At 34.1% G+C, this 144,179-nt stretch overlaps 2 protein-coding genes and 1 non-coding gene across 4 annotated transcripts; 1 reads left to right on the forward strand and 2 right to left on the reverse strand.

Moving 5' to 3' along the window:
• Positions 1-4,298: 4,298 nt before the first annotated feature.
• LOC129234695 (U6atac minor spliceosomal RNA) lies at positions 4,299-4,335 on the reverse strand. The gene has a single exon (XR_008581566.1). It is a non-coding gene; the product is annotated as a U6atac minor spliceosomal RNA (small nuclear RNA).
• A 24,505-nt stretch (positions 4,336-28,840) lies between these two features.
• LOC129231355 (superoxide dismutase [Cu-Zn]-like) lies at positions 28,841-52,184 on the reverse strand. Its single transcript, XM_054865650.1, has 6 exons — positions 52,089-52,184; positions 51,889-51,984; positions 39,447-39,543; positions 34,132-34,201; positions 31,446-31,563; positions 28,841-29,085 (listed from the first exon to the last, which is right to left on the reverse strand). The coding sequence occupies exons 2-6, from the start codon at positions 51,952-51,954 to the stop codon at positions 28,978-28,980; spliced, it is 459 nt and encodes a 152-aa protein (XP_054721625.1). The 5' UTR covers positions 51,955-51,984; positions 52,089-52,184; the 3' UTR covers positions 28,841-28,977.
• A 197-nt stretch (positions 52,185-52,381) lies between these two features.
• On the forward strand, positions 52,382-114,574 carry LOC129226135 (eukaryotic translation initiation factor 1A, X-chromosomal-like). 2 transcript variants are annotated; one of them, XM_054860842.1, is made up of 6 exons: positions 52,382-52,538; positions 57,190-57,273; positions 90,345-90,448; positions 93,665-93,797; positions 107,289-107,380; positions 114,375-114,574. In XM_054860842.1, exons 1-6 carry the CDS (start codon positions 52,523-52,525, stop codon positions 114,378-114,380), a joined length of 435 nt encoding a protein of 144 aa, XP_054716817.1. In that variant the 5' UTR covers positions 52,382-52,522; the 3' UTR covers positions 114,381-114,574. The 2 variants fall into 2 exon arrangements, with proteins under 2 accessions (XP_054716817.1, XP_054716744.1); XM_054860769.1 differs by lacking the exon at positions 114,375-114,574 and having other exon boundaries at positions 107,289-107,395.
• The last annotated feature ends 29,605 nt before the right edge of the window (positions 114,575-144,179 follow it).

Below are 144,179 nucleotides of genomic sequence, written 5' to 3' on the forward strand. Positions count from 1 at the left end.
GAACTAAATTATTCAAACAATTTTTCATAATGTACATTTTTAATCTGAATAGGGAAAATATAATAAATTAACTTATGAAGTAAAACAAAAAAAAAAAAGGATGGAAGTAATGAATTTCTGCCACAGCTGGGGAGTCGGATTACGACTAATGGTATGGTACAGGAGTCAGAATTGGTAGCTAGGCATTTCCCTCCAATTCCGCAGCATTAGTAAAACCATTTGCATTTCATATTCCTTTCATTTTGGTTCAGTCATGTTTATCTCTTGTGTCAATATTCAGGTCTACGAGATATGGCATTTCAATTTTAGTGATAGCTTTTTTGTCTATTCCTTGATACCAAAAATTGAGAATGTATTCAAAATCTGCACAAATCCCCCCCCCCCCTTAATTTTTTTTAGGTGATAAAAAATAATGTTTTCTGTCATTCTGAATGTTAAAAAATTTTCAGTTGTTCAAAAAATACTTTTAAAATAGTTAAATTGACAAATACCTTTTCTATATACATGTTCATCACCAAGAACATTTTCCTACTGTTTGTTTGAAGCAAATTCACCTTTAAGTTAGGGATTTATCTTTGCCTTAAATTTTCCCTTAGAGGCTAATGTTACATTCCTTTAATGCGTAAAAAAAGGAACAAAATATATTTCAAATCAAAAAGTAAAATCTGGAAATGAGGTGTGCTCGCTGAAATTTTTCAAACAGAAAGTTTGTTCAAATCTGACTATTCACTTAAAAGTTATGTGTGTGTGGGGGGGAGGGGGGCAGCAGATTTCTAAATGTATTCTGTGGGAAAAAAAGCCTTTTTGTTATTATAAAATTGATATAAAATTAATTTACTTCAGCTGTTAGTCTTTAGTTAATTAAACCTACATTAATAGCACTTTTTTAGGAAAATTTTAAATTCAATAAATTTCTTCTGCATTTCTGCGCACAAACGAGGTGAAAAAAAATCATGGAACTAAATTATAAAAGCCATTTTTCATAAGGCATTATTTTGAATCTGCATAGGGAAAAATTAATAACCAAACAAATGAAGACAAAAAAGACAATTTTTATGCAGTTAAAATTTAGCACCTTTTTTTACTTGAAAGTGAACAATGACAAGATTTTTATTGAAAAAAGGAAGTAAAAAATAGCATACGGAACAAAAAAAAAATGTATCAAAATAAAGTCCTTTTTTTCAAACATTATTTACTAAAACTATCGGCGATGAAACAAGTAAAAAAAAAGCCCGCATGAAGAGATAAAAACTTATTTTAGCAAACCAAGTATTTGTTTTGAGAGCAGACGATCCGAACTTTTACGGCAACCCACAATAGTAACGATGACGTCATGGTTTAGAAACAAGTCTGAGCTCTGCCAGTGTTGGCTGGTATAGAGGATAGCTCGAACTTCAGCGTTGCTTGGACTTGTCTCATGTTGGATCGTGTGATAAGCGCTTAATTGAGAGGGTTTCAAAATTCGCTTGCCGGCGCCCAAAGTTCCCGGCGCCTGAAATGCTCGGCGCCCAAACTTCCCGGCGCTATAGTGCTCGGCGCCCAATGTTCCCGGCGCCCAATCTTCCCATTCCGTCTGCTTCATTTAAATCAATGTCTGAGTGGCTAGGAGTCCACACTAAAGTAATATCATTTTTATTGGTTAATTTCTCTAGATAAATTCTTGTAATTCTAACAATGGGGTCTTGATTCTTTTTTTCATTACAAATAGCATTAATCACACTAAGGCTGTCTGTAAGAATAATAGTGGGAGACTCAGCATTAATTAAGTATTTGGTGGCATAGTAAATGGCAGCAAGCTCAGCTGTGAAAATAGAGCAAAAGTTAGGAATCTGAATTTTTCTCTTAACATCTTTGTTTTGATTCACGATTCCAAAACCGACATAATTCCGGTTTTTGGAACCATCTGTAGCCCAGACTTCTTTACCTTTATTTTCATTTAAAAATTCTAGAAAGTCCTGTTTTATTTCTTCTTTAACTTGTGTTCGTTGAAATCTTCTTTCATCCGTGATTATTTCAAGTTTTTTGTTGTACCATGGTGGGTTGTTTTCCAGCTTTTTATCTTTCCAGTGATTGGTGTTATATAAGTTCATAAAGCTTTTACAGAAGTTCATAACATCTTCTTCCACCTCTGTTGAACTTATCTGATTGTGTGTTTCAGTGTTGATATGTTTATCTTCCTTATACATTATTTTCAGCTTCCACTTTATGGTTTTCCATTTCAACCTATTCTCGTACATATCAATATTAGTGAAATATCTAATAACAGCATTCGGTGCGAAGTTGTTAAGTTTTAGTGCGTTCCTGATAACTTTATTTGCGATAGTATCTAGTTTATTTCTGTTATATTTAGTGTCCTTAATTCTACATATATTTCCATAATCAATTTGCGGCAGTACTACTTGTTTGATAATTTTAAGAAGGTTATCATTATTGAAACCTGTTCTGCTTCCCAAATACTTAATGACATTACTGCTCTTATTGATTTTCCTTTCAACTTCATTAGTATGTTTCCTCCATGACAGGTTGTGATCAATATGGACACCCAGTAATTTATGTTGAACTTTCCAAGGAATGGTTTTTCCATTTATCTTTATGATATCTGTATATTTATTTCTCGTGGCTGTCATGTTTTGGATGCTGCTCTTTTCCGCTGAGAATGTTAACTTGTTGATTTCTGACCATTTCTCAATATCAGTTATAAAATTTTTGAGGGCCGTTGTCGCAGTGTCTTTGTCTTTGTTGAAGATTACATAGGAGATATCATCCGCATATATATATACTTTGCAAGTATTATTACAACAGTAAAAACCAGTCATAAAACAATTGAACAAAAAAGGCGATAAAATAGACCCCTGTGGCAGTCCAAAATCGACATTTCTTTCTGTTGATATCTTACTTCTCCATTTAACTACCAGTTTCCTATTCAGCAGCCACTCTTTAATCCAGTTTATAATTTCCTGTTCTATTTTCAATGTCCTAAGTTTTTCTACTAGGATTTCATTTATTGTTTATGTTATCGTATGCTCCTTTTATATCCATAGATACAAGAAAAACTGTGTTCTTTTCTTTTCTTAAAAACTTTAATGAATTAATTATTTGCCCTACACAATCTTCGGCACTTTTCCTTTCCTGAATCCGTGTATGTAATTTGGGAATATTTTACTTTCTTGTTTCTTCTTCCCACCATGTTAGCCTTTTCAAGATGAGCTTTTCCATCAATTTGCAAAAACATTGGGTTAAGGCAATAGGTCGGTAACTATCTATGTCTTGTGGGTTTCTCCCAGGTTTGCATATAGGTATTATCATTGATGTTTTCCAATTATCTGGTATCTTTCCTTCTTGAAAATATTTAGACAAATCTCAATTGTTTTTTCTGGTAAATTTCTAATAATTTTATTCGAAATTTTATCTGATCCAGCTGATGTGTTTTCAAGTTCCTTAATCTCTTTTTGTAATTCTTCTATTGTAAAAATGTGGGTATTGCCTTTGATTTTCCTTTCCATTGTATAAGTTTTTTTAGTTGTGTCTATTTTCTTTTCAAAATGTTTAGCAAAAAGCTCCACTTGCTTGTCTTCTTCAAAATATTCAATATTGTCTTTCATTAAAACAAGGTTATTGATGGCTGTTCTATTCATAATGTTTTTGAGCTTGTTAACAGATTTATAGATATCTTTAGGTTGTTTCATTTTGTAATTTATGTGTTCCCAGTATTTTCTTTTGGCTTCAATTATACATTTTCTGAAGATCGTTAATTTTTTTTATATTCAATCCAATCAGCAACAAGTTGTGATCTATAGGCTCTGTTTTTTGCTTGATTCTTCTGTTTTTTCTTTTTTGCACGCTCCCTGTTCCACCAATTGTCATTTGAGTTATTATTGTTATATTTAATCACTTTAGTAAAATTTTCAACATTAGAATCAATAAGGTGAGTGAACTGAATATAAGTATTGCAGTTAAACCCATTGAAATCAATATTATTCATAATTTTACTCATATTATCTTTAAAATTGTTCCAATTAACGTATCTTTTGATTTTGGTGCAATTTTTCTTTTCTGTATTTCTAACTATGATAGGATAATGATCACTTTCCCCGTGTTCTTCGATTCTAAACCAAAATAACTCTCTGACCAGTTCTGCACTTACTACGGTTAAATCAAGAATTCCATCGTCTTTTTTTTTTTTTTTTTTTTTTGCTTATACGAGTGGGAATGTTTTTATCTTGAATCCACTCATAGAATTTAGTAGAGCTGGGAAAAGATTTCCTGTCACCCAGTCACCCGTTATAGTATTTCTAGCATTAGGGAGTGCTAACCTTCTCTCCTTTCATATAACACAATGCTCCTTTCAAAGTCGTAACAATTTCGTCAACAGTCAACGTTATAGAAGAAAGTTGTTTAATGACTTCTCTCTAATGACCTAAGCACCACGGGGGTTTGCATCACTTTGTCTTCACTTTCGACTGACCATTCAATTACACCCCAAGGCAGGCACGTAGCTAGAACTTTGTTAAGGGGGGGGGGGCAAGGTTGCACGAACTTCAAAAGAGGATGCATGCTTAAAGCAGAATTAATAGCTCATATTTACGTTAAAAAATAAATCCAATTAAAAATAATTAATGAAAATATAATTAACTAAAATTAATTAGATAATTGAAATTGATGGAGCATTTAGTTAGAATTAGTTAACAAAAATTTTATATTAAGTGGCAAAGAAATTATTGTCAGTTTATAAAGTTAACATTAAACTAAAAGTTATCCCATACTAAGTTTCCAAACATGGGTAGAAAAATTCTATCACATAAGCTTCCTCTGTTCTGATGCTTTGAAAATGAGTGATATAATTCCTATTAATAAAAAGTTCACAATAAAAGAAAATCGGAAAACGAAAACTGTTCTAGGGATTACTTGGAAAATGCAGGTGATAATTTAATAAAATGTTGAAGCTTTGTAATATATTTCAACAAAAAATGTACAAGCCATTTTATTTGAAAAAAATAAAGAAATCTATATCTATCGAGTCGAATGTATAACTGTATGAATTCTATATAACGGAATTCCGCCACCCTGTTCGATTTGAACAAGATTTCTGGCAAAATTCAACCACCCTCTCGATGAAAATATTAGCGAGGTTTCATTTAAAAAAACTTGAACTAGTTCTTTATTTATTTACGTTTATGACATTCTCTTGATAATACGAAATTGAGTGACATTTCTAATTTTATTCGTTTTCTAATTATCATTTCTAACCATCATTTAAAAGCTTGAACGAACTATTAATTCCTTGAGGGACGGTGACTTCCTTTGCTGAAATCATTTTTTTAAAAGCTTATTGCCGTTTTTTTATCGTTACTATTTTTTTGCAACGACTTGGTAAATCAAGCTATCTTAGAATCCGTTGTGGTATTTTTTTTCTTTCTAATTGGGCTTCTTTAGAGGCTTTAGCCTTTTTGGATCTAGTGCGAACCACCGATATGGCATCTAGTCTTTCATATGCTACCATTAAGGCGCGGATGTGACTGGCACAGGAAAATTTGGCACCGAGTTTCCACCAGATGGAGACACTTGAGCTCTCTGCGATGCGAAACTGCACTAGGGGTTTAATTTTGTCAAGCCAAACGAATACCTGAGAGATCTTTTACCTGAAGAGTAATGGAATGTGTATAATGAATGTATAATGAATGAAATTAAGCATCTATGTATTTTTATTTTAACAACATTTTGGAGAAAATGCAAATGATTGCTTTTTATGAATGTTTTTTTATAAGGTCATGAATGATTTGAACATTATTGGCAATTTTCCTCTGATGTTTTCAATTTGATGCTTCATTTAAAAAATCAAGAGGAGGCATTGCACCCACCTATCTCACCACCAAACACGAGTTCTGTTTATTCTGCCGATGCAAAACAATTTCTGTACAAATCAGTCTTTTTCAAATTAAAAAAATAATTGTAAACAACTACAGGGAAAATGACAAAATGCTCTGCTACGAATTATAGTGGCAATATTTGATTACAACCTGGTTACTTTACTGTCTTTATTAGCAGTAAGCGTCATATTCGAAAATTTCATAATTTGGAGTCAAACGTCAAATTTTGATCATTAAGGTAGTCTTCGTCCCGTTTTTGATAATACAGCAGCATCAAATTAGATACATTTTCAACAATATGTATTCACAAAGCTATAGCCAATTTCTGGAAACAAAACTTATTGGTTTCTTATAGCCTCAGTTTGCAATTTTTTTGCTCCTCAGTCATCTGATGTTCCAAAGTCTGAAGACAATCTTTTGTAAAAACTCTTAGAATAATTGTGGTTAAAAATCCAGTAATGATTCAAAAAAAATCTTCCAAAATAAATATAACAATAATAACACTTTTTATTCTTTCATTTTCAAATTGGTATAACTTCCATTCTAGGAGCAATTTTGTAATCATCCTGTGTTCTCGAAAGCATATCATATTTTATAACGTAGGTATTGATTTTTTTTTTTCATTCTTTTATGGGATGTTTGAAAAATATATTCTAGTGCAAGAAATAGCAAGTAATTTTAACTTGAAGAAATTAAGAGTTAAAAAAAAAAAATTAAAATGTGACCCATTTCCCCCAATTAACTCTAATTTGAATTCCGAAACTTTGAATTCAAATTATGTTTTTCGCAATCACGAGTTGCGACAAGACCCTACTGATTAGAGTTATTGTTTTCAGAAATGGCTCCCCCCCAAGCATTCCCTCCTCCTGGGTGGTTACGTGTGTATAGTTGTGTGTGTAGGCTTACGTGTGTGTATAGTTGTGTGTGTAGGCTTACGTGTGTGCACGTAGGCGTGTGTATGTGTGTAAAGGCAAGGCGTGCACGCGTAGGGGAGTGTGTATGAGCATGCGTGTGTAGGACATGGACGCCACCGCCCAGTAAAAGTGGATTCCGGTGGACAGTGCTCAGGACCAGCCGTGCCGCCACCAGTGGACGGTGGTGCTGCAGCCCTGGTCCAAGCTGAAAAAGGAACCGTAACGTCAAGGACTGTCAAATGAAAACAATAAGCAATCGTGATTGCTCAAAAAAACTAATATGGAAGTGAAAAACACAAGAAAATTTACCTCGCATTCACCTTTTTAAAATTATTTGCTTGTAATGCAGTAAATATCAGAAATTTTCACCTGGTAATTTATAGTTAAATGCACATGTCCGTTTTTGTTACGTTTAATGCTACCTTCGAAATTTACTAATGATGGATGCATAGATGCTTACTAAATAATTCCTCAGTGCAAAGTCGGTAAATAACAATCAGAAAATTCCAATGAAGCAAATACAAATATGCTTTACTTGAAAAACGGAAACAACATCGAAGAAAGATTTTTTTTTTTTTTTTTTCAGTTAAAAATGACTAACGGCTCTTCTCTTGGAAACATAAACTCACAATAGGGAAGTTGTAACCTATTAAATGTTCATATTTTGGCTATTGGATATTGTTAATTGACCCTCAAAACTAAAAAATTCACCATCGCCGAATTTTAAAACACCGTGGTTGATTTTTAATGAATTTTTAAAAATCCACGCGCAAAAGTGCGCGCTTCTGAAACGTCACGAGCCTACGTCACAGGGCGCGAATGGGCAGCCTTCCGCCGAAGATCCCTTGTTTTCGCTAGGAACATTTTGAGCACGCTGATATTTTTATTTTTTAGAAATTCAACAGTATTCTTACATGTTACTCTATCATATAAAAATAAAATTGAAAAATCGAAAACTTCCCTATTCAGTAAGATTTATAAGTACGAATTTCAAATAAGTACTTTTAAATCACATGTGTTAATACGGCCGAACTTGCAATTTCATAAACTGATCACAGTAAAATATTCGAGTAATTTTCAATTTCATTCTTCGCTTTATAAAATTTTGATACAGCGAAAAGTAATTTCGTTGCATCAACTTCAAATTTTATTTATTCACTTATTTTACCTTTAAACACAAATTCTTTTGGGGCATTTAATATGTTTCATCTTCATGTTTAAGTATTGGGTGGAAAAACATCCGTAAAAAATCTAGTTTGTTTCTCAGAAAGGAGAGAGAAGTTTCTTAATGTTATCTTCAGCTAAAAAAAAGACACAAATGGTCAAAAAAAAAACGAACTTTTTTCAGGATTACAGTTCAAAAGTTGTAAGCTTCTGGGGACATAAGTAATCTGTTATTGTTAAAAATAAACTAAAAGTTTAAATAAGATTATTAATCAAAATGTAAAAGGAATCTGAAATGAATCATCCCAAAAATATAAAGAGCAAAAATAAATAAATTAATAATTAATGTTCACTTTTTTTCATCCTCAAACGCACGAAATGTGCAGAATTTCTTTTTCGTTGCTGTCTGAACTTAATTTTTAAATGGGAAAACACATTAACACATAAAATTGCTCGTATTGTTAAGAAAACTTTAAAAGGAAACTACAACTTACCTAGTTTGTGTGAACTTAATTTTCTTCTGATTACAAATTTGTTTTAGATATGTTTCCCATAAGTGTGTGGTAGAAAAATACTGTGTTAAAACAGAAAATAATAGGAATTTCAATTACTGATTGTCCAGGGATGCACCCCACTCTGGCTGTCCTTCGTGCAGCATGTGTCTAGGAAATCAAGTCCAAACGAAAAAAGAGTCAAAAGAAAAAAAAAATTAATTTGAATTTTGACGTCTGGAATTCAAATTATGTTTTTCGCAATCACGAGTGTGTATGTGTATGTTGGCGTGTGTGTTTGTGTCTGTGTGCAGGCATGAGTGTGGGTAGTTGTGTGTGTATATGTAGGTATCAGTATGTATGCGTGTGTGTGCATATGTTTGTGTGTGTGTGTAGGATATTGACGCAACCTGGAGATGGCTTTCGCTAGAGGAGCAGCATCGTGAGGAACCGGTCGACGGTGATGCTGCAGAGGGTGCTGGCGGGAAAATAAAATGATAGCACATCAAAACAGTCAAGTGAGAACAATAAGCAATAGTGATTGCTCAAAAAGAAAGAAAACCACGCCAGTGAGACTGGGTACGGAGAAGTGGCAATAAATGTTTGTTTCTAATTACTTTGCCGATGGCAATCTAGTAGATCAAGGGAAAGAGGCCGAATTTCAAGGTCAAAACCCAGCTTAGTTGAAAGAAGAAACGGGCATTCGTCATTTTCGGACGGTGTACGCGACACAGCATATACAAAGATAGGCGGCAAGAGGGAACTGCAGTTTCACGAGGTTTTCGTGTTCTGAATTGACTCGGATGCGGAAAAATTGCCGATTAATGGGAATATTTAAGGGGAGAATAACGGGTTTCATAAAATTTTTCTCTTTTGAAAATTTTTTGTTTACGTGAGATGCAACAATTGACAAAAAGCAGACAATGGTCTTTCGAGAAGAGGGGGGGGGGTTCCCCCCACCCCTTGACTACGTCCTTGCCCAAGGGTTTGCAGAACGGATATCGTTCGCTTTCGAGATGTGAAGGCACCTGGACTCGATGATTGGGAGATCAGATAAAGTGATAGATGTCATTTCTCAAAATGTATCCCAACAAAGCAACCTAGTCATAAAAAGGAACTTTTCTCACGCTCTTTAAGTAACAACTGTTCTCCAATAGATAAGACCATTTAAGTTGTATTTGTATAGAGATTGAAGAAAGACTTTGCTATTAGCCCGAGCCCGAAAGCTTTTTGAAGTTATAGAGCCCGAGCCCCAGGGCCGATCCTGGGTGTCGGCCGCCCGTGTGGAAAGACCTAATGTGCCGCCTCTGAAGAGCAATTTGCATGTTTTGACTAATACTTAACGCCCATATAAATCATTCTTCAAATTTCTGTATCAAGTTCTAATTAAAAAAAAAAAAACAGAATGATGAATTCATGTAAAACGTTAGAGACTCCTTAGGTACAATTTATATCTTTGAAGAAAGTAATAGGCACCGAAATTTACTAGTTGTAAAAATGCATTTTATAGTTTGTCTTTGGTGACATTAGAGGAAGGGGGGAGGGGTCGCCCCCAGAAAATATACAAAATTGGCGTACGAAAAATAGCTGTAATTAATCTTTGGTTGTGTTTGGTTGCAAGGACAAAAGATTCGGGAACATTCAAGGTCCATGGAGAACATAGGCAGATTTACGGGGGTGCGCCGTACCCCCAACATTTTTAGTTGGATTTTCAAAGAAAATTTAAATGAAATATATTTTATCTGGAGAAACTATATTTTTTTTCCTCGAGAATTTTGTAAAATAACTTATATTTTTCTACAACTACAATGCAAGTTAATTTACTTGAAGGTAAACCCAAAAATACAATAATAGGCAGCTTATTGTGTGATCCGGCCGCCACACATCGCCAGTGCGAGAGAAACAGTTCTCAACAGTTGACACTAGCAAGACACAATCTATTATGCAGCTTGAGTATTTTGTTTTTTCCAGGGAGGAAGTTCTATTTTATTTGAAACAAAGTAGAGCAACTAAAGCTCCGGGACCAGATAATATTTATCCAAATACTTTAGTTGAATGTTCAAAGGAATTAGTGGGTGTTATTTTAAATATTGTTAATGCTTCTTATAACTCAGGGATAGTACCAGAAGACTGGTAACTGGCTAACATAACGCCGCTCTTCAAAAAGGGTATAAAGGTAATGCTGGGAATTATAGACCTGTAAGTCTGACTTCAGTAATTTTGTAAGATTTTCAAAACCTTGATCAAAATTAAAATTATGAATTTCTTAGAGAATAATAGTCTGTTGACTAGTTTGTAGTATGGGTTCAGGAAAGGTAAATCGTGTGCTACTAATTTATTGCATTTCTACGACAAGGTTACCTTGGCTTTAGATAACAAAAAGTGTGTGGATGTTGTTTATATTGATTTTCAAAAAGATTTTGATAAGGTGAAGCTTCTTTCAGCTTTACACGACGAAGGGCGGCACACTTAGAGTAGCCGCACCAAATTTTCAACATTTTGAAACAGTGGACAATTGAATTAAACGTTCTTAATGAATGAAATCATAAAAAACGAAATCTAGCTTTATTGAATCAGCCGCTTTATGGAATCAAAGCTGTTTAGAACAAAATGTGACTCATATATATATATAAGCCGCGACAACTGTTTAATTAAATTTTTATATTACATAGTGATAAACCCTGCAGCTTTAAGTTCTTGGCACACGTTGGATTCGAAGGAATTTAATTTGATGCATAGGCGGATTTACGGGGGTGCCAGGGGGTGCACCGCACCCCCAAAATTTTTGGTTGGGTTTTGAAAAAAAATAGTTTAGTATATTTCACTCAGAAACGCAGTTGGGGGAAAAATTTCATAGCTGCTATACTAGTAAATTTACTTGAATCCAGTGTATCACCACACGTCGCTAGTGCAAGAAAAACATAACTGTGCTGATATTAAGAATTAAAATAATTTTATCCATTTGGAAAAAAAAAAACTAATAAATAATTTCATGCAAATAAAGAAACTTCACAAACAATTTATTGTTCAGTGCTGTGTTATTGTATAGAATAATTGTATGTTCTGTAAGTGGGTATTTATTCGTATATCAATATCAATTCTTCTATTTTTAAACAACAATGTCTAATAAAATCCCAAAAAAAAAAAAAACCATGGGTATTGCAAGAAAATTTATCAAGAAAATCTACATAAAATCAACCGAAAACCAACATTTTTAAGGTAAATTTTCAAAAATTTTTGAAGGAAGACTCCCAGACATTTTGCTGCAGTGGTGCATCCAGGGGGGAGGGGGCACAAAACTGGTGACCCTCCCCACAAAATTTTGAGTAGATTTTTTTTTTTTTTAATATTCTTTATTATTGAAGAGAAGAAAAGATTTCATTTTGGGAAAACGCAGTTATTTTACGAAAAAAAATAATGTTGGGAAAAATTCTTAATTTCTTTCAAAAAGAAATATTGACATTTAAATTTTTCAACAGTTTCAAATTATTGGTGGCGAATTGTGTGCCTCCTCCCCCCTCCTCGTACAATGCTCTTTCTTTCATATCTCCCCCCTCTCTTTTTTTTTTTTTCATTTTTTCTATTATGTTTTCATTTTTTCTATTATTCCTCGAAATGTTTCTTCTCCAAAGCCCTTTCCCAGCCAAAGTTATTACAGAGTACCTCAAATTTCGTTTCTTTATTTTTCACTTTCGCAAAATTTCCAAGGAAGATCTTCTAATCACCTAAATACATCGAAAATCATTTAAAATTGCGTTTTTGGAGCTTCAGTTTTGAAAAACTGCAGTGTGCCTAACGTTACCAAATATGGTCTTACACTCATGTGTTTAAGACTTTAATTTTGGAAAATATTCGAACAAGGGCCTCCAACCCCTTCCTCTAATTTTACCAAAGAGTGTTAATATTTTGGTTTTGAAAACTACTGTTTCGAAATATTTAAGTGGGAGAATCCTTTTTTAATACCATGGAGTATTGCAGAACTTCATTTTTAGGACTTCAATTTCGAAAATTTTCCAGGGGAGAGCTCCAGAACACCCTGTCCCGTAACAGCATCAAAAATTGTCCTCCGTAGTTTTTTTGGAACTTCAGTTACGAAAAATTAAAGAGGTAGCGTGGGGGAGGGGGGGGGTACGTATGTCTATCTGCTTTTCAAAAAATCGAATGGAGACAGTCTATGAGTTTCATTCCTAACCCAAACTATAAATATGGACTATAATCACATTCATAAGACTAAAATTTCTAAGAATAGCCTTGGAGCCACACGTACCTTTCTTGCCCCTAAAATATCACCAAGAACTGTAAAACTGCGTTTTCAAAAATACTATTTAAAATTTTTTCTTGGGCGTGAATCCCATTCCAAACCAGTAGCTGGATTCACCCATTGCATCTAATATCGACTTTCGTTTAAGACTTTTTCTGCAGTTTAAAATGTTAAGAATTACCCATCCCCTTAAATTTACTAAATATGGTTTACATCGCGTTTTTTAGACTTAAAAGTGAGTCTTGCCCTAAAATTATTTTCTGATTTCGCCACTGCCTTGTTATTCCGGGAATCCCTCCCCCTCCCCAGATTCCTGTTATTGTTGCACCCCCAAATCTTTCGGCCTGAATCCGCCTATGATTTGATGTATTTTAATTAAAAAAGTAAAGTATATAATTCTCCGTTATGACATTCACAAACCAACGAAAAACACAACTACAAAAATAAAATAAGACACAAGTAATTAAGCTCTCTCATGATGTCATATTTTAATAATGCAACCTTTTAAAGTATTTTCTTAATTTTTTCAGGTTTTTTGTAACAAATGCACCAAAATTTTGCTATTTTGTTGAATCCTCCATACACTCAATGCATATGAAACCAAAAAACAGTAAAAACCATGCCCATGTAAATACATTAATTTCTGATTTCTCAAAAGTCAGCAGGGAAAGTGCCCCTCCTGATCCTCTTTAAGTGACAGGCCTGCCTTAAGAGGCACATCCCACAGATTGAAAAGTACTGCCCTACACAGAGAACAAACAGCATTTGGTGTATAATTGAACTCTGATCAGCGGACGACGGGAAAGAGATAGAGAAATGAACTGCTTTTTTCTGGCACGTGACAATAAGTTTTAAAATGGTTATTTCAATAAAATTTGTTCAGTAAAGTAGGATTATTAATGGATAATTTTCTCTTAATCTTTAATAACTAAAAGGAGTATTATTTAGTCCATTAAAATTTATAAAAGATGAAACATTTCAAAAAAAAAAAAAAAAAGAGAGAGAGAGAGAGAGAGAGAAAGTTGAACTCATTAGCTCCGATAGGACTCATAATGTCAAAATATTGACTGCAAAGCATACCTGATTAGCATGCATTCAGGGGCTACTCGATGAGAGGTCACTGTGAACTTTCATAAACTTTCCTTTCCCAGAAAATTTTGTCTGACGAGTCTTCAAATTTCGAGTAGTTTTTTGTGAAATATTGCATTGAAAAGATATTCTCATTAGATGTAGTGATGTGGGTAATTAGGAATTTCATTCGGAAAATCGAGAAGTAACCCCCCTGAATAGTATAAAATCGGGGAGCCCCGCATGTATTACACTAAACAGAATGGTACTTACCCATCACGGTCTTCTGACTTTTTGAAGACGGTTCCGTGAATGTTGATGATGATTCAGTAGTTAAAAATTGCTCAGGTTCCATTGATGTAGAAGGTTTGCTACGTTTTCCCGTTTCAAGCCACCTCTCCATAGCCGTAATCGAATATGTAAAAAAAAGTATTTTTACCAAAATAGGAGCGCTCTTCAGGTCACCTACTGTCAAGGAGACCAAAAGACCACATGAAATTATCTTTGTTTTTGTTGGAACGTTTCCCAATAGGGAAGCTCCTTTTATTTGTCTTTTTTTTTTTTTTTCTGGTCATCTTGCGCTTCTTTTTACGTTGGTCTATCAGAAGTGACATCACAGTATCCATCGTTATGCTGGCTTACGATTTGCTTTTCAAACGTTAATTTTTTGACTACTCCTTTTTTTTTTTTTTTGCAACGTAACACTTTTTTGGTCAAATTTGAGATGCCGCAAACACATTTGAAAAACCGCGCTTCGGTAAGGTACTTTGAAGCCACGTGTCGAATAATGTCAAACACATGACACGTCTCTCCTTTCCCTTTCTACCCCAAATTTAACCTTTGACCAGCTAAGTGGTCTTCTAAATTTTTGTGCATCCTTTGGCCAGGGTGTTGTTGCCAGCTGCAAAAAACTGTCAAAGAGGTCTGGTGTCTCATTTTGTTTGGGTAACATCGGGGTCGCTATGAACTGAAACGAATAGGAGAAACGAACACTGCAAAACTCGAAACAGAAACCTGGAGGAGCCGAGAAACGAGATAAGAAAGAAAGGGACAAAAATTTAGATCCCCGTCTGACTTCTGCTGACTTATTAGCACGAGAGTCGTAAAAAGGGGGGGGGGGGCGGCGACACGACTATGGAAGGTTGACATTGCACTAAAGAGAAAGTGTCCGCTTTCTAGCATCTTCCACTGAAGCTAGTGAGCGCAGAGAGCAGAGCAATGGTTTGTCATTGGAGTTCACTTTCCAACTTTCCGTTCACTATACACATCACCTATTTTGCTTTTTTTTAGTTCATTTTTTTTCGATGTTCATTTCGTTTTATTTGATAGGAATTAAAAATGGTAAATTATGTATTATGCAATGTTTAAAGTCTTCAAAGCAAAAATAATTTCCCCATAATAATGAATTTCATCTTGACAATTATCGAGGGGGTTCGATTTTCAAATATTGAGGGGGTCCAGTCCTCAAATATTGGGGGGGGGGGTCTGGACCCCCCGGCCGCGACGCCCATGATTTCAAACAAATCTAAGAAGGTTCTTCTGCCTTTATATAGGAGTTTAGTAAGACCCTATTTGGAGTATGCTGTGCAGTTTTGGTCTCCTTATCTGAGGAAAGATATTTTTGTATTGAAAGGGTTCAAAGAAGGATTATTAGATTAGTAAGGGGACTTTTAGACTTAGATTATGATACCAGACTTAATAGGCTTAATATGTATAGCCTGGAGCAAAGGAGGGTCAGAGGGGACATGATTCAGTTGTTAAAATTTATCAAAATGAATGATGTTAATGAATTAAATTTTTGCACGGAAAGCAGGACGAGGGGGCATTGTTTTAAGCTATTCAAATCTTAGGCTAACCTGGAAATAAGAAAAAACTACTACTTGAGTAGGGTTGTGGGCACTTGGAACAGCTTACCAAAAGAAGTGGTAATGAGCAAGGGGGTGGATAGCTTTAAGAGGGCCATTGATCTTCATTGGGGACTAATAAAATGACTAGGACCAGCCTAGCTGGGCCAAGAGCCTGTTGCTGGTCGTTACATTTGTATTTGTATTTGAAATTGTGCTACACAAATTAAAAATAAGTATTTCTACATTAAAAAAAACAAACAAAAAGACAATAAATATTTACATAAATCAATAAAAACATACCTTTAATTATTTTCAGTGCTGCATTATATAATAATTTTATTCTCTGTAACTGGGTATGTATTGGTATAACATTACAATTTTCTTTTTCTTTGACACAACCATGGCTGATAATGTCGAAGAATATGACTATTATAATATACTTCCTCAAAAACGATATAAAGTCCTTACTCATCATTCCTGTAAACAGTGCAATAAAATCACTCTGAAATCAACTAAAAATCAACATTTCCACTGTAAAATTTCAAAATTTTCTGAAGGAAGATCTCCCCCCCCCCTCCCCCTCCAGGGCTGTCACTGAGTTTCGCAACTAAAAATAGTTGCCTTTAATATGAAAAATAGTCTCCAAAATCGTTTCTTGATACAGATTATAGTTTCTAAAATAGTTTCTCATTTAAAAAAAATAATAATAACTATTACCATGAAGTGGGATAGACCTACGTTGGGCAAATTTTCTCTAAACAACCTTTGAAAAGGAAAACTTTAAAAAACATTTTTCAAACTTTAGCCCGATTCTGAATAAGCACTAGAGAAACCAGTACTGACACATTCAAGTATAATTTATCATTGTTTGATTGATAATTAAAGACAACAGCAAAAGACTGTATAAAAAGAGCTCGAAGAGCTGCATTCGTGATATTTCCGATCGGAAGAAAATTAGCTCTGGTTTTAAAAACATGAATGTATAGTTCCTTACGGATGCAAGAAATTAAAAAACAAAAAACAGTAAAAAAAAAAAAAAAAAGAAGAAGAGCGGAAACAACTTTTTTCAGAAATTGAGATTGCAAAAACTATCAAAAACTAATCCTTTACAAAAATTGCACTCACAAAAACGATACCTTTACGAAAATTGCGATCGGGGGTAAAAGCGAAACTTTTTTCATACAGAAATATAAACATCACATTTCTGGTCTTGAATGTTTTATTATATTTCATTTTCCCACTTTTTAAAACGATTGTTTTCAAAAATTAAACACGGTAAAACTTTTCTCTCTCCCCCCCCCGGTAATTAGGGGGGTAAACTTAAAAAAGCGATTTTTCATTTCTTTTTTTTTTACAATGCTTTTCTCCTAGAGAAAAAAGAAAAACAAAAATCTGGCTTTTTTACGCATTTTAGTTACTTATTAAAATAATCGCCGTTTTTAACAACTGATTGTAGAATAGTGACTTTTCCTCATATTTTGACTAAAATAGTCACTTTTGCCGTCAAAATACTAATTTTAGTCGCCATGGGCAGCGGTGCATCCCACCCTCCATATCCCCTGTACTGTTGCACCCCCAGAATTCACAGTCTAAATCCGCCTATGATGGAGAAATTTTCAATATTAATGTCAAAAATTGCAATTTTAGGAAATTTTTCGAGACTTGAGGGGAAAGTAATGTTGGAGTTCTTTCCTGAAATTCTTTCAAAACTGATGTCAAATTGCAGCTATTTTTTGTGACCTTAGTTTAGGAAGGATCGGCGCTCTTCCCGAAAATTTTCTGAAACAGTAGTTTCAGAACGCGCAATTTCGGGTTATCTTTGTTGAAATTGCTGGAGGGAGGAAGGTTCGGTCGTCTCCTATCGAAAGTTTTCGAAATTGAAGTTTAAAACTCAAATGTAGGCTGCCTTTGGTGACGTTAGAGGTTGTGGCATCTTTCCTCCGGTAATTTATCGGCACTATTGTTTCAAAAACACATTTTTGGCTAGATTTGGACACGATAGAGGAAACGGGAAAATATTCCGAACTGAAATATTTTTCGGAATTAAAATCAATTTTAGGTTATTTTTGTGAAAGAAGGATTTTGGGGTTCTAAAAAGCACAATTTTGTGCTATCTTTAGTGACGTTAAGGAAACCGGGAAGCTTCAGCTGATCTTTCTGAATATTTTTCGATATTTGAATGCCCTCGCGCCGTGAAAATTTACATAAGTCATCCGGAATTTTTTGGAAATAGAAGTCCCAAAATCATATTTTAGGCCTTCTTTGATAACTACGGGACAAAGAGCGGGCGAGAGTACAGTGTGTCCTCAAGAATTTTTTTTAAACTGATGTCAATCTCAGACTCATTTAGGCTGGAAGGGTTTGGTGGCTCCACGGAACCGTCTAAAAACGAGATTTTGATCTATAGTGATTACGTTGGAGAAAAGGGGGATGCAGGGTATTTCCCCCAAGTTCTTCGAAACTGATGATTGAAAAACGCCATTTTAGTTTGTTTTTGAATACGTTAAGTGAGAGGGGGTGGGATTGGGGGCCTCTCTAGAGACGCTAATTCAGACTATCTTTGACAATAACTAGGGAATGGATTTCAGGGTCCTCTACCGCAAACATTTCGAAAAAGAAATTCAAAAAATGCCATTGAGCAATTTTTGATGACGTTAGGGAGGGCTGTCTCCAGAAAATACATTTCGGAGATGTTTGATTACATTAAGGAAGAAAGGGTGAATAAAAGACTTAATTGGATCCTGAAAATCGGTGGTTCAACCAGCGAAATTTTCCGAAATTAAAGTCCTAAAAACGCAGTTTGAAGCGTTCTTTAGTCTCGTCAAGGCATCCTTTTGGATCTTCGTTTTGGAGCACACTTAAAATTTGTAACCCGGGGCAAAGGCCCTGCCCTCCTACCTGATCTGAAACCGGGCAGTTCATTCGTGATTTTAATAAGAAAAAATTGCTGCAAAGGGGGGGGGGGGGAATTAAAAATTTTAGTTTCGATTTCGATTCTGAGTCACAACTGACTACAACTGTATTTATGTCGAGGACTGCATACTAAGTGCCTTGCCTCCATTATTTTTTATACCGATAGATGGCAGTACCATCACCGGATCGAACAGTTAATGAGAAATTTAGAACTAGACCAGGCGCTAATAGCTACCTGGTGCTAGCACCATCAGAGGTATCGTTTCACTTGGAGGACATTGAGACTACGAGCATATTTAACGTCGCCCAGTCCTCTTTAATGACGACGGTGGATCTTCGACCATCGAGGTTCGAACTCAGGACCCTCCGGCCCCGAATCCGACACTCTACCGATCGGGCTACCACGGCCCTAAAAAAAATTTTTTTAGTTCGTTGATTATATATGTTTGACTCTCAGGGGAGTCGCAATTTTTCCTTTGTCTCTCTTCTCCAGTCTCCACGCATCCACGATGCTGAACACAGAATTTGTTGTTTGAAATACTTGCGAGAGTATCCTATCAGCATATTTTTTTACACAAAATATGTCTCCATTGTTTAGGGTCAATAAAAAATTGGGAGGTTGGGTGAAGCATCAGTGGCATTAAGAAGGCACCCTTTCATGCTTCGGGGGGGGGGGGGTGATTTCCGTCATTGCCCCTCCCCTGTATCCATGCCTGATTACCAGTTCTGTCCCAAATTTTGCAACCAAATGAAGCATGGGTGTAAAGAGTTGATATTAATGGATAATGGAGCAACACAATGTGCTCTACATTCCATTTTTCTTAATATGCTATGCTGTTGGAAAATTGGCACTTACTTTGATAATCGAACATTTAAAATTCAGCACATTTATTTGACTTATTATAAGTTATCTTTTGAGATATTCTTGGGGACTTTTGCTTGATTAAAAGAACTATATGATGCGGCCTACGGCCGCCCCTTGCTTTGGCCGCCCGTGTGCTGTGCACACTCTGCACACCTGCTAGGATCGGCCCTGCCGAGCCCGCTTCGGACCCGGGCTGTGCCCGTCTCATCTTTACTGCAGGACCGGTAAGGGGCTGCTGTTTATAATAGATAAGTTTTAAAAAGCAATATTAATCTAATATTTTTAATAGTAATATTACGTTTAATTTTTTAATAACTAATTATTCTGAATGAGTAAAATTAATTTTATTTTAAGCAAGACCAATTTATAAAAAGTGCAAAATTATTGTTATCAGAGAAATGTGTAAAAATTATAAATTAAAACCCTTTAACAAAGATGAAAATACATCTCAGTATTCGCTTTAAAATAAATAAGGTAAAAATAGATAAACTAAATTTTTAAAAGGAAAAATAAATAAAGAAACTAGGTAGTAAAAAAAATTCTGAGCGATTCCCATGCAAGTGCACCTTTCTGCATATTATTCCATGGGCCAGATACAGAATTTGTCTGCAGACAAAGAAAAAAAATATTGAACTCTTTATTTTCTTCAAATCTGTACCTCAGAGCCAGAGGGACGTAAGTCCAAAAATAGAGATTCTCTGTTTATTAGTGCATTATATGTAGAAGCCTATTTCGCATCCAGTCATGTGAACGAAATTCTTAAAAAAGATCCTTTCCAATTTTTTACCAGGGTTAAAAGAGCGCGCGTCCCATCCTTTGCATGGACCGGAAAAAAGTTTTTCCTCTCTGCTGCAAAATTATCATAATGTGACTTACGTTCCTCTGGCTCTGAGGTACAGAAATTATTTTGATAACTTCTCACATTTTCTTTAAAACTACATGAGCAGTAACATATAACGAGTAATAACTTCTGTGTAATAATGGGAAAATATTTTTTTCAATTAAAAAAATAATATTTTGACAAGATATGCACTTATGTACATACAACACAACACACAGCAGTGGCGCAACTAGAAAATAGTTTTTAGGGTGGGAAGGGACACAATAGGGAAAAAATCTCATCAATTTGATTTGCACATCAAATTTTTCAATGTTGAAACTTTTTAGTAGCATTAAAAACGAAATTTTAGACTGTCTTTGATGATGTTAGGGGAAAGAACAGTACAGAGGATTCCGCGGAAATTTGCAGAAATTGAAGCCTTAAAACGCGGTTTTAGACCATATTTGTTGACGTTATACTAAAAGATGGAGCTTCGGGACTCTCCCGATTTTTTTTTTTTTTTTTGAAAACAAATAGAAATCAATTCCTCCTTCCCCCTCCAATTTTTCAAAATTACAGTTCCAAAAACGCAATTGTAGACAAACTTTCAAGATTTTTACGAAAAGGGGTACTGACGCTCTCCCTGGGATTCTTTTCAAAATTGAAGTCTTAAAAACTTAAGCACAAGATTCTATGTTAATATGAAGAGGAAAGACTATTCCACTTAAATTTTTCGTTAGTCGCTGTTAAAAAAAACCTATGTTTTGATAATCTTACAGGAAGGCGGTTTGGGGACCCTTGCCCGAATCTTTTCTGAAAATGAAGGCTTAAAAACGCGATAGTAGGACCATAATTGGTAACGTTAGGGACAGCAATCTTTTGAAACTGAAGCTCCAAAAACTCAATTTTAAGCGATTTTCGAACGCAATTTTAAACGCTGTTGTAAGCAGTGTTGCCAGATGGTCAAATCCAGATTTCCCCAATTCCCTTCCAACTTTTCCCCAAAAAGCGATGTTTTCTATCAAAATTCCCCAAATGCAAAAATTATTTTTCCACTAATATTTTCTTAAAATGAATCGACTTCCTTTAATATTTTTGTCTCTTGAAAAATTTTTTTTCCCCCAAATAGCCAAATTTTTTTATAAAATTCCCCAACTTTTTTTTTTCTCCCATTTTCGCTTTTTTTTTTTTTTTTTTTTTTTTGTCTTCTTTATCTTTATCTTTATCAATAATAAAGCTGGAAGTCTATCTGGATATCTCTCTGTCTGTCAGGATCTCTGTGACGCACATAGTGCCTAGACCGTTCCGCCGATTTTCATGAAATTTGGCACAAAATTAGTTTGTAGCATAGGGGTGTGCACCTCGAAGCGATTTTTCAAAAATTCGATTTCGTTCTTTTTCTATTCCAATTTTAAGAATATTTTCCCGAGCAAAATTATCATAAGATGGACGAGTTAATTACCAAGCTATTATAACGTGGGCAAGTCAATTGGCGAGAAATTCATCATGCATTGTATGTAAATATACATGGGAACCAAAACACCTTTTAATTTTCTACTGCGGGCAAAGCCGTGCGGGGGCCGCTAGTCATAAATACAAGCGCCTGACTGAAAGTTAAGAAATAGCCTAATGTTTTTTTTTTCTACTTGCATTTACTACTCTGCTTCTGTATGTACATTTAAACTATGATTTTTGTATATATTTATCTAAGAACGTTCTTCATCACTTATTTTTATCTGTTTCACTTATCAACTAGTTACTCACACAGAACAATAATTCGAATTCCGTAGCATAATAATATTCCACATAATGCGAAATGCGAATTCCATAAAGTTGAGCAAAGCTAAACCAACGCTAATTGATACAAACAATGTAACTACTACTTCTTTTCGTGAATCTAAACAGGAAAAAAATTCCTTTTTCCCCCGAGGTTTTCCCCAAGAAAAAAATTTTTTCCCCAAAGAATTCCCCTCAAAACTCATTTCCCCAAAATGGGGAAATTTCCCCCAAACTGGCAACACTGGTTGTAAGGTATTCGGGGACTTTCCCTGGAAATGTTGCGAAGTTGAAAATCTGGACATAAAAGTTGAGATGTTTCGTTATGTTTTTGGCGGGAAGGGGGGGGGGAGGGGATTCGAGGAGACTTATTTTCAGACTAACTTAAAAAACGAGAGAAAGAAATAATACGGGGCGGGGAGGGGGGGGGGTCAACTAGCTGTAACTATTGAAAATTTTAAATTCAAATTTTAATTTCCCTCTTGAAGGAAAAGTTGAGAATAGCCGGAGGAATCATTTCATTTCAGGGGGAAAATGCAACAAAGTAATATCAAAAATATATATTTCCTGCCCCCCCCCCTTTTCCCTCCCACACATACATTTCATTTTTTTTTTTAAATTTCAAGCACGCACGCACCAAAAAAAAAAAAAAAAGGAAAAAAAAATATGAGTTATTGCCTGAAAAAAGTGAGGGGGCCCGGGCCCCCTCCCACGAGCCGCCACTGCCAAGAAGGAGTGGTCAGAAAGTAATGAAATTTGGAAAAAATACAGAGACAGCAAGGAATAATAAATGATCTTAATTTCAAAATGATAGGCAGAATACAGAGCGAGAACGGCGTCGGCTCAGTAGGATGTAGGACCACCGCGAACAGCGATACACGAAGAAACACGTCTAGGCATAGAGTCAATAAGGGTGCGGATGGTGTCCAGAGGGATGGCTCTCCATTCCCTTTCAACCATTTGCCACAGTTCGTCTTCTGAACGAGGCAGGGACACAGTCTGCAAAAGGCGTCCAATCACATCCCACACATGTTCGATTGGCGACAGGTCATTAGAGTATGGTGGCCAGGGAAGCATCTGTGTGCCTTGGAGAGCATGTTGTCAGAATAGGGCACTGTGTGGTCGGGCGTTATCCTGCTGAAAAATTGCATTAGGTAGCCCTTGAAGGTAAGGGATTGCCACCGGCCGCAGCACATTATCCAAGTATCGATGGGCCGTCATAGTTCCCTGAATACAAACTAGAGGTTATATGGAATTGTACGCAATTGCGCCCCTAACCATTATGCCACGTTGTCGTGCGGTCCACAGTTACTGCCGGATTAGATCTGTCTCCACGTCGACGCCACACACGTATGCGGCGACTATCACCGGATAAACAGTAGAGGGATTCATCTGAGAACACGATATTTTGCCATTCTGTCATCCACGTCGCTCTAGTTCAGCACCATACTAAACGTTGCTGTCTATATTGTGGGGTCAAAGGCAGTCTTCTTAGCGAACGCAAGAGTTGGGCCAATTTTAATTGCATTGACAATTAAAGATTAAAATTGATTAATTGGTAAACGTAACCACAACTAACAGTTGATCAATTGTAATTGTGAAAAATTACAATTAACAATTAATTGTAGTTAGCTACAAACAATTAACAATCAATTGTAGTTAGCTACAAACAATTAACAATCAATTGTTAGTTGTAGTTTACCAGTTAACAATTACTTGTTAATTTTAGTTTACTACAATTAACAACTGTCAATTTTTCTGTTAATTTCAATTAAAACTAACTCTTAAAATAAATACTGGTTTTGTATAATATCTTCTACCGGCGACAGGTCTACTTGGGACGTGGACGCCGGACGGGTACCATATTACTATCTAACTATTTAAATACACATGAGAATAAAATATCAATGCGCAACAATAAATTTACTGCAGCATATGTCTTTTCTCAAAAAAATCTTATGGCTCCAGCAAAATTTCTCGAAAAAGGTATATTTCAATTAAAAATTCAAAAATATATTTTTTTCCCGTACTATTAAAAGTCCAAAGAACATCTGAGGGAAATTACAGAACTGCATTTTAATTACAAGATTTAAAAAAAAAAATAATAAAACAGAGCGGTATCTTATGTCCCCTGTTATGTTCTTCTTTCTCACCTCCTCTATTACGGGTTAAACTATATAAAACAATGATTTGCAAACTTAAAACTCTTAATTAAAACGCAAACATTTGCGTGAGGAAAAAACTTGCCAAGACGAGAATATTTCACTCAGCGAGCGAGCAATCAGCACTGAACGAAAATATGAATTCTGATAATACTCTGAGCTCTGCACCTATTGATGAATTAAGTTAATTGTTAGTTTTAATTGTTTCATAAAACAATTAAAAAAATTAATTGCAATTATTTTAATCGTGAAAAGCGATTAAAGTACATTAATCCAATTAAATTGCAAAGTACAATTAATAGTTCAATTGCAATTAATTTAATTGCAATTACTTTTTCAATCAATTAACAAGGCAATTGAAAAAATAATTGCTTAATGCCCAACCAACACTGGCGGACGCCGTGACTGCAGACCACGTGCGACCAAACGACGGGAAATGGTTCTGGTTGACACGGGAACCAGGGCTGCGGAGTCGGAAGGAAAATGGCCGACTCCGACTCCGGATTTTTTTTAATTATTTTTTCAACTCCCTCTCTCCCTTTAGGGGAAGAGGGAAAACCTCTAAACAGAGATTGAAATATTAATTCCTTTTTATGAAAATTTCGCATTTTTTTTTTATTGTAAACCCGAGACGCATACAACGTTAGAAATTCAATTTAAAAATCAAATTTTCCAATAGTTACGAGTTAAAAAGTGAGATGACTTAAAAATCCCTATTAAAAAATTTGAATAGGATCATCTGTAATTTGCCCCCCTTTAATGTTTAACTAATAGATATTGATCAAATCGTGTGTTTTCAATTTTTGAAAGCTGTAACTTGAGAGAAAAAAAGCTTTTTTTTCTAAATCCAAGTTCTTGAGAGGGGGTGGTTTGCCCCTGGTGACACCCATCTGGTATATGACACCTAAAGTTAATTTCAGAGTTTATAAAAAATATAAATATTTTAATTCTGAAGATTTTCGCGAATATATTTTAAGTTATATTTCATCCATAAAATTTCCACGAAAATAGGACACATATAGTCAGGAGCTAATTTTACACAAAATGCGGCGGTATACAAATTTGTACGCGAATAGCTTTTACTATACCTATATTTCTTCTTCGATAAATTTTTAAGTTAAATTTTATTGGCTGCTTTAGAATTAACCTTAATATGAAGATTTTAAGATTAACTGCAATTATTGAGTGTTGCAATCAAGAAATCATTCACACTTATTTTGTTCCATACTTTTTAGTGAGAACCAGGCTTATAGAAATAGACTTAATAAATAAAATACATAAGATTAATTCATCGAATCTTTTGGATTCGTGCTAGAACTTCTTTGAATTTGCCGATCACCCTTAAACGTTTCAACCTTAGCTACGGGCCTCGACTTACTAATTTGTTACGTTTCTTTTACTATTTTATAACTGAGATCGAACAAAACACTATATTTCTACTTTTATTTGAAAATGATACTTGAAAATGTTAGGCAACAAAACCGTTTGCTGACAGTTGCTATTAGTTAAGTTAAAAAGCAAGCAAACTAGGGGACGGCTACAGAAAGTTCGGTAAGCACTCAAGCTAGCTGATTGCCATAATGGCAGTTATTTTCTCATTAGTATCTTTTTATACATATAATCGAACCAATTGGTAGTCAGTTTTTAAAAAATGTAAGGAGAGTCAGTGAAAAGGAAAGAAAAAAGAAGCCCTGAATCGGAGTCGGAATGTTTTCTAACGACCCCGACTCCATCACCCCAAAATCAGTCCGACTCCGAATCCACAGCCCTGACGGGGGGAACATTCTCTCGTGCGTAACCCTACAGAAACAATTTGAGAAGTTGACTGTTCTAGAAGTCAGAGTTGCCCACTCCCGCAACTCCTCAAGAGCGATGGCGCACCCTCTCAAATTTCATGCAGCAACTCCTAGGACAAGAGCTCCTCCCTTCCCAACGAGATTTAAAAGACGCTCTCACCCTCCTCCCCAATTATAATTTTATTGGTGCAGTATGCGCCATGGACACCCTTAGCGGACACCCCTGTAAAAGATACTGGTCAAGAACTCTATTCAAATGTCTCGAGATCTCAAATTGAAACACCTCAAGATCTCTATTTAAAACAACTCGAGCTCAATTCGAAAGATCTCAAGAAGTCAATCGCTCGACTATTCTATTCGGAAGAACTCACGAAGTCAATCGCTCGAGTACTCGCTTCGGAAGGTCTCACGAAGTCAATCGCTCGAGTACTCGATTTGAAAGATCTCGAAGTCAATCGATTAAGTTCTCTATTTCAACCGAGTGATTGATAATAGAGAAGTACTCTATTCCCGAGATCTCGATTATGACCAACACGAAAAGAAAACTTTTGAAAGGGGGAAAAATATGTTACTGAACAAAAAGAATGATTAAAACATAGAAAATTATGGCACCAGGAGCATTTCATGAACTTAAATCCTGTAAAGGAATTGCAATGGTCAACATCCTGTGAAAAACAAAATTGCAAAGGTGTTTGAAATGGAGGTGACAGAGTTAGTAATAATTCAAACTTGTACTAGACATATCGTATCATGTCCGAGTATAGCAGTGCCCTATACTGGAAACGAATAAGTGATAATAATTTGATTGAAGCATAACTTGTGAAAGTTTTTCCAGTACTTTTAATGATGAATAAATAACACGCAATATGTTGTTTTTAAGTCATAGCCACTTTTAGTTCTAGTGACAGATTTTGTTTGGATGACAGGGGTTGTTAAATGTTTTACCAATAAAAAAATATTTCTTTCTATTCATGATGTAATTTCAGACATCAATAATTTTGTAGTACATGTTAACATTTACAATCTGTCGTCTTTTTTTTCGATTTTAAATTAAAATTTAAACATTTTTCCTAACAGTGCTCTGACGATAAAACTTCATGCATTGATAATAACTTTTCTGAAAATAGGAACTGATGCTATTTTATTTCAACATCAAAGATGATCCATTTTATTTTTCATGCATGAGCTCAAATTAGCCTGCTTTTTGTACTTTAAAATACTTCAAATGCATTTAATTTCTGCAATGTATTATTATCATGAAATAAAATTTATGCTTAATTTCATTGTAAAGATGTCGTTCCTCTGTTTAAAGTTCTCTAGTTTCCACTTCATAGGTTTGTGATTCTTTTATTAATCCTTATGTGTTTTTAATCAAAAACATCTTTCACACTGTTTGCAGATGACCAAAAATGGAAATGAGATGCAGAGGGTGATGGTCAACATAAGTAAATCTTGTTTTTATAAAAACTCTCAATAATGCCCATATTTGACAAAAATCTCGGAATTCGACAGTTTGACATGTCGCGTCAAAAACGGGCTTTTGACGTAAAAATCAAACCCTGTGCCAGATACTTACAAATTCTAGCATCAGTAAAAAATTATAAAAATAATATATTATATTTTTTAAATTATAATTACAATAAATGCATTAAAAAGTGCCAGATAGCAATCAATATTGCACATATTTGTTTTGAGATTACAATGAGTATTATTTTCAGCGCAAAAATATATGAGCTTATGGAAGCCAAGTCATGCATTCTATTCAGTGGCACACAAGAATTTTTAAAGGGGGGGGGGGTTCAGGATCAAACTTTCACCATTCTCATATCACACTCAACATGCATCCAAACCTATTCTTCTGATTTTATAGATTGTTGGAAACAAAAAACATCATTGTACATTTTTTTGAATAATTACTTAGCAGTAGTTAATAAAATAAAATTTATAACAAACAGTTAACTAAAATACCAGAAAGCACAAGAAGGAATGCATTTACTTTTCTTTTAATTAAAAACAGGGAAGCAAAATCATTATAGACCAATTTATTTTCACATACAGTCTGATTTTGCAGGGATAGAATTTTTTTTTTCATTTATTAAATCTGAAATTGTTACCTTTTTTAGAATAATTTTACGTACTACTTCCATAGGATTACAGTCAATCTAAAAAAACTCAAGGATAATGGGAACGGTCAGGGCCCTCCGAACTTTCCCCTCGTGGGTGCCACTGATTCCATTCACAAACATGCAACATCTTGGATTTAAATTAATTCTTTTACACCAAAATACGTGTCTGCAATTTTAGTTGTTATTTTGCTCTTGTAACTTAGCATTTTATTATTTTTGTTTTTGATGGGTGATGATAAACTTTGTTTATCCACATATTTTTCGTTAAGAGATAAAAAAGTTCGCATTTCATGAATGTTTTGGGAAAAGTGAAAGCCTTTGTCACTTGTGACACTGACTTCCACCAATGTCAGTTTGAAAAGCTTCCTATAACTAACACTTCAGTCGTTGCTAAGCCAGATCTTCACTGAATTCGGCGGAATTTTAAATCAATGGACTCTTGTAAAAGACCGGAGAGAATTCCCTACAAGATAACGAAATTTGTCCAAAGAACGGCTATAAAATTTTTTCGGATGATTGTAAAGATTTAGGTAAAGTTTCCAATGAACTTGATTTGACATTCAGACACATAATGCATCTTTGAGAGGGAAGAGTTAACATGTACTTTTCATGGCAAAACTCTAGCATTTGGTGATCCAACACAATTTGCGTGGGGTATTGTTATAAAAAATACAATTTGGCGTGGAATTAAAAAAAAAAATTGTAACAGGATGTAACAAAACTGGTTTGGCACAATTATGCACAGTAGTGGAAGCACAAAGTTATAAAAAGGCAGAATAAAATATATTTATTTTGGTAAGTAGTTATCAACACAACCTATTTATTTTTCTTTTATATTGCCACATTTGCATAGTTCAGAGAATTACAAAACAAATCATAGCAAATGAATGCTGTCTCAGGAATGTGCTCATTTTGCAACTCCGATCACACCACAAGCAAGCCTTCCTCCTGCATTACCAGTCGTTTTACTGAGTTCGTGCCCACCTCTTCCCAAATCATCAGGGTCAGCATGAACCTAGGAAAGGAGAGAAAAAAAAGAGTCAGATATGCTGATTTCGATAAATCTAACAGAGACAAAATTGAATACCATGGCAGACACACCGTTATATATAACAAGTTTGAGCACTACAAATACAGGCGATCACCCCAGGAGTCTTGAAATGAGTGGGACCCTCAATGCATGGATCTTTATTGCAATGATTCTCTATTTTTTTCTAGTTTCTACTCTCCAATGTTAAGTCTTCAAAACATTCATTTCCCTTGTACAGGGTGGCAACAGGAACTGTAAAAAAAAGTTCCCTGACTTTTCCCTGATTTCCCTGATTAAGTTCACCAAATTTCCCTGATTTACGTTAACAATGATAATGGTTTTCTCTCTTTGCTCTGCTTGAAATCCATTGTATGTTTGTATAAAATGCAGTATTTTAAAAAAGTTTTAAGTTGTGTAAAGTTGTTGAACTAAAGATATATTTAAAAAAAAATAATTTTTTAATAAAATGGTTAAAAAAAGCATATAAAGTTAATTTTTTGGGGGACCCCCCCCCCCCCTGCTAAACAGTATATTAAATTTTTCTACATGGAAAGATTCTAGAAAATTAAAAAAAAAAAATACTTTCAGAAACCACTTGGCATAACAATTTTAAGAAACTATTAAAATCACTCTTAAAAACATATGTGTATTTATGACAGAACTAAAAAGTAATTGAAATTATTTTGAACTAAATTTTCAAACGGTATAATAATTGTTGCAAAAATACAAGTAATAGTGAAAGAATAGAAGTAATGTAGTTGTTTTTATATAACTAATTGACATATTTATGCAAAACAGATGAAACCATTTGACATACATTCATAGGGAGCTTTTCTCTAATCAAGAACATAGGTTTTAATGAATGAATACAGCATTTTAACAATAAATAAAAAAAAAAGATATTTACTTAAGTGAACAAGTTAACTCTATTTCAAATTATTTCAGTATGTAACAAAAGAGAATCTTAGATTGCTTTTATAACAAACAACTTTGAAATGCAAGAAAAAAAGAAGCAATTAATTCATTTCAAAATATTTAAAAGAAGAATACAACTTGGTTATAAAATAAAAGAATCACTTAAGTCTGAAGAAAAGAAAACCTTTATAATTTGAGATAACAACAAAAAGTATAATGGCAAAAAACAAAGAGAAAGTTCAAAATATTGAAAGTTCAATTTTAGCAATTAAATTAAAAACGCGAAGAAATAATAATTTTTAAGCTTTTATAGTATTAATTCAAAAACCAAAGATTTCTTCGTGAAATCGTGATTACAGTATGCTAATTACTTCAAGACAATGGAAATAAAGGCAAAGGAGCTAAGGCATTAATGAAGGTTTCCTCTTTGCCTGTTTGGTTGTTTATTTTAAGTAGCATTGAAAGCATAAAAGGAAATTCCAAGCTAGGTAAACTAAACAACCTAACAGACACCGAAGCAATCTTAGGAATTTCATCCTGTGGTTAATAAGATTCAATACTTTGACGTTGAGGAAAAAAGATGCACAAATATGCGGCAGTGTATAATCGCACCTCATTAATTTTATTTATTTATTTTTTTTATTTATTTATTTATCTATTTATTTATTTATTTTGAACAGATAATTGGCGGAAAATTCATAGGGTACTTAATTCTGTAATGCAAAAAAAAAAAAAAAAATTCTTCATAAAATCAATTTTCCCTGATTTTTGATTATTTTTTCAAAATTCCCTGATATTTCCCTGACTTTTCCCTGATTAATAAAGTTCCCTGACTTTTCCCTGATTAATAAAGTTCCCTGACTTTTCCCTGATCTCCCTGATCTGTCGCCACCCTGTTGTATCATTGAAGCAGACACAAATTGAGAACATATCTGTTTATAATCAAACAAAAAGCCCTTCTCTTTTATCTAGTTTTTACCAAATTTTTTGGAATTCTATTCCTAAGTGGACTTACAGGGGAGGGCAGATCATCCTTGGGGAACAAGACAAGAGATAGGTTGAGGCTGACCCATGATATCAGGAAAGTACTTTCGGTGCATGCTTGTAGCAGAGAATTCATTGTCCTGGTGAGCAAATTAGCTTCTTACTGGTATTTTTAGGGTTGAGCTTGATGATTTTTTTTTTAATGGTGGAGAATCTTACAAATAATATTGAAAGTTAATTTAATACTTTACTTCATTCTTCTTGTAGACAAATAAGTATTTATTCTCTTTAATTGTTATTTTTATCATTGGGGCTCGATTAGAGCTTCTGAAGACACTGGGAACGCACTTTAGTGCAAAAAGGGAGGACAGTTTTTATTTTAATGCGTCCCTAAGGGTTAAGAGCCTTCAATTTTAAGAAATTAACCAGTTTCGTGAAACACTTACCACCGCACTTCGTCCAATAATTGATAATGGACCGGTGAGAGAGATCAATTTATCAGTAATGTTTACTTTTGCAATACCATCGTCGCCAGCTTCCACATTTCCAAGGTCCCCGACATGTCTGGAACATAAACAAGATAGCGTCAAAATAAATTGGTATAGATTTTAAAAACAATTCAAAATCTTTTTGCTAATAGTTTAATTACAGTAATATTTGTCTCAATATCAAAATTAGAGATAACTTAGCACCAGCATTACTAGATATATGTAGACATATATATGCTATGATAAATGAAGTAGGGGAGTGTGAGACGAAGTGGAACATGGAAATATTTACCCTATGTTTAGCACCTATCTGGTAATATTTTAACTATGTAGTAACACATGTAAGCTACTCTAGTCAGGAACAAGTTCTTTGTAGATCAAAGCATATGATAATGCAGCAGACCCTCTTATTACGCAGTTTTGATTATAAGCGGTTTAAGATTTTGTACCTTTATTATCTTTTACACGGATGAGTTTCCGTTTTATGCAGATGCAACAATGCAAACAGATAAAATTTTCCGCCTTTTCAAAATCCGAACTCCTAAAGATTGCAGATTACACCTAATAAAATGCATTTTAGCGTGCTAATAATCGAGCTTGGGCCACTGGAGACATTTTATATGATTTGTTCCAGAGCCCTTTCCAGAAGTAAAGTTATTAGCACTAGAATTACGACAGTTTTTGTATACCTAGACAGTGGCGTAGCTAGACCCGACTTTCGGGGGGGGGGGGGTTACTTCTTTTATATATATATATATATATATAAATGGATATATATGTATAATTGCTTGGAATTTTTTCCTTTTCTTTTTTTTTTCTTTCTCTTCTCTCTTCTTTTTCTCTTTTTTTTTGAGACTAACTTTTCGGGGGGGGGGGGGGGGTTGTCCCCAAACCCCCCCCTTAACTACGCCCTTGTACCTAGAAATACGGCGGGTTCATTTTGACCCCCGTCGTATGGTGTGGAGGTGGACTCACCATTGGTTGAGCAAAGACTCATCGCCAATGGGATGCCTGCTCGAAGGCCACCCAGGAAGGCCAAAATCATCATAGATATGGTAAAGAAAAGTACTTAGTGGTCTCTAGAACATCCCTTGCGCATATTTGACCCAGTGAATCCATTTCTTTGCCATATCTGGGGTGATTTTGGCCTTCGAGCAGGCATCCCATTGGAAATGAGTCTTTGCTCGACCATTGGCGAGTCCACCTCCACATTATATGCTTCAGACTGTTAGCAAAGTCTTTACTAGTTGCTCTTTTGTTGGCCTTGACCATTTAAAGTTTTCATTCCATTCTTGGAGACCTTTTGCATTTACTGCCACAATTTTCCTACTTCTTTTGGACAACAGGTATGTTTTCTTTGACAGAAACATTGATTCTGCTACCAGTTTTTGGGGAAAAAGTAAGTTTTTTTTGCAAGTTCCTTTTGTGAAAAGGTATTTTGGTATAACATACACATAACAAATGCTTTTTTTGCGTGGTGAGAGATCAGAGGCAGCTTACCCATTTCACAAAATTTAACAATACTGATGCTCAAAAGGAAAAACATGAAAACAAACTCTAAAATTGTTCCCTGAAACCACTGTGCAAAACAAAATCACTCATAAACTTGTTATTTTGGTGGTCCTAGCGCAACAATACGCTAAAAATACTTAACACCACTCACAGTTGAAGAAGAACTTAGAAACACAACCGACCATAATGCCGGATGTTATCAGATAAGACTATGCTGCCATGGAGGGAAAACTCAAAGCAAACGGGAAATTTAGCACTGAAATAATGTATATTGTCCTTCGACTATTCTCAAAAACATAATTAGGCTTTTAAAAAGGATCTAGAGGCTATTTTTAAGCCGGAATATTCAATTTTCCTGTTCTTCGCTACTTGAGTATAATAAATTTCACACCTCTGTATCTACCCAAATTAAAATAATTTTAAATTTCTTTAAATTTATTCAAGTATTGTACCCACACACTTCTGAACTAACAGAAAACAGCATTATAAGAAATAACAAATAAAGACAAATAATTAAAAAATCAGTTTAAAAAAAAGGTTTTAAAATTACAAATACCATTAACTATGCAAAAACAAAAAAATAAATACACGTCGTCGCCTCAGTGCAACATCAAGACATCTAATCCTAGGAATAATACTAAGATATCCTACTGTTGCTCTAAGGCGAGGACATAATCAAAAAACAAAACTAATTAAAAAAGTTTAAACTTTTTAATGTTTCATTTTGAATTTAATATTTTTATTTTAAAGGCTTAGAAATAACTTCTAGAGTAGGTCAAGGTTGCCAATGAGCTGTTGACATCTAACCACTGAGGAAGGAAAGAAAATGTTTTAAATTCTTTTGTAAATTAGCATAATTTTTGCTTTCTAATAAAGTTCTAGCAAAAATTATGACACATTGTTTTTTAAATTTTACTTCTATACAAGATACCAATTAATGTGAACATAATATTTTATCTATAACTTACCCTACACTCTTATCTTTTCTGAAAGGAATATTTTCAGAAAGTGTTAAAAATAATCTAAAACAAGTGAAAAGTGCATCATTTTGAGAAAATTTTAAAAAATTGCCGATTTTATGCATATACAAGCTCTTACTTCAAAAGTAAAAATCTGCAACTTCATAACTTACCTAATTTCATCTTCAGGACTACCATGTTCTTTGTTATATGGGTTGAAATGAGCACCAGCACTTATACATCCTAAATTAACATGCAATAGATTAATAAAAACAAACAGGGAAGAAAGGACTGTACAGAAAGAAATAGAATGCAGGAAAAGCACTAAAAATAAGAAGGATAACAAGTTAAGATTTAAAACTTCTGGAAATTTTAAAGCCGTGGTTTTCGTTTTTTCAGGAAAAAAAATTTGTCAATTAGAATATAGTTTATTAGCTATATTTTCTGACAAAACTTAAAAAGTGCTCGATACTTAGAATTTTTTGCATTCTTATGTTACTTCTCCCTTCTCAGAAATATGCATAAAACTTTTACAGTGTAAGAAACCAATTTTGGAATCCCAAAATCTGGAATATTTCCCCTTAAATATACTTAAAAAAAAAAAAAAAAATCACCCCCCCCTCAGTTTTAAAAGCTTAAAACATTTGACAATACTTGATGGAAACAATACTTTCAGTTCAGCTATTTTAAAAACTTTTTTCAATGCCACGTGTTAGGCGTAAATAAGAATTTCTCTGCAATTGTGCCGCAATCTTTTGTCATGCACGTTCAGTTATCGAACATTCTCATAAGTATGTAATACAGAGTTGGCAAAACCCCGTTTTTTTTAAAGCCATTGGAACCAGTTTTTTTTTAATGCCCCCCCCCCCCAAAAGACTAAAGCTGGGTTTTTAAAAAAATGTGGGTTTTTTAGGGAAAAGGTGGGAATATTTGTAACATATGGTAGTGTAAGCATATGGACAAAGCATAGAAATTGTCTTGGGGTGGAAAAAACAGGAAAACTAGTTAAAATTCAGTGTTTTCTGAAGAAATGTATAAAAAAGACTATGAACCGCAAGAATGGTGAAGTTTCAGATTTTGTAGTTTCTATGATTACCAACAGGATAAGCCAAGTTACGTCTCAAGTGATAAAATCTATTATTCTTTTTTGAATTACTACAATTTTTTTTCCGTATTTTACTTTATTGTATTTCATTTTGTTATACAAAACTACAGTAGAACCTCAAATTGTCTAAATCTCTTTTTACTGAATTCCAGCTTTAAGACATTTTTTTTGAATTTTATCTTGCCTGTTTTTCTATTTCCTTATAAGAAGGTCATTCCAGAGTGACGAACGTAACATTCAGAGACTGTTTCGTTGCATAACATGAGTTTTAAACCTCTAATAATCATTTACTTTGTGGTCTTGTGAAAGAATAAAACTTCTGTGTAATATTCATGCAATAAAACACAGTATAAATAACATAAATTGGTTTTTGAAACTAAATTACTATAGTGTGACAAACGTAACATTTTTGCAACCTTTAATTTGCAGCATGAAATTCAGCTCTCATTTTCTCTAAAGTTTAGGTAGATATTTTTGTAAAAACAAAGCAATGCATTATTTTCATTCCTTAACTTTATTTTTCACGCAGAATAATATTCATTTTTCTTATGTGACAGAAATGAATATTTCTTCAGAATATGATGGGTGACGAATGTGGCAGCAAACAACGTAATGTCGGCCCGGCTTAATCTAATATAGTTGGTTTCAAGAAATATTACTTGATTAAGTAGCAGGGTTGGCAAAAACCCGGGTTTTTTTAAAAAAGCCCATGGACCCAGGGTTTTTTAAAATAAAACCCAACTAAAAGTGGGTTTTTTAAAAGAAATGTGGTTTTTTTTGTATTTTTTTAGTGAAAATGTAGGATACTTTTAGCATATTGTAGGTTAAATATATGGACAAAGCGCAAAAATTGTCTTGGGGTAAAAAAAGCTGGAAAACTAGTTAAAATTAAACGTTTTCTGAAGAAAAGTATGAAAGACGACGAAACCCAAGAATGGTGAAGTTTCAGATTTTTTAGTTTCTATGATTACCAACAGTTAAGGCAAAGTTACTTCTTGAGTAATAAAATCTATTGTCTGTTTTTAATTACATTTTTTTTTTTTTTTGCATTTTACTTTATCATATTTCATTTTGTTGTGCAAAAACTTCTGTAGAACCTCAAGTACTTTAAATCCCTATTTACTGAATTCCAGCTTAATCAAGAAATTTCTTTGAATTTTATGTTGCCTGTTTTTCTATTTCTGTGAACAGGGTAAGAAATATTAAACTTTTTCGTAAGATAATGACAATACTGTACATCCTATTCTGTTTTCTGTCCGACCATTTGTAAAACCTGTTAATTTCTAAAAAAATATAACTTGTTAATTCGAGATTTGTGACGTGTTGGGTTGCAGAAAATAATTCACATGAAAGCCTTTTAGCTAGAGTAGTTTCCTATGTACAATCTACAAATATTAATAAAATCAGAGGTGACAGGACTTAGTCAAGATAATTTGAGTTATTTATTTAACCGGTTAAAGAAAAAAGTTAAGTATATTTATTTAAAACCTTTGAAGTATTTTTTTAATGCCATTAAGAGTTAAGAAATACTATTAAAGTTCAAAATTCATTTTTTATGTCCATTGTCTGTGGCAAAGAACAAATAAAATAAAAGTTTGAATTGTAAAAGTATTTAAATTAATTAATTTTTTTAAAAACTTCTCAGAAAATTTGAAAAAACCCAAAATGGGTTAAATAATGGGTTTTTTCAAAAAAGTCCATTGGGTCCAATCGGGCCAACCCTGTTAAGTAGGGTGATAAAGCGAATAAATTTTCGTTACCTTTTTAAATTGTTTAATTTGTCTTAAAATGTAATAATTATAAATCAATAGCTATATAAAAGAAATAACTTGTTATTTGTAAAAAGTTTTAGAAATAAGCTAAGTAAACAAAATAGTTGACTAATTTATTCATATATTATATGAATAAATTACATATAATATATGAATACATATGAAAGTATAAAAAAAGTAACTTCAATTCGAGTCGTGAAATTATTTATTTCAGTACAATACATTTTCAAAAAAATTCTGTAATAGTGGATTGTTCGCTTTAAGGTCTTTTAGGTACAGTTTCTCTCCCTTCTCTTCTGCCGTTGTTTCATATTTAATAATTTTCAATTTATTATCGTCTGAAATGTGTATATTTCTTTGTGTTATTTACTTTAATTATCTACTGTCCTGTTTATTGTAATGGCAATGACAAAATAAATTAGATGAAATAAAGGAAGTGTTTTGATGAAAAATAAAATTTTTTTCAAGTCTGTTGAAGACAAAATATTGTTACAAAATTTGTAACAATTTTATTTAATTATTATTGTTACAAATTTAATTACAAAAAATAATTTGTTATTACAGCAACAAACAGCGCAATCTTATTTCCATGTATTTTTGACTCAACACACAGGAAGGCTCACTCTGTTGCCGGTCTTTGCTTCTTTATTCCGGTGTCCGACAACTTAATAAACAGCATGGAAAAACAATGCCGCCAATGCATTCATTTTAGGAGGGGAGACATTCTTCATTAAAACCCATCTTTTGTATTGTTTCAATGACAGTTGACTACATAACACTGTGATGTTCTGTTTTCTTCAAGAATGGACTTTTCCGCAAAGATTGCTTTTTATTATAAATCGTTTTTGCAAAACACTAATACAAATTTCTATGATGCATTCAATAAAAAAACTAATGCACATATACTCGAAATTTTTTGTTTCTATATCCATTCATTTGCAAATTAGACGCAAAAAAAACGCTTGTACCTTAACTTTGAGACTAGTGTATTAATCACCTTTTTATTGTACAGTTCTTTCTTCAAAGTACAGAAGTACTTAGGATAAGATTAAAGTTTTTAGTAGAAAATTTGCATTTTTTGTACGCTAATGTGAAAAATAAAGTAAAAGAAAATGCACGTTTTTTTATACATATACCCCCTTCATCAAAAGTATTATATACATAAATATTGGTAAGCATAAACTGAATAATCACTATCACTTCAAAATCATTCATAATAGAATAGTAAGGTAAGCAAACTATTCAATGTAATTCTAGGATATTTTGTTTCCTACAATCTACCAAGGCACATCAATGCATATAGGAAATTGGTAGCATAAGATTTCAATACTGCTAAAGGTCGGGTGTCAACGTACCTGGAAAGTCATGGACAACAGTTATTTTTTAACTTTTTAAAATGTCCGATTTTTCAAACAAGGCGTGGTCTTTATGACGTCACAAATGATGTACTTTGCTGCACCTTTCTACCGCAATTCCATGTTATGATAATCAAGAAGCGTATTAAATATTGCGCTCTAAGCTTGCCAATACACGCGAGTTAAGATGCGATTATTGCTCTGTGATTACTGCTCTGAATATTTTGCTCTGTGAATGGCAACAGTAAATGGCATTTCATCATTTGTGATGTCATCGACAGAAGCATAAAAAATAAAAGCGCACCGATTAAAGTAATTTTTTAAAAAATATTAAGCCTAAACAAATTATTTAAAAAATAGTTAGATCCCATGTTTTTAAGCATGCTCTTTCAGAAAAAAATACTTTTAAAATTTTGGAAACGACCCCATTCCAGGTTTTCCTAGAGCATATGAACCCTGTTAATTTAGCAGTTGCTAACGATATTTCTTGTACATAGTTTTAAATAAATCTCCTGTGTTTTCTCAAGAACTATTGTCATTTAAAGAATTTCTTTAAGTGGCTGGACTCCTAACAATATTTATTCCTGAAGGTTCACCTCCATTGAACAATTATTCAACATAAAACAAAATTTTGATAAATTTTATTCTGTTTTCGGTATTTTCTCACAAAATAGTCAAAATATTTATTCCTGAAGGTTCACCTCCATTGAACAATTATTCAATATAAAACAAAATTTTGACAAATTTTCTTCTGTTTTTGGTATTTTCTCACAAAATAGTCTAATGTAATTTTGAACAGGACGGTAAAAACCACTGTATTTACTGTGGTTTTTTACTATATAGTGTCCAAAACCTCACCAATCCTGAGCCAAATGTTGAGATATTGAATTTTCTTTTCATATTTTTAGCTTTTCTACTTAGCTTGTTTAGTGTTTGTTTTAGTCTGACAAAATTAAAAAAAAAAAAAATCCTAATACTTCTCATAAATCACAAGTTGTAATGAATTGGGAGAAAAATATTTACAGCGAGCAAAAGTATTAAACATTATATTTTGCCCCAAATTTAGAGAAGGAGTCTAAATAAAATATTTTATTACAAAATCTAACCGTTTATTTCTAATTGTGGAAAGATAAATAAATTTTCTTTAAGCTATCAAACTTTCTCTATCTAATGCTGAAAACTTTACAAAACTGATTACAACGAAATATTCTTTCAAAAACAATTATGCAACAGTTAAAAATGAAAGAAATCCTTACCATTGGTATTGTCGCCAAATTCATGAATGTGAAACCCATGCAATCCTTTGCTAAGACCACTGATTTCTCCAGTAACTGTCACAGGACTATCTGGACTCTAAAATATTTTATTGAAAATTAAAATAAATTCATAAATTTAAAATCAATTTAATCAAAATTTATAGAAGGGAAGGATTTTATTTTTGTTGAAACATTCACTTTTTTCATTAGTCCTTAAAAGATAGTATTTAATACGTGCATGATCTTTTAGCATCCAGTAATTAAAGTTTCAATTAGGTGGAGGAGAGGATAGCCTTGATACCTTATAAGCAGAAGGGATAATTAATTTATCAGAGGGTAGAAAAATAAAATTTTTACTGTCTTGACTGCTTACATATGACCCTTAAAATTTCATATTAGGTGTTTTTCTTTGCTTTGTTATCTAGATTACTCTTTTTAAAATAAATTTTTGAAACTGATAATACAGATAAAGTAACATTATACTACACTGTAGTCATATCAATACAGTCCAGTCGAATCCAAACTTAAGCGAGGGATGCGTTCCAAGACTCCTCGAGTAAGTGAGTCGCAAAATTAGTTTGTAGCATGAGGGTGTGCACCTTGAAGCGATTTTTCGAAAATTCAATTTTGTTCTTTTTCTATTCCAATTTTAAGAACATTTTCCCGAGCAAAATTATCATAAGATGGACAAGTAAATTACCAAGCTATCATAACGCAGAACCGTAACATGGGCAATGGGAAATATTCGTTAAGCCTAATATTATGACCACATTTCCCCATTTTACTTAAATTCTTCTAAAACAAAATATCTAAACTAGATTCAGCTAACATGTAGGAAGCTTCCTGTGCAGTCAATTTGTTCATAACTCTAACGAACAAAATTTGTCAAGGAAGTTAAAAGAGGTGTTTTGATTTTAAAAATTTTGATATTCACACAAAATTTTTTTTTACCAAATAAAATTTTGTATTCAAAATATAGTTTCTAACCACCCTACTCTAAAATAAAATTTTCACATTCATTCAAAAAGTTATTTCCAAGCTATAGCCAGTTATTTGATGTATGACCACTTCATCCCATTGAGTACTTTTCCCCACCAGACCCTACAAATGATGTTTCGCTTCAAGGTCATCCGCCTTCTTTTCATGGTCAAGCTTTAATAATAAAATGATGTTCTATAATACTGTGCAGTAGATCCAATAATGTTATTCGTAACCCTTTAGCATCGGCCAGTGATGCTAAAGGGATGAGGGTTTATTTACGAAAAAAATATTTTTGGTAGTCAATAACAAAGTCACTTTCACGCAGCAAATACCTTCTGAAAATTTTCGTGTTGCAGAAGAGGGATTTGCATTAATTGCATTATAGCCATTTCGTGCAAGTCAAATTGCATTATAGGGTAAGTCAACTATATAGGGTTTGGTGAATTTTCCGTATACGAGTGTCCCACCTATACTGATTGACCTTGACCCACCTATACAGATGAGAATAGAATGAAAAAGTTATTTTTAATTAATTTTAATGATATGACATGTAAATTATAGTTCAATAAATTTTTAGCATCAAGCAATTATATTTTCTTATACATATTATCAATAGTCACGGTATTAACAAAAATGTCAGTATTTGAGTTTTACATCAGGCTTTTGACATCAAAACAGTACGTCCTTAACAATAGACAGGGGTCTGTCCAGGATTTTTCACAAGGTCCGTTTTTTGTGAAAAATTAAATAGTTTTGTGAAAAATGAATTAATTTTGTGAAAAAGCGAATGATTTTGCAAAAAAAAAAAATTGTTAAAACGAAATTTTAGAATTTAGATATGGCACAAACTGCATCATTTAAACCTAAAGTTGAGTGTTTTCTCTTTCATGCTGAGAATATCATTCTGGGGTGTCTTTCTAGTATTTGGCGGGGTACTGTACAGTATTTAAAATAAATGTAAAAATAAATAAATAAAATTCAGACAGAGATTCAGCATTTAACTTTTTGACCCAAAACACTTAGAGAGCACAGAATTTCTTTTGAAACTTATAAATTCAATGATTTTAAAAAAATAAAAAGGGATTTTATTTGTTTACCTCTTAATAAAGCTTACTAGCCAAAAATTTGAAAAATCGGGATCCCATAGCGGATGCAAAGAGATCGCAATTCTCAATGTGAAGGCATCAAAAGTATAAAAATTGCTTGTAAAAGAAATATTTTTGATAAAATTATTTTTAAATTACATTTTAGAGTCCTATCATAAATATATCATTAATATCTGTGGACACAGTTGAAGCAAAAAAAGAAAAACAAATTAAACCATCGATTCAGCATTTAAATTTTTGACTCTTACAAGAAAATAGAATTTTGCTTTAAAAACGTGAAATGAGCGTTCTAACAAAAATAGACTTCATTTATTTGCATCCTAATAAAGTGAAGTTAGCTTGGAAAAAGAACCAGGGGTCTGTCCAGGATTTTTCACAGGGTCCTTTTTTTGTGAAAAATAAAATAATTTTGCAAAAAAAAAAAAATTTTTTTTTGTTAAAACGAAATTTCACAATTTAGAGATGGCACAAACTGCATCAATTAAACTTAAAGTTGAGTCTTATGTCGAAAAAATCATTCTGGAGTGTTTATCTGATATTTGGCGGGGGTGGGGGGGGGGGCATCGCTCTCTCAAGTATCAATATTTATCTACCATTCTACATTATGTTAAACTATACTAGAAATATTTCTGTACAGTATTTAAAATAACTGTAACAAAAAATAAATAAATAAAATAAAATTCAGAATAGGGATCAGCATTTAACTTTTTGACCCAAGACCCTCTTAAAAAGCACAGAATTTCCTTTAAAACTTATAAATTCCGTGATTTTAACAAAAATAAAAAGATATTTTAATTGTTTACCTCTTAACAAAGCGTAATAAACATCAAAAATTCGAAAAATCGGATTCCCATAGCGGATGCAAAGAGATCGCAATTCTCAAAGTGAAGGCATCAAAAGTATAAAAACGGCTTGTAAAAGAAATATTTTTGATAAAATTATTTTAAAATTACATTTTAGAGTCCTATGATAAACATTTCATTAATATCTGTGGACACAGTTGACGAAAAAAAAAAAAACACATCTATTCAGCATTTTAATTTTTGACTCATAACAGAAAATTGAATTTTGCTTTAAAAACTTGAAATGAGAGTTCCAACAGAAATAAAGAGATTTTTCATTTATTTGCATCCTAATAAAGCGAAGTTAGCTTGGAAAAAGAACAAAATATGATTCTCATATTGGATGTTAAAAGATTACATTTTTCAAAATGTAGACATCTAAAGAAAAAAAAAAACGGTAATTAAAAGCGTTTATTTAAAGTTAATCATCCTTGTTAGCATCGAAAAATCAAAACTCGTATAATTTTCTCCCAAAATAACAATTAAACATCGAACAGCACCGCAAAAATGCAAATACTGACAAGCTGGTAAAATGATAAGAATATTTTCTAATCAAGTTATTATAAAGGTTCAACGCCAGACACTAAGTGGTGATAATTTTAAAGTTGGTAACCCTATCTGAAGAGATATTTTTCCCCCACCCTTACTATCTATCCCTTTGCAGTTCTAAGTTCATTTCGCAGATATATATTATTATTGTTTATTAAATCATGAGCGGGGGGTGGGGGGGGGGAGAAAAGTGCTTACCAATGCCTTTTCAGAAAAGTTTACTACAACACCGCTGCTAATTAGCTGTGATAAAACAAACAACCATTATATTTATTTGGCAGTAGCAATTACTTATCACTTGCAGGAGCATCGCAAGAGTGCCGATTTTTTTTTTTTTTTTTTTCAAAATTAGCCGGTTTAGTGTAAGCTGATCCCTCTAATTTGACTTCAAAAAAGGTTCCAAAAATTATCGGTTTATACACAGAACTATGGTTTATATACTGAAATATGCGTTATTTTGCTTTTGCTCTTTCAATAAACAATTTGTGAAAGATCCGATCTTTTTTATCATAATTTTGTGAAGGGTCCGTTTTGTTTGATCGGGATTTTGTGAAAGGTCCGTTTTGTTTGTTTGGGATTTTGTGAAAGGTCCGTTTTGGTTGATCGGATTTTTGTGAAGGGTCCGTTAACGGACACAAATATCCTCTGGCCAGACCCCTGAGAACAAAATATGATTCTCATATCGGATGTTAAAAGATTGCATTTTAAAAAATGCAGACATCTAAAGAAAAAAACGGTACGTAAACGAGTTTATTTAAAGTTAATCATTATTGTTAGCATCGAAAAATCAAACGCATATAATTTTCTCCCAAAATAAGTTAAAGCAAATATTGACAAGCTGATAAAATGATGAGGATATTTTCTAATCAGGTCATTATAAAGGTTAAACGCCAGATGCTAAGTGGCCATAATTTTGAAGTTGGTAACCTTATCATATCCCTCCCCCCCCCCACCTATCCCTTTGCAGTTCTAAGTTTATTTCCTTGAGATTTATATTATTATTGTTTATTAAATCATGGGTGGGGAGAAAAGTGCTTACCAACGCATTTTCAGAAAAGTTTACAACACCGCTGCCAATTAGCTGTGATAAAACAAAATTATTTAAATCCAAACTTATTTTCAGCTATTAACTTTTTTCCAAGATACAAACAAGAATTACATTTATTTGGCAGTAGCAATTATTGCTTGCAGGAGTATCACAAGAATGCTGATTTTTTTTCTTTGCAAAATTAGCAGATTTTGTATAAGCTGATCCCTCTAATTTGACTAAAAAGGTTCCAAAAATAAGTTTTATACATGGAAATATGCATTATTTTGCTATCAGATTTGCTCTTTCAATAAATCATGGGAATATGAATAAAGAATATGTGGGACATGGAATGACCCACATATTCTTTGTTTTATTTATATATATGTTGATGTAATACAACTGATCCAAAAGGAAAATGTCTTGATTTTCGAGAGCTTTAGTTTTTTTTTTAAACTTCAAGAGTTGTACACGAAAAATTCTTGGTATAATCTAGATTTTTTGAAAAATTAGCCAAAAGAAATTGTTTTCAGTAATGTTTGTTTAAAAGTACAGAAAAGAAATAATAAGTGAACAATAGTTAATATTAAACAAATTATAAATGAATTAATAAGAACCTAACCTTAATTAGTTAAGATCTTAACTAATAGAATTTATATGTGGCTAAGAGTTAAAATTTATAACTGCACTAATACAGTCGAACCTTGTTAAACCGCCACCCTCTTAGTTCCCCAAGAAATGTGGTGAAAAAAATTTTCAGTATAGATGGGCTTGCCAGATCTCCCGGTTTGACCAGGACTGTCCTGGTTTTCAAACAAAATCCAGGTATCTCGGCTTTTATTGGTTTATAATTCTCTCTCATTGGTGTTTGGCTAATCCCAAGGAGAAACCGGTTTCCGCCGATTCTTCCACCGATGCTTCTTCTACCATGCCGCGGAAAGGGAATTATTTCTCCCGCCGAGAATACGAAGCTACGGCAGCTGGCCAAGCGGCTCTTCTCAGAGCCGGCGGGGTTTCCCCCGTCAGCCAAACCAGTGCCGGGAGCAGCTACTCTCATATCTCCAATTCATCTTCATTCACTCCTGCTACAGGCATCACGGCCGAAAGTACTGCCTCACCTGCGAGCCAGGACACCTCCGAGATGGAAGACGATGACTTCGCTTCCCTCGCTGCTCTCTACAAGTACAACCAAGAAGACGTTGATTTGGCAATCCAAAATGCAGCAGACCACAACTCGATATGGCCTATACGTGAAAATCTACACAGGATGTTTCTGGACTTCACTACAGAAATGATAACAAAAGCAGACGAGGACACGGCTGAAAATATCCACGAATACTTCTCATCACTGATCGCGGCTAACAACATGATGTTCTACAAACTTAAAGAACTCATTGCGAAACAGCATACTAAAATAAGAATGTTGGAAAAATCCCAAGCCAGTGTATGCCCAAAGTCGACGCAGCCACCAACACAGCACCAACGTATGCAGCTGCCTGTATATCCACTCCTACGGTCAAGACCCCGCCAATGCCCAAAGTAAACATTGTTGGAGCCAAGAACCCAATCCCACTCCTGAATGAACTCGCAGCGGCAGTTAAATGGAAATTACAAGTGAAAGCCTCCGGAGACACCCTGCGAATCCAGACTTCCTCGAAAGACGATTTTGAAAGCCTCAAGACCGCCGTGAAAGACAAGGAGATCCCACACTACACTGACCGATCAATGGAGGACCGTCCAACAAAAGTCATCGTTCGCGGCCTGCCAGTGTACTTCAAAATCGAAGAAATTGAAGTCGAGTTAAGACAACAGAACTTTGTTCCTGCTAAAATTGTCCAACTAACTAAAGGCAAAGACAAGGACTTTTCCCGGATCCCGCTTTTCCTGGACAACTCCCCTGACGCGAAGGCCATCTTCAACCTTCAAAGTATCTCCTACTTCAAAGTGAAAATCGAAGAACCCAGACGGAAAGCTTTCAACGTGACGCAGTGTTACAACTGCCAACACTTCAACCACTCAGCCCACACATGCCACCTGCCTCCCAGATGCTTCAAATGCTCAGGCGACCACGACAGCCGACAATGCCTGAAGCCCCGAGAAGTGGAACCCACCTGCATCAACTGCAGCAGGAAACATCTTGCCTCCAGTCGCGAGTGTCCGAAACGACCGAAGCCCTCCCCCCCCCCCCCCCAAGAGGAGACCTCCAGCCAAGGAAACCAGAAGCCCGGACAGTTCCCTGTTTACCCGCTTCATAGGCTTCATCAAGATGCCCCCCCCCCCGAGCCCCCTAGTCGCCATTGACTGTCCATGGCTCTCAAAAAATTTTCCCTTTTCTTAGACATCCTAAATGCCTAGAGGCTCATTCAGCTTACCATTCCCTTCCCACTCGTTTTGATCCTTAAATCTGGGTAAAGATGCGAAAGCACCACAGGCCCAAACACAAAATGTTGACTCCCCCCTTGGGTTTTCATACATAAGCTCATTACTTTTTGCATTGAAAAAGGAGTTCCCTGTAACGCCAAAACAGGTATCTGCAGTAATCTGCAATTTGTGCTTTTTTGACATTATTTCTTACTTTAAAATAAGATTAAAAAAAAAAAAAAAATAAGCACTTTCATAATGCACTCAAAAGGACAAAATAACTTTTCTGAGTCAGAACATAGAATTTAACTATTCCTATAGTTTTCAAAAATTCCCTAGAAAATGACACAACAAAAGAAGAAAAGTGTGGTTCTAATCATTTCAAAACAAACTGTACCAATAAGAAAAACATGCATGTTTCAACACTCAAAGTTATGATTGAAAGCTAGATAATGATAAATTCTCTTCATGACTTGAGTTTCCCTTTTCTTCGTTAGTGGTATCATTTTCCTTGAATATTTCATCTCCCAAAATTATGTCAAAAGATGATTAAAATTTCTGCAAGAAAAAAAAAAGAACCTAATTAGGAATTAATTTGGGAGCCTTTTTTTTGCAGGTAGGATCTGGAATGAAAATTAAACGACCCATGTATTTTATTTAAGTATCTCATTTACCTTAAATGGATGCAACACATTTAAAATCCAAGTATTTGCATTTGGCACTTTCTACTTCATAAAATTATAATTTTGTTTTTCCAATTAAAGTTAAAAAAAAAAAAAAAAAAAAAAAAAAAAAAAAAAAACAATGAAATTTATTAAAATTTGCCTTAGCAGAAATTTATTAAAACTTACACATTTTCTGGATAATAATTTGAAATCTAGTGAGGGTCCTACTGATGTTTGGTTGAACTTAATAGAGGACAGACAGTATTTCGAAAACCAAATATATTAGAGACGTACCGAGTAGCACTTTGGCCGAGTACTCGGCCGAGTACCGAGTTACAGAGTACTCGGCCGAGTTACCAAGTACCAATTATGTTTTAAGAAGAACCACCGACACACATGTGATGAATTTTGAACTTATTGGAATAGTAGTATAAACCTCCTTGTCCATATAATAGTTTTAAAACTAAATTCCTGCTGAAATTTAATTATACATTATATAAACAATTTTGTTTGTGTCAAAAATTTTACAAAAAAATTTTTAAAATTCAAAATAAATAAATAAAAGGTATGATTAATCAAGTTGGAATTAAAACAAATTACAGTGAAATCCCTCTAATGCAGACACTAACAGGACAATTTTTTTTGTCCACAATAGAGAGGTGTCCGCAGGACAGGGGTTTAATAATGTTATTTGCATTAGAACTGGGGAATTAAAAATTGTCCGCATAAGAGGGGTGCCCGTTAGGAGGGGTTTCACTGTATACCAATCAATTATAGTTCTAGTCCGCCAAACATAAATAATTTTTAAAAGCAGATAAAACAAATATGCAGGAACACTGCAGACACGTGTTTCTGACCCCCCCCCCCTACAAGGAACGTCTTTTTCAGTGCATAACATGTGAGCTAAAGAATGTAAAGACATAAGACAAAAAAATCAGATTTTTGTCGGATGCTTTTAAATCCACGAGCTCCCATTTTGTGCATTGAAAAAGAAATTCCTTGTAATGCCAAAACACGTGTCTACAGTGTTCCTGCAGTGTGCTTTTAACGTTGTTTTATTTCCTTTTATTTTTTAAGCAAAGGTAATTTATATTTTTTATAACTAATTTTTGTTTGTAGCAAAAATCAATTTTTAATATAAAAATTCAATATTTTCTATACATACCTTTTTGGCATAATTTTTAATAAATAAATTTTATTAACTTTGGGGACATTAAAAATAAAGATTTTTTCCACAAACTTCATTATTCTCAAAATTTAAATTTGACTTATAAATTTTAACTGTAAATGATTGCAGAATATAATGCTTGCGATGAATTCCAGCTAACATGAAACCAAGAGGTCAGAAAATCAATTTAAAACAAACCCCCTAAGAGTTATATATCATTGGAAAGCTAATAACCCCTAGAACAAGAATCTAGTGTTGCTTTTTTCTCATATTAGGTTTATTTAGTGGAGGAAGAGATGGTAAAAATGTTTATTTTTTGTGTTTTTTGGCAAGTAAAATGATCATTTTTGTACCTTATTAGTAATGCAAATTATGATTTTAAATTTAAATGGAGTAAATTCAATATTGATATAAAAACTATAAAAGTAAAATAAAATCATGTTTGGGTTTGTTTTGAACATAAATAGTCTAATCAGGGACATAATTACAACATCATGTATTATATGTAACGTACGTTACAAAAAGGTAAATAAATTCTCCTCACATTGTGAAACATTTTTTAAAAAGTTTTGTTCTTAATTATTTTCTTCATTTTTAGGTTGAAGAAACTATAATTCCCTAAATTTATATGATTACAATAAAAACCATGCAGAAACAGGCGTGTAACGGACGTTTACATAAGTTTGTAACGGACATTACAACTTGAATGTAACATCTGTTACACATTTTTAAATGCAATTATAAAAATGTATTCAACATATCAAACAATTCATAAAGTCCATGGTTGCCAATATGTAGCCCAGGGTTGGACTGGATCCTGAAAAAGGCACATGCCAATGGGGAGGGAGGGGGGGTGTAGGACGATCATTTTTGGGGAGCGAATGACTAATGACAAATTAACATAAAAAACGAAATATATATATAGAGAGAAAGATTTGAGGTACGCCTAATTTTTTAAATCCTGATTAACGGGGTTGTAATTAGAAGTGTTTCAAGTAAAAAGAATGTGGAAAAAAAGAATTTTTACCAGTATTTTGGTTTTACTCAAATTGTTCACCGATTGATTCATTTGTGTACTCAAACTATTTCTAAAAATCATTTAGATCCTCAATGGTACTTTTTTTCCTTGTAAGAAAATATGCAATATCAAGATGGCATCTTTTTTTACCAGTTTTCGTATCAAATGTGATGAAATAAGCAGAGAGAAAGATCATTAGAAAGATTAAAATTGTAAATACAGTTTGAAGAAAAATAGTGACGTACTCAATATTTGATTAAGCGGTTTAATTTTCTTTCATAAATAATGTGCTAAGGGACTCTAAGCCTTAGCTAAATTTTGCAAAATTTTATTTCTGAAAACAGCTTGCGATGATCTTTGATGATATTAGGCAGGGGAAGAGAATTTCGGAGGCTCGTATCCGGAGTTTTTTTTAAACTGAAGTCTTTTAAATCATGATGGTTGGCCATCTTTGGTAGATTCAAGGAGACAAATTCGTGATCTCTTCCTCAAGCACTTCTTGATATTGAAACACCAAAAACAAGATTTTAGACAATTTTAAATATGATGCCATGGGAAGGGAGGTGTGAGAGTTCTCCCCAATCACATCTTTAGAATTGAAACTCTAAAAACGCAATTGTAGGGACCATCTTTGAGGTAGGAAAAGGACAACGTTCAAAATTCTCTCTCCCTGGAAATGTTTTTACATTGAAATTCTGACCCAATTTTCGACTATTTCTTTGTAATGTTGGTTGTCAATGCTTAAAAACTCTGGTGACAAGGCTTGAAGAGTAGTGAAACTTAGTACCATCCATGAATCTAATCACATTGACTCAAGTTTGAAGGTTAGGAGATTGTTCCGTCATTTCAAAGATGGAGAAATTCAAAACTACTGACCAGCAGGGACAGATTAAGAGGGGGTCCATGTCCCCCTTCCCTCCAAACCTTATGAGCTTTGGAATTTTTTTCAGAAAGGAAAAAATGTTTAAAAAATGACGAAAACTTAAAAAAATAGTGAATCTTATCAGATGTGTTTTACTTTAAATAAATTTAACTCCTAGTCAGAGCAGAATTATTTCCTTTCCCTTGAAACAGAAAAATTTATCTTTATTTTTAAAATTTTCAGACATTTTTTCATGATATCAATTTAGAGGCTCATTCAACTCAACTTCTGACCGGATGTAGTAACTCGGGCCATGCATAGAGGGTAGATCAATGGTTCAGATTGTGTCATTGATTTTTTTTTGGGGGGGGGGGGGAGGGTATTATCTATTTTTGGTTTGGGCTCTCTTGGGAGGATGGACACCTGTGAGAATTGAGCTAATTTGAGAATGCTGCTCCCTTAAATGATCCGGCTAAATCCGCTACTGTCTGCCAAACATCGGAAACATTTATATTATAAGAATTATATTAATAACAGTTGTTTCGAATGGTGAGATATATCCTGGCTAAGTCCAAGAAATAATTGAGGGTACAGACTAGGAACTTTTCTACACTGGTCTGAAAAGAGCTTCAAATGAGCAGAAAAAAACAGATACAGAATGGTATAAGGTAAATCAAGTTTTCCGTAAAAATCAGCGCTCCAGTGAAGCTAGTTTCAGCTCAAGGGTTATTTTCATTTAATGTGAATAAAATGCAAATATGTTTTTGAATTCATGAAATGTAAACATTCTTTTTAGTGAAGTAAATGTCACAAAATTATTGTGCGCAAAAGTGTTTGTCAAGGTATTTTTTTAAATAGCATAATTAAGTTATAGGTTTAACTTTTTACAATTATTGTATGAAATGATTGACTATGACTGTGTGATTTTATTATATGGTCTATAAGAAGTTAAGGTATCACCTTTCAACTATTAATTTATCATTCCATATATGCATACAACATGTCCGTGTCATACAGTTGTAACATCCGTTACAGCCCGTAACGTCCGTTACAGAGATTTAAAAAAATTTTATCACAAAAGAGAATAACTGAATTTTAATACCAAGGTTCTGATAAATTAGAGGCATGTTTTGTAAAGTTAAATTAAAAAGATTTGAACAAATTTACATAGTAGATTCACAGACTTTTTAATCTGATCATGCCATAGCACAAATGTTCCACTTTATGTAACGTCCGTTACAGTTTAATATTATTTATTTTTTGCAGCTTAAATACAAAAATAAATTTTGAAACCTGGTCAAAGTAATCTTCAGTCTTGGTTTTATCAAGAAAAAATAACTTGCTCCTATTTGGAAGCATTTATATGCATCTCATAATCTTTTTATAAATGATTTTGTGCGCAAATGTAACGTCCGTTACAACGGAATTCACCTTGCTCTTTTTTTTTTTTTTTTTTATAAATTTTAGTATCTGTCTTGGACAATATTCAATTTTTTGCAACTACTCGGTATTGGCCGAGTATCTGATCAGAATTTGGCCGAGTACCGAGTAGTTACCGAGTACTCGGTACGTCTCTAAAATATATTAAAAGAAGGAAATTTAATATAACAAAAAAATATTTGATACAAAAACAGGAGAATGGAAGTTTGAAACTTCGCCTCAGATTTTACTGAATTTCATTTACGAACAACAAAGTAAAATTTCCCGGAAGTGTCCGACCACCTTACGTAACATACTTAGGGGCGTAGCAAGAGGATATGCTTTTCGAGGAGCAAATACAAATCTGTAAAATGTTAAGCTGAGATCTTCGAAAGCAGTTGAAGCCATTATTTAATAATTAGGTCAAAAGAATATTAATCTTACTTCTTGGGAAAAATGAATGGTTCCTTTTACTTTACCGTCACCAACTAGAACACAGACAGATTTCATTTTGACTGTTCGAGCTAAAGATGCAATTGTCTGTAAAAACAGAAAAATAGCAAAAACATTATAGCTTATACAAGGAAATGAAGTTCAAAAAATGGAAGAAATATTTCCAATCAATATAATTTAATATATCTTACGCTAAATTCGCTCTTTGGTTTGGACACTTGTAATGTGATTTGTGATAAAAAAAAGTTAAAAGCGGAAGCCCACCCCACAATTTCTACGCTGAAGCAGTTGCAGGTACTGATACTGGAAAAATTTACATATTAATAGAAGGAACAAGGAAAATTTCTCAGTTAGTTTAATTTGCCCTAGGGATTTAAATTTTGGTTTCAAACTTGAGTTTTTTTTTTCGAAATTATTCCCAAAATTAATCATTCAATTAAAGCTTTAAATATAAATAAAAAAAATGTTTCGAAATCAATGTTGGCAATGGAACAAATCGAAAATTTTATTTCATAAATAAATAGTATGGACTTGGTTGGTCTAGAAGTTTTACTCATAAATTTTTAGAAAATTGTGTTTTAATTTCGAATAATATAAAGTTTATTAATAGCAGCTTCAGTTCAAAATGCCGAAAAATAAAGGTAAATGAAGAATGTTTGTATAATGTGTTGAAAGTGCGTAATTGCGCATGTGATATTTTGTTTTGGAATCTTAAGTCACATTTTTAATTGTCACTTAAGTTTATTTTCTTAGTTACGTTGTAATACTAACCTGTGAAACAAATTTGAATCAGTTCACTAAGTGATGAATTAAGGAAGTAAAAACTCACATAAGTGTTAAAATTTTCTTCCCACCCTCGTTTTTTCAGTCAATTTGCTTGACGGAATCTAAGTAAAATTTTATACAGATATTCTAAGGATAATTTTGTAATTAAAAAAAAACATCCCATATTGAGAAAAAAGCATGGAAAAAAGCCCTTTTTTTTTCGTTAATAAATTCATATGCTGTTGTCGATAGGTTTAGCGCGCCATTTTCCACTTTTTTTACGTGTTCATTAATTTATCAACATCTAGAAATTTTCTTTTTGGTAAATATTTGGAAACTAATTATTCAGCATTTGGAAGTTTGAAATCGTTTTGAAGCTTAAATTATGTCATCGGAAAAAGGATTTTTGTCCTTCTATTTTCTAGGATTTCGATTTTTCGAAAAGAAGTTTAGGTTACATTTAAAATTTAATTTTGTTCACACTTTTCAAACTTTAAAGCAGATCACTGGCTCTTCAATAAAATCGCTGTCTGATCTACAAAAAAAAAAAAAAAAAAAAAAAAACTGCACATTCGAACTTTGAACAAGCCTCGCCGAAAAATAGGATCGTTCTTATTTAAATACTATACATACATTTAAAATATTTAAATATAATTATTTTTTATAATGCAAGATTTAAAACCAGGGAGATGGTTGGACAGCATAGTGCAATATCTGGCTCTCCTCTGATATGCCCCCTCTTGGCGAGATTTTAATTTTTCGCTCGATACGAAAATCGCCAATAAGGCGATAACTTGGCAACCCTGGTTTTGCAACTTGAACGCTGGAAAGTAGTTTCTCGAAGTCTGTCTTTTTGCACGTGTCTGTGTGGTAGGAGGTAGGTGCTCATATGTTCCGCTCTTAGGGAGATTTTAAGTTGAATACTCTAAAATAAAGTTTCAATTCAAACTTTATTTTAGAGTATTCTTTTTCTTGTTGTTTTTTAATGTTAATTTAGTTGAATTTTCTATTTTAATTATGAGTTCGGTTTGTGATGTTGTCCAAAAGTATCAATTGAAATTTTTGAATGAATCTTCTTTTTCTTTTTCGTCCAACGTTTGGACGTACCGGAGTCCTAAATATATTTTTTATATTTAAACTAATTGAAAATAAAGAGGTTTTTTTAGAATTTTTAAGGGAAATTGGTTTACTTAAGAATGAAATGTTATGTTCTAGATGTAATTCTGTTATGAAAATTAAAAAAACTAAAAAATGTTCAGATGGGTTAATTTTTTTTGTAGAAAGGTTATTGGGGGTGTTGTTTGTGGAAAAGAAGCAACGATCAGGAGTGGGTCATGGTTTAGTTCTAGCAAGTTGAAAATAGAGGAGATTTTTTTGATAACATATGAGATTTTAATTGGGACCAAAACTGCTGATATTGAAAGTCAATATTTTTTTTCATCACAAACTTTAGCCGATTGGCGAAATTATATTAATGAAGAAATATTAAATTACATTGAATTAAAATCCGAACAAATAGGGGGGGTTGGGAAAGTTATTGAAGTTGATGAATCTAAATTTGGGAAAAGAAAATATAATCGGGGACATGCAGTTGAGGGACAATGGATTTTTGGGGGGGTTGAATGGGGTTCGGGGAAAACTTTTTTGGTTGCTGTTGGGGATAGGGGTAGGGAAACTCTATTTTTGGCAATTAAGCAGTGGATACTACCAGGCACGACGGTGCACTCCGATTGTTGGAGGGCATATGATACATTGGGGGAGGAGGGGTATGAGCTTTTAACAGTCAACCATAAACTTAATTTTGTAGATCCAGAAACTAAATGTCACACTAACACAATTGAATCCACATGGAGACACGTTAAAAGTACTCTACCAACATATAATAGATTAGGGGATTTTAAATTTTATTTAGCTTATTATTTATACAAAAAAAATTGTGAATACAAAAATGAGGATGATATGTTTGTAAAGTTTTTGGAAATAATTCGCGAAATTAATTGGGTGGAGTACAAAATACAAGTAAAATAAGGTTGTTTTTTTTTTGGAATTTTTTTGTCAAAACAAACATAATTTAAATATTTTTGTAAAGTAATGATAATAAAAAATGGGATAATTTCCCTAAGAGCGGAACATATGTGCACTGCCTCACGTGAGGAAGTAAAAGAAAAGTAAAAAAGGTAAGTGGACATATTTTGAATTATTGTGTTTTTAGTGTGTTTCTGGTAGTTTGTATTTTGGTCTGGTTGGCATTTTTGTAGCACAAAAATGGTGTTAATTTCACATAAAATCTGTGACTTTATTGTATACTGAACGGAGGAGATCTGTGACTTATATCCGACTGTGATGTATATTAAAAGTCGGAGGGATAACGGACCGAGCGGCAGCGAGGTCCTGGCGAGCCCGAGGTCTCATAGTACTTTCGTAATGAGACCGAGGCAGGGCCGGCGAGCCGAGGTCTCATTACGAAAGTACTATGAGACCGAGGGCTCGTATCCCGGAGAAACAACGGAAAAAAATTAATGCATTAATTTCATTAAATAATTAATGACATAATTTGAATTTTTCCTGTTGGCGCTAAATAAGCATCGCTAAGAACGATGTATGACATATGACGTCATACATAGTTTTCTTGGCGACGCTTTTTTGGCGCCAACAGGAAAAAGTCGCCAAGAGGGGGGTATATCAGATTTGTTCCCAATATCTTGTAATTAAAGGGAACTAATGCAGCAATTATTCCAGACCTGTAATTTAGGAGGGTTAAAGGGGGCATTGATTTAAAGAAATTCATTACAAAATGGGTGTGGGTTTTGTTTGTTCATATAATTAGCTCTGAATTTAATCCCTTTGCTCCCTCCTTTCCCCCAGAAAAATTCAAAATGATCAGGCTAAATCATAGTTATAGTTTTTGTCTGATGTTTTTCATCCATAAGCTCACTTCTTTGTGACCATTGCTGTTGTTGGAAAAAATATTTAGGGAGACTCACCTCGTTGTTTGAGTCAGACTCCTAAAAGAAATGGTTTCAAACCATGGATGCAAAACCTTTTGTCTTAATGAAATTGCAGAGACTGAGAACAGGACAGAAAAGATATTCAATGACTGTCCTTCAGTTTTTGCTTTGAAAAAGCAAATGAATGTACGGCTCAAAATTTTCAGTCTTTTAACATATCAACAAACTTGCAACGATTTTTAAAATTCATTTACATTCAATTTGTGTTTAATTTTTTCAATAAAAACCAATTATTTCGGGGGTACATCGTCAGGGTTTGCCGATATAGGATCAGTTTGTATATTACATACTGATGATCTATCTTAAACATATGAGGCAGTGAGAAGCAAAGTGAAAAAATTACAAATTTTGAGATAATCTACAAATAGAAGGGAACCTCTCCTTTGTCTTAAGGCAAGACATAGTACTAGTAGCTCTGGTAAGTGCTGCTGTACAGCACAATTTAGAAAAAAATTCAATGGAAGCCTGCCTAGAGCGTTATCTTAAGCACGTTTTACTCGAAACTTGAAAATATCCTCTTACATTTCAAATTCTTTTGTTTTCATATTTTTATGGAAATATGGATTTTAAGGAAAAAAAGTCAAGAAACCACTAAAACAGTAAGATTGTCTTGTCATAACTTGCCATCGAAACTCTAAAAATCTCGACTATTTTCATACACATTGGAGAACGACAAAAAAATTCATGAGTTCTCCCTCCGAAAACCTCATTTTAAAGTTATCATCACTATATTAAAATGTAGGGGGGGGGGAGATCCTATTTGAAATCGTTTGTAATTGTCATTTATGCCGCTTTTAGGCAAGTTTAGAAATAAGGGCTGGGTAAGCTTATCTCGGTTGAAAAAATTTCCTAAGAATTGAAGTCCTAAAATGCAGCTTTTGGCTATCTTTCATGGCATTTGTGGAAGAGCACTGGTAAAGGCAGCTCGAGTTCTCCCCCAGCTATAAAAACGCAAGTTTTGGAACTCTTAGATTTTCCCTGAGGGTTTCCTGTCACTGGAGTGGCTTACCAGAGCTGTTTGGTCTTGTGAGCAATAAGTGTACTCTTAGGATGGTAGTATTTAGAGATCTTCCAAGGGTCTAAAAGTTGGAATCAAGAAATGATGTAAATGATGGAGCAAAATTTTGAAATTAATAGATTTTTTTTTTCAAGGAGAAAGATGTAACTTCTCTCCCAATTAGACCAAAATTTCTGTTAAAGAAAAATACGTTGTGTAAAATTGTTTTCTTTTCATTATATTTTCTTTATTTTTTTTAGTCTTGAAAAAAATCCGACAATTACAAGGTTTTGGGAGGGGCCATGACCCCCATGGCCTCCCTCTAGATCCGCCCCTGTGCTGATTTAATTAACCACTGGTTCAATTACCATGTACTCATTGTATTTCATTTAATATTTATCTTATTTTTTAAATCCATGTTTTTCTCTTTAGGTTAACTTTATATTTAAAATACCTATGAGGCATATAAAAATGTATTTCACTAAAATTAAGTTGTTAAAAAACTAAATTTCATTAAACTAGGAAAGGGAGGTAAGAATCGCAGGAGAGGAAAGAATGAAAATGAAACAGAGAAGCGAGAATTGGTGTTTAGAGAAGATGGTCAAGGTAAAAATTTAGTTTTTTTCTTCTGATACCTATAAAAGTATTATTAAGATTGTTTATGCAAATTTCTAATTAATAATGTTGTAAATCAAGTAGGTTTTGGAATGTTTGCAAGTTAATATATGCTCTTAATAATTGTTCAGTTTCCTTCCATATCCTTGTGTTATAGGAATTCTGATTATAAAGAAAAGTTATTAGATAAGAAAAGAAGTGCTTCTTTAAGAAAAAAAGAGAAAATTGACCAGTTATCATTTTTATGATCACAGAAATGGATGCCTCAAGGAATTCAATTGTCATATCAGTAGGGTTGGCACATTTAAGCCAAAGGTGGAAAAAAAAAAAAAAAAAACCATGGAAATAACCTGTAAAAACCATCCTGGTAAATGTATAATTAGCTATGCTTTTTTCATAAGGATGTAATTATTTTAAATCTTATATAATCAATTATATCTTTGAACATGGTTAATATTCAGTGCATCATTGGAAGATTAATTTAAATGCTAAATGTGTACTGTGTGTGTGTTTTAGTAAATTGCTTTTTAAGATAATACAGTGAATGCAGAAAATGAGAAAAGGGGGGTAGTAAATAACAATAAAATTACTCACTGGGTTTAATTAAAAGTTTTAAAATACAAGGTATCTCAAAAGTCCATAACACATTTTAAAAAATCATAGAAACAGTGATGAGATTTTTCGGCTTTTTCTGCCGTCTTTTAAAACCTTTCCTCCTTTTTTTTGCCTCTTTCAGGCCTTATTTTTCTCAAAAATCGGAAAAGAATAAGATTTTTTCTAATTTTCGGTCTCCGATTTCTTATTTTCCCCCCTCGAATCTTCATCCTTGTCCGCGATATCTGCCAAAAGCGTATGTTTTGGAATCATGCCAACAACGCCAAACACATGCTGCGCCGAAAGTTGCATGCCTCGTTTGAGATTTCAATCTTTTTGTATCCTGCAAGTATTTCAATTATTTTTAATGTTGGGTGGTTTTTTACTACAGTGAAACCTGTGTAAGTTGACCACTTGCGGTGTCGTACTTTGGTGGTCAACTTATAAAAGGTGATACTGATTTTTTTTGTCATTTTTTACATCATATATTCATTTTTTGATTAATTCATACATATTTATTCTGTTAAACTCACTTTCATTGTTTAACATTAATTTGAAACAATAATTAAGAATGTCCCCCCCTCCCCCCCGACCTATGAGTTCAGAACTTACTCTGGATAAAACCAAATTTTTGGATATTTTAAATACCTCCTCACTTTTACAAAGAGAGCCTAAAACTATTTTTAGGCCTCTAACTTCGGAAAATTTTGTTGGGTGAGCCCCTGCTCCCCTCTAATGTCATTAAAAATTACTTAAAATTGCATTTTTAGTACACTATTTCCGAATACTTGTGGAGAAAATTTTCTAGCTTTTTTTCCAATTTACAGGGCTCCCAAATGGTCCGCTTTTCCCGCCAAAGTCCGCTTTTTCGGGTTAAGTCCGTTTTAGACCGCTTTTTAACATTTTGGTCCGATTAGTCCGCTTTTATATTGTTTTTACTTAAATATCAGATTTTAAAAGTTTTCCATTGTGTTAAAAGATACTGTACACCCAAACACGCGTCCGCGGCGCCTTAACCTGACTTTCCCATATTATTTCGCTTTAGATTGACGTCATTACTCCTTCTTCAACCGCTGCAGCATGGAAATTCATAAAAAAGAGGTTTTGGGAGGAGTTATGACGTCGAATTGCGAAGCAGGGTGCTACCGATATTTCTCGGAATTTCAGCCTTACGATTGCAATAACGAACGAACTTTCCCATCTCGAAACTCGAATATTCCTTTATCTCAAAGTTTTCATTGGACCCCAAGCTCTTGAGACTGTTGTGGAAACTTCCCATAACTCGGAACGTTTTGGCCGGTCCCTTGGGACTTATGTCAGGCGTTGACTGTAATAGTAACGCTGCTATGAACCACCCCTTTTGCAAATAAATTCGGAAGTAATCTCGTGGCGTATGCGCCATTTTTTTTTACAGGTGCATATGCTCGTAAATTTTACGCCTTGAAAAGTTCATGAAAAAAAAAGTTTATTTTCCAAGTGCTTGAAAGCCTTGAAAAAGTATAAAAAGTATCTTTATTGCTTGAATTCTTTTAAAAATCATTACAAGCAATCTAAAGCATACTTTTGCTTGTAATTCTTTTGAAAATATTTCATCAGTGCAATTTTCTCAACGTAGGTTCGATATGCAGTATCGCGAAAAAATTGCTTTCGTGTTTGAGGTTTCAATCCTTTTGCATCTTGCAAATATTTTGATGTTTTTTACAATTGGAAGATATTTTGACATGTGCTACCTTACATTAGCTTATTTCTCATTTAATTTCAATAATTAACGAAGGAATTAGTTTGGAAACCATGACAACATTGAACTTACTCGAACTTCGCGGAAAACTGCTTCTCGCGTTGGAAATTTCAATCCTTTTGCATCTTGTAAATATTTTGATGTTTATGACAATAGGAAGTTATTTTGACGTATACTATTTTAGATTAACTTATTTTTCGTTTAATTTCAATAATTAACAAAGTAATTATTTTGGAAATCATGGCAACATTGAACTTACTCGGACTTCGCGAAAAATGAGTTTTAGTGTTTGAAATTTCAATCTTTTTGCATCATGAAAATATTAAAATATTTTGCCCAATCAATTGTTATTTTCCCACTTGCTATCTGAGATTAGCATGTCTTATGTTTAATTTAGTAGAAAATAAACAAATTAATTTTATGGGAAATATGCCAAAATTGAACTTGGTTCGTGAAAATTTGCTTATCTGAGCTTTCAATCGTTTTGCATCTAGTAAATATTTTTATATATTTGGCAATTTGAAGTTGTTTTGACATGCTGCATTAGATTAACTCCTTTTAATTTTTATTTAAATAATTAAAAAAATTGATATATTTTTTCAAATTCAAATTTTTAGTTTTTCAACCTTAACTTGCAAACTTAATTTTAATTATTATTAGCTTATTTTCGGTTATTACTGTTTTTATAGGGGGGGGGGATATTAAATGTAAACAATTGAGTGCATAACATTTTAACTTAGTGTTTGTATTTAAAACAAAGTTGAATTATAAAATTTTATAAAGGTGAATTTTTGTACATTTTTTTTCATTGTCATGATGCCTGCTAAAGAGGGGAATTATCCCCCCCCCTCATAAAAGTTCAAAGCACTGATGGTCTTGCAGTCATGGAGTTTTTTTTTAAATCTAAGTTTTATGATTCTTGAAAATATACTTTGAATATGAAAATTGCAAAACTAAGCCTCATGTGATCTGCTTCTCTTTGTGATTAAGTATTTCAGACATTTTTAGGAAAACTTTCAATACAGTAGATCTTTTATCAAAGTGTCTCTTGTAGAAAAAGCAGTTTGTTTTCCTATACTTTTTATATTACTTTCTTTTATTTATATGTTAGCATTAAATGAAATCTGCATGTATATAGTGCAAATTTAGGGTAGTACCTTGAAAAATATTTTTTTACTCTTGAAAAGTGCTTAAATTTTTTTCTCCCTAAAGGGTATGAACCCTGTGATAAGAGATTAAATTTAAAATATAAAATAATTTTACTATAAACTCAGTTGTAACTTTGTTGAAAATCAAAACAATATTTTTTAGATTTCAGTGTAAGTCATGAGGAAGTGCAAATTTCTCAACAAATAGTTAGATGAAACTGATGACAATGGGAACAAAATTAAAGACTGGGGAAAACAACAAGAGAATAAAGTTTTTTGTTTGGTGTGTGATAACACTATATTAAGAAGCATTAAAAGACAGAAAAACATAAAAATAATTTAAAACTAATTAAAGATGCTGAGCAGCATCACCTATCCTTTAGTGAGACTACCAGCATCCCTGGTTCAAGTCAAAATGTATCATTATGCCTATTTAGTTCTAAAGAGGCTGTTTTAAATGCTGAACTAAGTGCCCCCCCCCCACCCCCCAATGTTATGCACTCTATCAATGGATAAAGAGATCAGTTTCACAGGTGATAAAAGAATTGTATCTCTCATTATTATAGTTAATTAACGAATTATCTTCACGAATTTAGCAGCTGGCAACTAATTTGCCTTTTGGTGCTTCCATGGATTTAACTCTGAGTGGTCCTCCCAAGGTAGACCTCAAGGTTCAGAAAATTTTCAAGTGGAAAATGGCCACTAGGCTCAAAAAGCTTGGTGGCCACCAGTTTTACCGGGTTTCGAAAACAGCGCTGTAGTACAAGAATGGGGGTGGGGGAAGGGGGGATTTCGACTTGTATTTTTTGAAACAAATATTATGAAAGTGATGTTAAAGGAATGCTAACAAGAAATATAAATTATATTAATCATGGAAACATAAGAGGCATAGGGTGAAGGTTGGGAGCTCCTGAAGCAAATGGTTCATTCCACCCATTTTAAAGTTTCATAAGAAAAAAAAATCATTAAGCCAAAAATAAAGTAGTGTACACAGTACCATGGTCCCACAGTGAAAAAAAAAATTATGGCATAAAAATATTTAACTACAGACCTCCTCCAGTAATATACAATTTGGCATTTACCAAGAATATATTTCCAAAAAAAAAAAAACATTCTTTTTGCATTATTTGAACTAAGAGTATGACCAAGTCGCCATGTTAGGATGACTATGAAGGGAAAACAATCAAAGGACTGGCTATTTGGCTTATATTTTAATCTGATGCAATTGCAGATTAAAAAATTACAACTGTTATTCAAATAAATAGAAACTAGCCCCCGTTGTTTAAACGATTTTCAATGGAACGTATTCCTAATCGATCGCGAGTATTACTGTCCACATCACAGCAGAAATATAAGATATAGTTTATAGAAATATATTTTTTTATTTCTTTTTTTAATGATGTTGGATTTATAATGAAATACAGGATTTATGGGAAAACATGGAACTTTGACTATGGCAAAGGAATGATAAAATGGGGTGCTGGGGGCTTTGTGCAGTCAAAAACAAGTTGCCTTTTTAAGTTTTAAATTAATTTTTTTTTCCTATTTTGACGATTTTCAGAATAAAGACTGTTTGAGTTAATTGGGAATCAAATAGGATCGGAACGACCTTCGAGGATTTATGTAAAAAAACATACATAATGGTGTGTTTTTTTAAAGAGCCAAAAATTTGCATAATATTTTCATACTTTCAGAACAAGATTTAAAGCAAAACATAAAACTGTTTTAGAAAAAGAATTTGAAAAAAGTACAGGGTTCATACGCTTTTGGTTAAAAAAAATTCCCTTACTTTTCCAGGTTATTTTTTTAGAAAATTCCAGGTTACTCGCTTCACTCAAAATTAAATTTAAGTAACAATATTTTCAAAATAGTCAAAATTGTTCAAAGTAGCAATGTTTAAGAACTGAAACTTTTCCACTTGTAAAAAAAAAACTTGGTTTTTAAAAAAAAAATTTCTGTCACAAGTTTAAAAAAAAAAAAACATTTCGTTAAATATTGTTTTCATTTGTTAACTATTTGTTAAAAACAACGTACTTTCAACTTATTTTAACGTTTCTCTGATGCCACATGTCATGCATATTAGCGTTTTGCTGTAATCAGCAGCAATCTTTCTCCGCTTTTGGTTTACGATTCTTTTTATTTTCCTATTAGTATGTAACACAAAACATATTGAGCAAAGTACAAAGCTCAGGGTTCGTACGCTCCGGGAATTCCGGGAAAACCGGGAATTGTCAGGGAAAATGACACTGTCAAAAATGTCAGGGAAAAGTCAGGGAGTTTTCAAAATTTGTCCTCCAAAAATTTTTTTTCCATTTTTTCCCCCAAGGAATTAAGTACCATGAGATCTAGTCTTCGTTTTTATTGTGATTTCACAAAAAAAATTGCAAATTTTTATCTAAACCGACGCTGGCACTTAAAAACTGCGATCGAGAAATGAACGTTTTTTTTTCACAACGAAAAATTCGCCAAAAGAGCGAAGATTTTCTTGCATGGAGTCAGTGAGGGGAACGCATTTCTTTCTACTGCCTAAAGTTTTAGATGGGTTGCCACAACATTCTATTCGGTTCAGGGTTCGTACGCTCCGGGAAAACTTGAAATTATCATGGAAAATGACATAGTCAAAAATGTCAGGGAATTTTCCAAATGTGTCCCCAAAATTTTTCTTTTCCCAATTTTTTCCCAGGGAATTTGGTTTTATGAGATCTAATCTTCATTTTTATCGATGTATTTAAAAAAAATTGTAACAATTTTAAAGCAATGAAAAAAGTGGCGACCCAAAAAATCTTCAGCAGCTGCCGTTTTTGGCTCTCAGTAGTTCCCAAGGGAAAAAAAATCAGGTGAACAGCAATTATGCACAAACTCAAAAGGAGAGAAGACAATTTACTGCTTCGGAAGCACAACCTGTAGATGGGGGAAGGTCGATCGGGGAAAATAGTTTTTTTTTTTTTTTTTTTTGATCGGAAAATCATTTCAGCTACGTGTGAAACGTAGTCGCCATCTTTGGTCATTCACAAGATGGATGTAGATACGATCCTAAAATGCCTAAGTTTCTAAAAACAAAGCAGAATTGGATGTTTTCTTTAATTGAAAACTGATGAAAATAACAAAAAATGGTCTACAAATTGTTTTTCTATTGTTATTTAAAATAATTTTCTTGAGAAATGAAAAATTTTGTTCTTAAAACTTAATCTTATCCTCACTGCCTCGGACGCAAATGTGATAAAAACTTTTCAATGAATTGTAGTTTCATGAAGATTAATTATTTTTTAATTGTCTTCATGCGACAAATTAAAAAAGTTATTTCTTATTTTTGGGCATAGCCGCCATATTTGGTCATTCCCAAGATGGAAGTACACAAGACTTTTTAAGTGCCTAAGTTCCCGAAAACGGCATTGAATGTTAATTGCAATGCAAACTATTGAAAACAACACAAATTGTGCCTTTTTTTCCGGATAATTTGTAATTATTTTCTGGAAAAATGCAAAATTTAATCTTCATAACATTTTTTTGTTTTAATTGATTTAGACTCTTATGTGCTAAATACTGACTATTTTGCTTTTATTGTATCCTTTTAAGGATTATTAATTATTTATTACTACTTTTATACTACAAATCCAAAAATCTACATATTATTTTAAATTTTTCACTTTGTCGCCATATTTGATCGTTTGCACAATGGAAGTAGACTTAAACTTCCAGAAACAGAATTGGATGTTTATATCAATGAGTAACATTGAAAATAACATTAAAATGTGCAAAAAGTTGTGAATTTTTGAAAATTAACTAATACTTTCTGGAAAAGAAAATTTGAAATTTTAATGTAAGCATCCTTTAATATGTGAAAAAAAAAAAAAAAAAAAAAAGATTATTGGCATTGGCCTATGGTCGGCGGATGTTGATTTTTGTTACTATGCATTACATGGTATGCAAATTGATGCAACAAGTTAACCATATTTATACTAAAAATTAGCTTTGCATTCTGCTCAATATGTTTTGTGTAACCTACTTATAAGAAAATAAAAAGTATTGTAAACCAAAAGTGGATGCTAAAAGGTTGCTGCAGGACTACAGCAAAACGCTATAATATTACGCGTGACATCAAAAAAAAAACGCTAAAATAAGTTGAAAGTACTCTGTTTTCAACAAATAGTAAACAAATTAAAACAATTTTAAACAAAATGTTTTAAAAAGACTTAAAATTTTGACAGAGAAAACAAAGGAAAAAAAATCCAAGTTTTTTTTTTTTTTTAAATCTAAGGGGGAGAAGTTTCAGTTCTTCTGCATTGCTACTTTAAACAATTTTAATTATTTTGAAAATATTACTATTTAAACTTAAATTTTTAATGAAGCGAGTAACCTGGAATTTTCTAAAAAACAACCTGGAAAACCTGGAAAAGTCAGGGAACTTTTTTTAACCAAAAGTGTATGAACCCTGAAGCTATTTTTCAGTATAAATATGATTAACTTGTTGCATCGATGGGCATACCATACAATGCATTCTATCAAAAGTCAACATCCGTCAATCATAAGATAATGCCAATAATCAGTTTTTTTTCCTTTTGCATATAAAGGATGCTTGCATTAAAGTTAAAAATTTTCTTTTTTGCACATTTACTTTCAATAAACATTGCTTTCAATAGACATTGAGATAAACATCTAATTATGTTTTTGTAAATTTTTGTCTATTTCCATCTCGCAAATGACCAAATATGGCGACTAAGTAAAAAATTTAAGATAATGAGTAGATTTTTGAATTTGTAGCATAAAAGTAGTTACAAATAATAATTTATCCTTAAAAAACTACAATTATAAGACAAAATAGTCAGTTTTTAGCACATAAGCGTCTAAATCAATTAGAATAAAAAAAAAAATCTGGAGATAAAATTTTGCATTTTTCCAGAAAATAATTACGAATTACCCGGAAAAAAGGGCGCATTTTGCGTTGTTATCAATAGTTTGCATTGCAATAAATATCCAATGCTATTTTCGGAAACTTAGACACTTAAAAGGTTTTGTGTACTGCCATCTTTAGAATGACCAAATATGGCGGCTACGACAAAAATTAAGAAATAATTTTTTGAATTTGTAGCATGAAAACAATTTAAAAATAATAAATCTTCATGAAACTACACTTCAGTTGAAAAGTTTTTAGCACAATTGCGTCCAAGGCAATGAGGATAAGATTAAGTTTTAAGAACAAAAATTTTCATTTCTCAAGAAAATTACATATTTAAAATAAAAAAAAAAAAAAAAAAAAACAACTTGCAGCACATTTTGCGTTGTTTTCATTAGTTTACAGTTAAGGAAAACATCCAATTCTGCTTTGTTTTTGGAATCTTAGGCATTTAAGCATCGTGTCTTCTTCCATCTTATGAATGACCGAACATGGCGACTACGTTTCATTCGTAGCTGAAAAGACTTTTCAATTAAAAAACGATTTTCTCAATTGACCCTACCGTCCGCAGGCTTGTGCTTTAGAAGAAGGAAAATGTTCTTCTCCCGTTAAATTTGTGCATAATTCCTGTTCACTCTAGGAAATTTTTTCTTTGGAACTATTGGGGGGCAAAAATGGCGTCCGCAGAAGTTTTTTTTTTTTGGTTCGCCTTTTTTATTTTATTGCCAGCTTCATTGCCTCAAAACTGTTTACATTTTTTTTTTCAGGAAACATCGATAAAAACGAAGATTAGAACTCAAGGTTCAAAATTCCCTGGAAAAAAAATTTTTTGGGGGCAAAGTTTGAAATTTTCCTGACTTTTCCCAGACAATTCCAGGTTTTCCTGGAGCGTACGAACCCTGTAATTTAATAACCATATTTTCCTGTGTATTATCGGCGGGCGGCCTATAATCTGCAGGTTCTAAAATGGGCCTAAAGAAAAAAAAAGCTTCGTATAATCCCAGGTGTATAATACGATGTAAAAAAAACAAGTTTGAATTTAATATACCATTTGAGCAACTAAACTAAAAACGTGAAAAGGTAATTACTTTGAAGGCATAATCAAAATTTATCTAAAATATAATCTAAAATATAATGATTTCTTCTTGAAATCATGATTATAGTACGCTAATTACTTGAAAAACAGAGTCACGACAAAGGAGCAAACGCTCTGATCTTGTGCAAATGGCTTCCTAATTCACTGTATTTTTGCTTATTTTACATTGCCTGAATCGCGTAAGAGGAACATTCAAGCAGCGTAAAATAACCAACATTCAGGCAGGCAGTGAGAAAGGACATGCAAGCTTTGTAAAATAAACAACATTCAGTCGGAGTACGGTCTCTATCGGTGAATCCTTATTGTACTGAGGCATCTGTGGTGTGGAATTCTTTTCTTAGGATCTAAAATAAAAATACCCCCCCAAAAAAGTTGGCGACTGTAGAGAGTTTTTGGGGTCGCCAATTTTGAAAACTGAGTCGCCACGTGGCGAGTGGCGACCGTAAATCTTGACCTTTATCCCAAGGTCCTCTTTTTGATCCTAACTGGTCCTCTTTAGTCCCCTTTTTGATTGAAAATGGTCCTCTTTTACCCTTTTCTGAAGCTAAAATGTGTTGGGAGCCCTGAATTTACATAATCTTCATCCCTTTTTTGGAAAAACATAGAATGAAATTTTATTTTGGCATTTCAATTTCAAACTACTTTTTGTGTGAAGCTGCTCCTATCTAAATTTGTTGTCGTCTAAGTGAGCTTTAAAACATGTTTTTAAGACGAAGAAGAGCTCTCGAATCTCTTTCTCCTAACAATACCATAAAAAAAGCTCAATTATATTGCTTTTCTTGCTTTAATGTCGAAATTTTGTAGCGAAAGTCCTCAAACTCCCTCCGTTCCCTTAACGTGACTAAAAACATTCATTTTTAGGCTTTCAAGCTTGGAACATATTCTTTGGAGACAACGCATTCCATCAAAATATAAATTAAAATTGTGTTTTCAGAACTTCAATATCAAAAAATTTCAGAAGACAGCCCCTGAACCCCAACCCATCTTCTAGCATCGTCCAAGAGAACCTGAAATGTGTTTTTAAGACTTTGCTTTCGAAAAAAATCCAGAGAAGATCTTCAAAGACTTGCTCTTTTCCTAATATTACTATAAAAGATAGAATAAATTGAGCCTTTGAAACCTCAATTTCCAAATTTAGCCTAAGAAGATACCTAAATTTTCAAGACGCTTAACGTCTTTAAACAAAGCCAAAAATTGCACTTCTAAGTTTTTAATTTTGATAAATTTCCGGATGGTCCTCCCTACCATCTCCTAAAGGTCAAGATTCACGGTTGGCGCTCGCCACATGGCGACCTAGTTTGAAAAAGTGGTGACCTAAAAAAACCTTAAGTCACAATTCCCCCCCCCCCCCCCGTTCCTAGAAAAAACATCTTGGGATGAAGAGGAATTATGCTCAAACTCGAGGATGGAAGAAAATAAATCGCTTTGGAAGCATACGCCTGAAGATAAACACATGATAGAAGATCGTTTTTTGACCTGAACGGCAATACAGTTACGCGGGAAACATATATGCCATATTTGGTTATTCACAAGATGAAAGTAGGCAAAGTACTTAAGTGAGTCATTCCATGTCAAGTGACCTAGGGGTCCCCACTCGACCACTTCCGATTTGGATGAAATTTTAAAGAGGCGTAGAGATGCCTTTAAAACTAATCTATGCAAATTTTCAGCTTCCTAGATCCAAATCCTGAGGATCTTGGGTCTCCAAAAAATGCGATCCTTAGGGTGGCGACAGATCAGGGAAATCGGGGAAAAGTCAGGGAACTTTATTAATCAGGGAAAAGTCAGGGAAATATCAGGAAATTTTGAAAAAATAACAAAAAATCAGGGAAAATTGATTTTATGAAGAAAAAAAATTTTTTTTTTTGCTTTACAAAATTAAGTACTCTAATTCCCTACGCATTTTCCGCCAATTATCTGTTCAAAAAAAAAATAAAATTAATGAGGTGCAATTATACACTGTCGCATATTTGTGCATCTTTTTTCTTCAACGTCAAAGTATTGTGCTGAAGAGAATCTTACTTATTAACCACAGGATGAACTTCCTAAGATTGCTTCTGTGTCTGTTAGGTTGTTTATTTTACCTAGCTTGAAATTTCCTTTTACGCTTTCAATGCTACGTAAAATAAACAACCATACAGGCAAACAGGAAGCCTTCATTAATGCCTTAGATCCTTTGCCTTTATTCCATTCTCTCGTAGTAATTAGCGTACTGTAATCACGATTTCAAGAAGAAATCTTTGATTTTTGAATTGATACTATAAAAGCTTGAAAGTTATTACTTCTTCGCGTTTTTATTTTAATTGCTAAAATTGAACTTTCAATAAAACAAACTTTGTTTTTTTGCTGTTATACTATTTGTTGTCACCGCAGATTATGAAGGTTTTCTTTTCTTCAGACTTAACTGATTCTTTAATTTTATAACCAAGTTGTATTCTTCCTTTATATATTTTGAAATTAACTAATTGCTTTTATTTTTTCTTTTTTTTTCTTGCATTTCAAAGTTGTTTGTTACAAAAGCAATCTAAGATTTTTTTCGTTACATACTGAAATCATTTGAAATAGAGTTAACTTGTGTACTTAAGTAAATATCTTTATTTTTTTATTGTTAAAATGCTGTATTCATTCATAAAAACCTATGTTCTTGATTAGAGAAAAACTCTCTATGAATAGATGTCAAATGGTCGCATCTGTTTTGAATAAATATGTCAATTAGTTATATAAGAATAACTACATTACTTCTATTCTTTCACTATTACTTGTTATTTTAGCAACAATTATTATACTGTTTGAAAACTTAGTTCAAAATAATTTCAATAATTTTAGTTTTATCATAAATACTCATATGTTTTTAAGAGTAATTTTAATAGCTTCTTAAAATTCTTATGTAAGGTGGTTTCTAGAAGTCAAGTATTTTTTTTTTTAATTTTCTATATTCTTTCTATGTAGAAAAATTTAATATACTGTTTTATAGGGTTTTTTCCCCAAAAAGCTGACTTGATATGTTTTTTTTAACCATTTTATTAAAAAAAGTAGCATCTTTTTAAAATATATCTTTTATTTTACCACTTTACACAACTTAAAACGTTTAAAATACTATATTTTATACTAACATACAATAGATTTCAACTAGAGCAAAGAAAGAAAACCATTATCATTGGTAACGTAAATCAGGGAAATTTGGTGAACTTAATCGGGGAAAAGTCAGGGAACTTTTTTCACAGTTCCTGTCGCCACCCTGATCCAAGATGGCGGATTAATTTTTTTGTGGCAAATTGCCGAGTTAACACCAAGTTTACAGGAAATTTTATTACACTGGAAGCCTGAAATTTTAGGCGCTTAAACTATGTTTGACCGTTAGTATTTTCAAGTATTTTTGTGAATTTGAACTCGTTAGATTTCCTGTAGCATGCTCATGAACTTGTGAAAAAGCGCAATTAGAAAATTTCTTCTTGAATTTTAGGTTGTCATAAAATCTGAACAAAAATAATTCTAAAGCTCGTGCTGCATGATTTCATTGTCAAAATGTTTGTTTTTAATAGATTTTGTTAGTTGCAGAAATTAAATATCTATTTTCTAAAAGATATTGTGATTCAAAGTGGCTATCAAAACCGTTCAAGTGAAAATAGCCTATTTTTCAAAGCGCTATAGCTCAAGTTTGTCACCTCACATCTTCTTTTTGTGTATACCATTAGAACACATTTTTAGCCTACTTTCCCAGAAAAAGAAAAAAAAAGCATGAAAGAAGACTTAATGCATCTTAAAAATATCGCAAAAAACAAAAAAAAAGTCTAAAATAAATAAAATAATTAAATAAATATCAAAAATTCGAAAGTAGGGTATTGAGATGGGGAAAAATGTCTTTCTGTCTGTCTGTCTGTCCCCCTCCCCCCCCAATTACTTTTGAATGAATAGTCTGATTTGAACAAACTTTTTTTTGTTCGAAAGATCTCGGCGAGGACACTTCATTCCCATATTTCACTTTTTGAACTATTTTTTGTTCAATTTTGAACAGTTCAAAAAAACTTAACACTAGCGCCTACGGGGAAATTCAAGGCAATTCTGAACTGAGGCGAATTTGCTTCAAACAAGCTTTGTAGGAAAAAGCGTTTGAGGAAAAACTTGTATATAAAATATCTTTTTGATTTGAACAATTTTCCGTTCAATTTCGAACAGTTCAAATCCCTTAACATTAACTCCTACGGGGAAACTGAAAGTCAACATAGATTCCATATGTCGCAACACTTATGTTACGACTTGTTGCGTGTTTTCTTACAAGTCCAATAACTTCAACCAATTTCATTTTTTCCATTTTATTCACAATCACAACACTACTATTATATACCACAACAAACAATACTACTAACACATATATACAACTATTTACAAATGTTGGGTTTAGTTTCCATAATTCCACTCGGATCCTTATTTGATCCGAGCTAACACATACGCGTCTTAACTACACGCAGTGTCCGTTTCATCTGATTGGAATTCCCCTTCGGATAGGGAAGATGCCCTTCAAATCCCCTGCGTAGGGATTATCCCTTTTCCTGTGGCTTAAGTTGCCACATCCTCCCGCTCCGAAATGAGGAATCCAGCCATTAAACAATACATGACGTATTTAAAATTTCAAAACCTTGAACATAAATTTCACAAATTAAATCACTTAATATATATTACCATTTTGAAAATACAACACTAACTATTTAACATTAAACTATCATTTACTAAACAACAACAATATTAAATTTAACACAACCATTTACTCACAATGTATTCATTCATTGGCTTTGATTTCCAAATTATACAACAGTTGAATTGGGCGTCTGATTATCCCAGAAGATGTTTTTAAAGTCACTGATCTTACCTTCTTGTCATGCCCCTTGTGAACTTCAATGACTCTTCCAAGCTTCCATAACTGCCTGGGTGTTTTCTCTTCCCCTATTAACACTACATCATCAATATTAAATTCAGTTTTAACATTTATTCGTTTACAAACATTTGCACCCCTTAACTTAAGAAGATATTGCTTTTGAAATCTTTTCCAAAAGTTATTTAGTATTTTTTCTCTATATAGAAATCTTTTGATTAGCTCTTTTTTACCTTTAACTAATTCAAATTTTGCATTGCCGGACCAATCTGGCAATGCAGTCAATCTTCTTCCAGTTAAGAAGTTAGCAGGAGTGAGAGGGTTCATGAGGTTCGTTATAAACATATGTTAATGGTCTCGAATTAATTATAGATTCGATTTCTGCTAAAATAGTTTGCAATTCCTCGAATAAAACCAACGCTCTTCCCAAAATTTTTCTCAACGTGATCTTAGTGATACGAACCATTCTCTCCCAGTATCCTCCCCACCATGCAGCCCGTTCAACTATATATTGCCATGCGATTCCCTTTTTTCCAAAATAATTTTGCACCATAGGATCAGTAATGTTCGAATACAGTTTTTTCAGTTCTATTTCTGCACTCTTGAAAGTTAGTGCATTGTCCGAGTTCACAATTCTACATACACCTCTTCGGGATATGAACCGTCTGAATGCGAGTAGAAAATGTTCTGTGCTTAAGCTAGACACTGCTTCTAGGTGTATTGCTCGCGTAACAGCACACGTGAATAAGGCAATGTAATTTTTATCATGGTCCTTTGTATACAATGGTCCCGCGAAATCTATTCCCACGATTTCGAAGGCATTTGAGGCAATTGTTTGATTAAGTGGCAATGGAGCTGTTACCTGGTTACCTGGTTTGACTTGAAACCGTTTACACTTCATGCATTTATTCAATGTTGATTTCACAGCTTGCCTTCCATGTAAAATCCAGAATCGCTCTCTTATCTGTGTGAGCGTATCTGAAACACCAGAGTGAAACAAGTTTTTGTGCTCATTAAATATCAAAAGTTCCGTAAATTTGGTTTTGTTGGGAATAATTATGGGATGTCTTGACTGAAAATCAATGTCCGAGTTCTGAAGCCTACCTCTGACAGCGATTAAATCATCTGACGTCAAAATCGGATTAAAACTATATAGCTTGGAACTAGGACTAATCGGTTCTTTATTCTTCAGCTGAGAATATTCTTTCTCAAATTCACTTTGCTGAACAGTTCGAATCCAATACCTTTCTGCGTCCGTCATTTTGTTGGCCGTAATACTTCCCGTTTTTATTTCGTTAGTAGCTCTGCAGTTTTTGATGAATCTCATGACGTAACTTGTTATTCTTAATACTTTATTTAAGTCACTGTAATTTTCCAGATTCAGCAAAGGTTGAGAGGATTCAATGTTCGTTTGTAAGGTTACAACGCTTCGCTTCCTCTCTTCAGCACAATGAACATCAATGTCAACATTAGCACTTTCTATGTTACATGACATGTCTAGCTCACTGAGCCAAGCCGATCCATAGAACCACACTTTATCATTGACTAAGGCTTGAACTCTGATTCCTCTCTTAAGTTTGTCAGATGGATTATCTTTTCCGTTGTAAAAAAACCAATTCGATGGATTTGTTTTCGTTTGAATCTCCTTTACACGGTTTCTAACAAACTGCTTCCACTCATCAGCATTTCCCTTGATCCAATGGAGACATATCTGCGAATCAGTCCAATAGAAAATCTTCTGTTTCTCTAGCTTGTGGAACGTATCTTGCAAGTAAGATCCCAACCTTGAAGAAATTAATGCACCCATTAATTCCAATCGTGGGAGAGTCAACCCTTTTAATGGGGCTACTCGAGATTTCGCTATCATAAATTTTGTTAAATATCCATCCCCGTGTTTCATTCGAAAGTAAGCCACGCATCCATAACACTTTGGGCTTGCTTCTGAAAATATATGAACTTCTGATGCTCCACACTCAAAATCGGTGAAATATATATAACCTGGGAATTTTTATGTTTTCTATTTCGTCTATTTCACTTAGCCATTCCATAAACGTACACTTTATTTCAAAAGGAACGCTTTCATCCCTTGATATACCACTTTCCCATATCGCTTGCAATAACAGCTTTATTCGTACCGTAAATGGATTCAACATGCCTATAGGATCAAAAAGCATACCACATGCTGCTAAAATGACTCGTTTTGTTATCCATTTAGTGTCTTTAAATTTCTCAAATTGATGAATGTCTAATTTCAAATTATCTTCTATGTTGTCCCATATTAGACCCAGAATTTTAAGAGGTACTCCTCGTTCTTCGGAAGTATTTCGAAAGTCTATGTGGTCGTTTTTCCACGCTTCATTGACAATTGACGAATTGGAAACCCATCTTCGTAAGTTCATGCTAGCTTGGCTTAGTATAAATATCATATCTTTACTTAATTTCAAAGCATCCTCTGGGTCTGAAGATCCGTTGATGAGATCGTCTACGTAAAGATTGCGGAGCATCTCACACGCGCGGGTACTCTTCTTCATATTTACGCAAGTGCAGCCGCAAAATTCCTGCCAACAAAAACGAACTGCACTTTACGCCAAAGGTTACTCTTGCATATTTCAGAACCTCGATATTACTAGGGCTGAGATCGAGGATAGGACCATTTTTCTTTACCCATAAAAGCTTTAAGAACTCCCCATCTTCCTCAGCTATTCCTATCTCTAAAAATGCGCGCTGAATGTCCGCACAAAATGCTATCTTGTGTAATCTAAATCTTAATATAATACTAAGCAAATCGGGATTTAAATCCGGCCTGCTTTCTAGATGATCATTCAACGATAATTCTCCCTTGCGTTTAGACGAAGCGTCAAATACTATCCTAACCTTCGAAGTATCCTTCTGTTCGCGTACTACTGCTGATGCGGAAGAAAATATCCTGTGCTTGTACTTTGATCTAAGTTCTTTTCTACGCGTTCAACGATACCGTCCCTTATGTGTTCTTCAATAATTTCATTGTACCTGGAACACAGTTCCTTATTTTTTTTTAATGTGTTTTCTAAACTAAACAAATGACGTTTAACAATTTCAAAATTACTGCTTAATTGTGTACAGTTCCCTTTCCATAACAGCAGAGTTTCATATCTTTTGTTTGTATAAGTCGTGTTTCGCTCAAATGATTCTAAAACGTCTTTATCCGACAGACTTGCCTCCTTTTCCATATTTATTCCAATTGCTTCCATTGACCATAATTTTTCAATTTTATCACTATCCAACTCCTCATTTTTCGCGAATAAATGATTCACCATTGATATCTGACGATTTGATTCCTCATCTTTTCCCTGAAGCAAAAATCCAAAAATGCTATCAACCGCAATCAACCTCCTGCTAATTCTTATGTTCCTTTCCCCCAAAATTTCAGCTATGTAATCCGAACCGATCAAAACATGAATTTTGTCATTTGGATAACTACTAATATCCGCTAACTCAATGCCTTTTGTCAAAGCGGTGTTCTTTGTCCATTGAGAAGGAATTTTAATATGTGCTAATGTAATGCAATCAATCACTACTGCTCTGATTTTTATTTTCCGATTATTATCCTTCGCGTTTCTCAAAGTTACTTCCACAATATCATAACTGCGCATTTTCGAGTTTTCATTTCCAAATGTGTGAATGCTTAACGATTTTTTATTTACCGCCTTTAAACCCAATGCCCTCGTAACTTCACTCAAGATGAAGGACATATTAGCACCCGAGTCCGCCATACATCGTAATAAATGACTATTAGTTCCTGGTTCTGTTTTAACCATAGCCGAAAAGGTCTGCAACAAGATCGAATTGCTAGTCTTTTTTATTTCGTTTTTACTAGATGAGAATGATACCATTGAGGCAATGTGGTTTTCCCCCCTGTCCCTCTTGATGCGGCAGTACTTCTCCCGTTGATTTGGGTGATCTATCTATTATTCCATTTTGCTTCTCGCAGATGAGAGAGTTATGGTAAAAGGAATTACAGTGCTTACACTTCAGAAATTTACGATCGCAGAATCTTCTCAAGTGATTTTGAAAACAGATAAAACATAGACCCTTAGTCATTAATGCCTTTTTCTTCTCACTAACACCCAATGCGCAATCATGATTCATATGATTTTGAAGGCAGAATATACATTTCTGACTACACAAGTACCCATTAAACGATGATGAATTAAAGTTCCGTCTCTGATTGAAACTACCCCTGGTATCATGTTCAAATTTCCGAGGCCAAGGCTGATTATCATTAACATGAGTAGCTAAAACTTCAGCAGTAGATTTATGGGTAGAATATTCATTTCGTTTCGAATTCGAATAAAATGTCTTATTCGGAGAGCTTGTGTCGTTAATTTTGTTCTGTGATGGATATTCCTTCATATTGGCATTTTTTGGATTAGCTAATATTAGCGCAGTTTCCCTACATTCTACTTCCATTCTTATAAATTCCACTAAATCCGTAATGTCAAATAATTCGTTTGTTTTGCGATTCCTATTGTAATTTAAATTTAATTCTTTTGGCAATTTCTGCAGAATTACTGGACATAATAAATTCCCGTACGTTCCTGTAGCAACGCGTAACGATTTTAGTGATCTTATTTGCACTTCTATTGCGTCATACATTTTTCGCAACCCTATTACATTAGCACATGATTTAACTGAATCTACAAGCAAAAGCTTATGCATATGAGATGACATTATTATGTCTGAGCGCCCAAACCGTTCCTTTAACAAGTTTATTGATTCATCGTAGTTTTGATCTGTCAGAGAAAAATCTGATACCGCACTACGCGCAACACCTCCCAAATACGATTTAAGATACGTAAATTTTTCCACCTTTGACAATGCGTCGTTATTATGAACCACGACTTCAAAAGAATTCCAAAAATCTAGGAAATAACTACAATCTCCATAAAATGTTCGGATATTTAATTTCGGAAGTTTAACTACGTTTCTGGTTTCACTTCTGAACGACACATTAAGTGCCACAGCCGCCGTTTGAACATTTTCCTCCGCATCAACAGTTACCTGTTCAATCCTCCTATTCATCTGAATTCCCACTCCCGCTCGTGGTCTATCACATAAAATGTCCAAGTGCCTTTCAATTTTAGATTTCATTTTGTTTACTTTATCTTTATATTCTTCACTCGTCTCTATATCTGCTAGCATATCCTCAATTTCAATTTTTGATTGTATTTCTTCATCACGAGTAATTACAGCTTTTAATTTTTCTAAGAGCTGAGATTTTAGGCTCAAAAGCTCATCAATCTTATCTTCCTTCGAATAATCATCCGAAGTGATTTCTATTTCTAATGTGGTCTCTATTTTTGTCAAATGTTTTGTTAAGGAAATTCTTAGCCTTTTACAGAGCTCTTTTAATCTAGCAAGATCCATGATAAATTTAAACAATATTAGCAATTTAAATTGGGAAAAAATGGGCCTACCTCAATCTCAGCGTATTCGTGTATCCCACTCGAATTTGTGGGAATCCAATGCTAAGTTTTGTCCTTTTATGTCCAAAATTACTTATATAAACACATCCGGGTCACCATAATTTTGTCGCAACACTTATGTTACGACTTGTTGCGTGTTTTCTTACAAGTCCAATAACTTCAACCAATTTCATTTTTTCCATTTTATTCACAATCACAACACTACTATTATATACCACAACAAACAATACTATTAACACATATATACAACTATTTACAAATGTTGGGTTTAGTTTCCATAATTCCACTCGGATCCTTATTTGATCCGAGCCAACACATACGCGTCTTAACTACACGCAGTGTCCGTTTCATCTGATTGGAATTCCCTTTCGGATAGGGAAGATGCCCTTCAAATCCCCTGCGTAGGGATTATCCCTTTTCCTGTGGCTTAAGTTGCCACACCGTACTTGAAGGGGGATTTACTTCAAACAAATTTTGTTGGAAATAGCTCTTGACGCCAAACTCCAGACTCAGGGTTCGTACGCCCTTGAAAAACATTGAAAAGTGCTTGAAAAAAAAAGTTCATTTTCAAGTGCTTGAAAACCTTGAAAAAGTTTTAAAACCTTGAAAAAGTTTCTTAGTGCTTAAATTCTCTCAAAAATCAACGAATTGTGCTCAAAGGTTTTAAAAAAGTATTTCACCAATGCAATTTTCTGAACATGTGCTCAGTATGCAACATCGCGAAAAATTGCTTCCGTGTTTGGGATTTCAATCCTTTTGCATCTTGTAAATATTTTGATGTTTTTTACAACCGAAAGATATTTTGACATATGGTACCTTAGATTAGTTTATTTTTTGTTTAATTTCATTAATTAACAAGGAAATTAATTTGGAAACCATGACAACATTGAACTTACTCGTGTTTCACGGAAAATTACTCTTGTGTTTGAAATTTCAATCTTTTTGCATCCTGCAAATATTTAAATATTTTGGCTAATCAAATGTTATTTTCGCATATGCTACCTTAGATTAGTATATTTTTGTTTAATTTTAATAAAAAACGAATTTATTTCATGGAAAACATGCCACGTCGAACGAACTCGAACTCAGACTTCGCGAAAAATTGCTTCTCGTGTTTGAAATTTTAATCTTTTAGCATCTTGCAAATATTTAAATATATTCACTAATCGGATGTTATTTTCATATTAGCTACCTTAGATTAGCATATTTTATGTTTAATATTAGTAAAATATAAGTTTTTTTATGGGGAAACATGACAACATTAAACTTAATTCGCGAAAATTTGCTTCCCTTGTTTGAGATTTCAATCCTTTTGCATTTTGTAAATATTTTTATATTTTTGGCAATTAGTAGTTATTTTGACACTGCTACATCAGATTAGCTTATTTTATTTTTTATTTTAATAACTAAAGAGTTAAAGAATTTATTACCTTGGTCTTGTTTAATTATTTGCTTATTTATTTTTGCAATTTCGAATTTGATTATCTTTACCTAATTTTTGGTCATAACAGATTTTTTGAAAAAAATTCAAATTTCAGTAGTTGAGCACCTAACAAATTAACTTAAAGTTTGTATTTTAAATATAAAGTTGATTTATATAATTTTATTGAGTTGAATTTTATTTATAAGTACATCATTTTTTTTTATGTGTGCTAAAATAATTAAGGTGTATAAAAGGGTTGGTTGTGTTATGATTATTCACTTGAAATCCAGTAGTGTTCGTTTTTATGCTTTTACCTCCCTATATCTCCAATTTTCCCCTTTTCCTCAAATGTTCAAAATTACTACTTTATTAAGGTTGTGGGTACTTGGAGCAGCTTACTGAAAGAGGCTTTAATCAGCAAAGGGGTAGATAGCTTAAGGAGGGTCATTCATCTTCATTTGGATCTAATAAATTGACCAGTACCAGCCTAGCTAGGCCCAGTGCCTGTTGCTGGTTATCAACAGGCACTGGGCATGGTATTTCTATGCAGACTATTTTGACTTAATGAACTATTTTATGAATTGTATGCATAGTAAAAGTTATTGTTGTAAGTATGTATATTCAAGTAATAGGGGTCTTAGTTTTAAAAATTATCCCCCCCCCCTCACCCCATTTTGCTCTTTGAAACTTTCAGGTAATTTTTTATGAACTCACCTTTCACAATCACACCTGAATATTATTGCCTTTCTAAATTTAAATTTTAATTTCAACAATAACCCATTTGTTCCCAAAATAAAACTACTTTTGTCATAATATATGTCAACTTCTTGTGAATCTTTTCAATTTCGAAATATGGCTCTATAAATCTGAACTTGCACATTTATTGACTATTGCAAGTTAATCAATGAAAGCTGAATAGGCTCAAGTTTGCATTCAGAGTATTTATCACTGCTTAAGCTGCTTTTGTATATTTTGAGGTGTAGAGACTGGACTGTGGACCTTTCATAAACTTTTCTTACTTCCTAATTTTTAAATTTTTCGAAGACAGTTGAAATGCCTTATTGGCTGAACAACTAATGCATACTACATACGAATGATTGATTTGCATACTTATAAATGATTTGCAAACCTAATATTTTTAGAACTTAATAGTGCAAACTGAAATAACTTTCTGGGTAGTGTTTGTCCTAACCGCCCTCATATTGTAATAAACCACTGTATAACTATTGGAAATAAATGTTGAAACCGGGGGGGGGGGGGGGGGGAGTGACTTCAAAAACTCCTCTCTGGCAATGCCATTGAACTTGGGTATTTTAGTTTCTTCCCATAAAAGTTAAAAGCACTTATGAAAGTTTTTTTTTTTAAAGTATTAATTTGCTGATTCTAGAAAATATACAAACCTCTGACTGCTGCAGCCTTTGAAAAACTTCAAAACTGAACCTTTTGGTATCTGCTTCTCTTTATGATCGAACTTTTCAAACATTTTCAGAATAACTTTCAAGGCAGTAGATCTTTCATCAAAGCGTCTCTTGTTGTAGAAAAAGCAATTTTGTTTTCCTATACTTTTTGTATTATTGCCTTATTTCTATGTGTTTGTAGTAAATGAAATCTGCATACAATATTTTTAGTAGAAATTTATGATATTGCCTTGAAAACAAAATTTTTTACCTTGAAAAGTACTTGAAAAGTGCTTGAATTTTTTTCTGCCTAAAGGGTATGAACCCTGAGACTTCGACTCCGAGAATTTAGGGGCACTTGACTCCGACTCCTGTGCCCGATAATTAATCAGACTCCGACTCCCCGACTTCGACTCTGACTCTTCGTAGCTTTGGCAAAAATTTATACACGGAGGACAAATGACTGACTCAGATTCTTGGATATTTGACTCCGACTCCTTTACCCCAAAATGAGACCGACTCCGCAGCTATAGTTTTGACTGTGAACAAATTATTGTTGATCTGACTTGTTTTTATTTTACGCTAAAGTTTTAATTTAGGTATTCGATTTTCGGCGAATAAACTCGAAGTCATTTATGTTTCTACATAAAGATATGCGCAGACGATTTTTTTTTTTTTGACAATGAAAATTATTTCTTTAAGTTGACATTTTATTTTTTTTATTTATTCTAGTAAGTGCATTAATTCATTTAAAAAATTGTTTTTGGCAACAGGGGACAAAGAAACGATTTTTTTAATATGATGTATTTATTTTAACGAGCTTATTAATTTTAATCATTATTTTTTCGTTTAAAAGCTGTGAAAGAATTTTTAAATGGAAAAAAGTGTATTAGCTGCTTTGTTTATTTTATTCCTAGAAATCAGCTTAAAGTATTTTAAAAATATGTTTGAAAAAATTTGCGATTTTAGCTATTTTTGAGAATATTGATCAGGTACTAGAAAGTAGTATGGGTATACGGGAAAGTAGGCTCGTCTAGTTCTAGACAGAACTTCTTGTTTCCTTTCAAAATAAGCTTTTTCTTCGATGGTGTTCTTTTTAATAAGGATAAAAAAACGAGCTTAAAATTATATCTGTCATAACAAATTGCCATGTTCAATCTCGGATTACGGGATATTTTATAACACTGGAAGCCTGATATTTTATTAGCTTCAAGTACTTTTGGTTGTCAATAAGTTCTAGTATTTTTGTGAATTTGTGTTCGTTTACTTTTGTGTAGCACGTATGCAAAGTCTTGACAAAACGCAGCAGAGAAACTTTTTCCTGGATTTTAGAATGTCATAATAAATTCTGAACAAAAATGATTCAAATGCTCGAACTTTGTAAGTCTATTGTCGATATGCATATTTTTAATAAATTATAGTAGCAGAGGGTAAATATTGATTTTCTAAAAGATATTGGCATCCAAAGTGGCTATCAAAATAGTTTTCTTGAAGAGCCTGTTTTTAATGCCCTGTAGCTCAAGTTTGTCACCTTGCATCTTCTTTTCGTTGATACCATTAGAAAGAACATATTTTTTCCTATAAAAATAGTTTTTCTTTTCCATGGTGTTCTTTTAGATAAGCAGGAAAAAATGAGCCTGAAATACCATTTGTCGTTAGCGACAAAATCTCATTCCACAATAAATAATGGTGAATGCCGTGATAATTGACTTATAGGGATTTTACAACTGTTATAAGTCAGAAATAGTTTTTTATTAATCATTTAAAAAGTTCTTTTGCAAATTAAATATGTTACAATCAGAAAAGTATTTTGTTCAGGATGCAGACTGATACACCAGGCAGAACAAGATAATTTTCTGTAACTGTAACTCATTAAAAACAATCATTTTTACAATGGAATCACGCAGCACAAGCTTTTTAATTCTTTTTGTTCAGATGTTATGGGAACCAAAAACTTGCTTTTTAACAAGTTCACGCGCATTCTAAACAAAATTTAACGAGCTCAAATTCACAGAAATACTTGAACATACTAACCCTCAAACATACTTTAAATGCCTAAAATTTCAGGCTCCTGTGTGATAAAATTTTCCGTAAACTTGGTGTTAACTTGGCAATTTGGCAAAAAAAAAAGATAATCCGCCATCTTGGATTACCTTTTTCGGAGATCCTAGATCCTCAGGATTTGGATCTAGGAAGCTGAAAACTTGCATAGGTTAGTTTCAAAGGCATTTCTATGCCTCTATAAAATTTCATTCAAATCGGAGATGGTCGAGTGGGGACGATTTGAAAAATTACTTCAGTTGACATGGAATGACTCACATGCTTAAGGTTTGCAAAAACAAAGCAGAATTTGATGTTTATTTAAATGCAAACTAATGAAAATAAGGCAAAATGTGCTGTAAAGCATTTTATTTATTTTTTGTTTAAAAGTTTTCTTAAGAATAATTTTTTTTTGTATTAAGTTTTGTAAATTTTATCTTATCCTTATTGCATTGGACGCTAATGTGCTAAAAGCTATAACAGTTCAATTAAATTGATGTTTAAGGAGGACTTTTATGCTACAAATTCAAAAACCTAAATTTTAAGTTTTAGCGCAGTCTCCATATTTGGTCACTTCCAAGATGGAAGTAGACAAGATTTTTTAAGTGCTTGAGTTTCCAAAAATAGAATTGGATGTCTATTGCAATACAATGCAAACTGTTGAACATTACGCAAAATGTGCTGTATTTTTTCTCCTGGATAATTAGTTATTTTTTTGAAAAATGCAAAATTTTTTCTTTCAAATTTTAAAAATCAAATTATGAATAAAATAGTTTCTTCAGAATATTATTTTATCCATATTGCTTGGGTGCTAATGTGGTAAAAACTGACGCTTTCATCTAAATTATTGTTTTTTGAGGGGTTTAAATCATTAAAATTACTTTCATACCTTAAATTTTTCATGTAGTCGCCACGTTTGGTCATTTGCTAGATGGATGCAGGCAAGACAATTTAATTGCCTAAGTTTTCAAAAACAGAATTAGATACCTACCTCAGTGCAAACTACTGAAAATAACATAAAAAGGGCCAGAATTTTTTTTTTTTTTTTTTAAATAGTTATTTTCTTTTCCTGAAAATAACTAAATCTTATCAGCAAATTTATCAGCAAAATTGTATTTTTTGTAAATTTCATCTGAAATGCAGTTTTCTGCCGACTTCTCATTGATTTATTCTTGCTCGGATCTATAAACTTTGGGCCCCCTTGCAACAAAATCCGTAGGGCCCCTTTCCAGAGGCCAGCAGTCTTGAGCCTTTGGGTCCCTTAAGGATGTGGGCCCTCCTGCATTGTGCGGTCTTCAGGTATGCAGATCCAGGCCTAGATTTATTTATTTATTTTGGAAAAAAAAATCCATGTTTATAGTTTTTAAAATGTAATTCTGTAAAGTTCTGTTTATTTGTTTTTTCATGAAAGTAGTGAAATCTCCTCTCCCATTTTGTACTTCAACACTCTGCGACAGTGGTGGCCACCAAGGTTTTTGGGTCTAGTGGCCACTGACCACTTAGAAAATTTCTGAATCTTGACTTTTAGCTCTCCCCTAGTGTCAGCACAGATAGCTTTAATTTCATTTTAGAAAATTCGTCAAGCGAATCCCCAAACCTTCTTCTTCAAATACAACCTAAAAATGACTTCTTGAAAGAGGATTTCGGGAGGGAAGGAGGCCAATAGTCCAGAGGAGGCAGGACGGGGTCCTCTTTCCTCTATCTTTCCCAAACCTAAACCTTAAGTCACATCTTTAGGACCTCAATTTTGAAAAAATTCCACAATAAAGACCTGACATAACTTTTGTGACATTAGGAGATCCCCCTAACATTGACGAAGAAGGTGTATTAAAAACTTTCAGAGACAGCCTGTGAACTTTTTCCATTTCCCTAATGAAACGCCACCAAGGATAGCCTTTTGAAGACTTAGTTGTTAAAATATTTCCATAGAGAGCATCCAAAACTTCTCATTTCCTAAACTTAACCAAACGTCGACTAAAATTGCGACAGAGTTGAAAAGCAAATATGAGGGCTTTGATAATAAGAGAAATTTTTAGAACAGTACACGTTTCAAACCAATTAATTGTTGTGAGTCTGAAGAACTTCAAGCATAGGACACTTTTTCAGGAATAGGGAAGTTGCAACCTATTAAATGTTCATATTTTGGCTATTGGATATTGTTAATTGACCCTCAAAACTAAAAAATTCACCATCGCCGAATTTTAAAACACCGTGGTTGATTTTTAATGAATTTTTAAAAATCCACACTCAAAAGTGCACGCTTCTGAAACGTCACGAGCCTACGTCACAGGGCGCGAATGGGCAACCTTCCGCCGAAGATCCCTTGTTTTCGCTAGGAACATTTTGAGCACGCTGATATTTTTTTATTTTTTAAAAATTCAATAATCATTTTGAACACACTATGGAGGCCGGATTCGTTAAAGCACAATCTAAATAATCTTCCTCAAGTAACACCAATGAGATATTCGAATATTTTTGAGAGGATGAGAGGTTTAATGTTCCAGAAACGCGAGGTGTTAAATGCGAGGAGAAAGTCTTTTACGTTTCGTCTTCGAAGTCGAATGCGTGACCTTTGCTTCTCCCCTATCGGAAGAGGGGATGACGTCACTTCCTATGCCATTTGACGTCACCAGAGCTTGAACTTTAAAAATTAATTAAAAAAAAAACTACTTATCGTATCGCAAAAATTTTTTCACCTATGATGTTCATACATGTTACTCTATCATATAAAAATAAAATTGAAAAATCGAAAACTTCCCTATTGAGGAAGTAAAAAACAATTAACAGTTTAAAGTTTTTTTAACAAAAAAATTAAAAGATTAAAAGTAAATGTGCATTATGAGCAGTTAGTAGTAGAGATATCACGAAGCAAGCGCAGTTTGGCCGAAGCGCCGAATACCGAAGCTTCGGCTGCTGTACATATTAATAAAATTTTAGCATTGAATGCATATTATCTTTTTCAGGGTTTATTGCTGATAAAAGCAGTGAAGGATTATCATAAATCACACAAGAAATACATTAATTGAATAGGGCCAAATTTTCTTTTAAACTTAGGCCTAAAGTTTATCTAAAGATGAATCTTACTGGCCAGAACATATGTACAATTTATTTATTTTTAATTTTCTAAATAGCATTTGAAAGTATGGGAAAGCAGAAAAATACAAACTAAAAGTTGTCGCTTCAAAGAGAGTCGTAACACTGAACGTAACAGAAAGAATAGGTCAACTTCGCAATCCGTAGGTTTCGCACCAACTGTATTAATAGTTGAAAAGAAAAATGACAAAGAATGAACTTAAGAAGGAATCAAGTAGGCGGAAAAAATCTAGATTTGGAAATTTGTTGAATTAACAAAATTATTGACGAGTTTAACAAAATGGAAGTTTAGCTCTAGTCAATTGAAAGAGGGTCAACTTCAGCAAAAAAACTGGAAAGCCGCTGTAGAGAAGATATGGTAATAACTTTTGAACAGAATTAAATATCTGTAGGAGCTGTCAATTGTAAAAACTCAGAATTGCCCATCTTTGAAAGAGAAAAGAACAAATTTTGAAAAGATGAACTGCAAATTCAAACGCTTTCTGACTACTTAAGATAAAATAGTTTAAAAAATATTATTTCTCTTATGTTTCGACGCTTTCAGTGTATTTTCAGTGTGGTTAATCATTTGTTATGTTATTAACTATGGTCAGGCTACCTGTTTGTAATCTAGCAAAATCTTGAATTATTCCTAAAATTTTGCCGAAAAGTTCCTCAAATTCCTCTACAATTTTTAAAAAGTCTACTGAGACCCCTGAAAACACTAAAACTAACACTTAGGAAATATACATATAAAAATTTAATCAAGAAATATTTTATTTCGGTTTAGGCAGGTTATTTAGGTTGGTATGGTTTTTACTATATTGGGTGGAAGAAAAGTAAGAGTATTTTTTTAAAAAATGTCTTCCATTTCTGTGTGCATATTTATGTTTTAAAAGTAAATTTAGGTTACAGTACAGTTCTTATTTTTATTTAAATTAAAATTAGTTTTCAGTGATAGTTATCATTCGTTACAAGTTATTACTTAATGTACATCAGCACTGGAACTTCAGAACCCTCTTCCCCTTAAAATGGGTTTTGGTTGGGGGGGGGGGGGAGCTTGTTCTTAATAAAAAAAAAGGCGGCAGTTGTTTACTAGGTGTTGATGAAATGCAAATTTTAACCCTTTCTGGCACAAGTCATTAAAATTTTTGAAATATAGGGCAAAAATTTTGCATCTGTTTTAAAAATAAAATAATTTCTCTTATGACTTGATAATATATATGTTTTTAACTAATTACTATATATTTACACATTCAAGATTGGCAATCTTTTGCCAGGGGAGGAAAAACCATGGAAAAAACTTTTTTTTTCCCGCCTGACAAAAATAGGTTTTTGCCAGTTTTTGCCGAATTGGCAAAAATGGGGTTTGCATCAACAACTTACTGACACATTTTTTAAAAGTTGCATGTGAGTAGAAAGCATGAAAAATGCTTTGATAAAATATTTGTTAGTTTGCTAGTTTAAAATAAATTTAATGTTTTATTTGCTAAATATTTGCAACATTTTTGTTTTTAAATCTTATACATATTATAAACAAAATTTACAATTTGCATTTTTGAAGACCCGAAAATAATTGTTAGCTTACAATGTAAACGCTTATTTATTATAGAAATTATTACAAAACATTCCATCTTTTTTAAATTATACCTGTTAAATCAATATGCTACAATAAAATATAAGAAATTAAGATGAATGAAAATTAAAGCATATATTTCCTTAAAAAAAACCATTACTTAATTATCAGTCTATAACATCTTTGAAAACCTATTTGTTGTTTTTCCGCATGGCCTGTAAATAATCTAGTTTTGTCAGGGTAGTAATTGACAAATGGTTTCGGATTTTTGATTCTACAAAAGAAAGTTTGAAAAATATCTTTCTATTGTGGCTGTACTTGCAGGACGCGTTTGCCGAGCTGTAACTAGTGTGCAAAAATCTTTGAATGCTGCACTTGACTTTGAACCCACATTGGTAACTTCTTACTGATAGTCGATAAATGGCTTTTCCATCTTCTGTAGCATGAGCTTATATTGCTAAGAAGCAGAGTTAACATAAAATGCATTTATCAAACTAGAGATATACAGGTTTTTTTACCCCTCTGAAATCTATCCATTTTCTCAGTAAAAGAGAACTGCATTATTTCTTTACAGAGAAAAAAGTTAATGTTTTTCCATCTCATTCAACTACTCTTTCAAAGCTAGATAAGACCTGCGGGCAAAAATAGGTTTTTGCCAAAGTTACAATATACAGATTTTGCACTGAGAACTTACAGACAGTTTTTTAAAAATATTTTTCTTCAGAAAGTTGATATAAAACTTGCCTTATAAAAATTTAATTTAGTTTGTTTTTTAAAACAAATGCAATATTTAAGTTTTCTTTAGACTTTACCATTTTGAAAATGTTTGTTTTTAAAATTTTTACAGTACCCGCCGCTAATAAAATCACTGGATTATAAAATCAGCCGCTTTTTAAAATCAAATCTGGAAGAACAGAATCATTGCTATACCAAAACATGTTAAAACCATCTTTTAATAAAATCACTATCGCCGTTTTATAAAATTAAACTTTTGAACATAATACGTAACAATTTTTTAAAGACGCACCAAGAAGTGAAGGAATCGGGTCTCAGAAGATGAGGAAATCTCAGAGTCAATTTTGCCTCTTCATTTTCAATAGATGTCAGAAAAGCGCTTGATAATGTACGATGCACTTTAGAACAAAGAGGAAAATAGGTTGAATGTTACAAAACACTTTGTAAACTCTCAAACGATATTGAATCTTGGCTCTCCCAATTCTACTAAGCAAACAACAATACACCTACATTTTAAGATCCTTGTGCAAATAATTATTTAAAAGAATGCGCCTCATGTTTAGTTAAAATTATAACTGCCTTTTGAAATACTTAAAACAGAAATAAAAGAAGTAATTCTCCATTCCATTTTTAGAGTATTTAAACTTCAAAACCTTTCATTTTTTTTGAATACCGGATAATAAAATCAGCCGCTTTATAAAATCAAATATACCCCGAACGAATGTGATTTTAATAAGCAGCGGGCACTGTAAACATAAAAACAAAAAGAGAAAGTCCTAATGTTTTTCACTTGCTGCCAAAGTTGCATAGCTTAAGTATTTAAATAATTGAACTTTTAAAAATAGTATATGTGTCACAATATGTCATAGCAGAGATTTAAAATCATTGCTATTACAGAGATGTGAAAATTATTAGAATATTTGTGATTTTTTTTCTGTTTTTCTTGAAATTTTTGTATGTACTTGAAATAATTCATGAAGGATAATTTGTTTTGTTATTCCAATCATTTTTCCCTCCTTTAGAGTTGTTTTGGGGACATTACTTTGTTAAATGTTGGCATTTATAAAATAGAGAAACATTTGATCTAAAGTAATGAAATTGTTTGCACCATGTGTTAGATTAACAATTGAATTAAAAATAACATTAAAAACTGTCAGGCTTGCTGTGGGAGTATTTTATATTCTTTCCTTGGGTTGGCATTAGTATTTTTTTATTCTTAATGCAATGCTTTTTGCTGCTTTAATTAGTTTAACACCAGCAGCTTTTTATCTTTTGTTAAAGAACTTTTGCATGATCATGAGCGAAACAAGTGATATTTTTTCTAGAAAAGTAGCTGCGATCAAGTGCCTCATCCAAAAAAATCACTGTACAAAACAAGAAATAGCTCAAAAGTAAAAATTTTGCAAGCATCTGTGTGTAGAATAAAAAGATCTTTAAATTTCAAATGTACATATATAAATTCCAAAGTAGGGTATTGCAGTAAGAAAGTAAATTTATCGCAAAAACGGAAATGAAATTAATTCATATTGCCAAAACTAAGAGAAAAACAACTGATCATGAACTAAAAATATCTCTATAAGCGTATGTATTAAATGCATGTGATTCTTTAATTCGTAGGAAGCTTATCTCAGTTCAACTTGGTGCTCGTTATCCTTGTAAAGAGGGCTAAAATCAAATTTGCTGTGGCAAAGAGACTTGCTTGGGCAAAAATTGTGCATAAACTATTTGCTAATAACTGGAGCAAGGTGAAAAATATTAATTTTCCTCCAGTTGTTCAATTAAATTTAAGTTGTTCAGTCTTTTTACTAAAATTAAATTTATTGCATACTGACTAAAGATTCAGAACTGTTTATAAATGTCGCTAAAACTTTCCTTATGAAAATATTTCCCAATAATTTACATGCACTAAGGTATCTTTTACCTTTTAAGCATAGTTTTCTGATAAATCAATGCTTAAAATACCAAAAGATAGCAGTCAGTATGTCAGGAGAAGTACCAGTAAAGTATTTTTCCCGAGTCGCATTACACAAACGGTTACACCCCACCCAAGTTATAGATTAGAGCATAATTTCTGCTCAGGATGCTGGATGTTTAAGCATTGTAGAAGGCATGAGGGACCGAATATCAGCATGAAAAAGTGCCAACAAAGGTTTTATAGTAAAGAGTTTGGTATCCAAATGGAGACTTCATATTCCTGCGCGATGGAGTTCTGTGTCTTAAAGCTTTATTTGTGACCAAAATTTTAAATGCAAAAAAAAAAAGTAAGAAGACTTGAACGGCTTGGAAACAGTCCAGATATGAGCACAATTGAGAATATCTGAACCATTGTAAAAGAAATTAAAGAAATAGAATTTCACAAACAAGAATTGTCTCACAGAGGGACTCATTCAAAGTTTGCACCATGACGAGGAAATACAAATTAATTGCCAAAAACTTATAAAAATAATTCCAAGACGGATCGATTCTTTATTAAAAAAATAAGAGGATGCCCCCTCAATATTAAATGTATCAGCATTTTAAAAATAAAGTATTATTTCTTTGATGTGAAAAGAATTTACACTAAATTTCACAATTATTCTAATAATTTTCATACCTCTGTACTATTAGAATGAATTTTTTTTTCAATTTAATAATTTGTCTAATTATAAAATTGATAAGTAAAATATTTATTCGCAGTGTTATACATTATTTACATCATTGCTATAACTTAATGCAACTGTGTTTGTAATTGGAGTTTTGCCATTTTTTCCATTTTTGCCGGTTTTCCCATTCTTGTTTTTTCAAAAGTTTTTTTTTTTTTTTTATCAGCTCTGGAAGCAATACAAATTAAAGTGTTATGTGTTATATCTTAGTTGTATTATTTTCAACTGCCAAATTTTCCTGTTCCTATTTATGCTCAGGAATTCCATTAAATCTTAAGGTTGACAGTTATGTCCATACTGAAGTTATCCTGTTTTTAATGTTATGAATATTTTATTTTCATATATTTTGATCCTGGAAATTTTCTTTTGCAGTTTATGCTCAAGTTGTAAAAATGCTTGGTAGTGGGAGATTAGAAGCCATGTGTTTTGACGGTGTGAAGCGCTTGTGCCATATCCGAGGAAAATTGAGAAAAAAGGTAAATTTTATGAATTTTTGATGTGTTTCTGTTTACAAAATTTGCTAATCTGAAACTAATCTGGAGGCAGAAAATTTTTGGGGAAATAATAGGCCTAAAAATTACCAGGCCACATTAATATATTCACAATTTTATTGAACATAAAAGTAATAGCTAGTTGCTTCAAAATTTTCTTTACTCTTGGGAAGATTCTTCTGAATTTAGTGAACAATTATCAAATCTTGTTTTGATGCTGCTTAGTGTTGGAACCCATTTTACAGATAGATAGAAATCTGCTAATCATAGTTAAATTCACCATACATGTGATATTCCCCCCATTGGCGGAATTCCACAAATTTCAATCTTCACATTTGCAGAATTCTGTTTTTTAATATTGAGTTTTAATCAGAAAAAAAAACTACACATGTCAAAAGTAACTTTGTATTTTGCCAACCATGCTTTATGTTGTCCTCTGTTTGAGAAATAAAAAATAATGTAAAAGGCAATAGTTTATGTTAAGATATTGCTGCTCAATTTCAGAAATGTTATGAAATAACCTAAGCCTCCTTTACTTTTCCACATGCAAGTGAAGGAATGCAAATGTAGTTTTCGGTGGCCAATCTTTCTACATTCTGCCAAAGAATTAAGTTTTTTTTTGTGTGTGTGTTAGCAGTTTTCAAAGTTCCTTATAAATCATTTTTTTTTTTTTCATTTGCATTAGAAATAAAATTCAATTTCTTAGAAAACATAGGTGCTTTATAGTTGGGGTAAACCTAAACTGGCAGCATTGTCAAGGCTACAAACTTTGGATGTTCAAATGGCCATTTAAACTTAACTTCCAAAAAAAACAAGGACTACATGATATGATGAGGCAATGAGAAGCCAAGGGATGCAAGTGGACACTTTTAAGTTTCGAGTAAAACACGTTTAAAAATAACTTCCTTGGTAGGCTTTCATTGAATTTTTTTTTCCAAATTATGCTGTACAGGAGCACTTGACGACTACACGAATCTCTTGGCCCAAGACAAGAGAGATTCACCTACCATTTGTACTGGTTATCTCCAAATTTTTAATTTTGCTACGTACATCCTTTTGTCTTCTCACTGCCTCATATGCACATTTCCGTAGTTCTTACATACATGAAAACTTTCACCTCAAGCTTTCTGCACTCCTTGCAGTGACATGTTGCTGAAATTGTTACTTGAGGACACTCATCACTACATTCAGTCATTTCAAAATCAGCATCACTTACTTTTCTAATCAGGGTTGGCAAGGTTTTGGACACTACAGTAAAAACCACGGTAAAAACCCTGGCTTTTACTGTCTTGTCCAAAACCCTTATAAAAAATACAAATTGATTAGATTACATAGCTTTAGCATAGTTTTGGACAGTTTAAGACAGTTTTGGACGGTAAAAACCACCTGTCCTGTCCTAAACCAGTTTTGGACAGTCCAAAACTCAACCCTGTATTCTAATCATTTGTCATATTTGCCAGGACTTGTTTGTTTAGCTTTGTTTAATAGATCTGTCAGTATATCAACCAAAAGACAAATGGTGAAGGTGACTGCTCTGAAGAATGAAGTTCCTGCTAGTAAAAGGGTGGGAAATACTCTTAAGAAAATCATGATTTTAATTCCAGAGTAAGAACTTGGAAGATTTCATTGCAGCTAAGTGAATGACATTACATCAATTGTTGAAACTTCCACTAAGATAGCTTGAATGTAATCTGACTTGCGACAGAGGAGAGATTGCTATAAGTAGCCTAAAGAGGTACAGTTGAACCTCATTATCATGACACCTTTGGGACTGTCCATAAAGGGTCGTCATAGCTTTAGCGACATCATAACCGGAATAGTTTAAAAGCTCGTAATTAAACATTAGATAACAACAAAACTAGATTTAATGAAGAAATTTGTAGCTTTTATATATGTTTTTAATTAGATTAAACAAATGCAAAAAAAAAAAAAAACAAAAATTATTTTAAAAAAAACCTTCACTCTCCCCTCCCCCTTAATTCTCAAATACTTTCCAATAAGTGTTAACTAAACTTTTGAAACCAATCGCCTGCAATTCAAAATTCTTCACTTATGTCCTCAATTTGATTAGATTTTGACGGCTAAGCCTCACCTTTCGGGTGTGAAAATACCCTTTGTAATTCTTGTATCCACTTTAGAGTTGTGTGTCCCTTTTCAATCTTATGAGGAGCTCTTGTCTCTTTTTCTCTCATGGGAGAAGCTTGTAGTGACCACCTTCTGCTTCAGTTAGCTATGGTCTTTCTCTTCTGCTGTTTCCCTCGTCCAGTATTACAATCCATCTGCTTTGAATTCCTTTCTGTTGTCCTTCATCTAGTCAAAATCTGAAACCTGTACCTTTCAGAACTTTTCTACTCGCCCCCCACTCCGTTCTTAAAGTGTTGCTATGCCTGGTCAAATCTCTTGTCAGTGTCCAAAGGTCTTACAACAAACATTTCCAAGTGTTTTCATTATTTTACTGAAAATATTTCAGTTGCAAAGAAATATTTGATCCAGTCTGTGCAGCTCAAAGTGTCGTCGTAACCGGAGTTGCACTAAAAAAACTGTCGTAAAATCCAAAGCCACTTAATATTAAAATAATACGGCATAAGTTTGGGACTTTGAAAGAGTGACGTGACATCTGGAGTGTCGTGAAATCCGTGTGAGGCTTGACTGTAATTCTAGTCCTAAGAGTTGTTGCTGATCATGTAGAATACAAGTTCTTAAAAATGATCAAAAAATGTTTCCTGGTAATAGAAAGTAGACAACTTTTACAAAAACAGATGCCGTATTAATTTTATTTAGAAGTTCAAGTCAATGAGTAGAATATGGTAAATAACTTGTTTGAAGTCAATGTGTTACTTTTAAGTCAATGTGTTACTTTTAAGTCAATGTGTTACTTTTAAGTACATTCATTATAGATTATCTTAATTTTTGGTACCTTTCCTGAATTTGAGACCACTGAGCTACCTTGAAATATTTTATTACATTTTTTTAACTTTTATGTATTATTTAAAAAGAACATGGAACCAAATAAGAGGGCAAGAAATGTAAAAATATGAAAGAGAGAAAGGAAAAATCATGACTTCAACTCCACTCTAATGGGTGGCTTATCTCCTCTGTGATAATGTTGAGTTTTTTCCCACACTTTAAATTTAGATTAAATAAAGTATTGAACATTGATGTTCCAGTCATAATGCTTAATTATTGTTTTTTACTTTGAAGGTTTGGATAAACCAAGGGGACATTGTGTTGCTTGGACTGAGAGATTTCCAGGATTCAAAAGCAGACGTTATCCTCAAGTACAATCCAGACGAAGCTCGAAATCTCAAAGCGTACGGAGAACTTCCTGAGCACGGTAATATTTTGCCTCTTTTGTTCTATTGAAGTCTTTGTTTTAAAAGTTTGACTACAAAGGATTCTAAGCTTCTGTTCTTACTGCCTTCCCAAGGGACAAGCGTTTTTCTTGCTAGCTGTAGAGGCTAATTAGAAACCCAGAGTGCTTTGACGCACTAGTATGGGTACAGGTGCAGTTTAGTGTTTAACAAGTAACTGCACTTGTAGCGATATTGAAGAAAAATTCTTGCCTGCTCACTAGATTTTTTCTCTGGACACTATAATTTGTTCCTTCAAGATCAGCACATGAAATGAAATGAAAGAAAGGGGGGTTCAACCGAACCAAGCACTGCAACCAGAGGTCTATTGTACTAGTCCCCAAATAAAAGTCTTAAAACAGACCAGCAGTTGAAGTAAAATTCGGGAAACACCCAATAGGAATATCATGAATCGCTCATGGTTCAAGAATGATGACCAAGGTGTTCAAACCTGTAGGCAGAAAACACTTTGCAATCACACAGGGTCTGAGTAATAGTTCCCTCATTAAAGAGGTAACCTCTGCAAATTGGATCATTACTGATACTCGGTCATTATAGCATGGTGCCGCTTTAAGGTACCAGTTAGAAGACTAAAAGCCTTCCCAATACTATTTTGTTAACCGTTTACCCGCCAATGTTCCAAAAATGGAACATCATATTTAAGTGAAAATTTTCCCAAGAAATAACGTTAAAATAAACAAGTTTTTTTAACACAGTTTAGTCTTATTTCAAAGTATTTTTTGATTTCCTGCTTGATTGTTTATATGTTTTCAATTATTTATTGCGATTTTTCAAAGATGAGTGTTTTTTTAGCTTTTTGCAACTTTTTCTTGTAAAATTTACCAAAAATTGTTTTTTTCAGAAAATGTGATGATATTTATTATAGTTGTGAAAAATACTTCAATGTATGATTTTAAAATGCTTGAAGAAATGTACAATGATATTTCCGAAAGGTGTACCCCTTCAAAATAGCATGTTCCAATTTTGGAACATTGGCGCTTTTAGGGAGTCAAATTTCCAAGAAGTAAATCGTTCGACTTCCAAGGGGAAATTTCATTTTTCGTAATATATGTTTCTTTTTTTTTCTCATTTTGAATGTACTCTGATGTAGATGTTGGCAAAACCAAGTAAGTTTATATTTTGAAAGGATATGATGTTTCGTTAGCAAAGAAAATAATAACAGTCTTCTGTTTGACGGACTATATGGCTCCGAATCCACACCTGCTCGGACAGCTGCATTGTCACGTAATAATAAAAAATAATATTAGTGAGAGTTTTATTCTTCATATTTTAAATGCAGTTCAATAATTCGCTAGCTTTGTTTTCGGGCGAAACGAAATTCTGTTTGACGTATACCAACTGTTCATAAATGTTAAAAAATGTCTATAAGATTTCTTACTGTAGAACAAGCTGTGGCTTATTTAGAGACATTGTCAGATTCGGATTTGTCAGATGTAGATATATGCCAATTACCCCCTGATGAACTAGGCAATATCACTGAGGAAGAATAGATGTTGACAGAGATGAAATCCTACAATTTTTTGGTTTGTTGCTATTGAGTGGGTACCATTCTGTTCCTTCTGAAGATATGTATTGGAGCAGTGCAGAAGATACATCTGTGCCAATTGTACTAACAGTTATGCCTCAAAATCGTTTTCGAAAAATAAAAAACAACTTTCATTTGATGGACAACCATGAATTAAAACAAAATGACAAACTAAGAAAAGTTTTCCTTATTTACGAAGAATTGTGTAAAAACCCTCAACAATTTGGTGTATTTCATGAAAAATTAAGCATAGATGAATCTATGGTTCCCTACTACGGTCGGCATTCATGTAAAATGTTTATTAGATGAAAACCAATAAGATTCGGCTTCAAAATTTGGATGCTGTGCTCTTCAAGTGGATACCCATATTCCATGGAGATTTATTCAGGCAAAAAAGAAGGATCCCCTGATCTGCAATTAGGATCCAGAGTTGTAAATGATCTATTATCAGTTTTGACTGACACGTCTAAGCATGAAGTATACTTTGATAACTTTTTTACATCATATGACTTAATTTCTCAGCTATCAAAAAAAAGTGTACGAGCAACAGGAACAATTCGTGAAAACCGAACTGGCCATTGTCCACGGAAATCCAAAAAAGCCCTTTCTAAAGAAGATCGCAGAAATTTTGACTATCGATCTGATGGATCAGTGTACATGTGCAGCTGGAAAGATAATGCAGTGGTTACAGTAGCATCTAATTGTTATACACATGAGACACTTGCATCTGTAAAATGTTACTCAAATGCGCAAAAATGCAAGATAGATGTGCCAGAACCTCATCTTATCAAGAGATACAATGAAGGAATGGGGGGTGTGGACGTCTTGGATGAACTTTTAGGGAGCTACAGACCTCATTTGAGGAGTAAAAATGGTGGTGGAATCTTTTTAGTAATGCGCTGAATATTTCAGTTGTAGCTAGTTGGTTACTTCATTGTGATTTACACGAAGTCAAGATGAAGCATTTAGAGTTCCGAAGAGAAATAACAACTCGCCTCCTAAGAAGAAAAGTACGAGTGGAAAGTCCTCCAGGGCCTCGTTGTCATTTACATAAACGGTCAAGAATGTCTGACGGACATTATATTGTATCTGCATCCCAAGGACGTTGCGCGGTGTGCAAAAAAAATACGACTAAGAAATGTTTCCATTGCGACAAACGACTTCACCAGCAACGCTTCCTTTCATATGATGGGCATTAGATATTTCAGTATTGGATTTTCTGAATTCTGATATGTACACAAATGCAATTTAAAATATTATTTTTTCCGCAATAAAGTATGCTAAGATAAAAACCGCATTCAAAACCTCTTAGTTTAAAAAAATTCTCTGAAGAAAAAAAAACTTCATGCAAAACGCCAATGTTCCAAAAATGGAACACACTGAAAATCATAGTAAAAAATTTTTTTCTGGAAATTTTATTTTATTTCTGTATTTACTAGACATAAATAGAAATAATTTCAAAAAATTACTCAAATTTGATCATCCGTCAATAGTTTGGCGGTTAAACGGTTAAGAAGCCTTTTGTATTTTTGGCATATGATCCCCAGAGAGAATCAGGTCTGTCCTCTTTAGGATGACAAGCTGAATATGTTCAATGTCATCGCGAGATAACCTCTCTGACGGGATGGTTTCTCTCACACACACCATCTTAAGCATACTCACTGCTTGAGCATAGTTAGGACTTTGGCTGACTTGTCCTTACTTGTTAGGATACAGCAGTTTGTGCAGAGGAAGGAGTTGAAACCTCCTATCGAAGACATTTGGTTTCTCTTTAATTCTCAGGAATGGTTGGTGAAGTATCGTTCGCCTCCCATACTAGCCACTTCCTCTCCTACCTGCCCCAGCGTCTGTTGCATTTTTGTGCATAAATGAGTACTCCCTGCCTCCCTACTGCAGAGTCGGTGGGTTGCAGACATGCACCCTCACCTCCTCCCAGCAGCAAGGTCGCTGATTCTCTCCTTCAAACCAGTAACCAGCTCCATAGGAGCTGGGAGGTGGTAAAAGGTAAAGGTCAATACTCTCCCAACCACCCTGTAAGAGTGCGAAGCTAATTACAATAAGGTTTCGCCCAGTGCCTCTCACTTTAGATGGGGTATCCATTTTAGTCGCCTTTTACGACACGCATAGACAATATAGGGACTATTCTGCTCCGGTCACCATACGTAGAAGATCAGCACATACTGCAGCTTGAAAGGAATAGTGACAAAACTCAAAAAAGCAACTTTTCCATGAAACCATTTTTCTCATTTGTTGCGATTTGTAATTTATTGTTTCATTCATAACAATTCCTGATTTTTGTTATACCCTCTCAAAATGGTTAATACTATTATTTTTGTTTATTTCATTCAAATTTTTTGCTAGCCTTTGAGTTTCTAGAAATTTTAATCAAAATTAGGTTATAATAGGTTCTAATCAAAGTTGCCATATACCGGCAACTTTGCTATCTACAACTTGTGTCTTTATTCCGTATAAAAAATCATTTTAGCCTACTTTCCCAGTAAAAGTCGGAGAAAGAAGAAAAAAGCATGAAAGAAGGCTTAATGCATCTTAAAAATATCGCAAAAAAAAAAAAAAGTGAAAAATAAATAAAATCTATATATATAAAAATGGATATATGTTTGTGGGTATGTGTGTATGTTCCTTATACAAATCCAGTTTTCGTCGGATTTCTTCCAAATTTGGCACAAAGGTAAATTGTTGCTCAGGAATTCATATAGGCAGGTTTTTGGAATTTTTAAAAAGACCCAAAGAGGTCTAATTTCATATTTTGAGTAATAAAATTGCTCTTTTCTGCACGAACGAATTTTTGTATAGTTATGAATTTAATCTAAATGAAAAGCCCCTAAAAAACTGACCTAGATGAAGTTTCTTCAAAGATTAACTTTAATCGTTCAATTTGTGGACCTTGGTTCAAAGCAAATGAAAACAGTTATCAACATATAACCACCAGGATCTATTTTAAACGCAATCAACACAAAACGTATCCAGAACGACGGCCGTCAATGCTGTTTAGCGATCAGCGTTAAAGCATGTTTGGCGAGAATGCCCTAGGTATAAGAAGTGATGCTGCCCATCGTTTCTTGAACTGCGACGTACGAAGCCAAGGGATCCATTGATGTTACTCATGGTTCTACTTAATTTGAATGCTACCGTTAAATTATAATTTTTAAACATTGTTTAGTTACAAAAGCCACAACAATAAGGTTGCATGTAATTTTTGGTCACAAACATGAGTAAGGTAATAATTATTGCATTCAATATTGACGTACAATCTTTGACTGTTTCAGTATTAGACTACTTTTATTAAAACTACATCTATTTCATCCTTGCAACAGAAATTTAATTTAATGTTCTATGATCCTTATGAAACCAATTTGCAATATATATATTTTCTTTATACTATTCCTTGATTTACATCGAATCTTTAAGTAATTCGGTTCAACTGTAACCGATAACCTAATTCGGTTTAATAGAAGTCGCTCCAGGCTGTCCAAGAGCAGCGGTAAAGGTACTAATAAAGCAAATAAATTGCAAAATAATCACAGTAATGCATAATAGCGCATTCGGTATTTATCTTTCGAAGGGGTGGGATGTGATCAAGACTTTCCCTAGATGTATCTATATATATATAAATGGATGTATGTTTGTGGGTGTGTGTGTTTGTGTGTATGTTCCTTATACAAATCTACAGTTTTAGTCGGATTTCTTCCAAATTTCCCACAGAGTTAAATTGTTGCTCAGGAATTCATATAGACAGGGTTTTGAAATTTAAGGAAGATCCAAAGAGGTTCAAGTTCATATTTTTAATCATAAAATTGCTCTTTTCGACACGAACGATTTATTGTATAGTTATGAATTTGGGCTGAATGAAAAGCCTGTAAAAAATGAACGAAATGAAGTTCCTTTAAAGTTTAACTGTAATCGTTAAATTTGTGAACCTTGGTTCAAAGCAAATGAAAATGGTTAGCAACATATAACCACCAGGAGATATTTTAAATGCAATCAACACAAAAAGTATCCTCAACAATGCCCGCAATGTCGATTAGCGACAACCGTAGAGCATGTTTGGCAAGAAAGCCGAACGAAAAAGAAATGCTGTCTTTCAGTAGTTCTTAAATCGCAATCGCCGTCGGTTATTCTTCAACTTGCTTGCGCATTTCGCTAATAAGTTTTCAAGTAATAATACAGTAACAATAAACGAAATTTTGATCCGTATTTTCTACATAAACAGCACGGAAAATACCAAAATGAGATAGGTAGTAAAAATGCATTCATTATCGAAGTGCAATCTTCAACAGTTTTAGCATTAGAATACTAAACTTATATTAAAATGACATCCTTGCAACGGAAATTTAATTTTGTATTATCTGTAAACAAATCAATATGTATATGTTATTTATACTATTCCATGAATTACTTAATTCGGTTCACCTAAATTAAATAGAAATCGCTCCAAGTTATCAAAGATCAGGGGTGAAAATACTAATATGGCTAATGAATTGCAAAATCATCATTTTTGTGCATAGTAGAGTAGATTGAATTAATCTTTCAAGGGGAAAGGGTTGGATAGTCATCGTGTTCATTACATGTGCATAAACTACCATACTAGGATTGCTAATGTGTGGTAAAGTAAAAGGCTGTGCACCTTTAATCCCGAAACCACACGGAAATTTAATACGGCGGAATTCATAGTTTTGGAAGGGTAAAAGTTTCAAGTTTGAAAAAATGCAAATAAATATTAATTTAAATTTTTAAAATACATAAAATGTTTCCTTTTTTATGTAAACAATTTTCTTAATCGTTTTAAATTTTACATTACTTTAACGCTTGAAGCAATAGTACACCTGATGGAGCATCTTCGCCGAGTAGCAATAATTTTAAACCAGTTAGCGGGTATGAGACAACTTTTGACACGAAGAGATTGCTTCTGAAATGGGCATGATGAAATATTACGCCACATTATAAAGTTTTTTCTTTTTAGTCTTCATCGTGAAATTAGTTGAGCAAAGCTCCATTTCCAGTTACAAGACTCTTAGTTCGATAACTTTTATTGTAAACAATCGAAAAATATTGGAAGTTTGTTACTACCACTAAGTAATTCAACCGTCATTGAAAAAATGCTGCAAGATAAAAATGGATACGTGTCAGGTGTAATAGAAGCAACTCTGTTCACAGTGGAGGGATAAGATGAAACAATTTGTATCTCGCGTATAACCATTAATCGCAATACATAATTCTCTAAATTTCAAGAAATTAAAATCTCCAGTGAGATTTATGTTATGTATCGCGATCAATAAGTCAGAAGGGCAGGCGATTAGTTTACCTATTTCCCATATAGATAGCTTTATGTTGCATGCTTAAGGTTGGGTTCATTCAAAAATGTATTTCATTTTGCTGCTGGAAGAGGAAATAAAAATTGTATTTAGGAGCAAGATTTGAGTTTTAAATTTATGAATTAGAATATTTTAAATAATTTAACTTTTTAGTATTTGGATTACATTTCTAAACGTGGAAATACATTTCCTTCGTTTTGAAGCTGCGAATATGGGGAAAAGAATGCGCAAAAAACTTTGTAAAACATAAACAAAAGAATTGTCTATAATACTGTTGTCAGTAGAAACAAGACAGTTTTTTTCTTTCTTTTAATTTCATGGTTTACAAATAATAATAAAAAAAGAAATGACGCGGATAGTGACCAAAATGAGCACGCCAATTTCTTTTTCTATAAGGCAGTTAGATTGACGATTTTTATATAGTTTGTTCCATAAGTTCGCGTCCACGTACTCCATTTTTAATGCTTTATGTAACTTAAGATAACTGTAACTATATCTATGGAAACAACTATTCAGTGGAACTATTCCTACCCCTAATGACGACTGTGCCTCTGCAAATTAAAATTTCGATTTCTCAAAGGAATACTTCAGAGCAGCAAACTTAAATAAGTGCTCTTACTACCTGTATCAGTTTTAGTTATCATGTACGACATTTACGGCAAGTGTGTGTTTTTAAAAATTTGAAATAAAATTTTAATCTAGACAAATTTTGAATCATTGCAAGATACCAATATTAATGTCCAACTGTCATTTTTACCTAAGAAAATAGAAATCTATATATATAAAAATGGATGTATGTTTGTGGGTGTGTGGGTATGTGTGTATGTTCCTTATACAAATCCACAGTTTTCGTCGGATTTCTTCCAAATTTGGCACAAAGGTAAATTGTTGCTCAGGAATTCATATAGGCGGGTTTTTGGAATAAACACCCAAAGAGGTCTAATTTCATATTTTGAGTCATAAAATTGCTCTTTTCTGCACGATCGAATTTTTGTATAGTTATGAATTATGTCCACATGAAAAGCCCGTAAAAAACTGCCCTAGATGAAGTTTCTTCAAAGTTTAACTGTAATTGTTAAATTTGTGAACCTTGGTTCAAAGCAAATGAAAATGGTTAGCAACATATAACCACCAGGAGATATTTTACATTACTTTATATATATATAACCATCAGGAGATATTTTAAATGCAATCAACACAAAAAGTATCCTCAACCAAGGCCGTTAATGTCGATTAGCGACAAGCGTAAAAGCATGTTTGGAAAGAAAGCCAAACGAAATGCTGTTTTTCAGTAGTTCTTAAATTGCACCCGCAAAAGACATAGGGATGCATTGAAACACCGTCGGTTCTTCATCAATTTGCTTGCGCATTTTGCTAATAAGTTTTCAAGTAATAATACTGTAAGAATAAACGAAATTTATATATGTATTTTCTGCAGAACCAGCACAGAAAATACCAAAATGTGATAGGTATTAAAAATCCATTCAATTATCCAAGTACAATCTTCAACAGTTTTAGCAGTAGAATACTAAACTTATATTAAAACGACATCCTTGCAACGGAAATTTAATTTAATATTGTATTATCCTTAAACAAATCAACATGTATATGTTATTTATACTATTCCATGATTTACCTAATTTGGTTCACCTAAGTTTCACCGAAATCGCTCCAGGTTATCAAAGAAAAGGGGGTAAAAGTACTAATAGGGCTAATGGATTGCAAAATAATCAATTTTGTGCATAGTAGTGAAGATTGAATTTATCTTTCAAGGGGGAGGGGGATAGTCATGGGGTTCATTACATGTACATAAACTACCATACTAGGATTGCTAATGTGTGGTGAAATAAAAAAACTGCATCTTTAGATCCGAAACCACACGGAAATGTAATACGGCGGAATTAAAAGTTTTGGAAGGGTAAAAGTTTAAAGTTTGAAAAAATACAAAGAAATACTAATTTAAATTTAAACTTTTAAAATGCATAAACTGTCTCTATTTTTATGTAAACAAATTTCTTAATTGTTTAAAATTTTATGTTACTGTAACGCTCGAAGCAATAGTACATCTGATGGAGCATCTTCTAGCAATAATTTTAAACCAGTTCGTGGGTATGATGCAACTTTTGACACGAAGAGATTGCTACTGAAATGGGCATAATGAAATATTACACCACATTATAAAGTTTTTTCCTTTTAGTCTTCATCGTGAAATTAATTGAGCAAAGCTCCATTTCCAATTCCAAGACTATCAGTTCGATAACTTTTATTGTAAACAATCGAAAAATATTAGTGTTTGTAACTACCACTAAGTAATTCAACCGTCATTGAAAAAATGGTGTAAGATAAAAATGGATACATATCAGTGTTATAGAAGCAACTCTGTTCACAGTGGAGGGATAAGGTGAAACAATTTGTATCTGACGTATAACCACTAATCGCAACACATCATTCTTTAAACTTCAAGAAATTAAAATCTCCAGTGAGACTTAAGTTCTGTATCACGATCAATAAGTCATAAAGGCAGGCGATCAAGTACTTTAAATGCATGTGAAAATTACCTATTTCTCATATAGATAGCTTTATGTTGCATGCTTAAGGTTGGGTTCACTCAAAAATGTATTTCATTTTGCTGCTGGAACGGGGACTAAGAATTGTATTTAGGAGCAAGATTTGAGTTAAATTTACAAATTAAAAATTTTTGAATAATTTAACTTTTTAGTGTTTGGATTACGTTTCTAAACATGGAAATACATTTCCTTCGTTTTGAAGCTGCGGATATGGGGAACAGAATGTGCAACAAGCTTTTGTAAAACAAAAACAAAAAATTGTCTAATATACAGTTGTAAGTAGAAACAAGACAGTTTTTTTCTTTCTTTTAATTTCATGACCTGCAAATCATTTTTAAAAAAATTCGCAGATAGTGACCAAAATGTGTAAGCCTATTTCTTTATAAGGCAGTTCAATTGACGGGTTTTATATAGTTCATTCCATAAGTTCGTGTTCATGTACTCCATTTTTAATGCTTAATGTAACTTAAAATAATAACTAACTATATCTATGGCAACTATTATTCAGTGAAACCATTCCTACCCCTCATTACAACTGTGCCTATGTAAATTAAAATTTCGATATTCTCAAAGGAATACTTTAGAGCAGCAAACTTAAATAAGTGCTCTTACTACCTGCATCAGTTTGAGTTATCATGTACAACATTTACGGCAAAAGTGTGAAGTTTTAAAACTTAGAAATAAAATTTTAATCAAGACAAATTTTGAATCGTTGCAAGACACCAATATTAATGTCTAACTGTCATTTTCACCTACGAAAATAGAAATTTGACATAAATATAGGAAAATAAAATGTAGTTGACGTACGTCTTTTTATGCAACTTACACTTATCCAATTTTACTACATGGCATGCTACTAAATCTACACGGCAAGGGCAAACACACATTTTGTGAAATTATTTATACTAAGTCACAGTTTTCTACGGAATGTGCTTGCGTACCTGAACACTTACAAAAACTTATAAAATGAGTCTACCTAACACATGAAACCGTGAAAGTAAAAACACCGCCAGAAAATCCGTGAAACGGAACGTTAACGACTATTAATAACAATGGCCGGATTCCTTATTTTCTGTACAGTGGACTATCTGTTTAGCTTTTGGACTATTGAGGATGATTTTTATATCTGAAAATATTGTAACGGTGTCATATTTTGCATAGATTTATAACTGATTAAAGCCATTGAATTTTATTCGCGACTCTTTCTAGGAAGACATTCCATGATTTTTTTTTTCCAGAACAAAATGTATGTGAAGAGTACTACAACGTGCTTTAATGTCTTGAGGTATACAAAACCTTCAAATACAGCACAACGGTTTTCGTATTCGAAGCACCACGTAAAAGGTTGTCCCACAAGATATGCAAGACAATCATTTGTCTCTGCATTAAGACAATGGATGTACCGCCCGTCTGTTTCAACCGCAGACAACGTGCCAGTGGACACGACAGAACCAAAGAACATTGTTGACATAACCCCGATAACATGCCTCATGCTTTCTCGCTTTTACTTGATACTATTTTTTCTGCAAATGCTCAACTTTCTGTGCTATTTAGTCTTGAAAATTTGAGCCTAGAGTGGTGTGGATGCAGGTTTTTACTGTCATTTAGATAGAATTCCTCCATTTAATTATCTAAAAGATATGTTGCATTGAGAAGCACCTGGGCAACGCTAGGTATTAAGCTAGTAATTAAATAAATATCGAAAATTCAAAAATTGGAAAGTAGGGTATTGAGATGGGGAAAAATGTCTTTCTGTCTGTCTGTCCCCCCCCCCCAATTACTTTTGAATGAATAGTCTGATTTGAACAAACTTTTTTTTGTTCGAAAGATCTCGGCGAGGACACTTCATTCCCATATTTCACTTTTTGAACTATTTTTTGTTCAATTTTGAACAGTTCAAAAAAACTTAACATTAGCGCCTACGGGGAAATTCAAGGCAATTCCGAACTGTGAGGTGAATTTGCTTCAAACAAACTTTGTAGTAAAAACCTTTTGATGAAAAACTTGTATATAAAATATCTTTTTGATTTGAACAAATTTAAATTCAATATCGAACAATTGAAATCCCTTAACATTAGCGCCTACGGGGAAACTGAAAGTCAATGTAGATTCTGTACTTGAAGGCGGATTTACTTCAAACAAATTTTGTTGGAAATAGCTCTTGACGCCAAACTCCAGACTCCGATTCCGAGAATTTAGGGGTACCTGATTCCGATTACTGTGCCCACAATTAGTCGGACTCTGACTCCCCGACTTTGACTCTAACTTCTTAGCTTTGGCAAAAATAATTGTATTAATTCATTTAAAAATTATATTTGGCAACAGGGGATAAAGAAACTTTTTTTTGATATGATGTATTTATTTTAATAAACTTATTAATTTTAATTATTATTTTTTCGTTTTGAAAGCTGTTAAAGAATTTTCTTAATGGAAAAAAGTGTATAAGCTGCTTTGTTTAAAAGGTGCTATTTTTTTTTTTTTTAAAGATGAGTGAGGAATATTTTATTCCTAGAAATCAGCTTAAAATATTTAAAAAATATTTTCGAAACAATTTGTGATTTTAGCTATTTTTGAGAATATTGATCAGGTACTAGAAAGTAGTATGGGTATATGGGAAAGTAGGCTTGTTTAGTTCTAGACAGAACTTCTTGTTTTAAAAAGTATTATCAATTAAAAATCTCATTTTCGGTATTTTTTGAGTTGTGTCACTATTCTTTTCAAGCAACGATATGCTAAGTGACTTTCTAAGTGGATGTGTATAAATTCTCCTCTCACTTGGTATGAAATTTTATGAGATATACTCTACTGTTTTACATACTGAGTCAGTTAGTTACCTGTGTAACTTAATGTGAGAAGACACAATATAACTGTACAAAATCCATAAAGACATAACTTAGTCTCTAGAAGTCATAGTATAAAGAAAATATCTAGACTCTAAGGCGTCTAAGTCTAGTGGTAAGTATTTTCTGAAATTGTGCCTTTGAAAGAAAATAAATAAATACTTGGAAGAAATACATGAAATACACCGCCAGCTCAGTCAATTCCAGCCGAGGACTGCAGTTTCGTGTGGAAGAAAATTCACTCAAAGCTGTAGGGGGCCAACATCAAACCCAACTTTTGAATGTAAATGTCTGTAACCATGCTTCAAGATTTTGCCTAGCACTTCAAAGCATCAATCATTACATTGCCATATGAAGGTAGAGGGCAGTATCTGTAGAAATCCGTTTGACATATTTGTAAAAACGCGTTTTGGATTCATACTAATAATAGTGAAATGTTGGAATTTGACGTTTTATTCATGCTTTCTTCTCAACGGAAACCAAATAAGCAAGCACATGCAGTTAATGATAAAAATGCAAAAAAAAAAAGGAAAAATTTAGAAATTGCCAAGAGAAGGTTACCATAGGCAAGGGTCTCATGGGGGGGGGGGATTCTCTAAGCAGGTACAGTCATTTTGAATTTCTAGCATTTAAATGTTAATGTAGGTTTTTGCTCTATTTCAGTATGTTATATCCATTATCTGCAGTTAATTGAAGTACTTTCAACTATGCACTAATTTTTTTTTCTTAATTGAATAAGATTGTATTCGTTTTTTTTTTTTTTTTTTTTTTTTTATTATTATGATTGAAACTCTTAAGCAGGTTTCATTTAAATATCAAGGCTCACCTGTATCAAAACTTGTGTTAGGCTGAATAACCTCCTGTAGCAACAATTGGCATTTAGCAGATCCCTTCTGATTAGAGGTGTTATTTCTGCAAACATCTGTCCCAAAGGGAATAGTGTGTCGATGAAAAAATATATTTTTTTAAGAATATAATTAATACACTATGTCTCAGTAAGGTAACTCAAAAATTTTTTTTAACTTCCTACAACATTCATTTCTAAACTTGATTTCTTTTGAGTAATACTTCCTTTAACTTTAAACATGATGTATTGCTGTGAAATGACTTAGACTTTCAGTTTTCATTCTTGTTGTTGATATAAAATATATTCTTAAACTAATTCTCTGCTTCATTACCCTCATTATAGCCAAGATAAATGAAAATGTGACATTTGGTGAAGAAGAAGAGGATGACATCATTGAATTCGATGAAGTTGGTGGTGATGACGACATTGAAAATGTAAGAGAAATTTGAAGTTGAATTTTTTTTAGCTTATCTATTACATTCTCACTCTGCTTCTTATTGTTAACTCAACGTTATGTATTATTCACTTGGTTCGATGAATAAATGATGAAACTGAACGATATGGAAATAGACAATAACATCAGGGCCCCAGAGAGCCAGGGCGGGCGGGCCCCTTGTCAGTTATGTGGCCAGGCCCCTCCCAACCCCAATAAAAAAAGAAAAAAGGGGGGAATTGGGAAAAGAAGAAAGGGGGCTGGTTATCCAATCTTCTTACTAGAAAACAATCAACTCTATTTTAAGTGCCACAACAGTAACAGTAGACCCTCGTTTAGCGTGGGAGTTATGTTTCTCGGAAATGCTGCGTCAATCAAAACTGCGGAAATTAAGACATAGTATTAGTGTTAAAATAGGGGTTAGGTTCGGTAGATAAAAAAAAATTGTTCTAGTGATGATTAATTGTATAATAAGTTTAATGTGTACTTATATCAATTTTTATGCACAACATGCATAAAGAAAACACAAATTAATTTAGTGTTTATGAAAAATAGCTGGCTATGAGTCTTTTGGCAGTCAAGAATTTTTCTCTGTAGTTTGCAGAGCATTAACACATTCATTATCATTTCCATGATAAAATCTTTCTTCACTAGCAAATCAGAAAAATCATTTCTATTGTCAACGAATGGCGTAAAATTTTCAATGTTGACTTTTTTGGTTCTGTGTCATCAATGTTGGTATCTGTGTTGCTTTTGTTCTCTGTTGTCACTCCTAAAAGCTCTTCTTGCAGTGAGTTCTGAACTGTTTAAGTTTAATAACTTTACTTCTGGAAAAAGCTCTGGAACCAACTTTTTTTGAGACCAACCTGACCTTTTTTTGGTCAGAGGCCCCTGATTTAAATCTAGGTTTTTTTTTTTTCCAAATTTAAATCTCTTTTATTAAAATTATTTTGATCATGGATTTTTTAAAAAAAATTGTTGATTAAAGTCATAATTTTTTTCCGTGATTATACAGTTTTAGAATGTATTCTTAGCATTTTCAACTTTAGTTTCAATTAACTAAGCTAAGTCCTTCTCTGCTTATCTATGTGTGACTTCACTACTTCAGAACTAAATTATTTTTTCCGAACCTTGCTGTTATTCTTGAGAAATGAAATGAAGATCTTCACTAATGTGCACACATGGCTAATGTGCAAAATGTAATTGTTGAATTTAGGATTCATTTGCTAAAAAGGATGATGGTAGAACTATATAAACTTTTTATTTTATTTGAATCAAAACCACTTCTTTTCACACCACAAATTATAACTATTTCTGGACCTTAACATTTTTGAAATGTTTAGAAAAATCGTCTTAACTTCATTAGTCAGGGATGAGAATCTTCCGTGGATCCGCAATTTTCTGCTTTTTGTATTTTTTTCATTTCCTGGCCGACGAGCGTTTTCAAGCGAGCTGTCGCGTTCTTCCCGAGCTGTCCCCGAGCTGTTGCGTTCTTCCCGAATTTCTGCTGACTCACGTGTTCTTTCTACGGTAGAAAGAAAAAAGGAACTTTGTTTCGTGGGTGGGGAGGGAAAAAGGCTCGAGAATGGCGTAGAAAGCGTCAGCGTTTATGCATTTCGAAATCCGATTGTATCCGCTTCCATAACCATGGGTGCAAGACCTTCCGTCTCAAAACGGATTTCGGTCTTGGACAAAATTTCCAAGACGGATGTCGGGAATTAAACAAATTCAATGACTTTCTTTCAGTATTTATTTAAAAAAGAAAAATTGAGTGTTTGAAAAATATGCTTTAATATATTACGGCACCGTTCCCTAATCACGAATATACATCGACATTCTCTTGATTTTCTGCCATGTGCTTGTTTTGTTTGCAATGTGCTGTTGGAGGAGTGGCTTTTAGACTCGCGCCGTTTGACTTTTTTTTGATTGCTCTGTCATTTCCAAAACTCACTGCATTGCAGACCGCGGAGTTGCTCACTATTCTCCCCGATTTATCGTCTCTATTTGAAAATTTAGCCTTTTCTCTTCCTATTTTCGATCCCCCTTTCGTTTTTTTTTTTTTGCAAAAAATGTCTTACAGTTGAATCTGAATCACCGATTGAGACTGATTGCTGAGGGGATGAAATGTTTACGCCACAGCAAAGGGGCGTCCATATGCCCCCTACAAAACGGGAACTATCAGGGACTTTGAAGATTTTAATGAAAATGGGAATTTTGGAAAGAATCGAGGAAATTTCAGGCTGGTTTGAAACACCGTTGGGTAATTGTTCTTAAATTTTTGACATATTTCTGATAAAATATTCTAAGACTTGAGGAATCACTAAATACCAATGCCTTTCAATCTAACACTCGCTAGAATGGAAATATGGGGGTGGGTGAGGAGAGGGGGAAAGAGAAAAGGAAATGAGAAAAATAATGGCAGCACAAATTTGCGAAAAAACGCTGCTCTTGCAAAGAGGGTAAGTCCGCAAATTAACTCGCGATACTGAGGTTCTAAAACGTTTGTATCTTGGACAATCTAAGTATGGGAGGGGGGAGGGCTACTCAAGGGCTCCATAATAAAATATCGAAAAACTGAATTGAAAGTCATTTTTAAAGCTAGGAGTGGTTTGGGATTTTTACTCTGCAAACTCTTAAATTTTAAAAGTTAAAGATGTTTAGGCTGTCTTGAATGATGTAAAAGTGGGGAGGTTTAATAAAAAATGGGAAACTGGAGTCTTAAAAAACAAATTTAGGCAATCTTTGGTGAATTGATGAAAGGTGGTTTTGTTGTTCGATCCTGAAAATGTTTTGTAGCTGATGTATTAAAAACTATTTGAGGCTATACTTAAATTTCTTAAGAGAAAGGGAATTTGGGACCTTCTCCCGAAAAGTGTTTGTAATTGAAGTCTTAAAACTTGTAGGCTGTCTTTGGCATTGTCAAGAGGGGGGGAGGGGGCTCTCTTCAGGCGAAATTACGAAACTAGAGTCGTAAAAGTGAACCTTTCGATCATCTTGGGGTTCAGGGTCCCCCTTCCCCGAAAAAAATTCAAAGCTGAAGCATTCAGAACTCAGCTTTAGGCAATCTTTGAGGGACTTAAGAAGAGGGAATTCAAATACTTTCAATAAATTTTAGAACTTAAATTCTTAAAACATCGGTGATGAAAAGGGGCAACTGCAAATTTAATGAACTTAGGGGAAGGAGTTCGGGGGGGGGGGGGGGAAGGGGGCTCTCTCCCTCAAAAATTTCTCCATGCTAAAGTATTGAAATGCTATTTTGGCTATGTTTGAATGAGTTAAGAGTTATAGGGAATTCGGGGGGGGGGGAGTGTCTTTCTCGGAACTTTTTCGAAATTGAAGTCTTAAAACTTTGGGTTGTCTTTGGCGATGTGGGGAGGGGAATTGCTCTTTCAATAGAAAAATAAATCTTAAACTCAAACTTACACTGCCTTTAATAAACACAAAAAGAGGGGGCCGAGTATTCCGCCGCCCAGCCCGAAATATTTCCGTTTCTGAAATTTTAAGAGCTCTGTTTTGGGCTATCTTTGGATGACTTAAGGGGAAGGGAGTAGGAAGCTTCTTTCAAAAAGTTTCCGAAATTAAAGTATTAAAACTTTAATTTCGTCGTGTTTATAGGTCATAAGTCATGTTTATAGGTAAGGGAGAACTGTTCCTAGAAAAAAAATTCAGAAACTGAAGCCTTAAGACTCAAATTTATGATATTTGTGGTGAATTTAGAAAAAGGGGTTCGGGAGTTCTCTTCTGAAAATTTTTCGATGCTGAAGTATTTAATACGCCACTTTAGGCTATATTTGAGTGCCTTAAGAGGGATGTGATTCGAGAGCCCTCCCTGGGGTGAGGATTCATTTCCTCTATTGCTTTTTTTTTAATTAATGAATATTGGAAAGTGTACCTCGTTTAAAAAATGTATCTACTTCACTGAAGTGGTTTTTTTATGGCTAATTTCACCACCTGCTATCTTATAAAAGAATTATTTTTCAAATGAAGAATGTGTAGGGGAATGGTGCCAGTTTATTATAATTAGTCGTCCATACCCTTCCCCCATCTTTCCTTCTTTTCTGGTTTCTTGGCGCTACCTTGGGTAGACTTTCCGATCATAACTGGTTTATGTTTCAAAAGTGAAAATCTTATGTCCCAAGCATTTTTATTGCTGCAATAAAAATGCTTACAATCGGCAAAAACCTAATAGCGGGGAGCTCCGAACGCTTTTACCCCTAACATTTTCCAACATCGTCTAAAATTGCGTTTTTGGAACTTTAATTTTGAAATATTGCCGAAGGAGAGTTCCTGAACTCCATTCCTTCGATGATGCATTCAAAAAGCACATAAACGCTATGAAAGATGGAGTACAGTTTCGTTTTTAAAGCTTTAATTTCGGGGAGAGTCCAGAGCGCCCCCCCCCTCTCCTCTTTCTCTAATATTTTTGAATGTCGCCCAATATTGTGATTTTGGGACTATCAGTTTGAAAAAATTGATGTAAGAGAATCCCTGAACCCTTCCTTTCCCTGAACTTTACCCAAATGGCCTCCCATTGCGTTTTTTGAACTTCAATTAAAAAAAAATTCTGGGGGGGACCCCTAACCCCCCGTTATTGGCAGGTTTTTAGGCGTTTGGAAGTACAATATCAAAACGTTTAAATATTACAATTTAAACAAAGTTCATGATGTTAGAAAAGTCAAAATCTTAAAATTCAAATCAAACAGATTCCAAAACTGGAATAGTTAAAACTTCCAACATTTATACACATAAATTTTTCTTTAAGCACACATGCTTGGGGGGGGGGGGGGGGGGCTAAAATATTTTCTGTCTTGAACACATCACCAAACTTGCACCCATGTCCATAACAGTCCCTCATTTTTGTCAACTATGCCATCCTATAACTTAAACCTTTATAACTTTTTGTAGACTATTATTTTCAACCTTGTTGCATTTTATTTTTTGCTGAAGACTTGTACGCTCATTGTTTTGCCACACCCATTTCACAGCCACTTTCTAGGGACCGCGCAAATACCCCCCTCACCTCCTTTCTGCCCTGACCTTCCCATCAGGTTTCTTGCTGAGGCACATGTTCTTTCTTGAGTAAAAAGAAGTAAGGAACTTTTTGCTGTTGGTGAAGAGAGTGAAATAGGAGTGGAGGGGGAAATGCTGAAGAGTGACAGTCGGTATTGCATCCGCTTCTGTAACACTGCCATTTTTATCTGCTATGCCATTCCATTGCTAAAAACATTAAACCTTTTTGTAGACTAATACTTTCAACCCTTCTTATACTTTATTTGTTTTTTTTTTTTTTTATGAAGACGTCCACGCCCATTTTAAATGTTTATCCTATTCCATCTGAGTTAATTTAAGCGAACATCATTCTTCAAATCTAGTTTTAATGCTTATCAGGCTTGTCAAAGATATAGCTCTTGAAGATCTTAATAAATTCAAATTAATTTTAACTATACTGTGCTATTTTATTATGACAGACATGTAAATATAGGAAATTAAAGATGCTTATATTCTCAAATCATGATGTAGTGTTTAAAACTTTTTTATCAGTTTAAAAATAATCATTTTTATTCTAGTGCTTAAAATGACCATCAAAGCTCAAAAAGTTTTAGATTGGGTTTAGTTTTTTAATGATTTTTATAGAATATACCCAGCTGCTCCACAAAATTTCAAAATGCTCCTCAAATTGTTTCTTCAAGGTTAGCCACACTGATAATGTCATTTTGTAATTATGGTGTCCAATGATTCAGCTTGTATTAAGTGTTTTATTATATGAAAGTTTTATAGCATTAGATGTCACATTATAAAGTTTTAATTTCACCTGATTTGTGGGCTATGGGAAATTGAAAGTGGTAAATGAAACTGATATATCTGTTAAAATCTTAAATAAATGCAAGGTTATTTTATTTATTCATTTGTTAGCATTTCTACTAATAAATAAAACAAACATTTATCTATTAATATTTAAAATACAGTATAGCATCAATATAATTTCGTGTAATGTAAAAAATATATATATTCAAATTTTAAGTATCGCAATTTTTCCTCTTTTTTGACTTCGGGCTGTTTTTATCCCTGATTAGTGAACTGCATGGATATATTAGTTCACATTGATTTCATACATTAAAGTAATGAAGTGAACCTGTGCATAGATTTTACTAAATAGGTTATGAAAAACATAAGGTATCAAAATAGAAAATAATATTAAAGTTTACTCAGTGTAAAAATGTAAGTGCTCATATAACATGAAGCAATTGCTTGACTTATTTCAGCTTTCAAAAATAAAAGAGAATTCTGATTAAATTTAATAATTTTTTTCTACACTTATGGTGAACAATTATTTCTACTGTCTTAAATGATAAATGCAACTTGGGTCATGCATCTACAAATTGGTTTATCTTTGTATACTTAAAAAAATAATTAATCCCATAAAGATAGCTTAAAATATTTAAAAAATTTAAAAGTATTGTACATGTTTACAAATGTAACATGATTAATATCTAAAAATCTATAAATTGGTTTAGTTTAAAAAAAATAGTTTTTAATTAAAATCTTTAAATCTTGTCTGTTACTAAATTTGATAAAATCTTAAATTTACAACATTGAAACAATATTATGCTTTACAAATGCATGTTAAATGCTTTAGTGTAATCATTAACATTCCTTAAGTTACCTGCCCAACTACCTTTGAGGAATGCTGGACCAGGGTTTGCTTGACTTCTGGTATGGATAAAAAAATCAGAGCTGTCTTCAGGGTCCCATCCAGCTGGCTGAACCACAAACAGTGGTAGGTAGGTACATGGGACCCTGGAGTGAAAAGTTACCTACCCAACTATAAATCTAGTGGCAGTCCTAATGTTTTGGTATAATTAGTATTGTTCTGTACTGACTAGCCACCTTGAAAGAGCACTCATAGAAAACATATGAGAGTTACAAATAAATTTATGTAAAGAAATATTAATTTGTAAGCTTGATAAAATAATTCCTTTTGTTCTTTGTTGCAGATTTGATGTCCTCAGAAGTACTGCCTGCCGTTTTCTTGTTTAGTGTCTGTGTCTTGCATAATTCTGTCATCAAAATGGTGGCATCTTCTTAATACTTGTTGCTTAATATTAAAATGTTTATTTATGGAAATAAAAATTCTTCTTAAACAAAGATTTTAAATATTGTTACAAATAAAGGACTTAAATTTGAGTTTCCATGATACCTTTTTGATTATTTAAACAGTTTTTTTTTACAATTTTTTGAGAATATAATATGATAAAAGAATCGGCTGACTGCTTTCCATAGCCAAATTTGTAAATTCATATATCTTGAACAATGAATTTTGAGTGACTGATTTTAGGGAATTATTTTTCCTTTTTTTTTTGACTTACTGTTCGGAAAATTCATGGTTCATGCGCTTCAGAGAAGACCTGAAATAGTAGTAAATTGGATATCTTCCTCAAATCTGGAGGGAGAAACGCAATTTTTGGGCAAAACCCGGAAAAAGTACGCCAATAAAACTTTTTTGTAGTACTCAAATTCAAAATGTGTCAATGTTTTTTGCTATTGCTCATGAGTTTCTTTTTTGAAGGCCAATTTTATTTCTATACTAGCAAAAATACCCGGCGTTGCCTGGGTCAGTAATAATTATGAGAAAAAATCGTTACTTGCTTTTGTTTTCTGGTTTAAGTGAAAGAATTTAAAACACATCTTTTTGACGTGATTAAAAATAGAGTTTCTTCCTTATCCATAAAAGTAAAATAGCAATAAGTATAAAGAACAAAATAGTATTGATTTTGAAACGAAAGCCCTATATTTCAGCATATACAAATTTCCAAAACATGAAATTATTCTTATGTTTAAAAAGATTAATCTGTTGATACTTTTTTTTTACATGGAGTCTAAAACCTTTTCTGTATTGCTATTGAAGTTGCTCGTAATCCCCTTATACTTGCTTTAGTTATTTTGGGAAATTTCAATCATTGTGGGCCCTTGGTGCGATTTTACTGAATTTGCGGGATCCGTTTTGGGATAGCTTCGATGATGCTCCCTCCTTCTTTCCTTACTTTGTAAAACGATATGATATTAATTTTCGTTACAAAGATATTATCGCCAGGTGCTGAGATACTTTTGGTCACCATAAAATGGTGCTAAAGAGTTTCATCCGAAATGTTACCAAAATAAATAATAAAATTTGGTGATTGTTTGAAATTGTGCAAAAAGGAAAATTAATGGAAGTTTTTGTGCTGTTTATGGATTTGCCTAATTTAGTTGCTGGATTATTTAACACAGTAAAGAAAGTTTTTTAAAGATTCTTTGATTGGCGATATTTTGTTTACATGGTGAAAGCTGAGAAACATGACGTAGTCTTCGGCTTCAAAAACAGCGACGTTGAAAAAAACTGCCAAATGCATCAGCTACGGAAATCTTTCTGCAAAAATTTTGGCGATCTGCTGGTTGAATGAATAATGAGTAAGTGTTCAATCAGCATAAATAATAATAAAAATCATTAATTACATTAAAGTTCTGTTTAAATGGAAAATGATCAGCCAAATCATATATTATTTGCCAATAATGTGCAAAAATCTTACTTCAAGATTTGACTTGAGAAAAGCCTTGAACAGTCACGAAAAGCAAAGATAGTCAACAATACAACAATTGTCGCTATCGACAGGGAGTTGAGATGATACACTAAATACTGTATTGAGTTTAGGAAAGCCTTCGAACATGGAACTGAAAAGCTCATAACTCGTTTTTTATTCTACTTAAAAATTTCGAATAGGTGCCATCTTCAGCAGAAAAACCAGAGCTTTCGATGGACATATAATGTAAATATGTGCAAGTATTTTTTCATCCCTATATTAGAGAATTTATACAAAAATTGTATTTTATTGCTCCCCTAAGGAGGTTTTGCGCCCCATAACGGGACAAAAACTACCTTATGTGTTATTCTGATGCATAAGCTATATTATTGTAAAGTTTCATCGAAATCCGTTCAGTAGTTTTTGCGTGAAAGAGTAACAAACATCCATACAGACAAACTTTCGCATATATAATAGTAGTAAGTTGTTTCCTGTAATAATAGCTGCACAAGAACCTCGGCTCCTCATATATATGTGTTGCTAGTCCACTTTTGGCGACTAGATGGTTCAGCAGTATGTCCTAAAACTTAAAGTAAAAAAATAAGATTTTGCTAATTCAGGAGAAGCTGGTAAATAACATTTTGCAACACTTCTGTAATATCAGAAAACCCTTAGAAAAATTGGGACAGCTTTTTTTTTGGGAAGGGAATTGAATGGCGGAAGGTCTCTCCTTAAAATGCTTTTAAAACAATGCTTGACTTGAAATTTGATTGACAAGCTTTTGATAAAAACAACCAACTTCAGAAACATTGATAAAAGAAAGAACTTAGTTGTAAAGTAATACTATTAAATGTAGTTTCCATAAGTAAATTGAAAGAGATCCTAAATGTGAAAATATTGCATTAAAATTTTGCTCTTTTACATTTTGAGTAAGACAAAACTGTTAATGCAGTTCTTTATATTGCCCTACTGTGTGTGTTAATTCAGGAGTGATTCTGTTCCAATATTTTCAGAAAAACTAGTTTCTAAAATGTAAGATAATCGAATACGGAATCGTGAAACAATCTGTTCTTTAAGATAAATTAAGATAAATACCTTTGTGCTGAACAGTAAAGTAAGACAAAACAACGTTAGAAGAAGCACAAATTTGTAAATTAATGGCGAAGCAGGAATGATTGTGGTTTGGGGGCTTATACACCAGAATTCTGGTACATTTTCTTGCATTTATACTGGAGTTCTGGTATTTTTCATCATACAGGGGTGAAAAATCTGCTCCAATTGCGTTGAACTGCTTCATTCTATTTTAAAAAGGGTGAAATTTGCCGATTTGGCAACAGATTGAGCCAGTCTTATCCCTTCAAAATTGTTATTTGAAGTATTTTACTATCTGAGTTGATAAAATTATTGCCTATCATTAAGACACACAGCAGTGTGTCAGCCAAGTTTGGAAATCAGGTGACGCATCTGCCAGTGTTTGTCTTGCACAAACCATTTCAAGCTACTTTTAACCCCCTCATTTCTCAAAAACTATTAGATCTACGTGCTTGGAATTCTGTGTGTCTGATAGAGCTGCATAGAAGACCTATAATGCTAAATTTCATGAATGTACCTTTTGTTTGGAATTATTAAGATCTGAAAAGTGTCATTTTTTACACTGGCTGACTCACTCGCTCATCAAAATGTTTACGAACTTGCAAGTGCCTCATGTACTTGAAATTTGGCATAAAGATAGATTTCCAGGCATATGTAAAGGGAAAAATCTAAAAGTCAAAAAACTGCATTAAAATAGCAGAAAAACTTAGCTATTTTTTTATGAGCATCACAAGGAGATCACTTCACGGCGCGATTGCAAAATGTTTCGCCCACTGATCTGTTCGCCAAATGTATCAAAACAAAAAGTGCTCGTCAAACGTTGCCAAAACAAGGTTGTTGACGTTTTAAATTAACTATTTAATTTCTAAACAAAACGGGACTTTTAAGGTCCGTTAAAATGAAAAATCATGCATCAAATTATTAAGTTCGCAAATCGAGAGAATCTTTGAAGTGAAAAATAACCAGCCTTGAAATTTATCAGGTTACTAGAGAACCCGACAGACGTTGTTCTGTTCAGACTTTGTCAATTGAAAAGTTGAAAAATTTCAATAAACCATCAAGTGTCTCAACCGTTTTGTTGAAAAAAATAAGTAAATAGAAAATGTTTTAAGCAGTTTGGTGTCAGAATGCGTATATTTATTACAACTTGATTTATTTAGTGCCCACTGAGCAGTTGATTTATCAACTATTTTTTCTCGCGTACTTCAAAGACCTTCAGAGATTGAAGCACCGATCCGGTCACATGGTTTAACTACGACGAAAAATACGCGTTTTGCGTGAATTTAGTGAAAGAAATTCGATTTCTTCCAGTACTTTACTTTAAACTATATCACTGGACCTAAAATCGTTGCTTTCAAGAAATAAAGGCTTCTCTCTCTCTCTCTCTCTCTACGTTTTATCTTGGGGTGGTTGCCTTCAGTCAAAAGTACTACTTTTAGTCATTGAAATGGATAGAATGAGCAAAAAAAAAAAAAAAAAAAAAAAATTACATGGACCCAGAAAATACTTTGATTTTCCCAATAGTTTTTTTAATTAATTTTTTAAAATGTCCGATTTTTCAAACAAGGCGTGGTGTTTATGACGTCACAAATGATGCAATTTGGCGCATCTTTCTACTACGTTTCCACGTTATGATAATCAAGCAGCGAATTAAAATTGTGCGCTCTACGCTTGCTATCAACCATATCGTTACCAATACACGTGAGTAAAGATGCGAATTAAATATTGTTACAAATCCTGTAAATAGTAATTATTGTAGTAACGTAACCTGTAAATAGTTTCCCGTAATGAATATACAACCCCTTAACATATGGCTAAAGTATACAACCCCCTATTCTTTTTATTTTCATTGATAAAATTTGATAACGGTCTACGCATTTCTCGAAGCAGAAAGAATGTTGTGGAAAATTCTTGGATGTTTATAAAAGCCGTTAGCGATGGATAAACGGAGAGTTTCGATTGAGGATTTCGAACTGAGCGTGTGTATTTGCTCTGTTTATAGCGAGGCATTTCGCTGTGTTGTTTTCGTATTTGGAAGTAAATACGTGTGTAAACGTTGAGTTTACGGTGTTGTGTGATAATTGCTTAATTGCTGATGAATAATTTAGCAGTTGTTGAAGATCTTTCCTGTACATAGTGTAAATAAATTTCCTGTGTTTTTATCAAGAACTGTGTCTTCATTTCAAGAAAGTGGAAGTCGCACCGAATCCGTTACAATTGGCGCCCAACGTGGGGCCACTTCAGGACTTTCTTGCAGTAAGTGTGACTTTGGACATTTTTTCATAAAGACTTTTTAAATTTGGACTTTAATTTTATGGTGATTACTCGCGCAATGGATGAACAATTAAAACAACTGCTTGATGCAATCAACTCTGTGAAAAATGAGATGGCGGCTAATCAAGAACAATGGAAAAGTGATTTAATGGTGCTGAAAAAGGATTTAGCTTCTAACCAAGAGGAAATTAAAAACGACCTTACTTCGGTAAAGACTGTGATGGAAAATAAATTTAATGAGATAGAGCATCGAGTTGATGCTTTTGATGAAAAATTTGAAACAGTAGAAAACCGTATCGCAACAGTTGAGAATCATGTGGATGAGAAAATTAAAAGACATGGAAAGGAGATTGGCGACCGCGGAAAGCAGCTCTGTACAGTTTTGCGCTCCCACATCTGTTGCTCGACCGTCCATTAAACTGGCCACATTTGATGGGAAAAGTTCGTGGCAGGTGTACAAAACCCAATTCATGATAGTGGCGGAAGCGAACGGATGGGACTCTGCTACCAAGGCCTGCCATCTTGCAGCATCCCTGAGAGGTGACGCAGCGGACATTCTTCAGACCCTTCCGGACAGCCAGCGCCTGGATTTCGCCGCCCTCACATCTGCGTTGGAGCTTCGCTTCGGTGAGAAGTGCCAGAAAGATTTCAGCCGACTCCAGTTGAAGTCCCGTTTCCAGAAAACCGGGGAAACCCTACAAGAGCTAGCGGCGGACGTCGAGAGACTGTCTCATCTTGCTTTTTGCGACTGTCCTGCGGATGTTCGAGACAACCTGGCACTCAACTACTACATCGACGGGGTTCGAGATCCGGAAATCCAGAAAGCTCTACGGATGGCGGATGTCAAAGACCTGAGTTCTGCTGTTGTGTATGCGATGAAGTTGGAGGCCGCCCAGCAAGCAACCCGCAAGGATCACCATTCAATCCGCGGCGTGAAAACTGATGAGCCTGATCCGGTTTCATCACGCTTTGCTGAACTGGAAAAGCAAATAAAAGAAATTGCAGGAATCCTCAAAAGGACTTCGGCTCCCAAGTACCAAAATGGACAATCACTTAAATGCTGGAAATGTGGCGGCGAGGGTCACTTACGTAGAAACTGTGAAGCTCGCCAAGAAACCAGAGGGAAGAACACCTCTCCCTCCCAGGTCCAGGAAAACTAAGCCATGGCAATCTCGCGGGGCGGAGGTCGCCAAATTGGAATGAGCCCCATCTTAAAGTTTTCCAGATTTCATCGACGAGTGGCGGCAGTAATGGACTGTTTGTTTACGCATACGTAAACGGGTTTCCCTGCGAACTGATTATTGACACTGGAGCCAATGTTACAATTATTAGAACAGATGTGGCTCGTCAATTTGGACTCAACATTCTATGGACGCGCCCTGCGTTACCCTCCAAACTGTGACAGGTGACAAGATCGAGATTGAAGGTAAAGTAAACTTAGAAATTGTGTTTGGAAAGGCCACTTACCATCATACGGCATTCGTTGCTGCTATCACAGACCCCTTCATTCTCGGATTGGACTTTTTAAAGAAGTATGACTTCAACCTCGACTTCAAGACAAATGAGCTGCACTCGATGAGAGAAGACATAGCCGTTTTCCCCGCAGAAAGTGATGTAAAATCCGCTCATCAAATAATAGCCCAAACAGATTTATCGATTCCCTCAAGGTCAGAATCATTAATACCTGGCTCCATTGAAGAAAGCAATAGTTTTCGATTTGGACTCATTGAATACCCAAACTTAAGCAATAGCCCAAAAGGAGTGCTGGTAGCATCTACGCTGGTGGACCTTTCTAAAGATGTAATTCCTGTGCGAGTCGTCAACGTGAGTGAAAGGCCAAGGAATATCCGGAAAGGTGAAGTGCTGGCAACTTGTACTCCAGTAAACTGCATCATTAGAAGAATCAATTCCCACGAGACTGTGTCTTCTGAGTCCTTGACATCGAAGTTAATTGGGAGTGCGCCATTATCGAAAGATCAAAGAACTGCTGCGGAACAATTGGTGGATGACTTCAAGCATCTGTTTTCATCTACATCGGAGGATGTTGGCCGTACGAATTTAACACAGCATAGGATCTACACTGGAGAACACCCCCCTATTAAACAGCGTCCAAGACGACTACCGTTCGCCAAGAAGGAAGAGGTTGAGACCCTCCTGAAAGAGATGAAGGAGAATGATGTAATCGAACCTTCATCCAGTCCTTGGGCCTCTCCCATCGTCTTAGTCCGAAAGAAAGATGGCTCCACCAGATTTTGTGTCGATTACCGACGGCTGAATGAAATCACCAAGAAAGACAGTTACCCTCTTCCACGGATAGACGACACCTTGGACACTCTTTCCGGACACAAGTGGTTTTCGACCCTGGACTTGAAGAGCGGCTACTGGCAGGTTGAAATACACCCTGATGACCGAGAGAAGACAGCGTTTACAACTGGACAAGGCTTATGGCAGTTTAAAGTGATGCCCTTCGGCCTCTGCAATGCACCAGCTACGTTCGAGCGTCTTATGGAGACAGTGTTAAGAGGACTTTCCTACGAATCCTGTCTGGTCTATTTAGACGATATCATCATTGTGGGACGCAGTTTCGAAGAACATCTGGCAAATCTTAGGAAGGTGCTGCAAAAGCTTAAGGAAGCCAATCTGAAGTTAAGCCCGTCCAAATGTAATTTGTTCCGCCGTGAAGTGAACTACCTTGGTCACATCATCTCTTCTGAAGGTGTAGAAACCGATCCAGAGAAGGTATCTGCGGTCAAGAGTTGGAGTCGTCCCGAAAACATCCATCAGCTGCGAAGTTTCCTGGGGCTCTGCACGTACTACAGGAAGTTTGTAAAGGGTTTTTCCAACATTGCACGACCTTTGCATAAGCTGACGGAGAGCAAGCAAAAGTTTGAATGGTCCAAGGAATGCGAAGATGCATTTCTACGACTGAAGGAGGCTTTAACATCAACGCCTATCCTCGCCTATCCTCAGCCTGAAAAATCCTTCATCCTGGACACTGATGCGAGCAACGAGGGCATCGGAGCTGTTTTATCCCAAGAAATTGACGGAAATGAACATGTCATCGCTTACTGGAGCAAATGCTTATCAAAGTCGGAGCGAAATTACTGCGTCACCAAAAAGGAGTTACTGGCCATAGTGAAAGCTATAGAACACTTCCATCATTACCTCTACGGCCGAAAATTTCTGCTTCGGACAGATCATGCCTCATTAACTTGGCTTTTGAACTTCAAAAATCGGAAGGCCAGATAGCCAGGTGGATACAGCGGCTCCAGGAATATGACATGGAGATCAAGCACCGAAAAGGGTTGTCTCACGGCAATGCAGACGCTTTATCAAGGAGACCCTGTCCTGACTACTGCAATTATTGTTCCCGAATCGAGAAACAGTATGGAACGACTAGCCCTACTGCCTATCAGGTGACAGTGACTCCAACTTCATCAGAACCTGATCCATGGAGTGATGACCAAGTTCGAAAAGATCAACTTGAAGACCCCGACATAAAACCAATTTTGGAGTTCATGGAAAGTGACAGTCGACGCCCTAGCTGGCAGGACGTTTCCACCTTCACTCCTGCAACAAAAAGATACTGGGCTTTATGGAACTCACTCCATTTACGGAACGGCGTACTGTACCGAAAATGGGAATCTGATGACGGCAAAACGTCTAGGTGGCAGTTACTACTTCCCCGATCAAGGATTTCAGATGTTCTGAAAGAAATACATAGTAGTGCGACTGGAGGACATTTTGGTGTCTTGAAAACCCTCAATAAAGTTCGGGAGCGCTTCTTCTGGAGCAAGGCGAAGGATGACGTGGAGAAGTGGTGCCATTCTTGTGACGCCTGTTCTGCTCGTAAAGGACCGAAGAAAAGAAGCAGAGGGAAGCTACATCTGTACAACGTTGGAGCTCCTTTCGAACGAATTGGGATCGACATCCTGGGTCCTCTACCAAGAACTGCTGATGGGAACAAATACATTCTTATTTCCATCGACTACTTCACCAAATGGCCGGAAGCATATCCCATTCCAGATCAAGAAGCTACTACCGTAGCAGAGACTCTAGTCCAGCATTGGATCTCGAGATACGGAACACCTTTGCAGATTCATTCCGATCAAGGGAGGAATTTCATCTCTGCTGTGTTTAAGGGCCTATGTCAAATTCTCGGAATTGAGAAAACTAGGACAACACCACTACACCCACAATCGGACGGCATGGTGGAGAGATTTAACCGCACAATCCTGAATAATCTCTCACTTATGGTATCCAGAAATCAACAGGATTGGGACAAGAAGCTACCTTTGTTCCTGCTGGCCTACCGCAGTGCTGTCCACGAGACTACCGGATATGCCCCATCTCAGATGCTCTTTGGACGAGAGCTTCGGCTACCTTGTGATCTCGTCTTCGGTCGTCCTCCGGATGCGCCTTCATCGCCTGAGGAGTACATCCAGGATCTCCAGGCCCGGTTGGAAGACGTTCATAACTTCGCACGAGAGCGAATCAACATCGCGGCGGAGAAGATGAAGACCCGATATGACACAAGGTCTACTGGACATAAATTCAACGAAGGCGACAAGGTTTGGTTATGGAATCCCATCCGACGGAAAGGTCTGTCACCCAAATTGCAGTCGCATTGGGATGGACCCTACAAAGTCCTTAACCGACTAAATGACGTCGTAGTGAGGATCCAAAAATCACCTAATGCAAAACCTAGGGTTGTACATTATGATCGGTTAGCCCCATACTATGGCCATAGTTCATGAGTATTACGTAAACAACCATGGTTGATAACATAAAAGTTGTAGATAATTTTTTTGCTTTTAATGTTTAGTAATATTTCTTGTTATTATTGTGTTTCCTATGCATTATTGGTTATTATTTAAAGCCGTTACTTTTTATTTGGAGTGGGAGAGGGCATTATGTTTACCGTTAACATTCTTCTGAGGAATTAGAGAAAATAAAAGTTAAAAACATGAACATTTGTCGCAATGAGGGACCATCAAGGTGGTACCTAAAATACCCTAATATATTTTTAAAATCATCAAAATGATCTTTTTTTTTTCCACAATTTGCTTTCGATTGTACTTCTCGATGAAAAATCAAAATATCGGCTTATCAAAATATCTTTATATTCTGTTCCATGTCCGAAAAAATGTGCACGTTGAAAAAAAAAAAAAAACATGCAAATAAATAAATAAAATAAAATACATACAAATTTAAAAAGAAAAATTATACATCTTGAAGCACCGTATGTTGCATATGAGTCGACTCCACAGACCTTTAGTTGCAAACCTTCCTAAATTATTTATATTTATTGAAGTTACGATCACACATATAGTGTCCGTTTTTCACGAGAAGGCACATCGCTACGCCTCCTCGAACGCAAAGTTCCATTTTACGCGGGGTGATCGGTAAGCAATCTACGCGCTTCTTAAGGAGACAACCGGACAGCCTTAACCTGGGCGTGCGAAAAAGTCTTAGCTTCCTTTATATCACTTGAATCACTAGTCTGTTGTCATTTTAGTTATTCTTACATTTTAAAAACTGCTGCTTTTACAACAAAATGCTATGATCCGGCCAAAACAGCGAAATAGAATCATCGGCCCTAATAGCAAAATTTCTTGCATCAATCTTGACAGATCTTGATATTATACTGACGGCGTCAATATTGACGTGTTTCATACTGCATAAAGCTTGCATAAAGATTAAAAAGCAATATTACAATAACAACACGTATGCAACATTGCATTCATCTTAAAATATCAATATTGATATTACCTTACAATAACAACATTGCATACATATTGACGCCGTCAAGATGTATTGATTACATGCTGTCGCCGTCAAGGTAATTAGTGCACAATAGAACAGGTGGACCTTCGTTGATACTTGCGCATGCGCACAGTTCTTTCTACCCAGCGTCCCTCGAATTGCTGGCACATCTTCCTCCTTCGAACTACGATTTCAGTCGGTTCAGAAGAGCTGCACGTGGCGTTGTCGTTGCGTTTTTTAGGCTTCGTTAAGTTGGTTGCTTAGTTATTAGTGTGGAATAGTATTGTTTTAGGAATAACTTATGAATGACTGATAACTGCATTTGTTTATTAATATAGTACTAAACAAGTCATATCGCAGACGATGTGCGATCAATGTTAGAAATGGCCGAAAATAACTTTTTTCGTCCCTAGACTTCGAAACGAAGGACATGAAGCCCAGAATTTCGTATTATCACTTCAAACTCATGAGTAAGATTAATTTTATTCAATGGTTATTTATGTTATTCTTTAAGATAAATTCATGTGTTTTATCCATGGGATATTTTCAATGCTGACATCCATTTGGAAATGTACTTTATTGTATTTATTTACTTATTTATTATTTTGCTTTTTTTATTCTTAAATGTGTTATAAAAACTTCCGCAATTATTCCTAACTAGGCATTTTATGTCTTTATAATACAATTAGAAGCATGAATTTATAAAATAAGTCAAGTGTTACGCAAAGCGAAGAAACTTTCATTTTTTAAATTTAATTGCGAGTACTATTAATACCTTTATATGAATTTCCGATCAGATGTCAGCTTTAAGGAAATATTCTTAGGCTAGAAAACTATCTTGAAGAATAACAGAAATAATTACAGAATGAAATTTAATTCTCGAGTTTCAAGTGAAAATAACACAAAGAAATAAATAGATAAAACACCTTGCAAACGTGCTGATTTCATACTGTCATGTCAATGTATCCTGACATTTTCCTGTCATATCAATACGTATGCAATATTACAAAAGCAAGTTCATCTTGCCTAGACCTTGATTTCATGCTGTCATGACAACATCTTGATATTATCCTGTCATATCAATACGTATGCAAGATTACAAAAGCAAGATCATCTTGCCTAGACCTTGATTTCATGCTGTCATGACAACATCTTGATATTATCCTGTCATATCAATACGTATGCAATATTACAAAAGCAGCCTACCTTGATATTTTCCTGATATTATGCTGCATACACCTTGTCAGTCAATATTGTGGCAGCCTGCTGACAGCATAAATGGAGTAACATAACAACATTGAGGCAGCATTAATGCAAGATGATTTTTCTTGCATGTCAACCTTTATGCAATACTGAGGCAAGATATTTTGCTTACTGGGGGATACCACGTGACGAAAGAGGAGTCAAATGCCTTCTCGTGGAAAACGGACAATACAAAACACAAACTCCATATTAATATGTCTGAGGTAAACTCGGAAAATACCGGACCGATTTCGTTAATTTTTTCAGTTTGTCTAGGTTAGTGCTGGGAAGGTTTATAGACTTTTTTGAAAAAAAGTCGATGAATAATTCTTTTTTTATTCGAAATTGACGGTTTGGACCCAAAAACAGATCTTTCTACCAGGGGTACACTGGGTCCCCTAAGAGTGGGCCAATCTTGACTCCTAAACCCGAAGGGCGCAAAAAAAAGTGCATAGATCTGAAGGCACAAAAAGAAACAAGCGCACAGGTTCGGGGGCAAAGAAAAGAAGGAAAGGGGGACGGTCAAGTTTGAGAGAGAGAGAAAAAAAAAGATGCTTATGATATAGGGCGCTAAAAAAAACCACAGGGGCATAAGGCTTTTGGGAACAAATAGAGGCGCACTCACGGTGTTAGTTAAGGCAATGACCAGGGGTGTTCCGATCCCATAGGATATTATACGCCACGCCGTATACTCTCAAGCATTTTTTTTTTTGACATATAACTATACCCTCAAGCTTCAAAATTTTTCATATTATGACATATTGCGTATATGACCGCACACAGATATTGTACGTAATGGATTACTGGGAGTAAACCCTCAGAAAAATTGACGAGAACATCAGTATGGTAATAACTGCTTGCATGGCGGATTGGTCTGCGGGCCGATGCGCCCTCAAACGTCCTCTGTAAGCCTTCATATGTTTTTGTTTTTTTTTTTTTGGTTTTTTTGACGCCCTTAAACTTATGCGACTTTGTATATTTCTTTCTTGCTTTCTTTTTTTTTTGGAGGGGGGGGGGGGAGGGGCGGGCTTGAACCTGTGCGCCTTTGCTTTTTTACGCACTCAAACCTGTGCACTTTTGTTTCCCCTTAAAAATCTTTGCGCCCTCCTGTATTTCGTTTTTTTTTTTTTTTTTTTTTTTTTTTTGTGCCATTGAATCCGTGCTCCCTTTGTTAAAAACTCCCTTGAACGCGTGTGCCTCCTTTTTTATTTTGAGCTTTATCAAGAAAACAAACTTTTGTAGCCATGGTCAGAAATCGTTTGCGTGCATTCAAGGCTTAACTTAAGCATAAAACTTTACTCTGCGAACTCCACCCAAGGACGTAGCCAAGGGGGGGGGGGTCCATGGGGTCCGGACCCCCCCCCCCCCTTCCCGAAAGACCACTGTCTGCTTTTTCTCGGTTGTTGCACCTCACGACAACAAAAATTTTCCAAAGAGAGAAATTTTATGAAACCCGGTATTTTCCCCTTAAATATTCCCATTTATCGACAATTTTCCCGCGTCTGAGTCAATTCAGAACACGAGAACCTCGTGAAATAACTGCGGGTTCCCAGTTGCCGCTGGTCTCTTCCTGTGTCGCGAAGAATCCGTCCGAAAACGACGAATTTCCAATTCAACCCAACTGGGTTGTGACCTTGAAATTCGGCCTCTCTCCCTCAGCCCACCAAATTGCTATCGGCAAACTAATTGAAAACAAACATTCCCCAGTCTCATTGGGGTGGTTTTCTTTCTTTCTTCTTTTCGTTTTGACTCTTTTCCCGTTTGGACTTGATTTCCTAGACACATGCTGCACGAAGGACAGCCAGAGTGAGGTGCATCCCTGGTGAATTAGTAATTGAAATTCCTATTATTTTCTGTTTTAACACACAGTTTTTTTCTACCACGCGCTTATAGGAAACATATCTTGAACAAAATTGTAATCAGAAGAAAATTAAGTGTACATAAACTAGGTAAGTTGTAGTGTTTCCTTTTAAAGTTTTCTTAACAATACGAGCAATTTGTGTGTTAATATGTTTTCCCTTGTAAAAACTAAGTTCCGACAGCAACGAAAAAAAAATTCTACACATTTCGTGTGATTGAAGATCAGAAAAAATAAATATTAATTATTAATTTATTTTTGAATTTTATGTTTTTGGTATGATTTATTTCAGATTCATTTTATATTTTGATTAATAATCTTATTTAAACTTTTAGTTTATTTTTAACAATAATAGATTACTTATCTCCCCGGAAGTTAAACAACTTTTAAACTGTAATCCTGAAAAGTTCGGGTTTTTTTTTTTTTTTGAACATAAGTGAATAAAAAAAAAAAAAGAAATTAATTTGAATTCTGAATTCAAATTATGTTTTTCGCAATCACGACAGGACCCTATTCATTGGAGTTATTGTTTCTAGAAACGGCTCCTGTCCCCCAAGCCTGCCCCTACTCCTAAGCGGTTACATGCGTATAGTTGTGTGTGCAGGCGCACGAGCGTGCATGTATAGGCATGCGTGTGTATGCACTTAGGTGTGTGTGGGAGTGTGTATGTGCGTAACGATGCGTGTGTGCGCATGTATGTTTGTGAGCTTGTGTGTAGGGATGGACGCCACCGACCAGGAGGACAATGCTCAGGATCGAAGCTGGTGGGCGGTGGTGCTGCACAGGCTCCTGGTCCAAGCTGAAAAAGGAACCACAACGCCAAGGACCGTCAAATGAGAACAATAAGCAATCGTGATTACTCAATAAATTTGAAGTTGATGCAATGAAATTACTTTTCGCTGTATCAAAATTTTATGAAGCGAAGAATGAAATTGAAAATTACTTGAATATTTTACTGTAATCAGTTTATGAAATTGCAAGTTCGGCCATATTAACACATGTAATTTAAAAGTAATTATTAGAAATTCGTACTTTTAAATCTTACTGAAATGTGAGTCTATGGTCCCAAAAGAAGAGCAGCTAGTCATTTTTAACCGAAGAAAAAAGTCTTTCTTCGATGTTGTTCCGTTTTTCAAGAAAAGCATATTTGTATTTCTTTCATTGGAATAAATTTTCTGATTAGTATTTACCGCCTTTTTACTGAGGAATTATTTAATAAGCGTCTATGCATCCATCATTAGTAAATTGCGGAGGTAGTATTAAACGTAACAAAAAACGGATATGTGCATTTAACTATAAAATTACTAGGTGAAAGTTTCTGCTATTTACTGCGCATATAATTAAAAAAAGGTCAATGCGAGGTACATTTCCTTGTGTTTTTCACGTCTATATTAGATTTTTTTTTAAACTCTTAATTTCTTCAAGTTAAAATTATTTGCTATTTCTTGCAATAGAATATCTTTTACTAACATCACATAAAAGAAAGAAAAAAAAAAGTCAATACCTACGTTATAAAATATGATATGCTTTCGAGAATACATGATGATTACAAAATCGCTCCTAGAATGGAAGTTATACCAATTTGAAAATGAAAGAATCAGAAGTGTTATTATTGTTAGATGAATTTTGGAAGGTAGATTTAAATCATTACTGGATTTTTAACCACCATCATTTTAAGATTTTTTTACAAAAGATTGTCTTTAGGCTTTTGAACATCAGATGACTGTTGAGCAAATAAAAAAATTTTGAAAAAAAAATAGAACCGACTTCAAAATTGCTCTAAAAAGTGAAAAATAATTTTATTCTTTAAACACCTTCGATAATACTTTTAAACATAATTTTTGAAGTTGGCGCAAAAACGATCGATAAAATCATTCACAGCCATAACTCAACTACAAGTATAAATTTAACCAGGTCCAGTTTCTTCACTACCACATGCATTACGCATTGATGACAGCATATTTGAGTAACGATATAAATGTTTCGTTCCTAAATTTGGATGATTTTTTGATAAAAATATGAACGAAGCATGGTTACAATGGATTTTACTTTTTGTTTTTGCGCCAACTTCAAAAATTATGTTTAAAAGTATTATCGAAGGTGTTTAAAGAATAAAATTATTTTTCACTTTTTAGAGCAATTTTGAAGTCGGTTCTATTTTTTTTTTTCAAAATTTTTTTATTTCATTCTTTTTAGTGTCAATGTAGATATTTCAGTAAAAGTAAGAAGTTACCTAGTAAGAAGTGCGGCTCTATATCACTGTATTGCTTTAGAAAAGCCTTTATTCAAAATTATCATTACAATTACTATTAATGTTACAGTTATATGGCACCAAACTTTTATAACAATGAGTTTCATATTGTCGCGTAGATGAAGATAGCGAAGACAATGTGAAAGCCAAATGTACGAATACTCGTTAGTCTCAACTCGAGATCTTTATTCAGAACCACGAATGAACGTTACATCTCCTTATATACAACTTGAAAAAGTGCTGGAACTTTCCAGACTTGAAAAGATACAGAAATTAATAGAACATTCGAGAAAATACGGGAAACAGTAGAAACGAAATTTTAGTAAAATTCACTTTGTCCTAGTCGGGATTTGAATCCGGGTTGCTCGTGTGGGAGACGGGAATTCTACCACTGAGCCACCGTTATCCACGGATGAAAAGAGCGAACTTCGCTACAATATGATTTTAATCATTTAATAGGGAAATTTACTGTTTTTTGCCAATAACTTTTTATCTAAAGAACAAATATGGTCAAACAAAGTAATGGGACCTAAGTTGAGCCATCCTCTATCCATTAAAAAAAGAATCATCAAAATCGGTTCACTAGGTGAGACGCTATGAGTGGACAAACAAAAAAAAAACATACATACGGTATGAACTGATAACCGCCTCCTTTTTGAAGTCGGTTAAAAATTTATAAACTGAGGCTATAAGAAACCTATAAGTTTTGATTTCAAAAATTGGCTAGCTTTATGCATATTACATATTGTTGAAAATGTATCTAATTTAATGCTACTGTATTATCGCAATCGCAAACGGGACGAAGATTACCTTAATGATCAAAATTTGACGTTTGACTCCAAATCATGAAATTTTCGAGTCGAACACTTGCTTACTGCTAATAAAGACAGTAAAGTAACCAGGTTATAATCAAATATTGACACGATAATTCGTAATAGAGTATATTGCCATTTTCCCTGTAGTTGTTTACAATTATATTTTTAATTTGAAAAAGACTGATTTGTACAGAAGTTTTTTTTGTATTGGCAGAATAAACTGAACTCGTGTTTGGTGGTGAGATAGGTGGGTGCGATGCCTCCTCTTGATCTTTTAAATGAAACATCAAATTGAAAACATCAGAGGAAAATCGCCAATAATGTTTAAATCATTCATGACCTTATAAAAAACATTTATAAAAAGCAATCATTTGCATTTTTTCCAAAATGTTGTTAAAATAAAAATACGTGGATGCTTAATTTCATTCACCATACATTCCATTACTCGACAGGTAAAAGATCTCTCAGGTATTCGTTTGGCTTGACAAAATGAAACCCCTAGTGCAGTTTCGCACCGAAGAGAGCTCAAGTGTCTCCATCTGGTGGAAACACGGCATCGAAATTTCCTGTGCAGTCACATCTGCGTCTTAATGGTAGTATTTGAAAGACTAGATGCCATATCGGTGGTTCGCACTAGATCCGAAAAGGCTAAAGCCTCTAACGAAGCCCCATTAGAAAGAAAAAAAAAATACCATAATGGATCCTAAGATAGCTTATTTTGCCAATTCGTTTTGCAAAAAAATAATAATAACGATTTAAAAAAAAAAAACGGCAATACGCATTTTTTTTTTTTAATGATTGCAACAAGGAAGTCTCCATCCATCAAAGAGTTAATAGTTTGTTCAAGTTTTTAAATGATGGTTAGAAATGATAATTAGAAAACGGATAAAATTAGAAACTTCATTCAATTTCGTATAATCAAAAGAATGTTATAAAGTAGATAAATAAAGAACTAGTTCAAGCTTTTTAAATGAAACCTTGCTAATATTTTCGTCGAGAGGGTGGTTGAATTTTGCCAGAAATCTTGTTCAAATCGGATAGGGTGGCGGAATTACGTTATATTGCATTCATAGTTATACATTCGACTCGATAGATATAGATTTCTTTATTTTTTTTCAAATAAAATGACTTGTACATATTTTGTTGAAATATATTACAAAGCTTTAATATTTTATTAAACTATTACCTGCGTTTTCCAAGTAATCCATAAAACAGTTTTCGTTTTCCGATTTTCTTTTATTGTGAACTTTTTATTAATAGGAATTATATCACTCATTTTCAAAGCATCAGAACAGAGGAAGCTTATGTGATGGAATTTTTCTATCCATGTATGAAAACTTAGTATGGGAAAACTTTTAGTTTAATGTTAATTTTATAAACTGACAATAATTTTTTTGCCACTTAATGTAAAATTTTTGTTAAATAATTTTTTAATAAATGCTCTATCAATTTCAATTATTTAATTAATTTTAGTTAATTATCATATTTTAATAATTAGTTTTAATTGGATTTATTTTTTAACGTAAATATGAGCTACTAATTTTGCTTTAGCATGCCTCCTCTTTTGAAGTTCGTGAAACCTTGGACCCCCCCCTTAACAAAGTTCTAGCTACGTGCCTGCTCCACCTTCCACTGGCCTCTGCGAGCGAGACCAAACCTGGGTGGTGGCGTCTATGCCCTACACACGCACACATGTCTAAACACACATACACATGCCTAAACACACACACACATGACTACTCACACACACGCCTACACACACACACTCGTGAATCTTGATTGCAAAATACATAATTTGAATTCAAGACGTAAAAAAATGTTGAAAATTTTAAAAAATTTTATATTACTTTATTTGCGTCCTCGAACGTGTGCGCCTTCCTTTTTCCTTCTTCTTTTACGCCCTCTAACAATCTGTGCTCCTTCATGGTTTTTTCTTTATTTATTTTATTTATTTTTATTTATTTATTTATTTATTTATTTATTTATTTTTTGCGCCCTTTGGTAGTCAAGGTTGGCGCCCTCTTGGGGGACCCTGTCCGCCTCGGACTGCTTGTCGATTTTTGTGATTATTTATAATCCTCTTCAACGAGGTTGAACTCTCCCTTCTCATCTTACTATGTCAGCTCCACTGATAAATAATCCGCATACATGTTAGTATCCAGTATTTCGTGCTTGTGTTTGAACGAGAAAAATTTCATGACAAAATTGTCAAATAATCTCAGTTCTAAATTGTCAAATTCCTGAGACAATTTAGAACTGAGAGTTAAAAAAAAACGTTTTTGAAGTGCCTTCTTAAAAAAAATAAAAAATAAATAAAAATAAAAACATTTTAAATTTTTATGTAGTGTTACAGAATTTGCCGCCCCATAGCAAAGTGCCGCCCGGGGCGAGTGCCCCCTTTGCCCCCCCCCCACGCTACGCCCTTGCCAAAGGACAATAAGAAAGTCAGCTCTGCTTTTTGTAATGGAATTTCCCACTGTGAAATGTCAATTGAGAACAGATAAAACGTAGAGAGAGAGGGGTTGAAACCTTCATTTCTTTTGAAAGCAACGATTTTTGGTCTCGTAAATATATTTTGAAGTAAAGTACTAGAAGGTGTGTTCTGTCGTTGTAGTTGAACCATCACCGCAATAGAGTCGATGCCTGTGAACTGAAAAATGACGTCATCATGCATCGGCCAATCGTCAGTCATACTACTGTGTTACGGAAATCCAGTTACATATTGTTACAAATCCTGTAAATAGTAATTATTGTAGTAACGTAACCTGCAAATAATTTCCCGTAATGAATATACAACCCCTTAACATATGGCTGAAGTATACAACCCCCTATTCTTTTTTTCTTATTTCATTCACTGATTTTATCAATGAAAGTGTAGTTGTAGAACGTTGTATCTTTTTCTGGAATATTTGAGATCTCTCTTTTCGGTGTGTATATAAACGGTTACGCTGGAGAGGGGAGGGAGTTTCGATTGAGGATTTCGAATTGAGAGTGTGTATTTGCTCTGTTTATAGCGAGGCATTTCGCTGTGTTGTTTTCGTATTTGGAAGTAAATACGTGTGTAAACGTTGAGTTTACGGTGTTGTGTGATAATTGCTTAATTGCTGATGAATAATTTAGCAGTTGTTAAAGATCTTTCCTGTACATAGTGTAAATAAATTTCCTGTGTTTTTATCGAGAACTGTGTCTTCATTTTAAGAAAGTGGAAGTCGCACCGAATCCGTTACAATTTGGCGCCCAACGTGGGGCTTCTTCTGGACTTTCTTGGAGTAAGTGTGACTTTGGACATTTTTTCATAAAGACTGTTTGAATTTATAGACTTTGTTTTTATGGTGATTACTCGCGCAATGGATGACCAATTAAAACAACTTCTGGAAGCAATTAATGCTGTGAAAAGCGACTTGACTGAAAGTTTGGCGGCTAATCAAGAACAATTAAAAAATGATATGGCGGCTAATCAAGAACAATTAAAAAACGATATGGCGGCTAATCAAGAACAATTAAAAAATAATATGGCGGCTAATCAAGAACAATTAAAAAGTGATCTGACTGCAAGTATGTTGTCAAATCAAGACCAGTTAAAAAGCGATTTAACTGTGCTGAAAATGGACTTAACGTCTAACCAAGAAGAAATTAAGAACGACCTTATTTCGGTAAAGACTGTGATGGAAAATAAATTTAATGACATAGAGCATCGAGTTGATGCTATTGAAGAAAAATTTGATACCGTTGAAAGTCGATTCAACGCTGTAGAAAATAAATTTGAAGAAGAAGATAGAAGATTTCATCTATTTAAAGAAGAGATCTTTAAGGACGTGGAAAGGAGATTGGCGACAGCGGAAAGCAGTTCTGTACAGTTTGGCGCTCCCACATCTGTTGCTCGACCGTCCATTAAACTGGCCACATTTGATGGGAAAAGTTCGTGGCAGGTATACAAGACCCAATTCATGATAGCGGCGGAAGCGAACGGATGGGACTCTGCTACCAAGGCCTGCCATCTTGCAGCATCCCTGAGAGGTGACGCAGCGGACATTCTTCAGACCCTTCCGGACAGCCAGCGCCTGGATTTCGCCGCCCTCACATCTGCGTTGGAGCTTCGCTTCGGCAAGAAGTGCCAGAAAGATTTCAGTCGACTCCAGTTGAAGTCCCGTTTCCAGAAAACCGAGGAAACCCTGCAAGAGCTAGCGGCGGACATCGAGAGACTGTCTCATCTTGCTTTTTGCGACTGTCCTGCGGATGTTCGAGACAACCTGGCACTCAACTATTACATCGACGGGGTTCGAGATCCGGAAATCCAGAAAGCTCTACGGATGGCGGATGTCAAAGACCTGAATTCTGCTGTTGTGTATGCGATGAAGTTGGAGGCCGCCCAGCAAGCAACCGTGTGGATCGCCATCCCATCCGAACTCTGGAAGCTGATGAGTCTGATTCCAGGTCGTCCCACCTCGCTGAACTCGAGAGACAACTCGGTGACTTGGCAAGACATCTGAGCAGCATAACAGCCCAAAAGAAACAAGAGCAGAAATGCTGGAAATGCGGTAGTGAAGGACACCTGCGAAGGAGTTGTCCGGCTCGCCAAGCTACGCGAGGGAAGGAAATCACCACCACCAGAGCTCTGCAGATTTCCTCTTCTAGTAGTGGCAGTGATGGACTTTTCATTTACGCCCATGTAAATGGGAATCCTTGCAAACTGATTGTCGACACTGGAGCCAATGTGACAATCGTTAGGACAGATGTGGCTCGTGAATTTGGATTGAACTTGCTGTGGACATCGCCACGCGTAAGTCTCCAGACTGTGACAGGTGACAAAATCGAGATTGACGGTAAAGTGGACTTAGAAATAGTGTTTGGGAATGCCACCTACCATCATACGGCATTCGTCGCTGATATCACGGACCCCTTCATTCTCGGATTGGACTTTTTGAAGAAATATGACTTCACTCTCGACTTCAAAACTGCTGCACTCGATGAGAGAAGACATAGCCGTTTTCCCTGCAGAAAGTGATGTAAAATCCGCTCATCAAATAATAGCCCAAACAGATTTATCGATTCCCTCAAGGTCAGAATCATTAATACCTGGCTCCATTGAAGAAACCAATAGTTTTCGATTTGGACTCATTGAATACCCTAACCTAAGCAATAGCCTAAAAGGAGTGCTGGTAGCATCTACGCTTGTGAACCTTTCTAAGGATGTAATTCCCGTGAGAGTCGCCAACGTGAGTGAAAGGCCAAGGAATGTCCGGAAAGGTGAAGTGTTAGCAACTTGTACTCCAGTAAACTGCATCATTAGAAGAATCAATTCCACCGAGACTGTGTCTTCTGAGTCCTTGACATCGAAGTTAATTGGGAGTGCACCATTAACGAAAGATCAAAGAACTGCTGCGGAACAATTGGTGGACGACTTCAAGCATCTGTTTTCATCTACATCGGAGGATGTGGGTCGGACGAATTTAACGCAGCATAGGATCTACACTGGAGAACACCCCCCTATTAAACAGCATCCAAGACGACTACCGTTCGCCAAGAAGGAAGAGGTTGAGACCCTCCTGAAAGAGATGAAGGAGAATGATGTAATCGAACCGTCATCCAGTCCTTGGGTCTCTCCCATCGTCTTGGTCCGAAAGAAAGATGGCTCCACCAGATTTTGTGTTGATTACCGACGGCTGAATGAAATCACCAAGAAAGACAGTTACCCTCTTCCACGGAGAGACGACACCTTGGACACTCTTTCCGGACACAAGTGGTTTTCGACCCTGGACTTGAAGAGCGGCTACTGGTAGGTTGAAATACACCCTGATGACCGAGAGAAGACAGCGTTTACAACTGGACAAGGCTTATGGCAGTTTAAAGTGATGCCCTTCGGCCTCTGCAATGCACCAGCTACGTTCGAGCGTCTTATGGAGACAGTGTTAAGAGGACTTTCCTACGAATCCTGTCTGGTCTATTTAGACGATATCATCATCGTGGGACGCAGTTTCGAAGAACATCTGGCAAATCTTAGGAAGGTGCTGCAAAAGCTTAAGGAAGCCAACCTGAAGTTAAGCCCGTCCAAATGTAATTTGTTCCGCCGGGAAGTGAACTACCTTGGTCACATCATCTCTTCTGAGGGTGTACAAACCGATCCGGAAAAGGTATCCGCGGTCAAGAGTTGGAGTCGTCCCGAAAACATCCATCAGCTGCGAAGTTTCCTGGGGCTCTGCACGTACTACAGGAAGTTTGTGAAGGGTTTTTCCAACATTGCACGACCTTTGCATAAGCTGACGGAGAGCAAGCAAAAGTTTGAATGGTCCAAAGAATGCGAAGATGCATTTCTACGACTGAAGGAGGATTTAACATCAACGCCTATCCTCGCCTATCCTCAGCCTGAAAAATCCTTCATCCTAGACACTGATGCGAGCCACGAGGGCATCGGAGCTGTTTTATCCCAAGAAATTGACGGAAATGAACATGTCATCGCTTACTGGAGCAAATGCTTATCAAAGTCGGAGCGAAATTACTGCGTCACCAGAAAGGAGTTACTGGCCATAGTGAAAGCTATAGAACACTTCCATCATTACCTCTACGGCCGAAAATTTCTGCTTCGGACAGATCATGCCTCATTAACTTGGCTTTTGAACTTCAAAAATCCGGAAGGCCAGATAGCCAGATGGATACAGCGGCTCCAGGAATATGACATGGAGATCAAGCATCGAAAAGGGTTATCTCACGGTAATGCTGACGCTTTATCAAGGAGACCCTGTCCTGAGAACTGCCACTATTGTTCCCGAATCGAGAAACAGTATGGAACGACTAGCCCTATCGCCTATCAGGTGACAGTGACTCCAATATCATCAGAACCTGAAGGTCCTCTACCAAGAAGTGCTGATGGGAACAAATACATTCTTGTTTCCATCGACTACTTCACCAAAAGGCCGGAAGCATATCCCATTCCAGATCAAGAGGCTACCACCGTAGCAGAGACTCTAGTCCAACACTGGATCTCGAGATATGGAACACCTTTGCAGATTCATTCCGATCAAGGGAGGAATTTCATCTCTGCTGTGTTTAAGGGCCTATGTCAAATTCTCGGAATTGAGAAAACTAGGACAACACCACTACACCCACAATCGGACGGCATGGTGGAGAGATTTAACCGCACAATCCTGAATAATCTCTCACTTATGGTATCCAGAAATCAACAGGATTGGGACAAGAAGCTACCTTTGTTCCTGCTGGCCTACCGCAGTGCTGTCCACGAGACTACCGGATATGCCCCATCTCAGATGCTCTTTGGACGAGAGCTTCGGCTACCTTGTGATCTCGTCTTCGGTCGTCCTCCGGATGCGCCTTCATCGCCTGAGGAGTACATCCAGGATCTCCAGGCCCGGTTGGAAGACGTTCATAACTTCGCACGAGAGCGAATCAACATCGCGGCAGAGAAGATGAAGACCCGATACGACACAAGGTCTACTGGACATGAATTCAACGAAGGCGACAAGATTTGGTTATGGAATCCCATCCGACGGAAAGGTCTGTCACCCAAATTGCAGTCGCATTGGGATGGACCCTACAAAGTCCTTAAACGACTAAATGACGTCGTAGTGAGGATCCAAAAATCACCTAATGCAAAACCTAGGGTTGTACATTATGATCGGTTAGCCCTATACTATGGCCATAGTTCATGAGTATTACGTAAACAACCATGGTTGATAACATAAAAGTTGTAGATAATTAATTTTTGCTTTTAATGTTTAGTAATATTTCTTGTTATTATTGTGTTTCCTTTGCACTATTGTTTATTATTTAATGTGTGTAATTGTGAACTTGTGATAGAAGTTTGGCACCCTTTCTGGGGATTGTACTGCCCGGGACGTGCAGTCCTTGGGAAGGGGGCAATGTTACAAATCCTGTAAATAGTAATTATTGTAGTAACGTAACCTGTAAATAATTTCCCGTAATGAATATACAACCCCTTAACATATGGCTAAAGTATACAACAACCTATTCTTTTTTTCTTATTTCATTCACTGATTTTATCAATGAAAGTGTAGTTGTAGAACGTTGTAGCTTTTTCTGGAATATTTGAGATCTCTCTTTTCGGTGTGTATATAAACGGTTACGCTGGAGAGGGGAGGGAGTTTCGATTGAGGATTTCGAATTGAGAGTGTGTATTTGCTCTGTTTATAGCGAGGCATTTCGCTGTGTTGTTTTCGTATTTGGAAGTAAATACGTGTGTAAACGTTGAGTTTACGGTGTTGTGTGATAATTGCTTAATTGCTGATGAATAATTTAGCAGTTGTTAAAGATCTTTCCTGTACATAGTGTAAATAAATTTCCTGTGTTTTTATCAAGAACTGTGTCTTCATTTCAAGAAAGTGGAAGTCGCACCGAATCCGTTACAATATTAAAGTTTTCATATTACTGCTTCTTTTAATCTCCGAGTATTTGATATTTCAAAACAGAAAATCAGAGTTGGATTCAAAATCCGTAGTAAGCGATATTTTCCCAAAATTACAACAAAAAAAAAAAAAAAAAAAAAAAAAAAAAAAAAAAAAAAAAAAAGAAAAAAAAAAGGAAAAAATGTAAATTATTGAAAATTTTAGAGGGATTTTCTTTGACCCAATTTTCAACTTGGCGAGAATTTTTGATGTTATTCTTTTCCTCAATTTTTAGCCTAAATTACATAGAAACTACTTTGGCAAATCTATGTACGTTGGTTTTTTTTCTTTTTTCAATTTTTTAACAAAACAATTAATAAAGTGAGACTAAATTCTCCAATACAATAAAAAGATATCCAGCAAACAATTAAATTAAGCTTTTAAACTCCGCCAAATAAAAACTAATTTATTAAATAACATAAAAAGTTGATCAAAATAATCCTGAAAACAAACAAACCAACATTAAAAAATCCATCAATAATAATACGCCAAAAAAGTCTTTTTTATTGTAGGTGCGTCACTTTACTTGGCAACTTTTTTATTTTCTACCTTGGGGAAACAAGAAAATATCGTTTATGTTTTCTCCTCTTTTTCGAGTTTGACATTTCTATGAAACTTTTAATATTAATTAATGATGCAACTTATATGGCGGTATGTTTTTGTTATAGTGCGTCATTTGACACAGTATTGCTTTTCACGTCTTCACCTTCAACACAGGATAAAGTATTCGGCCCTGAAAATGACCTTTCTTTTGATAAGGAAGGTATTATGAACATTTAACTTTTCAAGAAAGGTAGAAAGATTTACTTCTTTAAAATAAAAAGTTTGAATGTACAAGCAATAAAATCAAAAGCAAACATTTCTTACTTTTTATTAAAAGGAAAACGGAAAATCTTCAAATTTCAAAATTATAAGTATACTACATATATATTTATACAGAAAATATGTATCGTAAAGGTATTGCAGGCATTAATGTAGCAGAAGTATAGTTTCAAAAGGCATATTTTTCATCTTGGCGATTATTTTTCATTTTATTTACTGCTGCCAAGTTTGATTAAACTTACAATAAAATTACTTTTTTTGCCGATACCATGCATTATTTTGTTCATTAATGGACTTATGATAAAACGAACCATTAAAAAAGACTAAATGTCTTTAAAATAAAAAGTAGGGAACTACTTTGATATACCCCCCCCCCCCCCAAATCGGAAATTTGGCGACTTTTTTCCTCGCCAAGCAAAATACCTGTTTTATGGCTCAAAATTCCCTGAAACTATTCAACAACACTACATTTAGTAGGCATATTGAAAGCTAAAAGATAAAAATAATTAATAGAAAAAAAATATATAATTGGAAAATACAATCAGATTTGCAGCAAAATACAGCAAGTCAGAAATCTGCTTGATCACTTCACAAAGAAATGGCGAATGAATGAAATGGAGCTAAAACATATATGAAATCCAAAAATTGTTGCCACAAAACTTTTTTTAAAAAAAAGAAAGAAACTCAAAAACTGGTACAAAATACAAGAAAATACTAAATTTGGAACCAACAAAAACCTAAAAGCTGAAAAATCCTAAATTGGCAACACCAAAATAAGAGACAGCAACCCTAAAAAGTCCGTAGGGAGTGCCAGATTTGGCGCGTAATTTTGGGGAGGGGGGGGGTATATCAAAGTTATACCAAAAGTAGTTCTCCTAATGATTGAATTAAGCTTTTAAAAGGAAAATTGTCCGTCAAACAAAAAACAAGCTAAATGAAAACCGTGAATGGTTCTTCTGAAATAAATCGCCAACTAAATTAAATAAATCTTAAGGGTGTGCTTCAGTGTCAGAAACTTTCGTTTAAGACTATTAAACGTAGCAACAGCAACAACTTTTCAAAATACAACAGGGGCATTCCAAGGTATTTTTGACATTTATGTAGAGTCCGTAACGTGACTTTTTTTGCCATAACTTTTTAGTTTACTATTTGATTAGCATATTATTTTATTTTGATCTTTTCCTACCAACACACCAGCTCAAATTAAAATAATTTGCAAATCAAACGGTAAATTAAAAAGTTATGGCAAAAAAAGGTCACGTTACGGACTCTACATAATTTTTAAAATACCGTGGAATGCCCCAACAACAGGTTTCGTTAGCTAAAACTTTATTTTATTTACTACTAGAGGACCCGACAGACGTTGTTCTGTTCAAACTTTGTAAATTGAAAAGTTAAAAAAAATCAATAAATTATCAAGCGTTTGAACCGTTCTGTTTAAAAAAAATTTCAGTGACTGGAAGTACATCTTCTGACTGAAGGAAACAACCCCATTGTTTGCTTTTGCAACTATCAGCAAGGCCATGGCCGAATTACATTAGCCCTTGATCTTTGGCGTCCGGAAATTTGGCGCCAATTGGGAAAATTGCTAAGACTCCTAGTTTTCAAACTCTTCCCACAATTTCTACATTGTCAGGGGGAATTATCATAACGTAGATCGTAAAATATGCAGAATTGGCGAAAACATTTCCCCATTGTTTAAATTCCATGGCGCCAAGTTTGTGGACCTTTAAGAAATTAAAATGAAGCGAAGCTATAAGACGTAACCATGGCAATGCGAAACAAAACATCAGTAATTTTAATGGAGGTTAGATTTATTCGAACTTTATACAAATACAAATACAAAAGTGACGAGCAGCAACAGGCTCCCGGCCCAGCTAGACTGGTCCTAGTCAATTTACTATTTAACGGCTTGTAACTTTTTTTCCTTTGGAGAAAGAAGGTTACTTTTTCGACCAAAGGTCGAGATATTTCTGGAGTAAAAAATGTCACTTTTTCCAACGGTGTCAAAAAGAAAACTGTGGGACAATTCCTTCACTTTTTATTGATAGATTTAATGAAGAAAGAATTGCCAAAATTTCAGCTAAGCCTAAAAAAGTTCGAGCTAAAAACACAAATTACTCCCGCCGTAATTAAGTTGGAGCATTGAAATAAATTGTTTAGAACGCGGAAAATTCTACCCTTTTCAACGACATATAATAATAATATGTGCAAGTAATTTTTCACCCCTTTAATAGTCAATAATAGGCAATTTACTTGAAATTTGGGCCTAAATTTGAATAAAAAAAAGAACTATTTATTGTATTTTTTCGAATTATAGCCTATGTTACTCAGTAAGAAAGCACCTTTCATATAGTGAAAGAATTTTTCAAATAGTTGCAGTGGTTCCGGAGATTACCTCGAACATATAAACACACAAAAATCCGTCCTCTCTTTATAATATTAGTAAAGATACTATAGAGTTAAATTAGTTCAAAGACTGTTGGCTAGGGAAAAAAAATCAAAATTATATACTCGTTGAGTGATAACATTGTCGATTGGCAAGTTTTTGCTCCTATGTCCTATATGAACACTTCAAAAATACTTACCCAAGTGGATAAGGTAGCAACTTTTGAATACCTTATGCTGTAACTATACAAAACTACTACATTTCTTACATGCGGGATAAAGGTAAATTAGCTCTCTCTGTCAGGATTTTTTTTTATCTAATGAGGCGAGGAATTCAAAGATAATTCTCTATCGACGGTCAGTTTTTCTTGAGCCGACATCACACTTGAAAATTTAATGTAGAAAATGCAATGTCCAGTTAACTATAATATAACAGGTAGCACATAATCACATTTTTTAGTTATCATTATGTACTTGTCCTTGAGGTAAAACCTCAATAAGATGAGACAGATTACTTATGTGCATCTCACTCGGCAATTCATCATAAAAATAATTCACAATGCTACAAAACTCATATGGAGCCATAAGACTCATTTACAGTCTGCTGCAACCACATTTATGAATCGGATTCAAAGTTGTCTTATATTATTTTGATCCAGCTAATTAGCATTATTTTCCAAATCTAGCATCAAATGAATCACTTCGTATAGATCCAGGGCAAATATGACGTTTTTTGCTCTCCTTTGGAAACGAAAAAGTAATTTCCTTCGCGAAGTTACACAACACATTTATGAACCGAAAAGATTTTCGTTGAACTAAAAAGAAATTTTAAAGGTAAACTGGCCGATCTGCGCTTACGTCATCAAATGTATTGTTGCCAGTTAACAGGCACTGACTCTAGTACGATGATGGTTGAACTAAGGCCCCTATGTATACGAGCCGACGCATCAGCTTAAGATCAGCCTTTTTGGATCGGAGCGCGTGTTTGAGTGGTTGTCTTTTCTGGCAAGTTATCGCGTTGGTGATTGTTCACTGTAAGCAATTATTGGCGGCACGTGAATTGCTTATAAAATAAAATATTATTTTCTGCAAATTTGGCGAAATCCGAAACTTTGCTGTGGTAACCCAAGCAGTGCAACAATGATAAATCCGATCCAAAATGGCTAAACTTACTCATGCGTCGGCCTGTCTATATAGCGGCTCTAGGTTGAACCATGTGACCGGATGACTGCTTTAGGTTTTCCTAGAGTCGCTATAAAGACAGGCCGACGCATCAGTTTAAGTTTAGCCATTTTGGATCGGATTTTTCATTGTTGC

Source organism: Uloborus diversus, chromosome 1 (assembly GCF_026930045.1).
Source record: "Uloborus diversus isolate 005 chromosome 1, Udiv.v.3.1, whole genome shotgun sequence".
Taxonomy (NCBI): Eukaryota; Metazoa; Arthropoda; class Arachnida; order Araneae; family Uloboridae; genus Uloborus; species Uloborus diversus.

Bases quoted from the DNA above. Each gene is read 5' to 3' on its own strand.
- LOC129231355 (XM_054865650.1), bottom strand. From the start codon at position 51,954: ATGAAATCTGTCTGTGTTCTAGTTGGTGACGGTAAAGTAAAAGGAACC. The intron at 31,564-34,131 runs GTAAGTTATGAA...TTTATGTTCCAG, and splicing joins AGTCCTGAAGATGAAATTAG to ACATGTCGGGGACCTTGGAA. The intron at 29,086-31,445 runs GTAAGTGTTTCA...CTCCTTTCCTAG, and splicing joins TTATTGGACGAAGTGCGGTG to GTTCATGCTGACCCTGATGA.
- LOC129226135 (XM_054860769.1), top strand. The intron at 57,274-90,344 runs GTAAAAATTTAG...TTTCTTTTGCAG, and splicing joins GTTTAGAGAAGATGGTCAAG to TTTATGCTCAAGTTGTAAAA. The intron at 93,798-107,288 runs GTAATATTTTGC...CCCTCATTATAG, and splicing joins CGGAGAACTTCCTGAGCACG to CCAAGATAAATGAAAATGTG.